The 105,069-nt window shown below is 40.7% G+C and overlaps 2 protein-coding genes across 4 annotated transcripts; one reads left to right on the top strand and one right to left on the bottom strand.

Moving 5' to 3' along the window:
- Window positions 1-11,450: 11,450 nt before the first annotated feature.
- On the bottom strand, window positions 11,451-25,432 carry ociad2 (OCIA domain containing 2). Of its 2 annotated transcripts, XM_052033575.1 has the most exons (8): window positions 25,313-25,432; window positions 21,733-21,814; window positions 21,242-21,295; window positions 18,954-19,001; window positions 15,591-15,720; window positions 12,833-12,940; window positions 12,362-12,486; window positions 11,451-11,734 (listed from the first exon to the last, which is right to left on the bottom strand). In XM_052033575.1, exons 1-8 carry the CDS (start codon window positions 25,364-25,366, stop codon window positions 11,634-11,636), a joined length of 702 nt encoding a protein of 233 aa, XP_051889535.1. In that variant the 5' UTR covers window positions 25,367-25,432; the 3' UTR covers window positions 11,451-11,633. The 2 variants fall into 2 exon arrangements, with proteins under 2 accessions (XP_051889535.1, XP_051889546.1); XM_052033586.1 differs by lacking the exon at window positions 12,362-12,486 and having other exon boundaries at window positions 11,587-11,734.
- Window positions 25,433-40,273: 14,841 nt separating this feature from the next.
- LOC127580246 (PGAP2-interacting protein-like) lies at window positions 40,274-104,860 on the top strand. 2 transcript variants are annotated; one of them, XM_052033400.1, is made up of 16 exons: window positions 40,274-40,444; window positions 46,383-46,574; window positions 49,259-49,379; window positions 50,060-50,214; window positions 53,633-53,840; window positions 59,189-59,271; window positions 61,407-61,661; window positions 68,992-69,108; window positions 76,245-76,336; window positions 76,579-76,684; window positions 79,089-79,224; window positions 83,509-83,658; window positions 84,328-84,472; window positions 86,927-86,988; window positions 98,197-98,352; window positions 102,964-104,860. In XM_052033400.1, exons 1-16 carry the CDS (start codon window positions 40,402-40,404, stop codon window positions 103,064-103,066), a joined length of 2,124 nt encoding a protein of 707 aa, XP_051889360.1. In that variant the 5' UTR covers window positions 40,274-40,401; the 3' UTR covers window positions 103,067-104,860. The 2 variants fall into 2 exon arrangements, with proteins under 2 accessions (XP_051889360.1, XP_051889368.1); XM_052033408.1 differs by lacking the exon at window positions 98,197-98,352.
- Window positions 104,861-105,069: the final 209 nt, after the last annotated feature.

Genomic DNA, 105,069 nt, shown 5'->3' with positions numbered 1-105,069 from the left:
TAGATGTGGGGGAGGAGGGCAGAGCAGATCTACCAGGGTATGGGACAAAGGTATGGAGGCAGGTGCCCCATGGGGAGGAAATAAAGGCAAGGAGAAAAAAAGAGGCTAGGAAAGATCAGATATCTTTATTAGTCATATGTACATCAAAACACAGTGAAATGTATCCTTTGTGTGGAATGTTCTGGAGGCAGCCTGCAAGTGTCACCACTCCTTCTGGCACCAACATAGCACGCCCACAACTTCCTAACCCATATGTCTTTGGAATATGGGAGGAAACCAGAGCACCCAGAGGAAACCCACGCAGACACGGGGAGAACAAACAAACTCCTCACAGACAGTGGCCGGAATTGAACCTGGGTTGCTGGTGCTGTAAAGCATTACGCTAACTTCTACACTACCATGCCTGCCCAGGGAAGAAAAGAGGCATGGGCTGTGTGTTTGCAGGGGTGGGTGTTAAGGTTAGGCTGTAAGGTCCCAAGACAGAAAATGAGGTGCTGCTCCTCACCTGAAAGGACTGTTTGGGTCCCTGGATGGAGGTGGTGTAGGGGCAGGTGTTACACCTCTGGTGGGTGCAGTGGAAAGTCCCCGGGGTGGGAGCGGGATGAGTGGGGAGGGAGGAGTGAACTACAGTCACGGAAAGTGCAGTCCCTATGAAAGGCAGAAAGGAGTAGGGAGGGGAAGATCTGCTTGGTGGTGCGGTCCTGTTGGAGGTGGCGGAGAATGATGTGTTGGATACGTAGGCTGGTGGGATGAAATGTGAGGATCCTATCCCTGTTGGGAGGGGTGGGGGTGAGAGCGGAGGTGCAGGAAGTGGCAGAGATGCGGGTGCGAGTTCTCTCAACCACAGTAGGGGAGAAGCCACTGTTAGTAAAAAAAAAAGTTGGAAGTCTCTGATGTCCTGGAGTGTAAAGCCTCATCATGGGAGCAGATGCGGCGGAGGCAGAGAAATTGAGAGAAAGAGATGATATCCTTGCAAGAGACAGGGTGGGAGGAGCTGTAATCAAGGTAGCTGTGGGTGTCAGTGAGTTTGTAGAAGATGTCAGTGGATAAAGCATCCCTGGAGATGGAGAGATTGAGAAAGGAGAGAGGTATCAAAGTTAGTCCAAGTGATTTGGAGAGCTGGGTGAAAATCAGTGGGGAAATTTATGAAACCGAGTTCCACCCAGGTGCAAGAGGTAGCACCAATGCAGTCATCGATACAGCTAAGAAAGAGTTGAGGAATGGGCCAGAGTAGGCTTGGAACAGAGACTGTTCAACCAAGCCAACAAAAAGGCAAGCATAGCAGGGGCCCATGCGAGTGCCCATGGCTGCCCCTTCTCAAAAGAGAAGTTGTTAAAGTGAGGACAAGTTCAGCCAGGTGGAGAAGAGTGTTAGTGGAAGGGGATTGGTTATGTCTCTGGTCAACAAGGAAGCTACCCCGCCTCCCCTTTTTTGTCCACCTATCACCGCTCTGTTTTTACCCCCTATTTATTGGACTTTCCCCTTTTCCTATCTTCAGTCCTGAAGAAGAGTCCTGACCTGAAACGTTGACCGTCTGCTTTTTTCCACAGATGCTCCCTGGCCTGCTGAGTTCCTCTAGCATCGTGTTTTTCATCTAGATTCCAGTATCTGCAGTCCTTTGTTTGTCTTTCTTCTAAACTCTACACTTGCCGTCTACTCAATCTGTCCTCGCATAGCAAACCTGCCGTACTTGGAAGCAGACTTGTGAATCTTCAATGTGTTCAGTTGTTGATACAGTTTTTGAAAAGCTGGGCCCTGAACACACTCCCTGCAGTACACCACCAATCGTAGCCTGACAATCTTTCCTGTTTTTTGTTTTCTGTCCAAATACCATTTCTCACTCCATGTGAGTACATTACCCCCAATTCTATGGACTCTAACATTGCTGATGACCTGATGTGCAGGATCTTTTCAAAATCCTTAAAATTCAAATGCTTCACATCATCTGGCTCCCCCTTAACTATTCTGCTAGTCCCATTGTCAAAGAACTCCAGGGAAATGGACAAATATGACTTTCCTTTATTAATTGACATTGGCTCCACTGAGTCCAATTATCCTGTTCAAGGTGTTCCATTATTAATCTTGTATAGATTCCAATGTTTTCCCTGCAGTACTGTTTGGCTAAGAGATCAATAGTTCCCCATTTTATCGATCCATACTTTCTTAAATAGTGGGGTCATATATGCTACCTTCAAACCACAGGAACAATTCACAGAATTCAATGCTCATAATGCAGTGTTCTTTGTATTCAAGAACCAAATGTGGATTTGGGTGATCACTCGATGGAACGCCTCTGCTCAGTTCATCATGGTGACTTTTAGCTTCTGATTAACAGTCATTTTAAACCTCCATCCCACTACCACTTTGACTTCTGTCTTTGGACTCTTATTTGTTCCAATGAATCCCAGAGTGAGCTTGAGGAACAGCATTGCAAGAGCAGCACACGGGACAGCTCCAGTGACCCCAGGTTTGATTCTGACCTCCAGTGCTGTCTATGTAGAGTTTTCATGTTCTCCGTGACCATGGGTTTTTCCTGGTCCTTCAGACTTCCCCCTCATCTCAAAGATGAATGTTAGGTTAATTAACTACAGTAAGCTATTCCTATTATAGGTGGGTGGTGAGAGATTCAAAGATGTTAATGAGTATCTGTGAGAAAATGGGTTACAGGGAGATAAATTGGTTGATGGAATTGCTCTGAGAGCTGGCATAGCCTCAATGAGAATATGTATAAGGAAGTATAACATTATCACTAGCATAATACAGTTCTTATATGAGACCGAATTCAACAATTTTAGATAACCAGTTTGTGTAGCACGTATCAGAATTGGCTAGATGTACAGCTTTGTTTTGTTTCTCTAGGTTATACTGTATCTCACATTTTTGGCATCTTTATCTCTCTTCTGTTTCATTCACTGCCTTCTATTTTCATTTCCACCAGAAAGATCATAAGCAATTAACAACCGTTCACCACAGTCGCATCTGGTACTGCTGCCAGTTGTGTCGCTGTTGCTCCTGGTGTCACTCACACTGACACTTTTGTGCAGCATTGACGTTTGATTTCTAACTTATTTCAGTTAAGGTAAAAGGTCATCACCCTAAAACGTTAAGTCTGTTTCTCTCTACATAGATAATGAGTGTTTCCAGCATTTTCTGTTGTTATTAAGTCAGGTAGCATCAGTGAAAAGAGAGTCAACTGAGTGGTTCCAGCATTTTCTGTTACTATTTCAAATTTGCAACTCTTCCAAGTTTTTTTTAATTTTCATTTTTGCACTTTGCAGATGCTATCTGACCTAATGAATATTTCCAGCATTGTTTTCCTATTTATTATATCCAGCATCTGCAGAGTTTTGCTTTATAAAATTCTTTTGCAGTTTATTGTTACTTCTGTTTTGCTCTCTGTAATTCCATCGATGTGTGGCAACAGACTGTGGTGAGTTTCTTATACCCACTGTGTTTAGAGTAGCATAAATAAATTCTAATTACGATCACCATGAGTGTGAAATGCTTGCTATACTTTCCTGTGAAAATATAGTACAAATGGACTTGCATCTACAGGGTATATTTAGATAAAGTCAAAGTCAAGTTTATTGTCATATGCATGGGTGCAATGAAGAACTTACTTGCAGCAGCATCACAGGCACACAGCATCATATGAGCAGCATTCACAAAAAAGAACAATTTTTACAAGAAAGAACACAATGAGGACAGAAAAAAGCGAAATCCATTTTAGTGCAAAGTGGTCATAATGATGCTAATCTCTAGTGATTAAGGTTGTGCCGGTTGGTTCAAGAACCAAGTGGTTGAAGGGAAGTAGCTGTTCTTGGACCTGGTGGTGTGGGACTTCAGGCTTCTGTACCTCCTGCCTGGTGGTAGCTGTGAGAAGATCGCATGACTTGGATGGTGGGGATCTTTGGATGTTGCCGCCTTGAGGCTGAGCCTCCTGTAGATACTACCGATGGAGGGGGGATATGCCTGTGATGTATTGGGCTGAGTCCAATACTCTCTGCAGCTTCTTACATTCCTGCACATTTGAATTGCTATACCACACCATGATGCAACCAGTCAAGACGCTTTCAACAGTACATCTGTAGAAGTTTGTTAGTGTTCGGTGACAAGCCAAACCTCTTAACTACCTAAGAAAGTAAGGACATTGGCGCACTTTCCTTGTGATTGCATCTATGTGCTGGGCCCAGGACAGGTCATCCCATATGTTAATGCCCAGGAACTTAAAAGCTGCTGACTCTCTCCACTGCCGATCCTCAAAGTAGACTGGTGCATGTTCGCCCTCCTTCCCCTTCCTGAAGTTAACAATCAGCTCTTTAGTTTTGCTGACATTTGTTGCAGCACCACTCAACCAGGTGTCCTATCTCACTCTGGTAAGCTGACTCATCACCACCGGTAATTGGTAGTTAACCAAATCTTGTTGAATTCATTACTACCCACATCCCCCAGTCACAATCATTGCTTACAGACTCTTCTGCCTGCAGCAACCTGGTCCAGATGCAGAGGGCCAGCTCAGAGGCAGAAAACATGCTGGACTCCTGAATGTGTCTGAATGGTAGAAGGGCCTCCTGCAGCACAGTGAGGAAACCCTGCCCCTGAACTCCTTTAAGAGCTTTGACATCTGGCAAAACCATACCCCTGAGAGTCTTTTAGGTGTCCTTGACGTGTGGAGACAATTTAAAGCCTATTAAAATGGAAGTAATTTTTTAAAAATTAACTGTGGGGAGTGAAAAGGAAAAAGATAACTAGAAGCAGTTAACCAAAACAAAAATAGTTTAAGAAAAAGCTTAATTTTTCCTAATTCACAATTCTTCGATCCACACTGATGTCAATGGAGTCTCAGATTCCTGCCAAAACTACCCTGGTGCAGGATCAGAGATGCAATTTTTTTGTATCACACCCAATGTAAATTGTGAAGTCTGGAAAAATTGGCAAGACTGGGCTTTGTCACTGTACTCTATATGGAGTTTGACGTTGGAGCAGACCAATCGATATGTCGTTGTATTCTGTTTGGGAGTTAGGGCTCGGCTGTTTTACCAGCCCATTGATTCAGGTTGGAACTGCTGCAACAAGATCTGCCCCAGTAATAATGTGGAAGTCCAGGGGAAGAAATTTGTGGGGAGAAGTAATGAGTTAAAGGTGGAGACAATAGATTTAGCAGTAAAAGAAGATGGGATGGGAGGGGAGGGGACAGGCATCTGTAAATGAGGTGAAATTGCAACTTGCAACCTGCAACCAGTAGTGGCTTGGTGGTTGGGACCAAGAATGTATTCATATGAGTTCTGGAAGAGCTGGCAATGTGAGCACTCTGGATGGAGGGACATTGGACTATCGAGCATAGTCATGATCGAAACTGAGACTTTTGGAAGGGAATAAGGGAATTTTGGAATCAAACAGGAAACTGGAGGAGGAACTAGTAGATGGTCCACTGCTTTAGTGGTTGGCATGGCAGGGTGTAGGAACCATATGCTTGAGCCTTATAGCTAGAGACTGAAAGTGGGGGCTTGGGATCTATTGTAGTCATTGGGGTTGATTGAGTTATTGGATAAGCATGGCATTGCTAGAATGTGCAAGTACTGGAAGTGAAGTTGGATTATACTGCACTGAGGACAGACGTCGACTGGAAACACTGAAGGTATGACACCATTCCTGAAGCACCAAGAAATGCATTGCAGTATGAAAGCACTTAAAAACCATGATATCTTCTGGAGGTGATAAGGTGGATAATGGAGACTGAGGGGGCTAGGTTCTGAGGACAAGGTGTAACAAGTGGATATAAAAAAAATCTATTATGATGTGACAGGAATCATTGGAGAAGATGGGACCTGGTACAGTCTGGATCATACCATGACTTTGCAAAATAGGCATGGAGCTCTTTTGCATAAGAAAGGCCACTAAGAATACATTGGTGTTGTTCAATAAGTTAAGCTCAATATTTAAAAAAAATAGATTTAGTTTTATTGAGCATCTTAAATCAAACCATAACATTTTGACATTCACTGTGAATTGAAAAGTTATGTAGAATTTTGTTGAAGGTACTGCACAGAAACAATAACTCGGCCCATCTCGTTTATCCATGTTTATGTTTAACATGAGTCTCTTCCCATTGACTACCTCCATCAGTATTGCGTTCTACTACTTTCTCCCTGCAGTTGGTATATGCATTCTATTTGGCTCAACTGTTTCTTTGTTATGTTTTTAAATGGTAATCTGGCTCTGCCAGGTTAAAATTAAATTGAACATGCAGTTCAGATTTTGCAAGATTGGCACTGACCTGCAGTGATATGACTATTAAACCATGCAACTTTAGTCTTTGGATATCAGGCTGCTTGCACTGTTTGGTTGCAGGCAGTACAATAACACAGGGTTTAGTGCTACTGCCACACAACTTCAGAGACCTGGGTTTGATCCTGAGCTCAGCTACTGTGCGTGTGGAGTTTCTATGTTCCTCTGTGATTTATGTGGGTTCTTTTCAGGAGCTCTGGTTTCCTCCCCATCCCTGAGGGCATACTGGTTGGAAGATTAGTGCCTCCTGGAAATTATCAGTAGAGTAGGTGGGTGGCCAGAGAATCAAGGAGGTGAGTGAAAGAGAATTGGTTACAGGGAAATTAGTTGGGGAATAGGATTGCTCTCTGAGCCAGCATAGACTCCTTCTACATTGCAAGAAAATGTGAGGAAAGATATAAGAAACATTCTGCAACGCCTGGGCTAGTTCTGCCAAGCGTCCTTGTTGGCCATGTACATACTGTGCTTTCTCTGACTCTATATTCCCTCTTCCTATGTATATAGAAACTTAACTGTTGAATTAAAAAGTTAGAACACATTTTGCAGCCTTGTTTTTCTAATCTGATGGAACTTCATTGACTTTATGTCTTTTTTACCCACTTCTCATAAGAATATAAGAAATAGGAGCAGGAGGAGGCCATCTGGCCTGTCGAGCCTGCTCCGCCATTCAATAAGATCATGGCTGATCTGTCCATGGACTCAGATCCACCTGCCTGCCTTTTCCCCATAACCCTTAATTCCCCTACTGTGCAAAAATCTATTGTGTCTTAAGTATACTTAATGAGGTAGCCTCTACTGCCTCCTTGGGCAGACAATTCAACAAATTCACTACTCTCTGGGGAAAGTAGTTCCTCCTAAATCTACTCCCCCATATCTTGAGGCTATGTTCCCTAGTTCTAGTCTCACCCATCAATGGAAACAATTTTCTTGCCTCTATCTATCCCTTTTCATAATTTTATGTTTCTGTAAGATCCCCTCTCATTCTTCTGAATTCCAGCAAGTATAGTCCCAGGCAACTCGATCTCTCCTCATAGGCTAACCCCCTCATCTCTGGAATCAACCTGGTGAACGTCCTCTACACCGCCTCCAAAGCCAGTATATCTTTCCTCAAGTATGGAGACCAGAATTGCACGCAGTACTCCCAAGTCTGGCCTCACCAGTACCCTGTACAGTTGCAGCATAACCTCCCTGCTCTTAAATTCAATCCCATCCAGCGATGAAGACCAACATTCCCTGCTCTTAAATTCAATCCATCTAGCAATGAAGACCAACATTCCATTTGCCTTCTTGATAACCTGTTGCACCTGCAAACCAACCTTTTGCAATTCATGCACAAGCATTTTCAAGTCCCTCTGCACAACTGCATGCTGCAATCTTTCACCATTTAAATAATAATCTGATTTTATTATTTTTCCTTCCAAAGAGGATGACCTCTCATTTACCAATATTGTACTCCCATCTGCCAGACCCTTGCCTACTCACTTAACCTATCTATATCTCTCTGCATCCTCTGCACAGTTTGCTTTGCCACTCAATTTAGTATCATCAGCAAACTTAGATACGCTACACTTGGTCTCCTCTTCCAAATTGATAATGTACATCATGAACAGTTGTGGGCCCAGCACTAACCCATGTAGCACCCCACTCACCACTGATTTCCAACCAGAGAAACACCTATTTATCCAAACTCTCTGCCTTCTATTGGTTAACCAATTCTCTATCCATGCTAATACATTACCCCCAACTCCATGCATTCTTATGGATGAGTTTTTTATGTGGCACCTTATCGAATGTCTTCTGGAAATCCAAGTATACAATATCCACCTGTTCCCCTCTATCCACTGCACTCATTATATCCTCAAAGAACTCCAGTAAGTTTGTCAAACAGGACCTGCCCTTCCTGAATCCATGCTGTCTGCCTGATGGAACCATTTCTATCCAGATGTCTTGCTGCTTCTTCCTTAATGATAGCTTCAAGCATTTTCCCAACTACAGATGTTAAGCTAACTGGCCTATAGTTAGTTACCTGCCTTTTGCCTACATCCTTTTTTAAACAGTGGCATGACATTTTCTGTCTTCCCATCCGCCGGGACCTGCCCAGAATCTAGAGAATTTTGGTAAATTATCACAAATAGCTCCACTATAACTTCTGCCATTTCTTTCAGTACCCTGGGATGCATTCCATCAGGAACAGGGGACTTATCTACCTTTAGGCCCACTAGTTTGCTCAGCACTACTTTTTTACTTATGGCAATTGTATAGAGGTCCTCATCTCCCATTGTATCCATAACATCTCTCTTTGACATGTTAGACATGTCCTCCACCATGAAGACTGACACAAAATAGCCTTTCAAAGCCTCGGCCATTTCCGCATTACCCAATATCAATTCCCCCTTCTCGTCTTCCAAGGGACCTACGTTCACTTTAGCCACCTTTTTCTGCTTTAAATTATTATAAAAATTTTTACTATCTTTCTATATTTTGTGCTAGTTTACTTCCATAATCTATCTTCCCTTTCTTTATTGCTTGCTTAGTGGTTCTTTGTTGCTTTTTTAAAATTTTCCCAATCTTCCAGTTTCCCACTACTCTTGGCAACTTTGTATGCATGAGCTTTTAGTTTGATGCCTTCCTTTATTTCCTTAGTTATCCAAGGCTGGCTCTCCCCACCCTTACTGTCCTTGCTTTTAACTGGAATATACTTTTATTGAGCATTGTGAAAAGTCTCTTTGAATCTCTTCTACTGTTCCTCAACTGTCCCACCATATAGCCTGTGTTCCCATTCTACACTAGCCATCTCCTCCCTCATCCCATTGTAGTCTCCCATGTTTCAGCATAATACACTGGTTTTAGAACAATCTATTGAATTTCTCATACAAATGGAGGGTGCAATCATATTGTGATCACTCTTTCCAAGAGGATCCCTAGCTACAAGATTGTTAATTTTACCTGTCTCATTGCACAGGACCAAATCTAAGAGAGCATGTTCCCTTGTAGGTTCAGTAACATGCTGTTCAAGAAAGCTATCACAGATGCATTCTTTGAAGTCCTCCTCAAGACTGCCTCAATCAACTTGATTCGCCCAATCTATGTGCAAGTTAAAGTCCCCCATGACAACTGCTGTTCCATTCTGACATGCATCAAATATTTCTAGGTTTATTGCCTGTGCCACTGTAATGTTTTTATTTGGTGGCCTTTAGACAATTCCCACCAGTGCTTTTTTTTCCCCTTTACTCTTCCTAATCTCTACCCAGATGGACTCAACATTCTGCTCTTTCAATCTTACATCGTCTCTCACTATTGCCCTAATCTCATCCTTAATTATGAGCACTACCCCACCTCCCTTACCTTCCTGCCTATCCTTCCATATTACCTGTTACTCTTGGATATTTAATTCCCACTCATCTCCACCGTGCAACCACATTTCTGTAATGGCCACCAAATCATACCCCTTTGTACTGATTTGTGCCATATATTCACTGACTTTGTTTTGAATACTACAGGCGTTCAGATAAAGTGCCCTGACACTCATTGTTCTTTTAGAATATGGTAATTTTTGTGTCTTTTGCATTTGACTTTTCTGTACTCCATTCTTATTTTCCTATTTTCTAACTTTTGCTCTGGTCTCTGCATTGTTTCGCTCTGTCTTTCTGCATGGATTTCCATCCCCCTACCATACTAGTTCTCAAATTTCAAGTCCATTGCATCTCACTTCAAAAAGCTGGTTTAGGCAACCAAAGCAGAATATCAAAACCCTGTTGAAACAAATGAGAAATGAACTTTAGCTGATCCAACAAACTCATTTGCATTTATCACATTGAAGAGGTCATTGAACTAAATGAATTGGTCTGAGAAACGACAACCAGTAGCAAGAGGATCATACAATACTGGTTGTACAGAAGAGATGTTGAAAGCACTGAGAGGAGGATCTGATAAATAATGTTGCTTTTTTTTTTACTTATCTATTGTAAAACAAAATTCTTTAATTAAATGCCAGTGTGCTCCATTAAACATAATACTTTGCCAAATATCACAACCAACCAGTTTCCCCCTAACTGAGCTCCGAAATAGTGGTTCCTCAGTGGCGTCTCATGCTAGTCTGTCTGTCTCTCGCTGAGTCAGGAATTTGTCAAACTACCAAGTCTATACTTGCAGTAGGTCATTTTTTAGAATCTGGGTTGTTCACCATTATGGGTGGTAAGTGGTAAATACTTAGCTAGTACAGTATATAAAAAAAAACTGGTAGCAACAGCAGTGACTCAAAGTGACTATGTTTAAGGAACAATCAGCCTTTTCAATATAAGCTGGAATCTATGTGTATTATCCTGAATGGCATGACCTGTGTGTAAAAAATATGTGCCTACATACAAGTAGTTTATTCAGGGAGCTCCACTCCACCCAAAAAGTACCTCACCATCCTATTTTCCCTTTGCCTGGATTTTTCTTTTTATAATCACAAAGTTATTGCTGCATTTTTAAAAACACAACTTAGACGCACAATCCTACATGAATGCAAATACAAATCCAAAATCTGCAAAACTAAAATTTCAGGTCGTGTTTGTCAGATCACAATGCGCTAGGTGGAAAATCATGTACAGAGAACCACATCCATCTTCTACACTGTGCTACTGTTCTGTTTATTTACATGCTCTCTAGAGCTGGAATTGAGTAAAGAGTATCAAATAGAAGAATAATTCAAAAGTGGGCGGAAACAAGTGGAAAGGAGCACACGTGGAACGTGGCAAAGCTGCCAGCCCACATCATATGTGTATTCCACTCAGAAGAACTATTACCTCCTTAGGTCCAGGAGCACAAAGCAATAAGTTCCACATCTGCCTCCACATGAGCATCATACAGCAATTATCCAAGTTTGTACAGCCAAGGTACCAAGGGAAAACGGATGGAGGGGAAAGCTCATTTTGAAATAAACTTCTGCAGTTTCTTCCCTAGTTGCTTCCTTTATGGTTTTGACAGGAGAGATAAGTGCTTGGAGATCCAGTTCCTAGCCACTATCAATACTATAAGGGAAAACAAATATAAAAGAATGTAATATTCAAATAGATATAGCATTATTGTTTTAATTTTGTATTCTTTCTGTACAATAAGTTCATTGATCAGTTCCTCCAACTTGGAAATATTTGAATGTTGAAATTTGTGCACAGGGTTCTAAGCTGCTTAATAAATACAAATCACATTATCTGAGGGTTTGTGATTTATATTTTATTACAATCAGGATCAAAAATGCCATTACACTGATCTTGCAACACAATCAGACTTATCTATAATTACTGCTATATAACATTGTCCTTTTCTATTATTGTTGAGAACATTGATAAACGTTTCAATTATTAAGAATTACATGGATCCAAAGGTGGAACGATGAACCTGGAAAATATCACCAGCATGTTTAGGATGCAATAGAACGTTGGTTCCTCAGGCATGCTTTGAACTGTGTAAAAGAAAAGTATGTTTAATAATATTCAATTGTATTTAAGGATTCTCCTGGTTAGAGAACACACAGTATGATATGCTCATAAATCGTAATCCAAATAAAAGCACAATAGACTTCTCTTGAAAGGTATTACACGCATTAACTTAATTAGGCAAAGTAGCCAGTGATGGACCAATCTATTGGTATGAGTCTTTGTCCAATTCTGGTGACTGATACAAACGTAATTTCCTTTGCTTCACCATCAGTTGAGTCATTTAGGTTTCATGGTTTAAGATTCTCACACACTTGCCTTCCCCAAAATCTAATTTCCCCCTTGAAAACGCTTTTTGAAACCTTCCTATTTGGCCATGCTTTTGACCAATTGTCTCCTTTGTCAAATTAGGTTTATGGGGAGGGCCTTAGAATGTTTTTATATGCATAATAGCGTTATGTACATACAAATTGTTCCTGTTCTTTTATTTGTAGTAGTTCAGTCTATATTTCAGCTGGTGAAAAGTCTTTACACTTATATTTTATGATCATTTTTGTGATTTTGTAATAAATTTTGTATAAGCAAGAGAAAAGAACAAGTTGTGAGAGAAAACGGGGAAGTCCAGCAATAGCTTGAATGTTCCACCCACTTACCCCAAGTAACTTGCAATGGATCTGAAGCAGGCTTTGCAGAAAATTGCCTGGCAGTAGCCCTGCCATATCCCCTCTTTGGTGTGTATCTCCCTTTGGTTATCACTTTCCAGCAGACAAGACTTCCCCTGTATAGAAATTTGGTGCAAAAGAAGGAGATCTGACTACTGACATTTCCCCTCCCATCTGTCATTACCACACTGGGGACATTCATTAGTTCCAGAATGTTGGTGAACCAAAAGATACGTGAGGAGGCTTGCTAATTTTTTTTTGGTTCTGAGGCCTCTGAAAATACTCTGATTCCAAAAAGTAAGGAATATTCTCAAATCATCTCAGAGTAGAATATTTAGATTTAACACGCTTACAAGTTCTTAAAGCTTGGCTTACTTTTGATCCATAAAACACATTTTAAAACTCCAACTTAACTATACCAAATAGACCAAGCATTAATGCAAAGATTAGGAAGTAGCATACCTGGATTCATCAGTTGCTGTAGTTGGCTGCTCAGATTTATTGGTATCATCTGTATGTTGGTGAGGTCCATTATTATCTTGAGAGGAGTCACCCTCATAATAGGGCTGACTGGAAGATATCATAGAACATAGAGCATTACAGCACAGTACAAGCCCTTCAGCCCACAATGTTGTGCCGACATTTTATCCTGCTCTAATATCTATCTAACCCTTCCCTCCCAAATGTTAATGCTTCATTCACATTTCTCTATCATTCATGTGGCTATCTAAGAGTCTCTTAAATGTTCCTAATGTACCTGCACCCACAACCTCTGCCGGCAGTGCGTTCCACACACCCACCACTTAATATTTTGCAGGTTAATGCAAAATATTAAGTATGTTTGCCAGAAAGCAGAATCAATGTGCTGAAATACTAATTCTGTTTCATCATTGAAGCAGCATGGTTGGCTGAATATTTCCAGCATACTTTTGGTTTGATTTTTTTATAATCAGATATTTGATTTCAAAAGATCAACTGAAACTCAAATGACTGCACAGTGGCTTAGGTTAGAATATGAACTTGATAACAACTGTTACTCTTGTTCCCAACCAGTGATTCACCCCCCCCCCCCCCCATCATTGACGAGGTTTCTCGACCTCTAACAGATGCAGCATTTTACTCCCCATGCCTGGATACAGTAAAATTCTGATGATCTGCTCTCCCAATTGTTCAGAAATCCCAATCATTCTGCATCTGGTTACCCGAGTGCTGATTCCCTTTAGTCTTACCAGGGTTGCATTTCCCATGTTCTCTTTCAAGTTACCAATATACGACTGTGTAACATCTTTAAATAAAAAAGTGAATTAAAACTAATTCAATTAATCCACTAACCCACACGTCTTAGGGATGTAGGCACTGGGAGTACATGCAACCTTCACACAGACAGCACCAGAGGTCAGGATTGAACCCATTTGAGGTGGGTAAGAAGCCAGTTGAGCTAGGAAAATGGATTGATTGGTATTGGTATTGGTTTATTATTGTCACTTGTACTGAGGTACAGTGAAAAACTTGTCTTGCATACTGATCATACAGGTCAATTCATTACACAGTGCAGTTACATTGAGTTAGTACAGAGTGCATTGAGGTAAGATTATTGGGGGGGTATGGGGGTAATGAAGAAGTAAATTTAAGAGTAAGGGAAATGATGAAAGAGAAGGTGAGCTCAGGAAAGCTGAACATAAGCCTATAATATAATGCAGATTGGTAAGCTGCGTGTAGAGAAAGCGTTTCCACTGATAGATGCCAAAGCTAGAGGTCATTAATAAATCCCAATTGGGAATGCAAGAAACACTTTTTTAACAAACAATGCTTAGAATGGGGAACGTGCTAAGCAAGAAGCATTTAAGAAGAATCTATATAATCACAAAAGAGAGAAAGGAAAAGAATATTTTAATGGTTAGATGACAAAGATGGGAGACAACTGTTCTCAGTGTAACAAGGGATGAGTACCAAATATGAAAACAACATTAACAATGACAAAAGATCAGATGTGGAATTTGCCATTCACCTGTGGAGTTGCGCTGTTGACAAAATTTTTAAAAACTACTGGAAGAGGCGTTGGAGGAGTGTTGATGGGAAGAGAAGGTGATGGATTTTGAAAAGTACTCAGAGATGCCCACAAAACATGTTAAGTTGCCGGATCATTCCCCCAATTGCAGGGAAAAAGTTACCATGGTGAGTAGTGTGAAGACATATTAACGGTGGGAAGGTTTATGAGGTGTATGAGTTGTTCAATTCATTGTGTTTGTCTACCTTGGGTTTCCATTGTACTGGCTTACCAGCAATTAACCACCAGAGGGAGTTAGGAGGAGGAAAATAAACAGATGGCTGCATGCAGATGAAAAGCACATATCCCTGTCCTACCTTAACAAAGGTATTAGAGAGACAAAGAGGTAAAATTGAACTGCGGAGGTTCAGATTTTTTGATAGTAAAGAAATCAAGGGATATCGGGTTAGTGCTGGAAAGTGGTGCTGAACTAAAAGAGAAGCAATGATCTTATTGAATGATGGAGCAGGCATGAGAGGCCAAAGGGTTTCTTTACTTCTGTTCTTAGTTGAGAAAATTAAGTGTTGATCCTATAAGAGGTCTTCCAGATGGCAAGAGGTTCCAGTACAGGTCAAACAAAGCAACCCCTCTGCTGAATGTGGCCTCAATGAGGGATAGATTTTGATAGAGAGATAGATTGGGCAGGCATGGTAGTGTAGTGATTAGTGTAACACTATTACAGCGCCAGCGACCCTGGTTCAATTCCGGCCACTGTCTGTAAGGAGTTTGTACGTTCTCCCCGTGTCTGCAGTTTCCTCCCACATTCCAAAGACGTATGGGTTAGGAAGTTGTGGCACTGGAAAAGTGGCAACACTTGTGGGCTGCCCCCAGAACACTACCCAAAAGATGCATTTCACTGTGTGTTTCAATGTACATGTGATTAATAAAGATATCTTAAATCTTAAATCTCTTAGATTTAAAATCACTGGCAAAGGATCCAGCAGGGAACTGAAAGTTTTTTCTCCACTGGGATCTGGAATTCTTAGTCTGAAAAGCTGCTAGAAGCTGATTGAGAGGGAGCTGACAAGAGGATGGGGAATTCACATGGTTATGGACCAAAACCTGGGATGGTCATCCAAGGCTGAAACATCGCTACAGCTACATCACTGAAATGGTATAATTACAATTGTGACAGAATACTTGGTGTCCTTGTAATTATAGTAAATTACTCACCCAAAGAAGAACTTCATGTATCCTCGAGGCAATTTATTTCCAAAATGCTGGAAGTCGACATTTTGGAACTTTTTACGACAAACTCCCATATAAGAAATTTTTCCAATCACAAATCCAAGCACTCCAGCCACTGCAGAATCAGGCAAAAAAAAGTGATGAGGATGATTGCAAAATCTGGTTCTGCTGAGAAATGTAAAACAACATTAAATGTTTGGGAGGAGAGAGGATGTTTTTCTCTGGAGGCAGCTTGATGGGGAGAAATTTCCACTGATCTGATCATATCTAACCTATCCAGCTCTTATCCATTTTCCTAATCAAGTATTTACAGGTCCTCCCCAGCTTACGAACATACGAGTGAGTATGTGGGAGACTAGCGGAATGGATTTGCCGGCTGCTGCGGGGCTGCAGGCATCTTTTGCCATGTGGGAATTCAGTTTGTGGCCGCATTTCCAACTCGCTAACTGTTGGGGTTAGCAAGTTGGAAATGCGACTTGTAACAGCTCTCAGGGTGGAACCCTGCCATAACCCTGGAAAGACCCGTATGTCTAAGAAGAAGACCTCGGATGCTGTAATCACAGCCATCTTCAGCAAAGAATACAAATCCAGTTGCAATAATTGCAAAATAAAGCCTTCTCCCATATGGGAAATATTCTGCAGCATCCTCCTTTCTTGATCACAAAAAACCTGTGACTCCATCAACTGATAGAAACTGTGAAACTTCCTTCTGAAATTTACCTGCCCACCTCCATCTTATCTCTGCTTCACAATAGCATGCAAACTGTAGTCTTGACCAGCAGGTCCACAATAGACCCAATCTCAGTGCAGAGTGGTGTCAACCAATGTTACATCATCATCACAAATCTCTTCTCAATCTTTCTTGAGGCAAAGCTACAATTCACTTCTAACAAGTTAATCTTCTGGACAAGTGGGAAACCATTCAACCTACGTTACCTCTACTCCAGAAACAAGATCACCCCAACATCAGTCAACAAAGGCAATGCTTATACACACATTCTGTGGTTAAGATCCAGTTATCATTGACTGGGTCACTGAAGCATATGAGAGAATGGGCCTTATGGACAAAACCAAGTTCCATTTCCAACCTGCTGTGGTGAGATGAAAAAGCAATCAATGATTTCCCTGTTGCAACAGCTACCAATAGCTGGATGTAACTAAAGGGTTAAAAGAAGCATCTTTCTCTGTTAGGACTATTTGTTTTTCCCAGGAGTTACTGAAACCGTGTGAAACAGCAAGACATCAACGTGGAAGGTAGCCCCGAGCATTAATCGGGTGCAGTTAAACGGGCAGCTTTGCAAAACAATCAGGGTATGCTTCAGCCAAGTGAATCAATGAGGAGGGTTAATTTGCCCCACCTGACAAGATCCCAGGGCTTTGTTTGAGTTCGTCACAAACCTTTCTCGGCTGCACACTCATGGAGCCACCCACCCTCCAAAGATCGCAATTTTTATCTGTTCATTAACAGTGGAACCTTTCTGTACTAATGACTGTTGAGACTCTCAAAAACAACGGGAAGGTTTAGCAAAGGTGTGGAATCCTTTGTTATGCTAGGACCAAATGGGGCACAAAGCCATCCTTTACTATAAAGATGCGCCCCGTAAGAGAGTCCTTCGGAGCTTCTCCATGGGTTGGTTCGTGGCCAATGCCTGGCAATTGTCAAGCCCCTTCACATCTTGTTGAAGTACCCCAGGGCTCCCCTTCGGTGACAGACTGAGCGGCAGAGAACACAACATTGCCAAGTATTGGATGCTGATAAGTATCACTGAGAACTACATGCAAATGTGAGCTCAATTTTTACCAGGGAAGTATTAAGTGGGAGGGTTTGGGCTTTTGGTCTTGTTTCTTTTAATTTGGGTTAGATTAGATTTGTGTAGTTTCCTTTGTGTTGTTTTTAGTTGTGTTAAATGAAATTACTCAAACTTTCCGTGAAATTGTGGTGTCTTTCATTGCTGATTCAGTTGTTCGAAAGGAACCCAAAAGAACCCGAGTCCTGTTTTAATACGCCTGCCCCCACTGTAAAACACCACCCACTGAAGCTAAAGGTCCATGCTGAGACCTGGGAAAATATGGACTACTTACCATATCTCGAGAGACAATTCTTGGTGAAGGCAGTGGCTTTCATCGATGAAGAAATTCATATCTGAGCAAAAGTGTGTTTGAGAATCAAAGCCTCAAAGCCAGCAAAAGGGTTGTGATCTACTAGACAGCAGTGATTTCTGCCCTCCCATAGGCTTCTGAGACATGAACTGGCACCTCAAAGCACTGACGAGATACCATCAATGCTTTCTCCACAAAACCTCCAAATCTACTGGCAGGATAAGCAAAGCAATCTCATCCCCAGCACTGAGGTCTCAATTACACTCAGATGGGTCTTAGGGGCTGGCCACACCGTTTGCATGCCTGACACCAGACTTCCAAAAGTGGACACTATATTCCCAGCTCCATCACACAAAAGATTACCGGATGGACAGAGGAAAAGATACAAGTTCTGAAACTCTCTTTGAACAGGATTCCACCCCCACTGACCCATGGGAATTCCCACCCCGTGACCACTGTAAATGGATAGGGAACATTCAGAATGGCATTGAGTCCATGTGTCGGAGGCACATACAAGCCCTGAATAAATGACAGAAATACCTCAAGCTATCCACCTGCCCGTCCTTCAAGCACCTCCTCCATGTGTGGCAGAGTCCCAAATTCTGCAGGCCCCACATTCACCTCATCGGTCACCTCAGAACCCACAGACCTGGAATGGAAGCAAATCATCCTCAATCCTGAAGTACCACCCCAGAAAAGAAGATGATTCATGGCAGGTTTCACGTGCATTTCCTGCCAATGAGGAGGTGTTAATAATTGAAAGATACACAGAATTGTTGTACTGCTTCAAAGGGATGGAAGATCAGTGCAGATGGGAAACAATGCTCCTTCGAAGACCTTGACTAGACTTCATCAGGTAAGCAACCGCCGCTAACCAGGGAGAGAAGGTTGTTGCAAGGTGTTCCAGATCAATGATACACATCAGACTGTCACTCCTCTTGCCTCCTCCATTGGCAACTTCAGGAAACAATCCCCAAAGGAAAACAAATCTCCTATGGACTTTGCCTCAACTCCTAGTTGTCCTTTTATTATAGATGGGAAGAGGTAAAAATGGCATTCCCAGGAGGAATGCTGTTCAGGCTGGTAACAGGCTTTTGTCTGTTTTGGCTCAGTCACGGAGGAAAATCTGCCCATAGAATATAACCAACTTAATGTGAAGCTAGCAACCGTTTCTGTGAAAGCAGTGTCCAGCACTGTACACAATGTATTGCACTGTAATCTACACTATAACACTAATCAGTAACTTACAGGCAACCTTAGGGATCGACCCAAACCGTTTTGAAGGAGAAAGAATTCCTACAGAGGAAGCACAAGAAATAGTTATGTGTTTAATGCAAACTTAATTGATAGTTTACCTGTGGAAGTAATGCTTTGTTTTACTTTTCAGAAGTGTAAATTCTTCAAATCTGCAACTTCTCTGAAAGAATTAAAAAGCTTCACAACAATAGAATATTTTGTTTAATAGGTAATTGTGAACCAACAATTTTTTTAAAAATGTATGAATTTTCAGTCCTCAATCTGGTTAATTTTTTATGCCTTTTTGTTTGCATTCCAACTGACCTTCCATTTTCCAATTGTCAAGTTATTTGTCAGTCACCATGTTCAGCTGTAACACAGTTACATGATGCAGAAAACATTGGTAAATGGGGTGGCACAGTGTTACAACAGGTCATGCTGCTTGCTCCCAAACAGCTCAAACTATCTGGATTCATCCCCGACCTCCAGTGGCATCTCATGGATTTTTTGCGTTCTCCCTGTGGCTGCATGGGTTTCCCCCGGATGCTCCATTTTCCTCTAACATATTAAACTGTGCTGGTTGACAAGTTAATTGGCCATTGTAAATTACTCCTTGTGGAGGAGAATCGTGGTGTCGATGGGCATTTGAGACAGAGTAGGTTACAGGGAAATTAGGGGGAGAATAGGATTGATGAGATTGCTTTGAGGGCTGGCACTGACGGGCCAAATAGTCTCTTTCCATGTTGAAATATGAAATATGATAAATATAAAAAAAATCAATATTCACCTTCAGCTTAAAGCTTATGGTTTCAAGTCCTACACCAGAAACATTAACCACAAAAATCTGGATTCACATTCCAATGGAGTTTTGAAAGAGTACTACATTGTCATTGATCATAGAGTTAAGGCTCTGTAGTCTATTGTCTCAGGCTGACATAAAAGATCCTATGGTACTGTTTTGAAGAAGACCAGGGAAATTATCTTCTATAAAAATGGCCAATATCTATCCCATCCACCAAGATGACCAAAAAAGAAGACACCTGGTGATTATCTCAGTGCCCTTGTTGGGAACTTGTACTGCATAAGATGGCTGCCACGTTTCCTACATTACAAATATTACAAGTAATATTTCATTGGTAGTGAAGCAATTTGGGACATCATGAGGACATAAAACATGAAATATGCAAGTTTCTTTTTATTTCTCAGGTTTCCATTTCCTCTACCCACCCCAAACTCCTCTGAAGGTACCTTTCCCTTTCAAAAATAACAAATGGTCACCATATGAGATGACATATTTGCTGGTTTGTGAACAGAATTTCTCCTACTAAACTGTCAAGAGGCTTCTGAGAAGCTGCAGATGTGTAAGCACAAACATCTTATTACCTCCCCTTTCCTTGTTCCCCTTTGACTTCAGATACCCAAGTACCCTGGACATGGGGAAACACCATACAGACAATTGAGATAAAACACAATTCAGTTGTTTTCACCAGCACGGTGCTGACATTGTGGTTATTTAGGGAATAACTTAAAGCCAGGAAATGCATGTAGCATGACTCTGGGTACCAGAGCAAGCCTTCCAGGAGACGGAGAAGATTTGCACGTGCCAGCACCCTGGAAGGCAAGGTGGAACACAGGTTCTTCTGCAGAGCATGCAGGTGATGATGTTGACAGAAGAAAGCTGATGGGTCTATGCATTGAAATGTTTAATGCACTAGAAAGCCTACCAGAAATCTAGTGTATAATGTCAGGAAGATGGTGGATTCTGGCACCAGCCTTACACAAGACTTTACAAGGAGTTTGAGGTTCATACTTCCAACACATACCCATCAACCATCATGAGTGTGTGATAGCCAGTGTATGCCACTTCAAATATGTGTGCAATGGACACAATTTTGGAAACAAGAACTTTGATACCCAGAATAATGGCACTACTGAGCCCATTTTCTCGTCCTCTGTGTCTTGGTGAGAATCTGATTTGTTAAAGAGCCACACTATTATATGTCCTGCTCCCACATGCCACTGATCCACTGGCGAGGGTGCCATACCACACAAGACCCCTTAAGCCCACAAGAAATCTGTAGGCAGCTGTAAGGCAGTGAAACACAATCACCATTCCTTCAGCAAAGAGATGAAATTCCAGCACCTTTCCTTTGGATCATCTACTAAAATTAAATGGTTGATTGAGAAAACCTGATGAACTTCAACCCAAATTTTACCAAATGATTACTTTTTATCATATATTTTTATTTTTATCATGAGTAGCACCAACTGTTATATTGTGAATTAATCTTTTATATTACCTTTGTGCACCAAACCTTGGGTAACAAGCATACTTCCAAGAGATAATGGCAGAGCTGAAAAGTAAAATTTACACAGATAAACAGCATTCTATCAAATAGTTAGTTGCAAAACAAGCATTTGCACAATTGTATACAAATGCACCAAAGTTACAATGGCAGAAGGAGTGAAGTTCACCTTTTTCTTTTAAAAGTGCAAAACAGAACCTATTATTATAGGAAAAAATCTGTAAACAAATGTTCATAATTATTATTTAATATTCTGGGGTTATGTGGATATGTCAGGGGCAGAGTTAAGAAAATAAAATCCAAAAGGATCAGCTGCAACAATGCAGCCATGTGAGGACTACTTAGTAATTGCAGCCAGCAATACACAACCAAATGGATTATTCATGCAAGCATAGTGGCTTTGAGTTGCTTAGACGTGCAAAAAGTAAGTAACAAGAACATTAAATTGTGATAACCTTTCAGAATATAAACAAAATAGAACTTGCCTCTGAACCAGAAACTCTCTCTCTTGCATTCCATTATGATCTTTGCAATCTTCTGATCATTGAAAATGCTGACACTCCCATCCTGTATATAAATAAAATGCAAAACAAAATATTGTTGGCACAGGAAGTTGAAGTTAAATCATAAAATGCTGGAAATATTCAGCAGGTCAGACAGTAACTGTGCAGATATGTTTCAGATTAAAAAACATCATTTCCCTCTGCACCTCCTTTTCCACTACGTCCTTTACTACTTTCCAGCTGATGCACAAAATGTTAAGTGATTGAACAGAATATCATGAATGAAGTGTTTATTAACAGTGTGCAAAGTTGCAGCAGTTCATTTAACTTGAGGCTATAAGTATTTGAGTATTTAAAATTTTGTTTAGTGTTTAGCAACTTTGTTTAATTTTGTATAGCAGTTTCAAAAGAAAAATATAGATAATACAAATTAAATTATGGCATTGCAAGTTGTATGTCGGAATTCAGAACTGGGGATTTGTAGAAATCAATTCTCAAGACATGTAAGGATACCGAGGGTAATTGGGAAGAAATTATTTCTGCTGATTGAGGAGTTTGGAAACAGGAGTCATAATCTAAAATCAGCGTCAGGCTTTTAAGGAATGAAGTAGGACACAAACAGTGAGTATTGAACTATAGAACTTCTTTCTGGAAGTGGCAATTGATGCAAGGTGATTACTAATTATAAAACTGACATTAATATTTTGATAACCAAAGGGCTGGTCAGAAACCAACCATAATCTCATTGAAATGAAAAAAAAACATACAAGGAGCTAATTAGCTCACTCTGGTTCTTTTGTTCCCTGAAAGAAGGTCCATTAATGCAATTTCTGTGGATTGGTTATTGACCAATATCCACCAGAGGCACATTATGGGGCGGCATGGTAGTGTAGCGGTCAGCATAATGCTATTACAGCGCCAGCAACTTGGGTTCAATTCCCACCGCTGTCTGTAAGGAGTCTGTACGTTCTCCCTGTGACTGTGTGGGTTTCCTCCAGGTCCTCCGGTTTCCTCCCACGTTCCAAAGACGTACGGGTTAGGAAGTTGTGGGCATGCTATGTTGGCGCTGGAAGCGTAGCGACACTTGTGGGCTGCCCCCAGAACACTCTACGCAAAGATGCATTTCACTGTGTGTTTCGATGTACATGTGACTAATAAAGATATCTCTTATCATATTCATTAAATTTACTCCGATGCCACTCCTGTAGAAACTAAATTCTATTATCTTAGTTTCTCCATCTCCATTCCAACAGCCTTGACAATGCCAACTCTGTTACAAATGCTTTTGATATGCCTTCCTTTTTGCTTATTCAACGATTACCTACACCACAGATGTCAGGGATTTTGACCAAAATCTCTTCTGTTTCCCACACTCTACTTTTACCCCTTCCCTTCCCTCTCAAAACTATGATAGTGGTATTCTTGTTCTCATCTTCCAGGCCATTAGTCTCCACACTCAATAGATCATCATCTGCCATTTCTAACACCAAGAGAATAATGCCACCTCTGAACCTATCTACCCTTTCCCTCTTCTTTTAACATCCTAAAGGCACTGCAACACCCTGGTCCCACTTCCCAATCTCCAATACCACCCTCAGCTTTCCATGCATGTACAGAAGATGCAGCACTGCCATTCACACTTCCCTTGCTATTGCACAGAGCCCCAAACACTGCTTATAATTGAAACTGTGATCCACTTGTTCATTTTTCAATTTGCTGCTCACAAAGCAATGCCAGGCACCAAATGTAGATCGGGTGAATGTTTCATGGAAAATGTTTCTGTTCTCTCTGCTTCTGTGTTTAAAACTTGTTTAGAACATTTTCCTATTCTGCCCAAAGTTTCAAACAATGGCTTGCTTGGACCTGATGCTGTGCAAAAATACAAGGGAGGGAAATGGTTGTAAGGGAGAGAGAGGTTTCAAATAAATCACTTTTTCAAAATAATCGAGTTAACTTATTTGATATTTCTAAGCGTTTTCTGGGCGTTACCATACATTTGAAAGCTATAGCAGATGGTTAATCTTGGGTAAAATGTCTTGTTGATAGTCAATGCATTTATTTGACTGGGGCTTGCCACTACTAGGTGGAAGACTGTGCTTTGCTCAGCGCAAGGCCTCGTCGGCCATACTGCAATCAGCTTTGTTCAGGAAGGTCCACTTCAGGCATGTGCAAACTGAGCAGGAATGTCTTGACGTTGCCAAGAAACTCCAGACAATCCACAGATGCTGCCTGATCCATGACTACTCCTGCATTTTCTGTTTTCATTTTATATTACAAAAAACTGAGTTAACAATTGCAACCCATGTAAGAATGAACATTTTTACTGTGTGCATATCAGGATTGTGTGTAACTTTGGAAGGATGTGGAGGCTTTTGAAAGGGCACACAGAGGTTTACCAGGATGCTGCCTGGATTAGAGGGTATGAGCTATCAGGAAAGGTTGGACAAACTTGGGTTGTTTTCCCTGGATCGTCGGAGGCTGAGGGGAGACCTGTTAGAAGTTTATAAAATTATGAGAGGCATAGATAGGGTAGACAGTCAGAATCTTTTCCCTGGGATTGAAATGCCAAATACTAGAGGACATGCATTTAAGGTGAGAGGGAGATTGTTTAAAGGAGATATGTGGGGCATGTTTTTATGATACTTAGCACATTTTTCTTTATGAAATCCCTCTGGAAAGCAATTAATGGTTAAAAGAAAATGCTTCTTTAAAATATCTTTATGCTGCTGGCACTGGTCTGTTGAAAAAGAGTGCAATACCAAGCTGAAGGAAGCACAAATAGAATACCATTGGTCTAAGTTCACCTGCCTTGTGAACTCTGAAGTAAGTTGAAGTTACAGTGCAGAACAGATGGTTGGGTCTAACCAGCCCTCAGCAACATCAATCATATTCTTTCATTCATTTCTGTAGCACAATGTTGAATGCTGACATAGTTTCAGTCACACCTAGCATAACCTTTGGCTTAATGCAACTTTGCAATTTAAATGTTCAGGGACCTCCCTGTCAATGCTTGCATTCCTGATATATTGTAAGGGCTGAAAGGACAAACACAGAGTTGTAAGTCATGAATCCTGAATATAGAACTTTAAAACCTCAAGATTCATGATTTAGTGACATAAAAATTAGAAGCAGGAGGAGGTTATTCAGCCCTTTGTGCCTGCTCTAACAGTCCATGAGATCACGGCAGATCTTTTATCTCATCATCACTTTCCTGCACTCACACCATATTCTTTGATTCCCTCAATATGTTCTAGACATTTACTGTGTGCTACAAGCAACTCATGGACGCTGACCTTAGCCCCTGCTTTGTTTGATTTATAAAAATTAAATTCCCTTTATCTGATGGAGTTTCGCTTTATTCTGACCAGATGCTTCAGAATATTAAAGCAAACAATTTGCAAATGTAGACAAAAGTCTGAAATAATAATAGAAAATATTGGGGATGGTGAGCAGCTGAGACAGCAGCTGTGCAGAGAGGAACAGAGTGAACTTTTATCTCTTTAAATCTCTCAAAGGCTGCTGTTGTATTTAACTATGGAATAGACAAACTCTCCATACTTACTCTTCTACATGGTGGATGCTGTTGATTTTGATGTTGGGAAGTTTCACTTGACATTGTTGTTCTGATTAACCAGTGTTCACTCAACTGAAAGTCAACGTCCACAGCTCTCTTGTTAATGATTTCCTGTTTTGTTAAGTTCCTTTCTACATGGCTCCCCCTACGTACGCTTCATAACGTGCTTTCACTGCAACTTCATCTGCAACGTAATGTTGTCAAGATGTTGCTGAACTTCTAATGTTTCAGTTACTGAGAGAAGAGCAGCTGATAAAAAAGAAAACCTTTCAGAAAGATATCCAGCCCAAAACAATTTTCTAATTAGGGGAGTAATTACAGATCTTTGAATAATCTGACAGGATATATATCTGGTCAGCTAAAAGCATAGAATGTTTAGCATAGCATATTCTGAGTGCAGCATTGAAGGACTCAGCAAATAAGGGAATGATTTGATTTGATTTTCATTTCAAACATGTATTTTTTTTAATTTACTGTTAAACTTTCTTAACTTTGTAATTGTAAAGTGGTGTAACACACAAAACGCTGGTGGAACTCAGCAAGTCAGGCAGCATATATGGAGAGAACTGGACAGTCAATGTTTCAGGTCAAGACCCGATGTCCTCCATAGATGCTGCCTAACCCACTGAATTCCTCCAGCTTTTTGTGTTGCCTCATATTTCCAGCATCTGCTGTCCCTTGTGTCCCAATTGTAAAGTGGTAACAGGTCTCCCAGGTAATATGATAATAGACTAGAACTGGTCATTTAAAGTCAAATGCCAAAACAATATCCCAGAGCTTCTGTAGATGTATGACAACGAATTGTCCCTTACAGACTGAGACAGGAGAGATTGTTTTGATTAATAAATAAATGGCAGGGAAATTAAACAATATTTTGTGCTTGTGTTCATGGAAACTGATGCAGAAAACCTCCTGGAAACAGTGGAGGACTACAAGGCTCTGTGACCACCTGGATTTCTCTGTGGTGCTCCGGTTTCCTCCCACATCCCAAAGACGTGTGGTTGATAGGTTACTTGGCCACCGTAAATTGTCCCCAATATAGATGGGTGATAGAATTTGGGATGATTTGATGGGAATGTGGGGAGAACAAGGTTACAGGGAAAACATTTCTTGAGGGGATGGGATTGTTCTTTGAGCTGGCAAAGATTTGCTGAGTCGAACAGCCTCCTTACGTGTTGTAAAGAAATATGAAAATAAGGCAAGTCATAGACTTAAACAGCACAGATACAGGTTCTTCAGCCCAAATCATCCATGCTGACCAAAGTGTCTTCCTGAGCTGGTTTCATTTTCCTGCATTTGGCCCATAACCACCTAAAACTTTCTCATCCATGTACCTGTCCAAATGTTTTAAATTTTGTAATTGCATCCACCTCTCCCACTTCCTCTGGCAGCTTGTTCCATACACCCCCTGTGTGAAAAACTTGCTTCTCATGTCCCATTTAAATCTTGCCCTTCTCACCTTAAATCCATGTCCTTTGGTTTTAGACTCTCCTGCCTGGGAAAAACACCGCCACAATCCATCTCATGTATGCCCCTCATGATTTTATAAACATCTTTAAGGTCACCCCTAAGCCTCCTTTGCTCCAGGGAATACAGTCCCAGCCTATCCACTCTCTCCTTATAACTCAAGCTCTCCAGTCCTGGTAATATCCTTGTGAATCTTTTCTGCACCCTCTCTAGCTTAATCACATCTTTCCTATAGCATGGCAACCAGACCTATACATAATATTCCAGGTGCAGTCTGACCAACATCTTGTACAGCTGTAATATGGTGTCCCAACTTTTGTACTCAATGCTCCATCTGATTAAGGCAAAAATGCCAAATGCCTTCTTCACCGCCCTGTCTACCTTTGTCACACTTTCAGAGAACTTTGTACTTGTACTCTCAGGTCTCTCTGTTCTACGATACTCCACAGGGCCCTACCATTCACTGTGTATGTCCTGCCCTGGTTTAACTTCCCAAAATGAATCACTTCACACTTTCATCTGCCATTCCTTGGCTCATTTTCCCAGTTCATCTAGCTCCTGTGTAGTCTTAACCTTCTTCACTGTCCATCACATCAACAAATTTGGTGTCTTCTGCAAACTTACTAATCATGCCAGCTATATTCCCATCCAAATTGTCAATGTAGATGACAAACAACAGTGGAGCTAGCACTGATCCCCGCGGTACACCACTGGTCACAGGCCATCAATCTGAAAAACAACCCACCACTGCCGCCTTCTGTCTCCTTCCTCCAAGCCAATTTTGTATCCAATTTGCTAGCTCACCCTGGGTCCCATGTGGTCTCACCTTCTGGACCAGCCTACCATGCCGGACCTTGTCAAAAGCCTCACTAAAGTGCATGTAGACAATGTCTAAAGTCCTGCCTCTGTCAACCTTCTTGGCCATCTCTTCAAAAACTCAATCAAATTCTTGATACACGAGTTCCCACACACAAAGCCATTTTGTATTGAACTACATTCTCTTCTGATTAGCTATACCCATTACTCTACCTCGTTCCTCTCTTACTCCAGCTTTTTATTACTGACAACGTCCTCATTATTACTTCCCTCTCCTCTTCACACAGCGTACCAATAATAGTGTTCTACTCTGACATGCAGGTTCTTGAACTATCTCACAATTCAATCACTTCCTTGTTTTTTGCATAACACAATTGCATGTGATAGGTAGCAGGTATCCACAGGAAGCAGGGCACAGGTTGGCATGCTGTTTCCACTGGAAAAACCAGTTAAACATCTTGCAAGCAAGGACGTGTCAGGAGCACGCTCTCTAGTGTGGCTGCAAAATTTCTGCAGGGCTTTTCACCACCTTTCTCTTGTTCCTGCTCACTTCAATATTACTCTCTCACACATGACAAATTGTCGATACAGGGTCTCTTTTTACCCTATCACTAAAAGCTAATCCTTGTCACTTTCTGCATTTGAGATTCAGATGCAGTTCTGAGGAGTGGTGCGGGAGGGAGGGTGCAGGGGCGGTGGTGTGGGGTAGTACTGAAGAACCTTAAGTGTCATTTCCTCAGTGACACCAGTTTAGAGACCTGCAAATCATTTATTTGAGAAGGTAGGTGTGGTGGTGTACCATTGTTGTCCCACCTCTCCAGGGACCTGGGTTCGATCTTGACCTCGGGTGCTGCCTTTGTGGAATCTGTATTATTTCCCCGTGACCATGTGTGTTTCTGCCTGGTGCTCTAGTTTCCTTCCACATCCCAAAAACATGCTGGTAGGATAAATGACTGCTGTAAATTAACTCCTTGTCGCAAAAAAATAATTAAAAGGGAGTTGATGGACATGTGAGAGAGAATAAATTTCAGGGCTACAGGGAAATAAAAAGAGAGGGAAAGAGGGGCTTGCCCTGCTGGGGGCCGGCAGTAAAACTGCTGGGATGAATAGCCTCCTCCAGTGTTGTAACTAAGGCAGGTTAGGGGAGTTAATGTGGTGAAATGAAGCCAGTATCAGTTCACAGGAAAAACGAAAAAAGGAACGGGTGATTTTGAAACAGCTCACCATGGTTGGAGCTTCCACCCAGCCCTGCTCTAGAGGTCACTGATGAAAATACTGTGGAGAATTTAATACTTCATTTGGTCCTTCCAACTCTTCCTTTCCCTTCCCATTCTCCCTCTAACTCTGGTGATAAACATTGCATGACACCCACTGTAGATCCACTGACTCCAACGGTGTCCATGGCTGTACCTTCTCTCATCCTAATTCCCAGAAGAATTCCATGGTTGACAGGCCTCCCACCCTTACACTTTATCTCAGCATTAGCATGGGGTTTCCTTTCTAAGCCACTGGCCTCCACAGATCATCCTCTGCTACTTCTGGCACTTCCAGCATGATGTCACCTCCACATTGAAGATCTCCTCCTCCCCATTTCAGAATTCCAAAGGGACACTTTCTCTTTGTGACACCCTTCCTCCGTCTCCCACAACAACTTTGGTCCTTCTTGTGACCCATTCAAGTGCAGGCAAGAACTTCTCTTTTATTCCCTCTCTGCTGACTGAATAGTTCCAAAGTAAAACTGTGACTTACTTGTAATTCTTTCAATATAGTGCCCTATATGATGTCCATGGTCTTGTCCTCTCCACACAGGGGAACCCATAGGTGGGTTGGATGATCATTTTGTAGCAATTCTCCATCTCGTATGCAAGTGTGAACCTGTGCTCCAACTCACCTATCGAACTAATTCCATGTTTCATTCATACTCTAACTCCTCATTCCTCACCTTCCCACAGTGGTCCAATGAAATTCAACATGAGCTTGAGAAACCGTACCTCATCTTTTGACTAGTCACATTACAATCTTCAGGATTCAACCATGAGTTCAATAATGTTACATGACCATTCTGCTATTCCCATTACACTTCCTCTTGGCTAATTTTTACTTGTTGCATTCCTTTCGTTATTAAATCAATCTTGTCTCCATACCATTTATAGATCATAGGGACACGCAGCACAAAACAGCCCCTTCGGCCCACCAAGTCTGTGCTGACTATCGTGCACCTATTTGACACTATTCCTGCACCAATTCTATCTTATTCTCTCCACATTCCCATCAACTCTCCCCAGATTCTACCACTCACTGACACGCAAGGGACAATTCACAGTGGCCAATTAACCTACCAACCCACACATCTCTTGGATGAGGGAGGAAAGCGGGGTACCTGGAGGAAACACAGGTGGTCACAAGGGAGAATGTGCAAACTCCATACAGACAGCACTGGAGGTCAAGGTTGAACTCAGGTTGCTGGAGGTGTGAGGCAGCGGTTCTACTACTTGCACCAGTGTGCGGCTCTTCTCTTTGGCTCTTTCCTCTTCTTCCCTCTTTCCCATATTGTTTGAAATCTGCTATTTCTCAAAATATTTCTTATTCCTCAACCTGAAACATTAACTCTTGTTTCTCTGCTGCTGCCAAACCTGCTAAGTAAGTATTTACAAAATTTACTGTTTGTTGTGAACAGGAATGATGTGTAATTTTGTATTTGTCCATTAGAGGGAGTGAACCACTGATACAATGTCCACAACACCTTGCTACACTGGAAATTAAACAGACGGTTAATTTGCTGTGATTTTTCCAGTTCCTTCAGAATGCAGTCTATAATCTTTTTTGATGACAAGTTTATGAACATTTCAGAACCATTTTCAAGAGAAGGAAAGTATCTGGGGTAAGTTCTTAAAATTTACAAATGCATCTGTTTCAGAAGATTAGTATCATTTTGTAGAATATTTTGATTTATTTGAAGTGTAATGATCAGAATCGATGCCCAATTATAATGAATTGAATTCTTTATCTTAAACATTGTATTAAAAGAATAGCATATTTGGAACCAAACTACAAGCTGCTTGTAGTTTGGTTGCAAATATGCTATTCTGTCCATGCCAACCAGAAGTACGTTGCCAGAGGCAACAAACAGCTGCCAGTGGGCCAAGAACTCACAAACTTCCTTGGGTATAAGCTGAAAAATATCATGGGCAGGACCTTCCAATGACTGTCATGCCATCTGAGCTTGCTGTACATTGCCCTTGGACCACACCGTTTCTTACCAGCATATTCCTGAACACATTCTTGCATAGAGTGGCTGGATCTCAGCACACTGACAAGGTCCAATGCAGCGATGCAGTAAAGGGCAACTCTGACCCAAGTGACCGACTCTATCCCTGTGAAAGCCGGTGAGGCTCTGCTTACAGGCTCATGGGCCATCGCAACCAGTGTAGGTGTTGGCAGTCTGAACCCTTCAGTCAGGTGGTGTAATTTTATGGAAGTAACTGAAGTGATATTATGATTTCTGGATTTATAAATGTCAAAGTGGCCAGAATTAGTGCAGAGGAGTTATTAAATATAATGAATATTCACCATATCCTATTGTGAATCCTTTGTATTTATACTGATTTCTGACTGTAGTAATATTTAATATTGTTGATATCAAATGTCTTTTTCTGCCCCTTAAGATTCCGCAAGCAAAAGACTATTCTATACAACAGAAATTTGCATATACTATAAAATAGTGGAGGTGTAAGTAGAAGGAAAAAGCATAAATTTGACAAGATTTGGGAAAGCTACCTACTTTTTGTTACCCAGTTAATACAAGAAAAGGCTCAATATTGATACGTTTCTGTTGTGCATGCATTTTGTGTGTGTATAGAGTACGTTAGAGGTAGAGCCTGTGATATATGAAGAGAGTTAATGATAAGCATGTCTCCAATCATTTAACAAAACTTTTGGAGAAGACCTTCATAGCCTCTGCCTTCCCAAAGTCGTTCCGATATTAATATTTTTCCTAAAATAACTGGCAGTATTAAATTTATGAAGATCAGCAAGAGGAACTGAGTTATGTTTCTCCTTTGTTCTTGTTCACTGCTGAATGTTGACAGTAACCTTTTGGCCTTTGTTTTTTTTACCCAATTGCCCGACTATGGCCATTAGAACCTTACTCTAGAAACAAGAGCAGACAAAAGAAATGATTTGGCCATATAGCTCATCCTTCCATTAAGAAGCTGTGTTTTTTGTTTTCTCTCCTCTGTACTCCTGGTTACTCCTTTTATTGCATTACACGTGTCTAACTGGACCATTTTAAAGGTGAAAAGACAACTTTTGCCTGAAGTGGGAAAGTGTAATATCTTCTTTATTAAGTTATTTTTGAGATAGTTGGACTCTTGTCCTCCTCATCAAAGTCACTATATAAATGTTATGAAAGCAAACCTGAGTAGTGAAATTGATACACTGCATTCATTGAATCAGCCGTACTTGGCAATAGAACTGGCATTTATTGGTTCAGCGTTCTGTCAAATCACCTGCTACTCCTACAGTTCAGGTGCACCCCCTGAGGTCAGCAGTGATAGACTAGGGTGTCAACTTTCTGAACAGAAAAGCCAGTTAGTGCCCTGAGCCAAAGGTGTAACCATCTGCACAATAGATCTATTCCAATGGGACATGAAGAGAAACTGTAATTAACCCAGGTGAATCAAGAACATTCACCTGAAATTTCTGCAATAAAGTCATGGTTTGTCTGTGAACCTGTGGCAGGTGAAACCTGGCTGAGATTCAGTTATTTCATTTATTTCAACAGAAAGAAGCCTCTGTTGGTAAGAGAGGCAAGTTTTAGATAATTTAGTTCTTTATCATTGAACTTAAATTCTTTAATTTAACAATTTAATGATTTACTAGTAATTTATGTGCCTTAATCTTATTTTAATTATAAAACAATTGTAACAGCATGTTTAATTTTTAATATTTTTTGAAATCAGTTTTTTGAAATATTGTGTATGTCACAAGTATCTAAACTGCTTGTGACCATGGCTACCTGTGGCTTCAGCACGTGGACTTGGCATGGATGAAGTAAACTCCTATAATTCCTTGAGTTTAGAAGAATGAGAGGTGATTTCATTGAAACATGCAAAATTCTTACCAGGCTTGACACTGAAGACTTGCTTTTCCCCAAAATGGAATGACTGGAACCAGTGGTCACAGTCCCAACATAAGGCATTGGCCATTCAGGATAAAGAGGACAAGAAAGTTGTTCACCCAAAGACTCACTTAAATCTTCTCAAAAGGCTGACTCACTGAATATATTCAAGACCGAGATCAATTTATTTTAGGATATTAGAATAACTGAGGGATATGGGTTTAATGACACTGAGTTAAAGGCTATTTTATTGAATGGTAGAGCGGTTACTGGTTCCTTAATGGCCTGTTTCTGCTTTTATATTCACCAGCAGTCAAAATGATTCTGTTAAATTTACAATTGAAGATTTCACCAATCAGATCAGAGCCATTTCTGATTTCTGGATTGCCCGAGGTAACAGTGGATTCAACATGAGGTTGAACAACAAATACAAATGGAGGAAGTTCCAGGCCAAAGTTCCTTTCCTTTGATAACATTCAAGTAAGATTTGATATTTTCTATCTAATTTAACCTAATGCAGGAGAATTGTTCATGATTACAGCAAACAGGCGCAGATACAGGTACATTGGTTATAAGGCCAATGGATTTATTAACCAAGTTGAATTCGGCATAAAGAAGCAAGATGACAAGACTGAAAAATGATATTCATCTCTGTTGGTCACTCAAGACTTCAGAGGCTTGTTGACTGAGTGACTGTGGCTTGATCTCTTTCTGTCCCCCTATGTTCTATTGACCCAAGGTTCTCTTCTGTCTGGTTGTGCCTACTCTCTCTAAACTCATACTTTAAGTACTTTTTCTCTTTGGTCTTACCTGCTACCTACCAATCTCCAAAGCTATCTTGCTCTGTTCCTTTCAAAAATACATTTGAAATTTCATTTCTTTCTAGCCCTGTCTCTTCTATTATAGGTTAAACCATTTCCCATCATCCATGTTCACTTTCTCACAGACTGAGCTACTGCCTGAATGGTGTCCTTATACTAATTGTCTGGAATTCTGCCACTAACATCACCTGCTTCAGCAAAGCAGTCCTTTGAATGTTGCAACCCCTCCTTTGATCTCTCTATCCTTTAATCAATGCTTTGGCCCTACTTATTTCAAGAACATACTTCACGAGTATGTTCCTGATAGATGTTGCATTGTTGTTCCATTGCGGATTATCCTGGTTTGCTTTCAACAAGACATCACAGATCCACACTCTAAGTTAGTGCTTATCAGACATGATGCATGCCTTACTAGTTGTCATACAATGTTGCTTCATCAGGGATGTGTTCATGCTCATCATCAGAGTCTTCTAAAATAGAAATCTAAATAAGAAGCATTGAGCAAAATAAGCAGGAAAGTCCTATGGCTAAAAAAATTAAAAGTTTAAACATCCATAGTAACATAAACAATTTAAAAAGGTAGGTTGTTGTAGTGAGACAGCACATGGCTGTCACGTGACGGAAACGACACTGACCCCCGCTGACCGGAGGACAGCTTTGCTCCTCTGATCAGAAGTGATACTACTGTCAATCAAGGTGCAGCTCTACCCATCCCTTAGGTGTGAGAGTACCTTTTGTCTCTGAACTTGCCTGACCATTGGCTCATTTAAATCACAACAGTGAGGCTCCACCCAGCCTCCTAGCACCATAAAAAGGGTTGCAATCCCCTAGCCCTTCCTCATTTGACGACCCCAGGAGTAGTGAGACAATGCTGCAGAGATCACTGGTAAGAGTGCATCACCATGTGGTTTGGGATTGTTTCACTCAGATTCCAGGCAATTTAGAGCCAATGCTAGTGTGGGTCAAGCATTGAAGTATTATATCCTGAAGTTGTACATTGTTATTGTGCTTGTGTGTATCAGTGTGTGTGTGTGAGTGTATCTTATCCTAGTTGCAATGCCCCCCCTCGCATGTTCACAGTCTCCTGCATGTATGTGAGTGTGTGTCTGTTCCCATCCATTCTGTCCCCGCGTTTGCCTTTGTGATTAAACTAGTTTTGATACCCAAAGCTTGTGTCCAGAGTCCTTGATCCTTAAGACCGAAAAGAACCATTTCACACAACATTTGGCGCTGCGAGCAGGGTCTTGAGGATTTTGGCTGGACACAAACGTGCGGAGAATGTTTCTGAACTGGGGATGCAAGGCTAGCACAGATACAGAGGAGAGGATCCCGGAGTGGACAGATGAGACTGAGGGATTCAGGAGCTTGGCAAGCCTGCTGGCAGACCACGGTAAGCCCATGGACTGGGCTGAGCAGTTAGATCCACGTGGTGAGAAACTGGGACACCACGTGGTGGCCCTCCTTCAGCAGTCAGGGTTCCCCAGTGCCAAAGGGAGCCCAAGGGGTGCCCTCTGGCTCCTAGCATCCCTCCTACGGCGTAGGGTCGAGATCACTGGTCAGTTGCAGGATGCCTGCTCACAAAGGGAAAGAGAGATAGAGACCCTCCGGCAACGGTGTTGCTCACTGCCGGAGGCAGTTCAAACTGCTCAGACCGGGGCCAACAGCCTTGAGGTCCAGGGTACCGAGGTCACCTGCCGGCTGATCCAGGCACAGCAGGCACACCGCCCGCAGGGCTGGCTGGCAGCCAGATCCATTTAAAATCCGAGCCCTGGTCCGGCGCAGCGACAGGCTGGACGCATGGCGGGGGATGGGGATATATGGATGGATACAGATGATGAGGGGGCGCTCGACAAGAAGGGGCTCCCTCGTGCCTGCCCTCCCCCCTACCCACCCGAACCACTGCATGCTCGACCTGTCACCATGCGGTCCCTGGTCCACCACAGAGGGGAGGGGAGTCAGGATGAGGCCCCCGCAGGGGGAAGTGCCCGTGGTCCCCCCGAGACTACAGAGACTCAGGATTTCTCCATCAAGGAGCTGACCCAGCTGGCAGACAGATACTGCCAACGGCCGGGCGAGAACCTGGCTACATGGCTGCTCCGACTGTGGGATGAGGGGGGCCCCCAATGTGAGCCTCTCTCACCAGGAAGCGAGCGCCCTAGGGAGCTTGTCTGACCAACAGAGCCTTAACAATGCCCTGCGGGCGCCACATGGAGGGACTGGGAACAACACTATCCTGTGGGATCGGGAGGTGACTGCAATGAGGGTCCGGTACCCTACCCTCCTCGAATGGGACTTATACGGGCGACCGCAGTGGACCACAGTCAGTGAGGGCACCGGGGTTGTCAGGGAATGGGCGCTGGTACTGGCATCTATGAGAGGCCTGGTGATCGCGGGTTGTTAGAAAACACCAGGGTGACCAGTGCGCTAACAGGGTACCTGGTCACCACCGTGTGCCCAATTTGAGGCCAGTGGTCCTGCCCCTCATGGGACCGGCTAATGGGAAGACCGTGCGGGATGCCATCACCTTCCTGGAAGGGCTGGAGTTCTTGCAGTGGGGGAAGCCCACCCAGGTTTGCAGAGCGGAGACGAGGGCTGGGGACACGACCCCCCATCCCACACGCAAGCAGCTATACCTAGTCCTGTTGCGCGCAGGGGTGGACAGCACCAGCATAGATGGGGTCCCGACCTCTGGTCTCCACGCGCGCTGGAAAGAGCCCTATGGGGGGAAGACGGCTGTGGGAAGATCCACAGCCACCCCGGATCCAAGCCAGACACAGGGCGCCCCCAACCGCCGGACCACGTGGGCTGCCCCTACAGATACTGATATTGCCTCTGCCCCTCCCTCACCTGAAACAGTCTCCCCTGCACTCATGGCTCAGCTCCGGGACCTGCTAAGACAAGAAATAGCCCATCTTCGCCAGCAGGTACCTTCACCCACGGGGTGGCAGGACCCTGCCCCCACCCCCTGTCACAGGATGAAGGCCAGGGGTCCCGGCGCATTTGTTCCACTGCCCTCTCCTGCCTGGGAGACCTGAGGCCACATATACCTGTAGCAATAACACTGGGGGAAGGAGAATGTGCAGAGGTGGATGGCACTCATCGACACAGGTGCCCAACACACCATCATCCCGGGTAATCCCGCTGCATGGAAGGGGCCACAGATGCAGATAGAGGGGTTGGGGGTTCCCTTTTGCCCGCGAGAGAAGTCAAGGTCCGCATGGCTGTTGGGAACCAACCTCCTGGGGCTGTAGCTGTCTTAATTGCAGATTTGCCTGAATGCATACTGGGGATGAATGTCTTAAAAGGACAGTCCCTACACACCAACCGAGGCAAGTTCACTTTTGGAGTCGCCTTCGCTACGGTGGTGGTCAGCGCGGCCAAATGGGAACTGGTTGTTGTCCCGCCTCCATCCAAGGTCATCTGCAGTCGGCAGTATAGGGTGCCCGGGGGACATCAAGATAGTACAGAGGTCGTTCAAGCCTTGCTGCAGGAGGGAGTCATTAGGCATGCAGCCTCCCCTTTTAATAGCCCTGTCTGGCCCGTTTGCAAAAAGAACAGGACGCGGCGCATGACGGTGGACTACAGACACTTGAACAAGGCTGCCCCCCGCCTCACTTCAGCTCCCCCTAGGGGTGGCAGCTACCCATTACATTGGACCCCCTCAGAAGGGAGAAGTCGTTGCGCGTGGTCCCAGGGACACTCAGTGGGTCACAATTCCGGGTCGAACTAACCTGTCCTGTCTCCATACCCGACACTTGACCCGCCGGGAATGAGTTTGTTTCTCCCGCTGCAGGATGATGGCACTACTCTGCCCCACCCCCCACCTCCTCCTGCTGACTGCAATGATTGACGAGGTGTCTGCTCAACCTTCCCTTGAAGTTATCCACGGATCCGCCAGCACCTCCAAAGACGGAACCGTGGAGCATATGGAACGGTTGAATCTACCTCTGAATCCCGGCACACGCCGTTGAAGCCTCGCCATCGATGATGCTTCCCTTGGATGCTTGTCAGAATGGACTGTTTACATGGACTCTCTTGTTTTTTATTAGTTTTCCTTTTATCTCTGTTGCTTCGGTCGGGTTCGGTCCCTCGGTGTTGCGCGGTTCGGTCTCCCTGTTGCGTCTGTCGGGCTCGTTATATCCGTGTTCTGGGGGGGCTGGATGGCAGTTCCTCATCATTTCCCCCACCACTGCACATTCCTTCCAGAGATTCCGAATGGGGTGGGTGTTTTAGGAGCTGGTATTTCCCATCATACAATTTGACCTCCACGCGAGTCCCGACCCTCAGAGCATTCCACACTTACTGAGCACGCCAAGGGAATGCTGGTGTAGACTCCAGGATGAGTACAGTTCCACCTTTTCAGTTGGCCGTTGTGAGTTTGAGCGAGACTGGTGTCCAGGTGCCCCATAACCACTGCTGATGGTGCCGCTAAGCTGGGGCTCCCTAAACTCTGAACGGGACCCACTGGATCTCCAGCTTCAGTACCTACCCATGGCTCCCCACGGGCTGGTACGGTTGCTGTCTTCCAGTGTTTGACGGTGCCCTGAATCCACACTCGATGGACAGGGGGAGCACCCAGCACACAGTGGGTACAGGGACAGCAGGGCCATCGCGGAGGCGGAGAGGCTCGAGAGGATAGCCTGCCCCCCCCCCCCCCCCCACTCCCGTATTGCACGGCCAGACTGTCCCATGAGAAACAACGATGGCAGCGGAACTGGCTGCAGTCAGGCTGGTAACTTGGTGGAATCAGATGGCCCTGGATGGTCCACTTGCTGCCAATGGTGGTACATGTGTGGTGATTACAACGGAGTACTCCACCTTTATCTCTGATAAATCCAGCAACCCCTCCAACCTGGCTGCTCACTTCGGGGACTCGGTGGCCAAAACTCAGAACCAAGGGACCAGCTCCTCCAGCACGACACCTTATGGGGAAACAAGTGGCCGTTTGGGTCACTGGGGGATGTTGGGCTACTGTCACCCACTGGCCATTGCCCTCCTTTTGTTGATTATGGTTTCTGTGTACCCTGATAGCTCCTCCCTTGTTTGGCAAGTCGTCTAACTTCCAAGGGGTGGAATGTAGTGAGACAGCACATGGCTGTAACGTGACGGTAACGACACTGACCCCCGCTGACCGGAGGACAGCATTGCTCCTCTGATCGGAAGTGATACTACTGTCAATCAAGGTGTGGCTCCACCCATCCCTTAGGTGTGAGAGTACCTTTTGTCTCTGAACTTGCCTGACCATTGGCTCGTTTAAATCACAACAGTGAGGCTCCACCCAGCCTCCTAGCACCATAAAAAGGGTTGCAATCCCCTAGCCCTTCCTCATTTGATGACCCCAAGAGTAGTGAGACAATGCTGCAGAGATCACTGGTAAGAGTGCATCACCATGTGGTTTGGGAGTGTTTCACTCAGATTCCAGGCAATCTTAGAGCCAATGCTAGTGTGGGTCAAGCATTGAAGTATTATATCCTGAAGTTGTACATTGTTATCGTGTGTGTGTGTTATCCTAGTTGTGATGCCCCCCCCCCCCACACCACATGTTCGCGGTCTCCTGCGTGTATGTGAGTGTGTGTCTGTTCCCATCCATTCTGTCCCCGCGTTTGCCTTTGTGATTAAACTAGTTTTGATATTCCAAAGCTTGTGTCCAGAGTCCTTGATCCTTAAGACCGAAAAGAACCATTTCACACAACAGTTGTACAGAGCAGTGTGTTGCCTGTTTGAAGAATGTAATTGTAAATCTAATCATTGGAGAATTTATTAGGCAATTAGATATCTGGGTTATGGTAGTATATATATTTATATATGCAAAGAAGATGTACAAATGTGCTTTAAAAACTGAAATAAAAAACGACATTGGGGAATAAATGTACAATTCTTCTCATTACTTTTGCTTGTGGGATTTCAAGCTGGATGGTTCTGTGCCAGGCATGCCAAACATTTTCCATCAAGGCATAATTAGTACTACAGGTACTATTATTGGTTACTCACGGGAGCAAACTTCCACTGAGGCTTTTGATTAAGCATGTTCCCCAAGTATCAAATGTAATATCTGACAGATATTTTAACCTAAATCTGCCTTATAGAACATCTTTAAGACATTGTGCCCCAGTTCAAATTTTAGCATGACTGCAGCTTGATATAATTTTGGGAGATTTTTGTTTCATTCACTGTATTAAATTTGTAAACATGTGAACAAATAGTGCAGATTTGTGCCCTGGAACAGAACTTTTTGTACCCAAACCACATATTAGCAATTTGAATATTGATGTCAGAGTATTACTTTTCTTCCATTAAAATGTATTCTTCATCTAAAATTTAGCTAAAAAAAATAAAGCTGACAATTTTTATTTGCATTTTGTCTACCACGTCTGGCACAGACAATGTGCAAGTCCAAGGCTCCCTCCAACTTTGCTCAAATTGAGCCCACAGCTTTAGGTGAAAGAATTCACTGCAATTGTAACACCTAATACACCCAAGTAACTTTGGGTAAACAGAATGATTATGCAATAAATGCCTCCATAGTCCATTATGCAAAATCAATCAGGGTCAAAAGTAACATTAAAAAAAATCTGTTTTATTGCAAGCCAGCAGCAGCCGGACCCATTGATTGTTCCTGCTACTGAAGCAGGCGGCGTGGAATTTGTCCCAGGTGTACACAGCTTGTAGGGCGGGCCCCACCTCCTCACTGTGGGGGCGGGGCACTGGGCTCAGGTGGCTGCCCTGGTGAATAATTGAAGAGCTCACATACCAGCACTGCTCTCCTATTAGTATTAACCTCTCTTCTTATAAGTATTTTTAATTTTTCAAGATATACTATTAATTATACCACTGTTTGAAAATCTTGTGGAGAAATGTCTGCCTTGTATAGAGACTTACTGTTGGAAGTTTTCTTGGGTAAGTTTATTGCCATTTCAAATCTTTGTTGCTTGGGTTGTTGTATTGCCATTCATTTGGCTGAAGTACGGTATGTTATCAGGAGAATTAAAACACAGCAGTCTTTTAATTATAGAAACATGAATGACGCTTTGCTGCAGAGAATATTTATTGAAAACTTTATCAAGAATGGAGTTTAATCATGGTCTTCAAAACCACATGCATTATTAATTGTTTCATAATGAATAGTTCATTGGGAGGGTGGAAACAAATGATTCAAACCATTTTCCTTTGAGCTGTCTTGTCATTTATAATGCAAAATATCAAGATAAGATTATTTAAATTAATGACAGCTTTTAAAACTCTGGAAATGGATATAATATTTGGACTTTGAGAAGCAAACTTTGATACTATTTTCTAGACCAGGTCATAGTGGCAAAACTTTTTCTTGAATCATATTTGTAACTATTTTTAAAGCTGTTTTTTGCTGTCTATGTACTTAATAAAGTGGGACTTGCTGACGATCATTTGGTTGTATGTATGGTTATGTTACTGAACCAATAAACCAGAAACTAGGAGTAATAATCTGGGCAAGTTTAGTTTAAGCCCTCCTGTGATGGTTTTACAATTTAAATGCTGCTTCAAAAATTGTATAAATCAATTAAAGGGACCATAAAGCTGACTAGTAAAACCCAACTGGTTCAGTTATGTCCTTTTAGGGAAGGAAGTCTGCTGTTTTCACTGGTCTGGACTATATGTGATCACAATCCCACATCAAAATGGTTGATGCCTGCCTCACGTGGAATGGCCACTGCTGAGGTGGAACTAATTGTGAACTGTGGTTCAAGAAATGGGACCATCTCTTAGCAGCTAAGCAGGGACGATAAAAGCTGCTCTTATGAGCATCCCAAAAGCGATTGGAAAAAAACATATTTTCTTATTTCTTTATCAGTTCATGAATGTGCAGATGTGAAGACTTTGTAGCACAGAAAAAAACTGATTCAGAATGTTTGAAAATAAATTGGAGGGAAAAGATCCAATACTATTGGGGAAAGAATTAGTTATTTGGGAAATAGTATGGCAGACATCATCTGTGAAGATAGAAACAACATTTCAGATCTGGAAGCAGAGGAAGTTTCTATAAGTGCAACAGGCTTTAAGCAAACTGAACAGGGAAATACGTGATGGGGCAGGAGTGCTGTGCTGACCGGGTGGCGGGGGGGGGGGTGGGGGGTGAGTGGGTGGTGGGGGTGGGGTGGTGAGTGGGTGGAAGGGGGGGTGGGAGTGGGGGGGATGGTTCTGAAATGACAAGATGATTAAGTGATGGTGCAAGACAAAGTGGAATGGTTGTGGGATAAATTAGATGAAGAATGGATAGAGGCTGTTAATGGCAATAGTGGAATTGATCCCATTACTTGTTTGTGAAATGTGTAGTAATTAGGATCTGAAATTGAAATGTTGAGTGAGTAAGGAAGTAAAATGCCCTATTATCCCTTTTCATGTTGATAACTCTTCTGTCTTACTCGGTCATGGACTTCTCTTTACTTGCCTACACCCATTCTTTCCCTCCCCCTTGAATGATTAAAATTTGTTTAAATGTAACATTTTCCAGTTCACCTAAAAGGTCATCTCCACAGATGTTTCTTTATCTGCAGAACACTACCATCACCTGTGTTTCAAAGTGCATTTTACAGATTCTGCAATATAGCAAAGGTCTTTTAGCTTAAATTTTTTTTTGTTTAGAGCTAGATTAATGCAAATGATTATTTGAAGGTAATACCAACAGAAAACTATTACTGCACCTTTAGTTCTCTGGAGCTGCATTCTTTGTGCTCATTTGCTGGTTCTTTTACAAATGTATTATATTTAGAGATCTTGACTTTTGGTTGTAATTTCTTTCTTTGTCTTTTATTTTAAATCTATGTGGATCAAGTAAATGCATTCTACTTTTATATTCACCCTATTTATAGTAAATCCATTATAATGAAGTAGCTTATTTTGGTTGTTGGAAAAGACCTTTATTTGCATTCTGCCATCACATTTTATTGGGTTCTCAATTAAGCCATTTTACTTCAGCCTGGGAGGAATAGCAAAGCAATGCATCACTGGAAGAGCTATTATGTTAAACTTACTTTAAGGGTGGTGGCAAAACAGACTAATCTTAATGTTCTTTGGATTTTAAAATCTGATATGAATACAGGAGAATCTATTAAAATGACAATTGAAACATCATTTAACTCTGCTTATAATTTTACCAAGGGGAGTAATATAATAGCTAGAGAACAAATGGCATGGGAATTTCCATACTGATATGTGGTGGAGATTAGTTTTGTTTTTGAGGCTATCATAAATCCCTGAAATCTGAATCCTGAGTGTTGACTTTTCTGGAATGTTTATGCTGTCACCCTCCTCATTGACCCTGTGTCCTGTAAACCTCCATCCAAAGTGGGAAGGATGAGCCTTACTGTTGATGTTGGCTACATGAGGAAGATCTTGGCAAATTGTGCCCTTTCATTAACTAATCAGCACTAAGTGTTATAATAGTCCCTCATTTATTTTTTAAAATTACTTCCCTCTAGTTGCATACTTCAGGAAAAACTATTGCTTCATTCTTATGACTACATTTTTGACACTACAGCAAAGGGATGGGCCCTTCAGCTCCTGATGTCTGTGCTGAACCCGATGCCGAATTAATGGGATCTCCTCTGCCTGCATGTGTTCCATAATCCCTCCATTCCCTGCATATTCATGTGTCTATCTAAAAGCCTCTTAAATGCCACTATCATATCTGCTGCCACCATTAACCCTGGCAGCCTGTTCCAGGTACCTACTGCTCTCTGTGCTTTTTAAAAGAAAAACATGCTCTGCACCAACCTCTCCTTGTAGCACATGTCCTCTAATCCAGCCACATCCTTCCTGTAATGGGGTGACCAGAATTGCACATGATACCCCAAGTGCAGCCTAACCAAAGTTTTATATAGCTGCAACGTGACTATCTGACTCAATGTCCCGGCCAATGAAGGCAAGTATGTTATATGCTGCCTTTACCAACCTATCGACTTGCATTACCACATTCAGGGAGCTCTGGACGTCAATGTTGTTAAGGGTCACGCCATTAACTGTATACTTTCCCCTTACATTTTACCTCAAAGTACGCCACACTTGCCTGGATTATACTCTATCTGCCATTTCTCCGCCCATATCCGTAACTGATCTGTGTCCTGCCATATCTTTTGAAAACCTTCTTCACTGTCTGCAGCTCTACCAACCTTTGTGTTGCCTGCAAACTTACTGAACCACCCATCTACACTTTCATCCATTTATATATATCACAACAGTGGAGGACCCAGCACTGACTCCTGCGGAACACCACTGGTCATAGATCTCCAGCCAGAATAACACCCTTCCACCACTACTCTGTCTTCTATGGGCAAGTCAATTCTAAATCCAAACTACCAAGTCACCATGGACCACATACATCTTAATCTTCTAAATCAGCCTACCATGAAAGACCTTGTCAAATTTGTCAGTTGCCTTACTAAAGTCCATGTAGACAATATCCACTGCCCTATCCTCCTCAATCACTTTTATTGCCTCCTCAGAAAAACTCAATCAAGTTTGTAAGACGTGACCTGCCTTGCAAAAAGCCGTGCTGATTGTCTCATTAACCAGTACCTGCCTGTCCTTCCTTGCAAACTTACTGGTGATAACGTCTACTTTCCTCTCAATCTCTCCACTTGCTACCTTGCTGCTCTGATTCCCACCCTTTCTTCACTGCAGTTTAAAACCCTCCCAAATAGCACTAGTGAAGACTATCCTGCGAGGATATTGGTTTCCCTCCAGTTCAGGTACAACCCATCCCTCTTGTACAGCTCTCACCTACCCTGGGAGAGAGCCCAAAGATCCAAATATCTGAAGCCCTCCCTCCTGCACCAGCTGCTTAGCCATGTATTGAACTGTGCTCTCTTCCTATATCTTGCCTCACTAGCATGCGGCATGGGTAGTAATCCTGAGATTACAACCCTGGAAATCCTGCTTTTTAACTTGCTACCTACCTTCCTAAAGTCACTTTGCAGGACCTCATCTCCCTTCCCTCCTATGTCATTGGTACCAATATGGGCCATGATCTCTGGCGGCTCACCCGCTCCTCTCAGCGTGTCTTGTGACCGCTCAGAGACATATTTGCTGCCGGAGTGTTGGTTGTGGCCACAGAATTGCCTGTCTGTACCCCCTAAGTATTGAGTCTCTTGTCACTATTGCTTGGGGCAAACTTCAGAATCAGATTTATTATCACTGACATATGATGTAAAATTTGTTGTTTTGCGGCAGTAGTACAGTACAAAGATATAGAATTCTATAAATTACAAAAATAAATAGAGCAAAAAAAGGAATAACAAAATAGTGTTCATGACCATTCAGTAATCTGATGGCATAGGGGAAGAAGCTGTTTCTAAACTGTTGAGTGTGGGTCTTCAGGCTCCTGTACCTCCTCCCTGATGGTAGTAATGAGAAGAGGGCATGTCCTGGACAGTGAGTGTCCTTAATTTTTCTGTTTTGCTTACACAAGGTATTTCATTTTATTTGACAAATTTTCTGTAAGTGAAAATCACTAAGGACATGAAGTAAAAAGGATTCTTGACATTGTAAAATACATTAATTAACTGTTCTGGATTTAACTGACTAATCTCTGTGTGGGGCCTGGGGAGGAATTGAAAATTGAGGAACCTGGAGGAAGATGGAGGTAGCTATTAAGAAATTCTGGCAGATAGATCTCAGGAAGTGCCTGCAGATTTCCAATATTTATGTCTAGCAGGTGAGCCTTCTCACCAGCCCTACGTTTCCTAAAGTGAACTACTAAATATGAATTAATAACAAAGCTTCAGCCAGTGGTAGAGTGGGAAGGCTGTGGATTTGAACAGCAGTCAACTGACAGACTGCCATTTGTAATGAATTACTGCGACACCCACATTGCAAGAGTTATCACCTTTTCCAATGGGTCATTTAGCAAAACATTTCTGCCTATTCCAGAGGTTTACATGAGTGTAAAAGATTCTTGGCTACTGTTAGAAGATTAAGAATTGTGTTATTGACTTGACCAATATTCCTTAAGGAATTGTTGTAAAGTAAATTACCTATATTCGTCCAGTTCCTACTTTTGTGATCCTGCTAGGTAATAAATAACTACCATTTTTACTCATTATTAATTTATAGTTTTGAAGTTAGTTTGGGACTTTGCAAAGACACATGAAAACGCCGCACAAATGAATACTTAATGTAAATGAATGGAACTTTACATTGAATAAAATTGCAGATCCATAGTAAATTTGCACACTTAGTTTAAAATTTTCCCACAGATATGCAGAAGACTCATTTATTGGAAATAATTAATGTCTGTAAATAGGATGCACTATAGTGTATATCTATGACTTTGTAAATGGATGATTTGATGGAAGAGGATTTTTTTGGGATGGTAGTCTAAAAATGTCTATGTCATTATTGTCATATCAAGTACAAATATTACTTGCAAGCAAACTTGCTGAACTGTCTCAGCAAAGTTGCTCAAACAATAAAAAGCATTACATTTAGTCACATCAGTGTCAAACAGAAATCTTGCAGTTACCTTCAGATGGATCTTTCAGGTGCCTGATGAGTGATTTGCTGTGAAAATAGATTATTTTGAGGAAGTAAAATTCTAATTCTTTAGAATTATTTTTGATATGGGTATACAGCATAAATAACGTGTATTCAAAAGAACAGCAGCTGAATGGTGCGTGAACGTTATTGTGAAGCTGTTGTGATAGTATGAATAAAAAAACACCACGTACATTATAATTTGAAATTTACCTAGATAATGCTAATGTTAGGTAAAGAGAAGTCAAAATAATTGGCTTTTTCTCTTTCAATTTGATTTCCAATTCCAGACTTTTTTCTAAATTGTTTTTATGAATTTCAATTTCAGGTTACATTTCACTCTCTCTTTATCATGGCTTGGCCCCAATGCTCTGGTACTTTCCGCTTCAGGTTTTGGAAATCACTGGCTATGAAATCTTTGCTGCTGCTTATGGCATACCTTTAATATTAAACATCACAACAGTGTGGAAATTGGCCAACAACAAGTATGTCCTTGCCCTTCTCAGGCTAATCACTCTAGGTAAGTGAGTGTTTTGCTTTTCCATAATTTGTAAACACATTCTTGTGTCTGCACCTGCTCTGCTCTAAACAACTGCTATGAGTCAACCTGTTTATACCATCACAGAGCAGGTTGCTATTAAAACAAGGCACAAGAGATTCTGCAGATGCTGGAATCTGGAGCAACACACACAAAGTGCTGGAGGAACTCAACAGGTCAGGCAGCATCTATGGAGGGAAATAAACAGTTGATGTTTCAGGTCGAGACCCTTCATCAGGACTGAAAAGTACTGAATGTGCACCAGCATGAAAAAGAAAATCTTTAAGGTGTGATGGGTCAGGTACTGAGTTATAGTTGTACAAAGTTAGATCACAACCAGTGCCCTGGTTTATCTACTAGTTTGTTCTTTTTCAAAAGATTGCAAGTCCTCTGATACTTCATTTCAATATCCATTCTTTGTGCCTCAGCCTAGACTACAAGTGTGTGTAAATTGTTTGATTGGGGTTTACAGCTGAGCCCATTTGTTTCTGCTTGATCTCACCTACACACAATGAATCCTAGGTTTAATGGTGGTAATATAAAAGGTGATGGAGCATCCATTGGTGTTTGTATAATAAAATCTGGCAGTAAAATAACTACCTTGAATATTTCAGAAATAATTGGTCAAGAATTGGCTTACAAACATCAGTATGTAATTTAAACACTTTGGATTGTTAGTGCATTAAATTAAGTAGTTATACAAGTGTGCTTTAGACTTGCATTAAGAAAATTAAATGATACTCAATTAGAGACTTCATACAGAGATAAGCATGTAAGAAACAGCAAAAAATATTGGAAATACTTGGCTGATTAGGCAATTCCATTTGGAGAGGAGGGAAAAACAGATTTAACTTTCCATCACAAGACTCTTCATTAGAATGGGAAAAATATGTTAGAGCTGTAACATGTTTTAAACAAGTACAGAGGGAAGGAAGTGGAGAAGGCATCAGAAAAACAAAAAGGAAGGTTTATGAGAGAGCAGAGGCAAAAATAATATTCTCCTCTCCTCATTCTGTGACCCCAGTTCTGGACCACAGTCCTGGGAAAATCCTTCTTCCTACATCCAGAGAAACAAAGGACTGCAGATGCTGGATTCTAGATGAAAAACACTATGATGCTGGAGAAACTCAGCAGGCCAGGCAGCATCTGTGGAGAAAGGCAGGCGGTCAACGTTTTGGGTCAGGACCCGTCTTCATAACTGAAGATAGGAAAAGGTGAAGCCCAACATATATAGGAGGGAAAAGCAGAGCAGTGATAAGAGGGGAGGCAGGTGGGCACAGGGTGGTGATAGGTAGATCAGGTAAGAGATAGTGATAGGCAGGTGCGGGGAAGGAGGGGAGAGGAGATCCACCAGGGGACGGGTCAAAGGTAAGGACAGAAAGGGGGGGGAAAAGGGTTTTTTTAAAAAAAAGAGGCTTGGAAAGAAAAGAAGCCTGGTGGTTGGGGGTGTTATGGGGAAGGGGGTGGGGATTACTTAAAAGTGGGAGAATTCAATGTTCATGCCACATGGAGAGACAAAAAAATTCTGCAGATACTGGAATCTGGAGCAATACACAAAAAGTGCTGGAGGAACTCAGCAGGTCAGGCAGCATCCATGAAGGGAAATAAACAGTCGACGTTTCGGGTCGAGACCCTTCATCAGGACTGGAAAGGAAGCGGGTAAAAGCCAGAATAAGAAGGTGGGGGAGGAGCATGTAGGCAGGTGATAGGCGAGTTCAGGTGAGAGGGGGAAGGTAGGTGGGTGGGGGAGGGGAGATGTAATAAGCTGAGGTGATAGGTAGAAGAGGCAAAGGGCTGAAGAAGAGAGTCTGGTAGGAGGGGGCAGTGGACCATGGAATAAAGGATGGAGGGGAGAAGGAGATGGGCAGGTCATCAGGGTGGGGAAGGGAGTCACAAATAAGGGAAGACAAGGGAGTGGGAAGGAAGAAAAAGAAGAGGTGGGGTTACCGGAAATTAGAGAAATCAACGTTGAGGCCATCAGGTTGGAGACTCCCAAGGTGGAATATGAGATGTTGTTCCTCCAATCTGCATCTGGCCTCAACGTGGCAGTAGAGGAGGCCATGGATAGACATGTCAGTGCGGAGGTGGGATGTGGAATTGTAGCGGGTGGCCACTGGGAGGTCCTGGCTGTCGTAGCGGATGGAGCGAAGGCCATTTGGTCCTCCAAGTGTGGCCTCCTTTGCATTGGTGAGACCAAACACAGACTAGGTGACTGTTTCGCAGAACACCTGAGCTCCGTCCGTAACTGCAATCTGCATCTCCCTGCTGCCAGTCACTTCAAGTCCCTCTCCCACACTATCACAGATATTTCAGCCCTCGGCCAGAAGGATTCCAAGCACACACTGGAGAAACAACATCTCATTTTCCGTCTTGGAACATTGCAGACTAATGGCTGTAAAATTCTTGAGTTGTGGAATCTGCTCCTAGTCCTTTGCCACTTTTGGTAAATTAACAAGAGTTGTGACCATCTGCTGATAGTTTCCTATTGGTCGGAAGAATCGTGTCACTAAACCACTGTTGACATTAAGCTACAACAAGAGACCTCTTTAACTAATGAGATGCTTCAGTTTCTGCATGATTATTTTTTAATTTTAAAAATCAAAAGGTATAATATTTTTCATGTGCTTCTAAAGGAAATTATTTACAATATTATTTTTGCTTTGCAGCAAGCATTGCTTCTTACCAGGCCTCTGGCCCTCTTACCCGACTTGTAACACTGGCTCTTGGTGTATCTTCAGCTCTGCTTGTTCAAGCTGTCACTTGGTGGTCAGGAAACAATCAGCAAAGGTAGCAGTCTTTTGTCCCTTGTATGTTTTGTGAGATCATGTTTGTTGAATTAGAGCAAATAAGTAGTAATGGTATTGATTGCTAGCTTGCTATTTATAATCAGGAAGTATCTGGATGATTCTTATGGTAATTTAGTTGCATTAATACACATCCACACTAACATGTTGCATTTTATATATCCACATCCATTCATATCATTTCTCTATTGAAACAGGACGGGTTAGCAAAGCAGTTCAGTATATTTTTTGTAATATGTGAGAGTGTATAATAAAGAGTGTGTCTCTTTAGCAAATTGCCCTGCAAACCCAATAATGAAATCTTGGAACTCTGCTCAGAGGATGTGGATTGAATTTGGCTTTTTGCAGGTGGAATGCAATTAATTTGTGGGGGGAGAATGGGGGGGGGGGGGAATGGCAGTATGTGGTGGGGTTATGTGAAATAGCATTTATATTGGGGAATGGAATATATTTGGTCCATATTACAATGTCTGGGCTGAACAATAAAGAAACTAGAAAGAACAAACTGGAGTACAAGGTAATAAAATACAATGGTAGAAAAGAAAAAAATGACTGAAAAGAAAATGTAAAATGACAGTTGAATAGTTCCTCTACACCCAAATGATTTGTTTTGTTATTAAGGATAAATAGATGCTAACATATTTCTATATTATAAATTTGTAGGCTCTGCAGATTTTGGGGATTCATTCTGGGTCATATTCTGCAACTTGTATTAAGGATCTGGTGCACCTCCCTGAACCCACTGTGGACATGCAACATGTTCAATTCTTTTACACTGGCTCTGGGTACCATAGTGACTTTGGAGAGGATATGTTCAGGTAAAGGATACATGAAGTAGTAAGTATTTTAACATTCAAGAAGGTTAAATGTTTGTCCATGTAGAAACTATGCATACTTTAATCTTAGGTCATACAGGTTCTTTAACATCTCAGATTTGTCTTTAAGTTCCCTTCAAGCCGCATATTGTTCTGATTTGGAAGTATGTTGCTACTCTTCTATTGCAGGGGTAAATCCTGGAAATCCCTACCTATTAGCACTGGGGAGTCTCAACAAGGACTACAGTAGCTCAAGGAACTGACCCACTATCACCTCAATGATGCCCTCCTCCCCAGGATAAATCATTTAAAACAAAAAAAATGGCTTGGAAATTCTGGCCTGCTTTGTGGCCTCCAGTGTAAATGAATGAGGTGGACCTTTGGGCTGGAAGGTTGTGCTGATGGTGTTTAGTTAAACCAGTGAGTCATGTTGCAGAGAAAGGAAGACATCCAGGTTAATGATGTTGAGACAGCAGTTAAAAGGCTTTGGTCATGTAATACCCTACTTTTAATTTGAGACAATTAGAAGACAGATCCTGATATAGCTAGATTACTTACAATGATTTTGCTGGGATGAGGGTGAAATCTATGTCGGCTAGTTTCTATCGGTCTCAAAACACTCAAATGTTTGCATTCATGTAAATTAGTTTGCTACGTTATGTTTTAACAAGGCTGCATCTCATTCACTGGAGTTTAGCATAGCATTCTAAACACCACCTCCAGCTGTTGTGTGGAAATACATGCTGTTTTTCTGCATCATTTCTTGCTAGTTTAGGAATTTCCATAATGGAAATGAATGTGGACACCTTTAGAATGCATTTTCTGTTGGAAATGGGATGACAGATGTGTTTGGAGCATTTAGAAATGAAACTTGATGACCCATGGAAATTGATATGTCAGTAGTTAGAAGCCTTGTTTGTTTAGCAGTAGTACTGTTGTTTAAGTTGGAAGATTGGGAGATCGGTTTCCACACCAAAGACTTGATTACAGAATCTAGGTTGGCATTTCAAAGCAGTAATGATTGAACATCTCTGAGGTTGGGTCTTTTGGTTGAGTTGTTAAACAACTACATCTATACAGATGACTGCTTTGGGAAAAAAATGTATAGAGCAGGACATTTTTCCTCCAGTACCCTGGCCAATAGGTATCCCTCAATTACCATTATTAAAATGGAACATCAAGTCATCGTCTTCAATGCTGTTTGTGAAACTTTGCTGAATGCATTTTGGCTGTTCTGATTTCTATAATAGTAACTACTCTTCCAAAGTACCTAATTGGCTCTGAAGCATTTTGTGATGCCTTGTAGATGGGAAAGATGCTATAAAAAGGAAGAAGACTCTGGTTACAGAATTGGTTGATTTTTAATTGTCTCTTCTTGTCCATTGACATGGATTTTGTGGGACGGATGAAAGATATTCCCAGACTTGGGTTTAGTGAGTAGATTATAGCCACTGCCTTTCCATCCTTGCCTGAGATGGAGCTCCTGACCTCAACTTGTAGCAAAGAGCAGAAAATGGTGGTAACATTACCATAGTGGACTGGTGTCTTGATCACATCTCATCTATTTCCTGAAAATATCTTCTTGAGTCCATCCTCCTGGACAGAGCAAGGACAGAGTTCTCCTCATTCTTGCCTTCTAACCTATTGCCTTCTGCGTTCAATGAATCATCCTTTGAAACTTCTGGCTGCTTCAATAGGATTCCACCACTAGGTGTGTATTTCCCTCTCCTCCTTTCAGCATTTTGAAGGGAATGTTGCCTTCATGACTCCATGGTCTTCCATCTCCACCAACCACTTCCTGTGTTATGGCACTTTTTCATGCAACTGTAGGAGATGAAACATATGTACTTTCTTCCCTTCCCATCGTCCACAGAACCAAATAGTTGTACCAGATAAAGCAGTGATTCAAGAGAAACAAAGGACTGCAGATGCTGGAATCTAGATGAAAAACACTATGATGTTGGAGGAACTCAGCAGACCAGGCAGCATTCGTGGAGAAAAACAGGTGGTCAACGTTTCGGGTCAGGACCCTTCTTCAGGACAGTGATCCACTTGGACTTCCAACCTAGTCTGTTGCATTTTGTGAACACAAAACCAGCAAATTCTGGTCTCCTCTGCTTTAGAGAAACCAAATGCAGATTGGGTGACTTCAGTAGAATACCTATTGACCCTGAGCTTTTAATTCACCATCCCACTGCCACTCTGACCTATCTGTCCATGGTCTCCTGCATTGTTACAATGAAGCACATTGCAAGAGTGAGGAGCTACACTTTGTCTTCCATCTGGGTATAATGCAGCTTTCTAGACTTGATGTTGAGTTCTCCAACTTTGGGTAACTCGCATTTTCTGTCTCTCAGAACTGTCCATTCCTGCTGCAAGTCATCCATATATGATTTTTACGTCAGTTTTTCTTTCTCCATTGATTAAAGCCTGACTTGTTAGTCATGTCCCACAGTTCTGCTATTGGTACCACATAACACAGACAAAGAAGCATAATCGCCCGCTAATTTCCCCGTTAACTCATTTGACCTGTTCTTGCCCTATCACAGCTATTCCCTTTGTTTCTCTTGCTGCTTTCTCTGCAACTTAAATTATCTTTTCTCCCTTTCCCAGTTCAGACAAAGTCTCTGTTGCGACACATTAACTGCTTCTCTTTCTGCATATGTTGTTCTGTTTGCTTAAGGCACAGCTACAAATCAGGAGTTTGTTCCCTCCAACTGTTATTGGTAAACATTAGGGATATGTCAGTTAACAGCCAGTAAGACTACCCTTTACAATTTTCTTCACATTATATAAAGATTGCACTATTTAATTACTCTTTTCCTGAAGAATGGAAAGCAGAATTGCTGGAAGAACTCAATCAGTCGGCAGCATCTGTGGGAAGAGAAAGCCTTCAATCTTCAAACTGAAATGTTAACTGATTTCTCTTTCCACAGTTGCTGCTTGACCAGCTGAGTTCTTCCAGCAATTTGTTTTTATTTTGGATTCCAGCATCTGCAGTTTTATTTGTCTTCCATTTGTTGTTTGAGAATATATTCAACTGACTGGATCATCCGAAGTTTCTCAGTTCCTTGGGTTCATCTATTGGTAACTGATAAGAGATCGAGATCTCTTACAATGATTATTGTAAGGCTATTGAAGGGTCCCCCAATATGATAAGAGGGACTCTTGACCTCACAATCTACCTCGTTTATGGCCTTGTCACTTATTGTCTGCCTGCACTGCACTTTCTCTGTAATTATAACACTTTATTCTGCATTCTGTATGAATACCTCAATGCACTATGTAATGAATTGATCTGTATGAATGGCATGCAGAACAGTTTTTCACTGTGCCTCAGTGCATGTGACAATAATAAACCACTTCATCAATTTGTTGTAAATTATTAATCATATAAATCATAAATTTTTATCTGTGATAGATTTTCAAAAGATACCACAGATGGAAGAGGAGATGAAATCACCAGTGGAAAAGATCGCGCTTGATAATCAGCACAATTGGCTTGTGAGTGGAGCTGCATTTGGAAGTCTTCATTTCCTCATGCACTGGATATTTGGGGAGGTCTCTCTTGTTTCTCGATGGGCAGTGAGTGGCCACCCAAATGCTGGACCAGATCCAAATCCCTATGGGTAAGTCATGAGTTGCATGGAAAGCTCAATTTTGGGTCACAATTTCATGCAACAGTGTATTCTTTGAGTTGATTTTGTGGATTTTTCCTGCAGAAATAACACTTGTCAATTCCTTACTGGCCTTCAAATACATTGTGTTGTTAGATTCAGATGATCCCTTTTCTGTTCCCTTTCCTAAATTCTTACAGCATCCACTAGCTTCTTTCTTCAAGTTACTTGAATCTCTCGGCCTGGTCTCCTAAGAAAATTTGCTGTAGATGGATCATAAATGGCAAAATAATGAAATATTTAGCCTTAAATTGTCAGAACATTATTCACTATTCATTGTACATGTTATATGTGCTACCATTCAATTACAGTGAGTAAAGGGATAACTACTTGCCGAAGGTGAATTGTCTTTCCTCTCTGGACATAGTTCCTCAAGCGTGCTCGACTATTAACAAGGGTGGGGCTGATCTGATTGTAACCTCCACTCCACATTCCTGTACACCCACAATAACCTTTCACCCTTTGCTTACCAAACATCTAACCCTCTTAAAAATACTCAGACTCTCCCCTCTTGAGGAAGTGGGTTCCAAAGGCTTATGACTCTCCTGAGAGAGAAAACTTTGCCATGATTGCCTTAAATGGGCATGCTATGTTGGTGCCGGAAGATGCATTTCACTGTGTGTCTCGACGTACATGTGACTAATAAAGATATCTTATCTTAAATGGGTGACCCTAGTTCTGGATTCTCTTCACGTCCACCTTGTCAAGGCCCTTCTGGATCTTATATTTCAATCTAGTCGTGTCTTGCTTTTTCTAAACTGCAGCATTTAAAGATTTCCCTGCCTGCTCTTTCTTCAAAAGGCAACTTGTTCATTCCAGAAATTAGTCCAGTGAACCTTCTCTGAACTGCTTCCAACCATTACTATCCTTGAATAGGGAGACCAACATTGTACACTGTACTGCAGATGTGATTGCACCAATGTCCTAAATTATTGAGGCAATACCTCCATACTTTTGTATTCACTTCTCCCAGCAATAAATGATAAGATTGTTAGCTTTCCTAAGTATTTGTCGTACTCGCATACTGGCCTTTTGGGAATCGTGTGCTGGGATATTCGGATCCCTCTGTGTCACACATCTGCAATCTCTCATCTAGATATTTTGTTTATATTTGCCAAAATGAACAATGTCGCATTTTCCCACATTATACTCCATTTGCCAGGTCTTTGTCCATTTACTAAACATATTGAAGAAACAAAGGTTGCAGAAAGACTTAGATAGTTTAGGAGCATGGGCAAAGAAATGGCAGATGAGATTCAATGTTGAGAAATGTGCAGTTGTACACTTTGGAAGAAGAAATAAATGGGCAGATTACTATCTAGATGGGGAGAAAATTCAAAATACAGAAGTGCAAAGGGACTTGGAGGTACTCGTGCAGGATACCCTAAGGGTTACCCACCGTTGGATCGGCAGTAAGGAAAGCAAATACTATGTTGGCATTCATTTCGAGAGGTATAATGTATAAAAGTAAGGATGTGTTGATGAGGCTCTATGGGGCACTGGTGAGACCTCATTTGGAATACTGTGTGCAGTTTTGGGCCCCTTATCTTAGGAAGGATGTACTGATGTTGGAGAGGGTTCAGAGAAGATTTGAGGATGATTCCCGGAATGAAAGGGCTTACATACAATGAGCGATTGTTGGCTCTTGGACTGTATTCATTGTAGTACAGAAGAATGAGAGGAGACCTCATAGCCACATCTACTCTGTCCAGTCCTTTCATCATTCAAAATGTTTAAGTTGTTTTCCTCGGTGGGCGAGTCCAGGACAAGAGGGCACAGTCTTAGAATTAGCAGGTACCCATTTAGAACAGAAATGAGGAGAAATTTCTTTAGCCAGAGGATTGTGGAATTACGAAATTCGTTGCCACGTACAGCTGTGAAGGCCTGATCATTGGGGGTGTTGAAGGAGGAGATTGATAGGTATCTAATTAGTCGAGTTATCAAGGGATATGGGGAAAAGGCCGGGAATTGGGGCTAGATGGGAGAATAGTTTAGCTCATGGTGAGGTACCGGAGCAGACTCGATGGGCTGAATGGCCTACTTCTGCTCCTTTGTCTTGTGATATATATATATCTCTTCACAATTTACTTTCTGACCTATACTTGTGCAGTCATCTAATCTCTGACTTGCATGTTTCAATGCATGGGTGCAGCAGACAGCAATGAGCTGACCACCACAGGATGTCACTGGCAGCTCTCTACTGAACTGCCAGCCAGAGGGAACTGGATTTCAGAAAAAAATATTGCAATTTCTGATTGGCCTATGTGATTTGTGTGTCTATCTCTGTATTTGTGTAGTGAGAAGGAATGAACAAAAAAAGGGCAGCTGGAGTAATAGTTGTGATTGGGGGGAGGTAAGTGAAAAGCAATAGCCCCTTGTGCTCACCTGCCACGTCATGAGCCTCTGCATCCAACACATTCTCTGCAACTTCCACTGTCTCCAACAGAATCCCACCACCAGGCACATCTTTCCCTCCCCCCACACCCTCTCCGCGATTTCTGCAGGGATCAATCTCTCTGCGATTCCCTCGTCCACTTGTCCCTCCCCATTGGTCACCATCCTGGCACTTATTCTTGCAACCTCGCAAAGTGTTACACCTGTCCCTACACCTCTTCCCTCACCACCATTTGGGGCCCTAGACAGTCCTTCCAGGTGAGGCAGCTATTCACCTGCAAATTTGAGGTTGTCACTATTGCATCTGGTACTCCCGGCACAGCCTCCTCTACATTGTGAAAACTGATGCAGATTGGGTGACCACTTCGTTGAGCACCTTTGCTCTGTCTGCCGCAACAGCCAGGATCTCCTGGTGGCCAGCCACTTCAATTCCACAGCCAACTCTCATACTGACATGTCTATCCACTGCCTCCTCTACTGCCTCTTTGAGGTCAGACACAGGTTGGAGGAACAATGCCTCATATTCTGTCTTGGTAGTCTCCAACCTGATGGCATCAACATCGAATTCTCTAACTTCCGGTAACCTCTCCCCTCTGTTTTCTCTTTTCTCTCCCCCCCACCTTTTTGTTTTCCCTCATCCCCATGGCCCCTCATTCCTTTTCTTTCCTCTCCCCCACTCTCACAACCTGCCCATCACATCCCTCTGGTTCCCCACCTCCTTCCCTTTATTCCATGGCCTACTGTCCTCGCTTGTTGGATTCCTTCTTCAGCCCTTTGCCTCTTCCACCTATCACCTCCCGGCTTCTCACATCACTCCCTTTCACCCCCCTCCCCACCTACCTACCTTCCACCCCCCCCCCTCACCTGGACTCACATATCACCTGCTAGCTTGTGTTCCTCCCCCTCCCTTTTCATTCTGGCTTCTGCCCTCTTCCTTTCCAGTCCTGATGAAGGGTCTCGTCCTGAAACGTCAACTGTTTATTTCCCTCCACGGATGCTGCCTGACTTGCTGAGTTCCCCCAGCATCTTGTGTGAGTTGCTATAGTAGGATAGCTATGTGTGTTGGTGTTAATGTTTCTGGTGTGGCGTGTTGCAGGCCTTGTGGGTGAGGTACAAGTATTAACATACTTCCCTTGATGTATCTTGTGAGGTTCTTCCTGCATTATTCCCAGGTACAAGATAAATCACTGTGGGAAGATGTTTCTTCAGTCCTTCTTCACTTATGTCCTGGATGGTTTTCTGGTGGTTCCTCTAGGATCATCCCTCAGCCTCCTCTTTTCCAGAGAACTTGGGTTTTTTTAAAGTGAAAAATTGCATTTTGAATATATCAATCATAGTTTCAGAAATCCATATTGGTGCTTGAAGTACTTAACAGATCGGGCAGCATCAGTGGGGAGAGAAAGAGTTGATATTTTGAGTGAAGAACCTTTCACTGGAACTGGAAAAGTGAGGGGGGAAGAAAAGCATCTTGTTGCAAAGAGAGAAGGAGGTAAAGAGAACAGAGGATGTTTGTGAAAGGGTGTAGACCAAATTTGTCAAAGTTACAATTAGCTTTTTTTTAAAAAATGCAATTGGGGATGAAGAGGAAAAAAACAAATTGAAACCGAGGAGTACAGCCCCATCTGTGGAGGCAAAAACAGGGTGGTTACTTGAAATTGTTAATCAATATTTAAGGCCTGAGGGCTGCAACCTACCTCCATTTATTCTGCAAGTGTGACTGAATCTCAAGTAACCTGTTATTTTAATTTTTGGTCCCTCTTCCACTCTGACTACTGTCTTCAGCCTCCAGTGTTAATCCATCAATGTCCAATGTAAGCTCAAGGAGACAGTACCTCATCTTTAATTTGGGATATAATATTGAATTTAACAATTTCAAATAGCTACCTTTATTTTTCCCACTGTACCTCTGCTTCAGTTTGTTTCTTTTCTCTTTTCTGTCTCCACTTGCTGTCTTTTAATGTAATTGTTACCTGGACAATTTTGGTCTGTGCCCTACCACACGCATTCCCTTGTTGTCCCCATTTCTCCCCCTCTCTGCATCTTGACAAGATTCTTTTCACTTTCATATGGCCCGAGGCAACAAGCAGTATTACTTTATTGCTCTTCCACCAGGATTTGTACCTTATGTCACTTTCTTGTTCTCCCTGATTCAGACCATTTCAAACCAGTTTAGCCAGGTCAGCCAAACACTGGGCTCAGGTTACTTCAGGTCTCAGGCTGTTCTTTCCATAAGCCTGCCATTTCTACCTAACCAAATAAACAGCTTCTTTCTTTGAAATGATCTCTGGTTTAGAGATCATCGGCAGGGACCTCACTGTGTCCATTTTCAGTTGCTCTGATTAAACCATCCCTGAGCAAGAACCAGTTCACAAAATGGTTGCCACAAGAACCGTCTCACAAAATAATGGCCTCTTCCTTTGACCACATGGCAAGAACAAAGACATTTGGTTTGTCTGCTTCCACTGTCCTTGACTCATTCCAGTTGGGTGTTTTGCAGATCTTAATTCCTTTCTGGCCAACAAAAGGAAAGGGAGGACTATACGCCATTAAGCATCACAAGTATCCACACTCAAAGAACGGTGACCAGTATTACAAGGGGTCAGACATTCCCATGTTTCTGTAAAAAGGATTTTTTTCCTTTCTCTCTCTGCTCAGTCTGTTCTGTCTCGTCTTCCCTCTCGTAACTCTTGCATTTTTGCCCTTTTTTTCCTGTCCTTCTACTGTCTGTTCTTGCTCATCTTTCAGTTGCTGCTTTATTCTTCTATCCCAATCCCCAGTTACTGCAGGAATTCAAAATATTGCTTGGAGGTGGGGAGTTTTAAGGTTAATTAACTTATTGTTAGGGCAGAGACTGATCTTTTTTTTAAAAAAACGTGCTGTCTAAAATAGCTTTCTTTTTCTTTCAGGGGTGTGATTTTGGTTGCCCTGGCTATCGGTGTGATGTTGTCATTTTGGGCCTCTGTTGACAACATTGCCTTTTGGCTAATCGGTATGGGATTTACAATGCATGAAAGTATTTTGCAATTGTGAAGAAACACTTTTTTTTGCCGCCTTTATCTTTCCTGCTGTAGACTCACGTTAGTCTGCGGACCCATGGTATCTAAACTAAGCTGATATTCTTGCGGGCAAATCAATATGGGTCAGCTGGCTTTTTGACTATGTGGCATTTTAAAGCTATTCCAGTCCTGTTCTCGTTCACCACTCACAAGCGTACATTTAGCAGATACCACAAGTTACCGAACAGTAATTATAATAGAGGAATCTAACTGTCGCTCCTCATCTGAGGACTCAATAGTCTAGATGATATTAGTGAACGATATATGGAGGTCAAACCACAGCTCGTTGCTTATAATTTACCTGCTGCACTACAGCAAGACTGATTTTTGTGATTAGCTTAATCACAGTGTCCATCTGATGTGCATTTTTGAAAAATTTGCATACTTTGTGCCCAATTAAGAATGCTAGCCATTAATAAATTATGTTCAATTCATAAAAAGAAGAACCCTCTTGAGTGAATGTAATCTTGCCTGTTTTGGGTATGCTACAACAGTCTTGTTCTGTCCTGCTGGAGACAGTTGATTTTTGCAGTGAAAGTAACTACATGCTAAGATATATACTATGCACCTTCCACTGTTTCTAGTCAATAACGAAAGCTTAACCGATCACAATGGAATACTGTGCCTCTTTGCCTGTGCAAATTGTGACTACACTTCAAAAGTATTTTATTGAAGTTCGAGTGTTTTGGAACATCTTGAGGTCATGAAAGCACAATATAAATGCAGACATTCACTCTATTCCCTTCTGGTATGCAACAAAAATTTCTGAAGAAATGATCTTTTGTGCAGTAGTACTGGACAACTATTCTCATTCTAACAAGTTTTGCACTTCTCTGCATTCTATTTGATTGAAACAATTTTAATTAACTAAAGATAGGGAGTTAGAGGGTAAAAATTTTTAGTAGAGGGAAGGGCAAAGAGGGGAATGGAAACCAAGTTGAGGAATTTATTGGTTCCTCTCCCAATTCATGCTGCATTCAACATTACTGGCTTGATTCACTGCCAAGAATGTTTATATAAAAGCTTTATTGGGCATGTGAGTTTTATTTGGATCAGGCCGTAAGCTAGCCTAAGATATCACAATTTTGCCAACTTGGCTCCAACTCGATGCCTATTTAAGATGCACATTAAAAGCCAGAGAGATTTGTATCTGTCAGCCAGAAAACACTTAATGATATATCACTATTCTTTTCCACTGGCATGTATTTCAAGAGATCAGAATTGTCTTCGTATACAAGGGCAAAGAAGACCTGAGAAAGCATATTACTAAATTAGATAACATTCAAGTGACCAATAGAATTACACAGTAAAGCCCAACTGGGGAGAAGAATGTCTTCTACAAGACCAAGATAGTTGCTGAACATCCCATGGAAAAAAAACCCAGCAAATCTCCAACATGAACGTGGTACGGAGAAAGAGTCTCTATTGCAACACATTAACTATTTCTCTTTCCACAGTTTTAGTCAGCTCAACTTTAAAGCATCCAGCTCCTCCTTGATCAATTTAGAAAATGTCTACAGGATGTTAATTGATACTTTGTGGAGAAAGGCCAACATTTTAATTGCCCTTCTCAATGGAATCAACAGGAGTGTGGCCAAATAGGATATAGGAGGGTTGCAAGTATTGGGCAATCTCAAAAAAAATTAAGCAAGTTATTTTTTAAAAATCTTTTGATAGTAGATGCTTAAAATGTGGTATTCACCACAAACCATTGTTGAAGCGGAGCCATGAGTTCTGTTGAAAGGAAAGTACTTATTTTGAAGTGAGGGGAATGGGATTAGTTATGTGCTCAGGGCGGGGGAGAAAATGCTTCAGAATGGCCAAATGTATTTTGCTAAAAGCTATCTTTTTTATAGCATAGTTCTATCCAGAACTGCGTAGCAAGATTTGGCCTTTACTAGAATTATAATCCTTGATTTCAGTAGAAGAAACATTTGCAGGCAGGCTTGGTTTATTGAATGTGATTCTGACTCAGACTAATTCTGTATGTTTGTGTTGGTTAATTTTTGTGTGGAGATATCAAGGAGACTTGTATTATAGTAATGGGTTTTTATTATTGCCATTACAGGAGTAGCATCAGCAATTTGTCTCTTTTACCTTCGGAGGGAAGGAGCATTTGCTGCAGGAACAGTGTTAGCTGTTTATGCCATGTCGCTCTGGCCCAACGTAATTGAACGTCTCGTCAGTTCAGGAGGTCCAGGAAAGGCCTTGGGCACGGCAATGCTGGTGTATTTGCTGGAGATCCTTAGTACGGTGTGGTGTACAGCTTACAACTTCGTACCTGGAGGTGCCATCACAAGAGAAAAAACTATGGTGGTTTTGGGTATGTGGTTTAAAATAAAATATGGATTAAGCTAATCACTAGGAAGGGTGAAGCATATTCTTCCCAGTCAGTAAACAAATGAACAGCTTGAAAGCTTTTCTTCAAGTTTTCCTGTTTTAATGCCTTTTTAAAATATAAATAATCTACATAGTCATTCTGTTTTTAGTGAATGATTAAAAAAAAACTTTGTTCAAGATAAAAGGACCAAAGACAAACCATTAAATAGAGATCATATAAAATAGGTGGAGGAGGTGGATAAGAAAATTAATCTTTTGTGTTCATCCTGGCCATGATATGGGCAAGTTTTGCAACCATTTAAGATGCGTACATTACTTGAAGTAGGTTAAAATTGCTGAGAAGTCCCTTTGGGCAGTGTGAGTTTCCATGAGTCATGTACACCAAGGCATCTAACCATGTAAGGGGAATAGGATTTGTGTTGTTATGAATAAAAGTAATTCATTTAATCCTCTGAGCTTGCTCTGCTAATCAAGCAGATCAGGGTTACTCTATACCTTAAACCCAATTAATACTCTTTGTTTCATATTTCTCAATTATCATAAATCTTTTGATCTCAGTCCTGAAATTTTGACTTGATTTGGTATCCGCAACCTTTAAGGATAGATTTCCTAGACCTTTGTGTGTGGATGCTTGATCTTAATTCTGGCATTAAGGTTGGAAAGAAAGTTTCCCAAATGTTTTGCTTTGGAAGATGCTTGGGAGTGAGGTGTTTAATTTGGGTATGTGTATGCAGTCAAAAAGGAGGAATATTTTGTTCTCTACTTCCTCCTGAAATATTTTTTAGCAGCACATTTTACTATGGGCACTATTTGACTTTGCATATGGTTTAATGGCTACTCAAAATACATCCTTAAGTCTGCAGAAGAACCTTATGCATATAGGAAGGAATTCAATAAATTTATATGGTTACACAATGAGAATGTTAGGTTTCACGATTTTAGTTTCACATTTACTAAAGGGGAAATATCCTATTGAAATGCTTTGCAAACTCTCGTGTATGTTCATATGCTTTATGACATAATCATGATGAGACGTCAGTATTGTAAAGAAGAGTAATATCCACCCTCCTCTTAATGATTTTCTTTTGCTGCAAATGAAGCTTTGTCAAATACCTTACTAATGAAGATGTAGTAGAAGTGGTTGAAGAACAGAAATTCAGGTGCTGGATCTCTACCTGAAATGTTGATTATCTCTGTCTCCACAGATGCTGCCTAACCTGCTGAGTTCCTTCTGCAGCTTGTTTTTATTTCTTTTTGCACCTTATTATTAGTGAACATTTATTTTAATATGGGAAGCTTGTATGATGTCAAATATCAGTTCCATTTACATGAAAGTTACATTTTGTTTTTCCAAAATGGAAGGGATGGTTCCGTAGCCACTTATTTTTCTATGGACAAGGCATTCTTATGACTGTTTACTCTTTCAAGATGCTCATCTAGGCAAATTTTCATTTGTGGTCTGTATGCTAACCCCACAACTACATATTCAGCATTTCTCTATGTCTGCAAACAAGTGAAACCTACTCTGAGTTGGACTTTGGGTCACCGTCAGCTTTCGTTTGCTATTTGTGCACTTGTCATTCTTTAAACCTACCGATCATTTCAGTTTCTTTATCCTTGGCCACCGGCAGTGATTGCGCTCCAGACATTAGCACACTTGCCCAATAGTTATATCACTAATGTGATATTTTACACAGAGACTGAACTTGGTACATGCATGTTTACACATTGTCTGCAAAGCAGTCTGTAGTGCTGATTTAGCGGGTCAAGAGATCTGCCTCTGCTATAATTTAATTTTGCTGGGGTTGCAGGGACCAGGACAATTGACCTACTGAGTTTGGGTGTGAAAATATGGTTAAAAAATAGATCTGTTCCCACTTCTTGATGTTTGTAATCCCCCAGTGTGGTTCATTGCCTTAAGTGGTCACATCGCAGAGAATAAATTACTACTTTTGTCATGGCTGGATGCTTGGAAATTTGATCTCACTTGAAGCAAAGAGCTATGGATTGGCCTTTAAAAGAGCTAAGATCTTTCCATTGCTTCCCACACAGGGTAGTCTATGTGAAGGAAACCATTAAGTCTAGGCTCAGTTGTAGGTCCATGAGAGAGAGAGGCTTTGGATGATTGGGAGATGGGGATGGAGCAAAAGCCATGGATAAGAATTGGAGAAGGGATAGGTAAGGTGGAGGTGGGTGGTTGTAGTGGATCAGGGGAGTCGATGAGATTGCCCTGTTATAGGAAAGATGTCATTAAGCCGGAAAAAGTGCAAAGAAAATTTACAAGAATGTTGCCAGGATTCGAGGGCCTGAGTTAGAGAGATGTTGGACAGACTAGGACTTTATTCATTGGAGCATGCACTAAAATGGACTTTTTTTGTTCTAATTGTGTTCTTTCTTGTAAAATTTGTGTATAATTTGTTTTTCTCGTGAATACTGCTTATATGATGTTATGTGCCTGTGATGCTGCTGCAAGTAAATTTTTCATTGCACCTGTGCATGCATGTACTTGTGCATATGACAATAAGCTCGACTTTGACTGAGGGGTGACCGAGGGGAAAGTGAATCAAAAACTAGACTGTGTGAGGGGCAAGATTTAATAGCGACCTGAGGGGCAACTTCTTCATTCAGAAGGTGGTGCGTATATGAAATGAGCTGGCAGAGGAAGTGGTTGAGGCAGGTACAACAATAACATTTAAAAGTCACTTGGACAAGTACATGGAAAGGTTTAGAGGGATATGGGCCAAACACAGGCAAATGGGATTAGCTTAGATGGGCATCTTGGTTGGTATGGATGTGTGGGGCTGAAAGGCCTGTTTCCATGCTGTATTACTCTGACTCTGACTCAAGAGGGCTGTGATCAAGTGTTTAGGGAGGGGTGAGTGTCACAAGCTTGGAATATGGAACTATGGGTGGAGTAGCCTGCTGGAAGGAGAGTTTGTGATTAAGCAATTTGCATAAACCCTCACTTGACCTTTTTACAAAGGTGTGTAGAATGTGCAGAGGTAAAGATGTGTAGAATCAAACCATAGAAGTGCTTTGGAAGGATGTGGTGCAGATGAAAATCTTGAGAGTAGTGTCCATGTCAAAGTCAAAGTTGAGGTTATTGTCATATGCACAAGTACATGTTTGCACAGGTGCAATGAAAAACTTACTTGCAGTAGCATCACAGGCATGTAACATCAGGTAAGCAGCATTAACAAGAAAAGCGTAAATTAAAACTACTATACACAATTTTTACAAGAAAGAACACAATTAAAACAAAAAGATGTCCATTTTAGTGCATGTGTGTGCTGCGGTTTGTTGGATGCCATTATGCAAAGAAAGGGAGGAGTTTCTGAAGCATGTTCAGGGGAACCTTTTCAAAAAAAAATAGGTTAGTGTAAGTGGGTTGATGGTCAGTGTGGAGTTGGTGCTCCAAAGTGCCAGTTTCTGTGCTTTGTTTCTCTATGACTCTAACACCTCTGATCGGTATGTTTTCAACCCAGTGAGGAGTTGCTGGATATGCTCCAGGGGAATGAGGTAGACTGGACCAAAAGTCTGTGGGAGGACATTAAGAACAGTAATCAATGAAACGTTGAAAAAAAGGAGTAGGCACTTCAGCCCTTCGAATCTGCCCTGCGCTTCAATACAATTATGGCTGATCTGCTATCCCAAACCATATTCCTGCTCACTTCCTGTACCCTTTGTTGCATTTTTGTTTCTAGAAATCAATCTATCTCCTTAAACGATATTCAGCCACCTGTCCTCCACCGCCTTCTGAGTAAAGAAATTTCTCCTCTGCTCTGTCCAAAATGTCTTGCCTCTTTCCTCTGTGACTGTTGCCCCTGGTTTTAGACCTTTCAGTCAGGGGAAACGTCCTTTTTCCCTATGGCATTGGAGAAAGGCACAGAAGAAGCTAAAAGAGAATGTCTTAATTGGAGGGAGGACCAACTTCTCTGAGGTGTCAGGGTATCTCGCCAGGTGAAGTGGAGCCAAAGATTGACAAGCAAAGCTGTCACAGAACAATGGGTGACAGATATTTAGGTATGTTCCCATGAGGTGGGAGGCAGGGGAACCAAAGTAAGAGCTCCCTGGATGATATAAACAATAAGTTGATACAAGAGTGTGTGTGTGTAACACACGTCAGATGAATAATTCAAGTAACGAACCAGACTGAATATAATGAGCAGAGAGTGAAGGTTTTAAAAAAAAGTTATATGGATAGAAAGAGTATGAAATTAGAAAAATAATTAACATAAAAGGGAAACCACAACTCTTCTGTGGGCAGGTGGGTATTGAGAAGCAGGAGAGGACTGACTGGAGACCAAGATGCTGTTTTCTGTATTGAGTTGGAGGGCAAGGTTGTGAATGAATACTTCATATTGGACTTTACCAAGGAAGAGGACACTGTCAGTATCTCAGTAGAAGTGCATGTAGCAAAGAAAATAGATGAGAAGAAAATTGATAAGCAGGAAGCCTGGCTATTCTTTGAATAAATGGCACCTAGTGTGGATCAGATTTATCTTGGGTTGTTGAGGGAAGTGGGGATAGATATTGCAGAAAGGCTTGCCAGAATCTTCCAGTCCTTCTCTCAGTGTTAACAGACTATGGAGAATGGTAGTTGTGATTTCCCCTGTTCATAAAGGGCTGGAAAGACCTGGCAGACAGCAAGAAACTGGTTAGTTAATGTTGATGGTAGAGAAGCTCAAGAAAAATAAGAGAATTAATTTAAGTCGTTTGAAGTTTCTGCTAATAAAGGAGATCAGCCCAAGTTTGTTGATGATAAATTGTGTTTGAGTGACCTGATACAAATTTTGAGGTCATGGGTGGTTAAAAGAGAGAATGCAGTAGATGTCATCTGTGTGGATTTTTCAGAAGGCATTTGAAGAAGTCCTACATAAGATTCTTTAGCAAAATTGAAGGCCAAGGAAAAAAGTGAGAGCATGCATAAAAATTGTCTCCAGGACAGATAAACACTTGTTTTTCACACAGGGTATGGTAGACAATGGTGTTCCTCAGAGGCCAGTACTAGGACCACTGGTTTCTGATGCTTATGAAAGACTTGGATATGGGTATGTGTGTAAAATGTACAGATAGAAGCAAACTTAAAGGAATGGTAAAGGATGAGGAGGATGGTATTGGTTTATTATTGTCACTTGTACCAAGGTACAGTGAAAAACTTGTCTTGCATACCGATCGTACAGATCAATTCATTACACAGTGCAGTTACATTGGGGTAGTACAGAGTGCATTGATGCAGTACAGGTAAAAACAATAACAGTACAGAGTATAGTGTCACAGTTACAGAGAAAGTGCAGTGACTATTGGATGCGGCAGACAAGTGGTAGATGGAATTTAATACAGAGACATGTGAAATCATGCATTTTGGCAGAAAGAGCAAAGAAGATACAAACTAAATGGCATAGCTCTAAAAGGTGCACAGCATCAGAAGGAATCTGTGGGTGTGTACCTAAATGTTTGATAACACATTGAAAGTTCTAAACTTTAAGTAGAGGCCTAGATTACAAAAAAAGGGAGTTTTTGTGCTGAAGCTCAATAAAACATTTGTTAGACTGCAGCTGATGTATTCCATCCAGTTCTGGTCACGTTAGAAAGGACACTGAAGGTATTTATTGGAATGGGTCTGGGGATGAGTGATCTCAGCTACAAACTTAGACTGAAAAAGCTGAGTTGTCCTCCTTGAAGTAAGGATGATTTAAGAGGAGTTTTGACAGAAGTATAAATTATTATAACTGGTTTAGGTAAAAGAGAAGCTGTTTCCATTTGCGAATGGTTTCCATAGTTTCAAAATTATGGATAAAAGGCAGGGGGGAATGTAAGGAAAACATCTTTTAAACATGGAATGTCATGTGATCTAGAACTAAAGGTGGTGAAAACAGCTTTCAAAAGGGTTTGGATAGGCACTTGGAGGGGAAATAATTTGCAGAGTTTCGGGGGGGAAAAGTAGGGACAGAATAGATTCCTAAGAGTTGGCTTGGACTCATTAGGTTGAATAATCTGTGTTGTGATAATTCTGTTCTAATCTCTTCCGATTATAATGTGGCAGATGCACGAAAGAACCTGGAACAAAAAATTGTGGACTTAAATCTCTATGTAGTCCCCAGTTTTTCAATCATTGATTTTTTCATAAAAATTGGATCCTGTGACACACACAAATTAATTTGTTGGCAAAGTGTAGGTAAGGCATTGTTCTGCTACCTACCATGCTCTGATAGTCTGCTGACTTCATTGTGGGAAAGCACTGAGCAAGAAGTTGGAGTGCTGATTGCACCTTAGACACCAAATTCTAGTGTAGTATTGTCTTCAGAAAGAGGTGAAACTGCAGAGGAAAAAAATTGCTGATGTTGACATGAATGTAAGTGGCTTGCTCTAGCAATTGTTGAATGAATTGAGTTACAATCTAAATACAAGCAAGCTGTTAAATATCCATCTTTTTCCATTTCCTGTATATTTTGAGCCTTGCTTTTTTTTATGGTGAGTATTGCTGTTGGGTGGAAATGCATTATGTTCATAGTGTTAGATTTATCTACATTGATGGTTAATGAAAGCTGAAATGCACCCTATTTTAGTTTGCTTCAACCCCATCACATATCCTGTGAGAGAGCCTCCTAGGTTGTAGTTATTGTTTGACTAATTCACAATAGCACTCTTGTTCCCAAGGCCACCAAGAGAATTTATTATCCCCATGAATCACTCCATTTTACTTTCATTTTTAATATTCATATTTATGATGCTGTAAACTGTTATTTTAAGTTGTTTTATCCCAATGCAGATAAAAATTTTAAACTTTATAACAGTATTGTTTCCTGTCAGTTGTAGGCTGATCTCTTTAACAGATTAACAAGGTTGTGAATCACGTCAACTGATTAACCAAATTGTGTGAAGGAGATGAAGGAGCAAATCTTCAGGGAACATAGAGGTGCAAGCACTGATTTGTAAATTGATAATACAGGGCTTTGTCTATTCCATTAATGACTGGGATAGCTTTTAATTTCTAAAATGAGTTCAGAAGAACCTCCTTGATGATGATTATGTTTCTGCCCCATCGTTGAAAAGAGGTATTGCCTGGTTCTTGGAAATCAAGTGGAACAAGTTGACTGAGCATTAGGGGAGAAACATTTGAGGGAACAGTTATTATATCAAAAGAGAATTAGGTAAATATTTAAAGGTTTCTTAAAAAATTGTGGGGCTACACGGAATGAGCAGGAGAAGGGAGCTGACTGGATTACTCTACAAAAAGCCAGTGGGCTCTATCTGCTTCCTGTACTGTGGCAACTCTGAGACCTAAACTCGTTCTTTTCTTCCTTTTTCAGGAACACTGATGCATTTGATTGGATTGGGATTATTCTTTGGTCAACGGCCTAAATTATTCTCAACAGAAAACAGAAATGTGGCTCTTTTCAAACTATTGGCAAAGTATGTCAAACAATGTAAGTGGCATAACTCTATCACAGTGGGGAAAATATCTTCCATTTACCTGACTGACTTTAATATGTGTAAAGTGTAACTTATTTTATATTTATCAATGCATATTTTAAACTATAAATTTTCCTTTTTGCTTTGAAAAAATCCACAAGTATTTTGTAAATATTGAAGGGACTTCTTGAATAATTAGCTGTTTATAAAGTAGTATTTAAACAGCTAAAGGTTTTAATGTAAACTTTCAAACAGTTTCCAGAAAGCCCTTCAAAATATGATCAAATATGACTTAAATACATGCACTTAGGATAGTTAGTTGTTTAAATTTACTGTGTGTGAATAATAAGGACATGCACTTGGTTTATGAGTGAAGGAATTGTGATGTAACACAAAGTTGGAAACAAATAATATCAGAAGATGCTAAAAAGGCTTGGTTAAAGTTCTGAAAGGTTTACATATTTGATGTGAACCTTCATCAAAATTCAAATTCCTGCTACACTAAGCTACTTTTCTTCCAGATGCTACTTTATGTGCCTCTTCAATTTCTTGTGCTTTATTTCATGGTTTACCAGTGTAACTACAGGATGTATTTCAGTACTTCCAACATGGGAAGTAAAGTAACAAATAATGTCAATAAACATCCATTACAAACCCTCAGACTCCATCCCACAGCTATCTCAATACTTGCTCCCACTCTGCCTTTGTTTTCTCTCTCTAACAGCTGTTATTAACTCATCACCAGATTACTTCATCAACTGCGTATTCCCACACCAACTCTGATTTTGCCCAGTAATAGTAATTTGGCATGTCCTATCCCTCCCTCCCCCATGTTCTACAACTTAAGCAAAACTTTCTCCTTTTCCCCTTTTTGCGACCTAAAGCATTAACTCTGTTACCGCAGATGCTGCTTCACCTGTGGATGCTTCCAGTATCTCCTGTTTCTTTTATTTTCAGATTTCCAGCACCCATATTTTTGATTTTTCAATAAATAATACCAAGAGGGTGCAGATTTCCCATGGTTTCATACTACAACTGATATGACTGCTGCCCCAATCATTTACTATCTTTGGGACAAAAAACAATTCTTGGCATCACTTTTATTTCCATAACTAAGAGAAGACAAGTGAGGCCTTTGCTGTCGATAAGAATTACACATGTAGCTTATTGGAAATTCTATATGCAACTCCTCAGATGATGAAGTTGTCAATTGAAAAGCTGAATGGTGGATGTTCAAACTTTGGTTAGGCCACTTGAGAGTATTGTGTGCAATTCTGGTCACTACACTATTGGAAGGATGTGGAGAGGGTGCAGAAGGGGTTCACCAGGATGTTGCATGTATTGTATAGTAGCTACAAGGAGAGGTTGGACAAACTTGGATTGTTTTCTCTGGAGTGTTGGAAATTGAGGGGCAACCTGATAGAAGTGTTTTTTTTTAAAAAAAGGTAGGTAGAGTCTTTTTCCCAGGATGGAAATGTGGAAATATTAGAGGTCATAGTTTTAGGGTGAGAGGGAGAGTTTAAAGAAGATTTGCAAGGCAAGTTTTTTTCCTGAGTGGTAGGTGCCAGGAATGCAGTGTTAGTGGGGGTGGTAGAGGTATACAATAACATTTTAAAGGCATTTGGATGGACACATGAACAGGCAGGGAGTGGAGGAATACAGACCATGTGCAGGCAGATGAGATTAGTTTGATTGGTGTCATGGTTAGCGCAGACATCATGGGCTGACATCATTTTCCTGTCATATGCTGTTTTGTTCTATGTGTGAAATAAAAACAGAAAATGCTGAAAATACTCGGCACGTTAGGCAGCATCTGTAAGAGGGGAAAAACAAGCTAATGCTTCAGGTTGACGTTTCTCTATCTATAGGTGTGGCCTAACCTGCTGGGTATTTTCAGTATTTTCTGGTTTTATTTATGAAATCACCCATGATTGAGCTAAGTGCTTAATAAGAATAATAACATACCAAGTAATGTCCATCTCCAACAAAATTTCTCCTTGATATTAAATAGCATTACCATTAACAAATCTCTCACCACTCTTACTCTGGGGGTCGCTATTGACAGGAAACCTGACCTTGACATGCGACCTCAACACAAAATATCGTGGCTACGAGAGTAGGCTGAATATTCTATAGCATGTGACGCTCCTCCCTATTTCCCCATCCTTTCTACCATGTGCAAGCTGTGACCCACAAGTTCATGGAATACGTGCCATTTGCCTGGTCACCCCAACAACACCACAGCTGTCAAATCTTAGTCTTGCATGTATTTCTTAAAAGTATTTTGTTTTGGAATTTTACAGCTGTAGAATGACCTTATTGAGAATCATGACATTCCCAGGCCAGGTGCTATGGATTCCCTCTGTGTGTCTGTGTCTCTGAGCTTTCCCCCCCTCATCCATCCCCTTGCATTGTTCTAAAATATTACTATGCCATTGCTGTGATTAATTGCAATTACTGTTTTGACAATACTAACTTATCATTTTAAGAATGATAATGTACTGTGATAAATGTAACTTCTAAGCTCCAGTTAATAAATGGGTCAAAATTCTGTTTTTTTTCCTTTTATGTACTGTTTCACAAATGTTTTATTTAAAAATTTGTCCTTCGAGTTGAAGCTGAATTGCTTGAGGGCTGACTGTATTTATTCAAGCTTTCGGATAGGTGGGCTTTAAAAGGGTTGACAGTCGTGCAAGACTCTGAAATTCAACACTATCCAGGACATTGCTCCAGATATATCCTGCATCTGCTGTTTTACTGCTCCACTGCAAAGTCCCTTCCAGGGATGCCTTCAGAAGTTTTCCTCCTCTCTTCGGGAGTTCTGAGAGACCATCTATCAGTGCTCCCCTTCCATGATCTCCTGATGAAGGGTCTTGGCCCAAAACGTTGACTGTTTATTTCCCTCCATGGATGCTGCCTGACCTGCAGAGTTCCTCCAGCACTTTGTGAATTGCTCCAGATTCCAGCATCTGTAGAATTTCTTGTGTCACTATCCAGGACAAAGCAGTCCACTTGATTGGCACCCTATCTACTGTCTTAAATATTCATTTTCTCCATCACTGGTACACAATGGCTGCAGCATTTGTCATCTACAAAATGCACTGCAAAAACCATGGTCTTTTCAACAGCATCTCTAAATGCACATTTTGGATAGTGAGAGGAGCAAGGTCAGCAGGTCCATGGGAAGACCATTACCTGCAAATTCAACTCTCACATCACCCTGACATGAAAATATATCACCAATCTTTCCATGCTGGGTCTAATAGCTAGAAGTCCCTATCCAACAGCAGTGTGGGAATACCTTCACAGCAAGGACTGGTTCAAAGCAGCAGTTCACCGCCTTCTCAAGAGAAACATGGACATGCAATAAATGCTGACCCTACTGCCAAAACTCTCAATGTCAGAGTGAATAAATCAACCAAAAGTTGTTTCACTGTGAACTGGAGACACTGTGATCTTCCTACCTGATTTTGTTCTATAAAATTAAAAAAACTAAGGGCAGCCTCTGGTTTATTTTAAGACTGCACTAGTTAGAAGACACATTTCATTTTTTGTATAAAGATTAAAAAAAATGCTGGCTGGGGAAAGATCAACAGATCATCAAATTTCATCACATTGTGCTCAGCTTATGACTAAATATAACCCCTTTATAAATTTTCTCAGACCCATTTTTTCACCTTGTGGTTAGAGAAACAAAACTTGGTCCCATAAGGATAAATAAATACTTGGAAAATTCACAGGTATGGTTGGAAATGTGGTGATATTACTTTTACCCCAGAAGTCTGGTTTAATGACCCAGAAATCAGGATTGAAATTCCACCATGGCAGTGATACATTTAAATAGAATAAAGCTATAATTACTAATAAACATGAAACTACTGATTATTTTTAAACAATCACTTGCTTCATTCATGCTCTTTGAGCAAGAATTTCACCATTATTACTTGGTCTGGCCTATAAATGATTCCAGTCATACAGAATGGGACTGGCTCTGAACTGCCCCCTGAAGTACCTGAGTAAACCACTTTGTTGTATCAAATTCACCTTCTCTGAGGAAGCATTTTCACCATGGATGGTTGTTCAAGAGGTGGTTTAGTGCTATGTTAAATTTAATCAGAATTGAGTGCTGAATGTTGGACTGGCCACTGACATCCCATAAATAAATAATAATAAATTCCTCTTCTTCGTATGATTTAAAATTGGTCAGGAAATCGCATGGTTCAAATTCACTTGCTATCTTTTACATAATGATTTCTATGTTAGTCAGGAGTAGTCTATCTGCCTCTCAAAGGCATGCAGACAAGAATTGCCCAGCAATATAAGCCAGTAATGTATTTCGGGGGCTTATTGCATGTTAGGAAAAGAAGATCTGCCTAAAGCCTAGTTTATTCCAACAGAAGTAGAAAGGGGCCATTCAGCCCCTCAAGCCTACGCCATCGATCAATAACATCACGGCTGATCTAATCTTGACCTCTGCCAATTTCCCACCCTCTGCCCATACCACTTGACTCCCCTGAGCTTAAGTGTCCCGTCAGTCTCTACGTATTCAATGACTCCATCTCTACAATGCTCTGGAGTACAGAATTTTGAAGATTCATAATCCTCTGAGAGAAGAAATTGGCTCCTCATCATCTGAAATGAACGACCCCTTATTCTGAAACGATCCATTCCCCCTCAGAATCTTATAGGTTTCTATAAGATAATTTCTTGTCTTCCGTACTGCAATGAATGTAAGTCTAACCTCCTCAACCTGTCTTCATATATCAGTTCCCTCATTCCCAAGAATCAATCTAATGAACCCCCTCTACACTGCCTCCAATGCAAACACTTCCTCTTTAAGTATAGAAACAAAATCTGTAGGCAGTAGTCCATGAGTGGTCTCACTATTGCCCTGTAGTTATTGCATCATTACTTCCCTACTTTTACACTTCATGCCTCTTCAATAAAGGTCAACATTCTATTAGCCTTACTAATTACTAGCTGTATCTGCATGGCAGCATTTTCATGTACTGGGATCTGCAGATATCTCTGAACCACAGCATTTTGTAATCTCATTCCATTTAAAGAATAATTTACTTTTTCTTTTCTCCCCAAAGTAGATAACTTGCATTTTTCCACATTATACAGCGTCTGCCAACATTTTGCCCACTTAACCTATCCTTTTGCAGGCTCTTTATGTCCACCTCACAACATGCTAACAATAGACTCAGTCCCTTCATCCTCCAGTATAGATTATAAGTAATTGAGGCCCAGCATTGATCCCTGTGGCACCCACAAGTTTCTGATTGTCAATCTAAAAATGACTGATTTATCCTGACTCTGTTTTCTGTCACTTAACCATTCCCCTATCCATGTCAGTATATTGCTGTCATCTGCATGGTCCCTTGTGGGGTAACCTCTTATGTGGCACTTTACTGGATGTCTTTTGGAAATCCAAATATATCACATCTGCCAGTCCCCCCTGATCTACCCTGTTTGTTATATTCTCAAAGAACTACGGCAAATTTATTAAAGATAACTTAAGCTCTTTTAAACTTCCCAACCTATTAAATTGAAATTGTCCACTAAAGGAGACTGCTAATTAAATAATAGACCTCCATCAGATCACCTGTAAGTCTAAAATAAATAGGGTCAGCCTGAGTAATTGATGTTCTTTAAAGGTGAAATTATGCCCTACCATCCATCATGTGTGTAGGTGGTTATGTGTGAGGATGGCAGTGAGGATGTTAATACTGTTCACGGTATTCCACGTGCAGTGGGATCTGCACAGTGAAAATAATGTCCTGTGACATGCTGCAACATGCACAGTGCTGGAGTAACTCAGCAGGTCAGACAGCACCTTTTGGAGGGAAATAAACAGTCGAGACCCTTCATCAGAACTGGAAAGGAAGAGGGCAGAAGCCAGAATAAGAAGGTTGGGGAGGGGAAGGAGCACAGGCTGGCAGGTGATAGGTGAGTCCAGGTGAGCGGGGGAAGGTAGGTGGGGTGGGGTGGGGGAGGGGGGAATGAAAGGGAGTGATGTAAGGAGCTGAGTGGTGATAGGTAGAGGCGGCAAAGGACTGTAGAAGAAGGAATCCAGTAGGAGAGGGCAGTGGGCCATGGAAAAAAGGGAAGGAGTTGGGGAATAGATGGGCAGGTCATGAGGGCAGGGGAGGGGAAAGAGAAGGGGTGAGGGGGCCACAGGAATAAGTGAAAACAAGGGGGGGGGGAAGGGGGGGGGGAAGGGGGGGGGGGGAAGGGGAGGGGTCACCAAGTGAGATGCTAAGTGACATGCTGAGTGGTTTTGGTAGTATCACATGACCTTATTAGGTTCAGCAACAATTTCGCTACGATTTTCATGAACTTTTTGAGCCATGGATAATCACACCAAGATCTTTTACTCTCTCAACATTTCTCGTTTTTGTTCCTGTCAAATGTCATTAATGCTGGATAAGATATGAAAGCTGATGCACCATAATCTTGTAATATCAATATACATCTCCAGAAATCCTACTACAGTAAACTCTTGTTAATCCAGTATTTTTGCATCCAAAATTCTCATGCATCCATCAAAAATTTCTAAGAATATTAAGCAATTTCATAATTTTTTCAAAAATTGTTATAAGTGTGAAAAGGCTTTTAGTTTATTTATGTTTATATAAATGTACAGTGCAGTTGTGGTCTCATTAACACTATATTCTCTTGAAAATTTGACACTTCATGTGACATTGAGTGTAGTCATACATTGAACTTATTTTTGCTGTATTTTACATTGATGCTGTTTGGCCTTAAAGTGCAGAAATGCAATGTAAACCATTGTTATTTACTATGGTAAAGAAATTACATACAGTTTGGCAATTTATTTAAAGGTGTATGCATAGAATACTAGTGTGTGATGTACTGTAATGGTTATTTTGAACAATTCTCATTCAACTAGCATCCCCCCATCTCCATGGATGCTGTATGACTGAAAGTTCACTATATACATTTATTGTAATGTATGAATTTAAAATGATGCTTAACTGCCAACCTGAATGTCAATGCTCTGTACTCAAAAGCCTTTGTTCTTGAACATTTTACAGTATTTGGCTTGTTGGTAGCAACTGTTGAAATGAAAAATCACATTTATAATAAGAACTTTCTTTTCAATTTTTTATTCTTTCTTGTTTAGTGCTTTGGCTGTTTGTCGGTGTGGGTCTTTTAGGATTAGGTCAACGATTCACATCGTATCAGAAGAAATTACTCAACCCAGCGCTTATCCCAGTGAGTAAGATTTTTATATCCGTTTGTTTATAGGAATTTCAACAATATGTTTTAGTTCAATCAGAACTGGCATGCAATACAGACACTAAACAAAATCAATCACAGCATGAACATCATAACTAGGAAGCCGATATCATCACGTTCAGAATTTACAAAATAACTTATTATTTGCTGTACAATATGATTATCCTCCATATGTTTGATTCATATTTTTCTCCATTATCTCTATCCTTTATGACCAGTCTGTGAAGAGAGATTTCTCAGCGATGATATGGTCTTACAGATTTGGATATGACAATCAAGGTTGGCCAAGTTTAGAAAGATCTGCTGAGCTTATTGAACAAACAGGTATGTATTTTGTTTTAAGCTCAAATATCTACACATTTTAAAATTTTAAAATAAGGAGTCATTCTGTAAGTATTTTACTGCTATGTTTTGCATCTTTCTCTGATGCCATTTTTCTCTGTTTTCTTCTCTGGAATATGTTGATTGCTGGATGGTGTGAAGCTTACGTAGGCATTCATAGAATAAGGGTATTGCAGGCAAAGTGGGGGTATTTTGTTTATCTTCAGTCACCCAGAATTTGGTATTAAGATGCTATCTTGAATTGCTGCACATACCAATTTTCTTTAATTCTTTCACGGGCATCACTGGCATGACAATACACATCCCAAACTGAGAAATTGACGGAATGCTGCCTTCTTGAACCATCGTTAAACTCAATGTAATATAACCACTTGGCTTGCTAGACCACTTCAGTTGTCAGAGTCCTTAACGTTGGTGTGAAGCTGGAGCATTTTTTGGTACCTCACCGTAATGACTATCCTTTTAAGCTTATGCTGTGTGGCAGCTGAGTGTGTGTTATGGCTCATTACACCATGTCCTGATTCTGTTCCAATAAATGTGTGGGTACATGCACATTTCCAAGAAATAGTTGGGAAGCCTGCTAATGTTTACTTTCTTGCCCAGAAGCTCTGACACCAATAGTAGTGTCAGCTCCATGTTACTAGAAATCAACTGTCAGTTTAGATTAGCTACCAAGCTCCTGATTCAAGAGAGAACCAAATGTGGCTTGTCGTCCAGCCCCTCATGACATCATTTTCCCTGCTATTACTTGTTGCTCCAGTAATGATAACACATTGGTGAACAAGCCCCGTCTCCAGTGGCCATCTGCTCACTGTGTTTGAACTTGCTCTGCAAGAATGTAAGGGAACATGTCAGGTTCAATATTTTGAGAACATGCACCAAAGGATAGTGCTGCTGATATGCAAAAGATGGCAGAAGTGTGAAGAAGTGAAAGTACTAACAGTGAGTCCTGTAACAGAGCATTGCAGTAGGTGGTAGCTTGGTGTGCTACAGTGATTGAAGGAGAGAGTGCAGGAAATTGGAGAAGAATAAGAGTCTGATTTAAGGGAGTGAAGAAGTCATCGGGAAGTAATGACAGATCTGACGTGGGAGGATTAGCTGGGGAAATTGCGCTGTGTTTGAGAGGGATGCTTTAATTTCTCCCCCACTCAGCCTCCTCTGCCTGCCATTGTAAGTAACCTCCAAAAACAGGTTTGCCTTTAGCCAAAATTCCTCAACTACAGTTTCCCCTCCACCATAGTTGACATGGCTCTCAACCATCTATTCTCAACACCCACCCTCCACTTCCCACCCAGAACATGGATGGGTTTCCCCTTGTCCTTACCATCCAACCCACTGACATCCACATTGAACATGATGCCAAAACAAAACTCCCCACCTCTGTCCCTCCCCTCCTTAATCAGAATTCCAAAGAGAATGTGGTTTCTGGACACTCTGGTCCACTCTTCCATCCTCACCAATGGCCATTTGCCTTCTCAAGCAACCTCAAGAGATGGAGCAGGTTCCCCTGTTACCTCCTGCCAGGGACCCAAACACTGCTTTCAGTATGAAACAGGGAAGGTCACTGAATGTATACCACATTTGGTGCACACAATTAGGTCTTCTCTGCGTTGGGGAAAATCAAATGTAGGTTGAGCAACCACTTTGCAGAATATCTCTGTTCAGTCTGCAAAGGCAATCCTGAGCTTCCTGTGGTCACTTTAATTCCCCATCACACTCCTATTATGACCTCCCTGTTTTTGACCTCTTATACCATTCCAGTGTAAGTTTGAGGAACAGCACCTCACCTTCTGATGAGGCCCTCAGAATTTAGCAATTTCAAGTAATCGGGTATCCAACCTTGTATTGTTAGCATTTCTTCTCTCTTTGAGTAATTTCAGAGTTCATTCATTTTCTGTTTACACCTGTTCCAGAAATACCTTTTGTTATTCACTGATCGTTACTGGCCAGCAACACTTATGTCACTCAGTCTCTCTGACCACTCACAGATTTCCCCTTTTGTTCTCCCCGACCCTGCTCTAGCCCTTTGCATTTTAAAACTTGCTTGAACCTCTAATTTTTTCCAGTTCTGATGAAAGGTGATCAACCTCAAGCTCTCTCCACAGCTGCTGCTTGACCTACTAAGTATTTCCAGCATTTTCTGCTTCATGCCAAAGTTTAGGTCTTTTTTAAGAGGCTGCTTTTAAACGGTGTCAGCTGTGTATGATACAGGCATCACGTTGGTTATAGTTTTATGTTAGTATTTGTGAAACTGATTCAGTTACTTGAAATCTTGCTGCAGGTTTTGCCTTAAGGACAATTCAGGCATTTATTACCACCCATTGCCTAATATTCTCATCTGGTAACTATAACCCCTTTTAACCCAGCACTCTGTTATCAATGACAGGTGTTGATTTAATTACTATATTGGAAAGTGATGCCTCTAAGCCTTTCCTTGGAAATAATGATCTCACCATGTGGCTGGGAGAGAAGTTGGGTTTTTACACAGATTTTGGTCCAAGCACAAAAGATCACACCTGGGGGTAAGTCTGTGACAACCATTTACACCTCTTCCTCATTTACTCCTCAATTTATTATCTGTTGCTTAACCAATTAAATGATTATGTGGTCTGAGCATAAGACACAAAAGACTGATTTTTCTTACACTAGTAGAGTTGGTATTTCACTTCTAATTTTTCTGGTCTTCTTTCAGCAACAGTTTATTATTTGTTTTGACTTTAATTTTTGTTTACTACTGTTTACAAAATTTATTTTGGCAAATGAATGGCTATTTCTGTTATTATACTGTTTTTTCCACTTTATCCACAATATAAGATGGTGTTGGTGTGCCTTCATTTGCTGCAGTGGAATGATGTTGATTGCTTCTTCAGTAATGATAAGAGGTCAATACACCCATTGACCAGAATCAACTGTTAAACTAATGGCAAGTTAACTGTGTATATTTCCAGCATGGAAAAAAATGAATAATTTGTAGAATGAGTTGTGAATTGCCACAAACTTCTGCATAATTTGCTTCATAAAAATAGGATCTGAAAATTATCCTGTACATGAATTTTATGAAAATTTGTGCCGGTAAAATAAATTAAACTCACTGCAAATGGTTAGGGCTGGAATTTATTGACACAAAAATTGTATTGACAAAAATCATGTAACTAATATGCCAAATAAAACTAGAGCCTAGTTTATTATGACTGTTCAAGGCACTTTTATAACATAAATTTTAACTTTATTTTGGATTTCGTTTCTGTTTTCTCTTTCAATCCAATCTATTCCTCTCGTCTTTTTTCTGATATCTAATTCGGTTCAAATTTGCACCAATTCTTTCTCTATTTGTTAGTTTCCTTCACTAGCCTTTAACTCAATTGGTTAAGCAATGAAACTTTTGGTTGTAATGTTTCACATGTCTGCAATGTGTGGCTCAAAAATATTTAAGGGGATATTATAAAGGGAAAATTGTCTGTTTTTCTACAGCTACCCATGAAGTATCATTCTACATACACTTACTATGCTACTTTCATTTCATTTAATAATGACCTTAACAGTACCCATAACTAAACCATTGAAATATATACTGTTTCTAGTTATTACAGAACATCAGAAAACATTATTATTATTATTATTAGCAGCTTGAAAAGTGCTTTAAAAATGTATGGGAGAATTTACGTAGAGTTGGATTTCTTTAAGTCAGGTCATTCATAACCTGGGGAGCCCCTGTATGTCAATAAAAAAAAATGTTGCATATTTTTGTCTCTCATCTATAATTGTGTTCACTAAAAACATTCTTAGAGAATCATCCCTCCAATGGACTACTCCTTCTTAACTCTTCTTTAGGGATACTGAGTACAGCTATATCGATCTTTGTCATTGGTATGGATAACACTAGATGGTCTTTTTGATCTATAGGGTGGGAAAGAATTTATTGCTGTTAATGTCTCTCAATCTCTTGTCACTCTCCATGCCACCTGTTTGTGGTCGTACATTTAGTTCTTTTTAAGTTAACAATTACACCTTGAATAGAATAAAGTGGAATACAGGCTTACAAGACTTTACAATTAGTATTTCAAGTTGGTAGATCCACTAAAAGCAGCTGGGTAACATAGCTTTTGTATTTTTTATTTCTTGCTGATTATAGTGGTGAATCTATAGAAAACTTTTAAGTCTGTATTTGGATTACTGGATACTGTTTAATGGTCCATACTATGAGAAGGAACTGAAGGTAATAGACCTAAAAAAGAAACATTCTCTAGAACAGTTTGAACAACTTTGGGTGACTTGTAAGTTAGTAAGTGGTTAGTAACTTTGCAAATGACACTAAAATAGATGTCATAGTGGAGATATTTGTCAAGAATTGCATCTGGATCTTGATTGGCTGGGTAAGTGGGCTGAGGAATGGCAATACCAGAGGGCATGCATTTAAGGTGAGTAGGGTAGGTTCAGAACAGACGTGAGGGGTACTTTTTTACTGTGAGCGTGGTGGACGCATAGAATGCACTGCCTGATAGGGTGGTGGAGGCAAATTCATTGTGGGCTTTTAAGAGGGGCTTGGATGGGCACATGAATGAGAGGAAAATAGAGGGATATGGGCATTCTGTAGGTAGGAGGGATTAGCTATGCCGGCACAACATTGTGGGCCGAAGGGCCTGTTCTGTGCTGTACTGTTCTATGTTCTAAATGGAGTCTAATTCAGGTAAGTGCAAGATGTTGCATTTTTGAAGTCAAATCAAGGTAGGACTTTCATAGTGAACGGCAGGGCCCTGGGGAGTGTTGCAGAACAGAGGGACCTTAGGAGTACAAGTACATGGTTTCCCGAAAGTGGCATCACAGGTAGACAGGGTGGTGAAAAAGGCTTTTGGCATGCTGGTCTTCATCAGTCAGGCCATTGAGTACAGGAGTTGGGATGTTATGTTGCAGTTGTACAAGATGTTGGTGAGGCCGCATTTGGATTATTGTGTTCAGTTATGGTCTCTCTGTTATAGGAAAGATACCATTAAGCTGGAAAGAGTGCAGAAAATATTTATGAAAATGTTACCAGGACTTGAGGTACTGAGTTATAGAGAGGTTTAGCAGGCTAGGACTTTATTCATTGGAATATAGAAGAATGACGGGCGATCTTATAGAGGTGTGTGAAATCATGAGGGCCATAGAGAGGGTGAATGCACACAGTCTTTTTCCCAGGGTTGGGGAATCAAAAACTAGAGGGATTAGGTTTAAGGTGAGAGGGAAGATATTTAATAGGAACCCAAGGGCCAAATTTTTCACCCAGAGGGTGATCCATATATGGAATGAGCTGTCAGAGGAAGTGGTTGAGGCAGGTACATTAACAACATTTAAAAGACACTTGATCAGGTACATGGATAGGAAAAGTTTAGAAGGATATGGGCCAAACGTGGGCAAATGGGACTAGCATAGATGGGCACCTTAGTTGGCATGGAACAGTTGGGCCGAAAGGTCTGTTTCTGAGCTGTACAACTCTTTGACCCTATGTTGTCTGGAATGATCAAAAAAGTATAAATACAGATATAAGAAGGATAAGGATAAAGTGCAGCTGTTTTTATTATAATACAACTACAAGGTCATCTAAGAGTTTTTGATATTATGATAGGGCAGGAGAGGAAAGATTACATAGAAACAACTTTCTGGCTACCTTCCAGAATGATATTGATAATTGAGGCCCCATTCCCCACCCCTTTGACTTTAACAAACATTCAAAAATTAAATTTCTTAATTCTTTTGGAATAATAAAACAAGTTTAAATTAAACACATTTAAACTAACGGAATTAAATTAAGTATAAATGACTACTTACTATTCTCCTCACAGCAGCTTCCTCTTATTGATTTCAGTAGAGCTACTGTACTTGCACCAGGTTTAATCTGGCACAGATTCAGCAGACAGATTTCCCAGCGTAAGAGCTGGGAATTCTGAGGAAGTCTGTACTGCTCCACTGAACACCATGAGCAATCCAATGGTGCAGCACAGGTTTCAGGACTTCTGCTCAATTAAGTGGTTTTGAATAATGAGAATAACAATCTCACATATTCACTGACTTCACCCATTATCCTGCTGGTTTCTCTTCTTAGACCCCCTGTTGTATGGTTCATATTTTAGAGCTGTTTTATTTAGCTTTTTTACAGCCTGGGGTGGGGGTGTGGGTGTGTGGTTGAGATGGCCTTTATATCACACAATAATGAAAAACACTATGATGCTGGAGGAACTCAGCAGGCCAGGCAGTTTCTGTGGAGAAAAGCAGGCGGTCAAATGTTTCGGGTCAGGACACTTCTTCAGGACACTTGTTTATTTAAAAGTGTGAAGTGAAATGGTTCAAGTATTACTGAACCCACTGGCTTTCTTTGTCACAGAAATTAGCATCTTTCATCTTTAATATTTTCTTGAAATAAAAACAGACAATACTGGAAACATGCAGCAGGTTGTGCAGCATCTGTGGAAAGAAAAACAGCATCTCTACAGATGTTACCTGATCTGCTGAGTATTTCCAGGACTTTGTTTTAATTTCAGATTTTGAGCATCTGCCAATTTCTGTATTTCATTTAACATTTACTTGCTGTTCTGCTCTGTCCTTGTATCTTTGAGCAAAGGGTTCTGATTATAAAAATGACTGTGTTTCCAGCAATTCTTATTTTATTACAAATTTTCTACTATATGTGTATTTATCATTTTCCTTCATTTTATGGTTTAAAGTTGTAAGAAACACAACGATTTAATAACATGCAATAATTTCAAAATAATAGACTTCTTGGTTAATCTTGCTGTAGCTAAAGTGAAATCTAATTCTTTTCTGATGTTTAGAATAATGGTTTTGTCAAGATACCCCATCGTTCAGTCCAAACACCATCTTCTTCCATCCCCACAAGGAGAGATTGCTCCTGCCATTTCAATGACTGTTAACATTTCAGGGAACCTTGTGGATTTGGTTGTTGCTCACTTTGGCAATGATCAGTAAGTGAATATTTCTATATTTATCTATGAAATTAATATTCCTTTAACAATTTAACTGTTTCCCTTATTTCTAAATCTATTTGTATTTCAATGCATTGTGGCATATTCCTAATTTTTTTTTCAAGTTACACACTCTATAGTCTGAAATGGTCTTTCCTTTTATTTATAAGTCACTAATATGTTCATATATCAAATTCTTCTCTTACCTTATCGATAGGGGTGTTGTCAAATTCAACAGGTTCACACAAGGCGGCATTAGGTGACAAAAGGTTGATCAAAGAGATATGCTTTTAGGAGCATCTTAAAAGAGAGGGAAGTAGAGAAGCAGCTGAGATTTGGGGGGGGGGGGGGGGGGGTGGGGGGGGGGGGGGGGGGGGGCGGGGGAAGGGATTCCAGAGCTCAAGGCCAGGGCAGGTGAAGGCCTGCTACCAATGATGAAGTGATAGAAATCACTAGCTATACTGGAGGCCAGAAATGGAGGAGTGCAGAGATTTCAGAATATTGTCGGGATGGAGAAGAACGTGGAGGTGTGAGGCCAAGATGGATTTGAAAATGAGGATCAGTAGGATAAATGGAGTGGAGAATATTATCTGTTTATAAGGCTCACTTTTTTAACAATTCAATTGTTTTTGTATTATTAAGTTTCTTCAACTTATTTGCTTTCATCAGGGATGATTTAGACAGGAAGTTGCAGGCAGAGTATATTTCCAATATACTGAAGGAAATCCCATACCCTCTTGTATTTTTGGGTTACATTACTTCTGCACCTGGATCCAGAGACTACCAACAGCTTCAAAACATTGGAAATGTAAAGGTAAGAGGACATTCATGAAAATGAACAAAATATAAAGCACCACATTACTCTTGTATTCCTAAATTTTAACTTTCATTTTTACACTATAGCCTCAACTAGAAAGGCTGCATTAAGTAGCCCCTGTTCAGATGTGTTATACATGTATATTGAGCCAAATCTATCAAATCAGAACATTTTAGAAATAAAAGTCCCAGTGATTCTGATTCTATAATACAAAACGACATCTTATTGGTTCATGGAACTTGTCATGAGCCTGTAAGATCAAGGTGACCATTCAAGTTTTTACCAAGTTCAACAAGTCCATTCCTCTCAATGCACAATGGAGAGGAACAGCTCTGAGACAGACCATTTCCAGATGATGTCCATTATTAAAATTAATTTCAATGTATTCAGTTTCTCTTAGTATCTAATTACTTTCAATTGTCTTAATAATATGATTTTTTAATAGTTTCAATAGTTTTCAACGACTGTGATTGTAAGCTATGTTTCAAAAACTATTCAAAGTATTTTGACAGTCAATAAGCCAGGGACCATGACTTAATAACTGTCAGAGCAGATCTGGGGAGAGAAAAATAGCTGCAACTTAAGCCTGTTTCTCTCTCTACAGATGTTCCCTATCCATGTTCTTCCAATTTTTTTTCAGCTTTCCAGCATTTATAGTTTTTTGCTGTAATTACATTACTTAATTTTATTGGCATAGAAGTTCAATCATGTTGAACATGTTTCTACTTGGTTGTTATGTGATCAAATTGTCAATTGAATGCTTTGTTTGAACAGTACCATATTGGACACATTTGCAGACTTGAAAGATTTATTCATACTTTTCCAGCATATAACTTGATTCTGCCCAAATGTACTTGGCATGCTGCAGCAGTATCAGGTAAAGCCATATTGTTACATTGGACTTGCGTATGTGTTGACATTAAAAATGTGGATCACACACAGAAAAGCGGGCCACTAATATGAAGTAGCCTCACCCTTGTGATGGTTACTACTTCATGGGGAGTCTTTTGCAGCAGATGGCAATGGGGTTAATTGAGCTTCACCGATGGAACAAATATTTGTTCATTATTCAGGTGAAGTGTGATTGTTTTTTCAGGATTGACCCCCAAGGATGAAATTAAAACAAAATGCTGTAAGTGTTCCGCAGATCCAACAGCATTTGTCGAAAGGAAAACAGAGTTAATGTTTCAGGTTGAAAGATGCATTTTTTTTTGTTTTTATTTTGGACTTCAGCCATCTTCCTGATCCCCAAAAGCTGTCTTGAGAACTCCCACTTGAGGCTTGGTGCTTGGAAAAAATTACTCATGCTCAGAATTGCTACAATTTGCCAAAGAAAATCGTGTATCATTACCATCAGCATCTGTAAAGAGAACAGTTAAAATTTTGGGAGCATACCTTTCATCAAAACTTAATAAATGGGGGATAAAGATACATAGTTATGAGATTCATAGAAAAGAGGATGGAGAATACATCATTTTTTAAAAAAAATAGCAAATAAGGAATTTCTTTTGTTAAATCACATGATTCCATTATCAAGGATGAAGTTTAATTACTTTTATTTTTGAATGAATATGAAAATAAAAATAGAAGTCCATGCTAGAGGAATCTAGAAAGTACATAGAACATGGAACAGGCCCTTCAGTCCAGAAGGTTGTGCTGAACTAAGCTAACGATGCCTAATTACACTAATCTCTTCTGCCTGCTCATGCTTCATATTCCTCCGTTCTCTGCAAATTCATGCATCTATCTAAGAACCCCTTAAACACCTCCCTTGTATCTGCCTCCGCCATCACCCTTGGCAGTGCATTCCAGGCACCCACCATTCTCTGTGGTTTTTTTTTAAAAAAAAACTTGCCCCACACATCTACTTTGAACTTTCCCCCTCTCACCTTGACTGCATGTCCTCTAATATCAGACATTTTGACCCTGGGGAAAAAGATGCTGGCTGTCTATATCTATGCCTCTCATAATCTTATAGACTTCTATCAGGTTTCCCCTTAGCTTCTACTACTCCAGAGAAAACAACCCTAATTTGTCCCAACCTCTCCTCACAGCACATGCCTTCTAATCCAGGCAGCCTCCTGGTAAACCTCTTCTGCACCCTCTCCAAAGCCTCCACATCCTTCCTCTAATGGGGCGACCAGAATTGAATGCAATACTCCAGATGTGCCCTAACCAGTGCTTTATAAAGCTGCAACATAACTTTCTGACACTTGAACTAAATGCCTTCACTAAAAGACAAGCATGCCGTGCACCAGGCAGATATTTGATATGCTTGTGAATAAGTTAATCATTAATTTTTTTTGAAAAGTACCAACAACACGGTTTTATGGAGTAAATACGTAATTTTTTAACATTAAAGAACAAAATGTGGTGGGTTATCTTTAGTTCTATTAAGTTAGCACCCGTCCCAAAATACATATATACCCTTGATCATTCTCTCTCTTTTAGGACATAGATGAGAGTGATTCACATAGATGGTGCGAGTACATCATGTATCGTGGACTAATAAGGTTAGTTGCAATACTTTGGCATAATCCCATGATCATTTTATCTTGTAAAAATCAACAATAATCATGATCTATAAGTATTGGCATGATTTCTAAAAATCATGGCATAATATGTAGTACTGAATCCATGTGTGGCATATGTGAACAGTCTTCAATTTATGGACTGCAGCTGCATTTCCATGTAGAAGATGAATTTGCATTGGAGAGAACTGGCACAATGGTTTTGGTTTATTATTGTCACTTGTACCGAGGTACAGTGAAAAACTTGTCTTGCATACCATTCGTACAGATCAATTCATTACACAGTGCATTGAGGTAGTACAAAGTGCATAGAGATAGAACAGGGTAAAAACAATAACAGAATTCAGAGTAAAGTGTCACAGCTACAAGGAAGTGGCTTGCAGGTAGATAATAAGGTGCAAGGTCAAACAAGGTAGATTGTGAGCTTAAGAGTCCATCTCATCGTATAAGGGAACCGTTCAATAGTCTTATCACCGTGGGATCTCATCATATAAGGGAACCATTCAATATTCTTATCACCGTGGGATAGAAGCTGTCCTTGAGCCTGGTGGTATGTGCTCTCAGGCTCCTGTATCTTCTGCCTGATGGGAGAGGAGAGAAGAGAGAATGACCCGGGTGGGTGTGGTTTTTGATTATGCTGGCTGCTTCATCAAGGCAGCAAGAGGTATAGACAGAGTCCATGGAGGGGAGGCTGGTTTCCGTGATGCACTGGGCTGTGTCCACAACTCTCTGCAGTTTCTTGCAGTCCTGGGCAGAGCAGTTGCCATACCAAGCCACGATGCATCCAGATAGGATGCTTTCTTTGGTGTGTTGATAAAAATTGGTAAGTGTCAAAGGGGACATACCAGATTTCTTCAGACTCGTGAGGAAGTAGAGGTGCTGGTGAGCTTTCTTGGCCGTAGTGTCTATGTGGTTGGACCAGGACAGCCTATTGGTGATGTTCACTCCGAGGAACTTGAAGCTCACAACCCTCTTGACCTCAGCACCACTGATGTAGACAGGTGCATGTACACCACCCCCTTTCCTGGAGTCAATGACCAGCTCTTCTGTTTTCCTGACATTGAAGGAAAGGTCGTTGTCATGACATTATGTCACTAAGCTCTCTATCTCCTTCCTGTACTCCGACTCATCATTATTTGAGATACGGCCTACTACGGTGGTATCATCTGCAAACTTGTAGATAGAGTTAGAGCAGAATCTGGCCATGCAGTCACGAGTATATAGGGAGTAGAGGGCTGAGGACACAGCCTTGCAGGGCTTTGTTGGAGCTACTCAAAAACCCAATCTGAACATTTTATATAAATGGGTTCACTTCCATTTTGCGAATGTTATACAACATGAATTATGTGTTTTACTTTCCTCATATATTTTCTGAAGAAATGTTCGAGATTCGGATCTATTTTCATGAAGGGCCTGTGAAATTCTGATGAAGCAGACAAGTTGGAAAATTATTGTGTTATTCATATCCAATCCATTAGGTCTGTAATTTGTTCCAGCTACGCTGCCTTACTTTTGATGGAAGTATAGAAAGAAACTGATTTTTTCCTTAACCATGTAATTACAGTTGAGTAGGAACAACTCCCAGGAAATTCTGAGTCTACTGCTGCTGTGATAGATCAGTATATTTCAGCAAAAGGAAATTTACTTTTAGTTTTCCGTATGAGTAAAAGGGCTGGTTTGCAGAAGACTAAACATGAATGAAATGTTGGAATGTAGCATTTCAGCTACTATTTCTACTTTGTATTGGGAAGTATGGAGTTTCCTCCATTCTTATGCAAGAAAATTGCACTAAAGGACACTTCCATGAGATGGTGATGTTCTCCACTTTTTGTCTTTTGAGACTGAGTAATACTAATCTTTCCTGCAGATCCTCTTCAGCATGTGAGCAGGCAATGGCTCCTTTTCTCTGAGCTAATCATCCTATTTTACTAAACACAGAATACTACACAGATGACAAACTATTTCATGTCATCAACCCTAGCACTTTTATTAGCACTTTTATGAAGCATCTCCTTTAACTACTATCTGCTAACGTAACCTCTTGCTACCTCTTGCAGAGCATTTCCTATTATTTTGTCTCTGTTTATTTTGTCATAAAGTACATCATGGGAAAACTTATCTCCAGGATACACTGCTAGAACCAGAGTCTACCTCTGTCCCCAGCAGATGGTCATCCACAGCTCCTCTTCTGTCACACTATTCCTACCTGGCTTGTAGCTCACAAATACTTCTCCCTGATCTTTATTCAGAATGTCCTTTCTAGCTCAGAATTTATGAACTGCAGGATATCGTCCTGGAAACACTTCTGAAACTGTAAGAAAAACATTTGCAATGAGAAATAACACCACATTCATCAGCATCCATTTTGTAAAAAAGACGATTTAATAACTTTGAAGGGTCTGCACTCAATATGTTAACTTTTCCCAGTTACAAGTGCTGACCTATCAACTGTATTCTTTTTGCACCGGCATTGGGAGGAAGTTTGGAGTCCATTTATTCAATATTTCCATATGATATAAGCTGACCTTTTTCAGATCCCTCTCAATAACCCTTGAATGCAGAGGAACGGAGCTGACGACATAGTAATGTTTCTTTTTCTTTTTAATTGAAGAAATATCAGTCCAGTTTTTGTTTTGAAGTTTTTGTTTTTTTTTGGTCTATTATCAATATTTTTTTTAATTTGGGAGTTTTTTCTTTCATATAATTAAATTTCATTTCTTTTCAATCTTTCCTTTTGTATTTGTTCACTTAATAAGAGAATGGGAGGTCTAGATTACTTTTTTACTCCTTGTGATTATATATTTTAACTGTTATGATTGCTATCCTGATCTCTTAGCACCATATGTATAATTACTAATGTCATATATATTATTTTGTACTAATTTGAAAATTAATAAAAAGATTGATGAAAAAAAGAAAGTACCCAAAGTACGTAGAATTGCAACAACAGACTGAAATAAACCAGCAGATAATCTGCAAATAGTTGTCGATTCCTTTAAAAAGTACAAGAAGGGGAGCTTTTGTCCTCAACGGGTGAGAGAGGGTGTGTGTTGGAATGTGGAGCATGAAAATGACAGTCATAGAGTTAAAGAGTACTTCAGCACAGAAACAGGCTCTTCGGTCCATCTGACCTGATCTTCTGCCTGGTCCCATCTACCTGTGCCTGGACCATATCCCTCCAAACCCCTCCCATCCATGTACCTATCCAAACCTCTTTTAAATGTTACAATTGAACCCGTATCTAAAACTTCCACTGGCAGCTCATTCCACACTCGCACCACCCTCTGAGTGAAGAAGCTCCCCCTCAGATTCTACTTGTATATTTCACTTTTCACCCTAAACCTATGACCTCCAGTTCTAATCTCACCCAACCTGAGGGGAAAAAGCCTGCATACATTCACCCTATTTATACGTCTCATAATTTTGTATACCTCTATAAGATCTCCCCTCATTCTCCTGCGCTCCAGGGAATAAAGTCCCCCTATTCAACCTTTCCCTATAACTCAGGTCTTCAAGTCTTGGCAACATCCTTGTAAATTTTCTCTGCACTCTTTCAAGCTTATTGATAACTTTCCTGTAGGTAGGTAACCAGAACTGCACGTAGTAATGATGTCAAATCAGCACTTTATCTGCCTTTCCTGCATTCAGGTGAACATTTTTACCAAAATGGCACCCATCGTACTTCAAGTCAGGAGTACCCACATACCGTGGATGTCTTTTTAGAACCCTGATGTAATGGGCACAATTGCACCCCACCTCTCTCTCAAAGACTCGTGCTTCTGGCTTTCTAATTTCTCCTTGCACCTTTCCATCTCAGATCTCCCATTCTCTGCTCCTTCTGTAATACTGAGCACTCAGACTTCCCCATTTTGTATCCTTTTTCTCAATAAATGACTCTGAGATACATCCCCCCCCCATCCCTTTATTTTCCAAACGTGTTACTTTCACACAGTCTTTCCCTTTATGTATATAATTTGATAAGCTTATGCTTTTGCCATTCCAGTGGATTGGTAAGGATGCTATTTTCAGAATCGCACTACAAATGACCTTTTGAGGGGCTGTTATGCAGTGACTGTGAGAAACGGTTCACAAAGGGGATACTGGAGATAACAGGAAGAGTCATAGGAAGTCAAGTGGAGATGGAAGGGAATGAGGGTGAAGTTATTTTCACATTGATGGTGGCTATGGGAAAGGAGGAACAAGGGCTGAGACCTTGGGCAAATTTGGGTGTAAGTAGGAAGAGACTTGTGAACAGCCAATAGCTGGGACACACAGGATCATGGGTTCTTCAAATGCTTTTAATATTTTGGTTCCTTCAAATTAAATTCTCCCATTTGTTCCCTTGTTTAAGTATTCCAGTGAGGTTAATGATGGAGACTAAAAGCTGAGACTTGGGCTGGTTCACAGTGACGCATGGTGGCCTCTGTCTGCAACTGCAGGCAGAATCAAACAGTTTATCTATGAATTTTTTTTAACGTGACCTTTAATATTGTGAACGCCTTTTGGACATAAAAGATATAAAGGATAAATGATATCCTTAAAATAAGTTTGCTATTGACAAAACTTGGAACTTCCAAATAAAACCAGAAAATACTGGCAAAACTCAACAAGTCAGGTGGTGAAAGAAACAACTAACGCTTTGATTGATGATCCCAGTTCAGATGAAAGATCTGAAATATCAATTGTTTTATTTCAGATTTTACAGCATCTGCAGTAGCTTCATTGTAACTTTCAATCTGCTTTGAGAAGGAATATATGCAGAACTTCTTGCTATAGATGGACGACTAGCACATTAGGAAAGGGATCTGCAATACATGTGCAACTTCAGTAGCAATTGCACTGTACGTTACTGCTAACTAAGGCTGTAACTGTATTGAACGGAAAATTCCAGATACTGCCTCTGTTACACAGTTGTGCTGCTGATATCAGAAATCAAGTCTATCAACTTTCACTTGCAGTTTCTGATTTTGCTGTTCAGGTGAATTAATTAATCCCTTTTCTAGCCTTGATTTATTTATTTATTTTAGATTTATTATCACTGACTTGTGTGTCATGATGAAGGGTCTTGGCCCAAAACGTCAACTGTTCATTTCCTGCCATAGATGCTGCCTAATCCGCTGAGTTCCTCCAGCATATTTTATGTGTTGCTCCAGATTTCCAGCATCTGCAGTCTTTTTTGTGTGTCATGAAATTTGTTGTTTTGCGGCAGCAGTAGAGTGCAAAGATATAAAGTTGCTATAGATGACAAAATTAAATAGTGCAAAAAGGAATAATGAGGTAGTGTTCATGGGTTTCATGGACTGTTCAGAAATCTGATGGCGGAGGGGAAGAAGCTGTTTCTGAATGTTGATTGCACGTCTTCAGGCTCCTGTACCTCCTCCCTGTACCGAGAAGAGGGCATGTCCCAGACAGTGAGTGTCCTCAGAGACAGATGCCACCTTCTTGAGGCACTGCATCTTGAAGATGTTCTCAATGGTGGGGAGGGTTGTGTCCGTGATGGAGCTGGCTGAGTCTATAACCCTGTGATCTTGTGCATTGGAAGTTCCATACCAGGCTGTGATGCAACCAGTCAGAATGCTCTCCACTGTACATCTATAGAAATTTCTAAGTCTTTGGTGACACACCAAATCTCCTCCAACTCCTAACGAAGTAGAGCTGCTAGCGTGCCTTCTTTGTGATTGCATCAATGTGTTGGGCTCAAGATAGATCCTCTGAAATGTTGACGCCCAGGAACTTAAAGCTGCTCACCTTTTCCACTGCTGACCCCTCAATGAGGACTGGTGCGTGTTCTCCTGACTTACCCTTCCTTGGTCTTGCTGACGTTGATGGAGAGGTTGTTGTTGTGATGCCACTCAACTAGCTGAGCCATCAAGGTGCATTGTCTTGTGACTGTTGATCACAGTATTCAGCTCCTCCAGTACCAGCTTGACATCTGCCGGGGTGGGATGTACACCACTACCAGGATGACGGTGGAGAATTCCCTTGGCAGGTAGAATGGGTGACACTTAACCCCCAGATGTTCCAGGTTGGGGGAGCAGGACTGAGTTAATCATGAAGCAAACGCCGCCTCCTCTGCCTTTACCTGATGCCGCCATCCGGTCCATGCGGTGGATGGTGAAGCTCTCAGGCTGGAGCGCTGTATCTGGAGTGTTGGGGGTGAGCCATGTCTCTGTGAAGCAGAGTGCACAACAGTCCCTGATGTCCCTCTGATACTGCAGTCTTGCTCTGAGGTTTTCAATTTTATTTTTCAGAGACTGTACATTAGCCAGGAGGATGGTAGGGGAGGGGTGGCCTTCGGGCCCTGCACTTCAGTTTTACCTGGATGGCTTTCCCCTTCCAATTCTACTCCTACCACTGATTTTTTTTTTAATCTTGTTGACTCCCTTAAGGATCTTGCACGCCTGCTCCCATAATCTGGAGAAACTGAAGCTCATTCCCCTTATTCTGATGGCTAAAGGATTTTAGAGACATTGTTCATGAATTGGTGACCAGCTATCTTCTGAAAGCAATGAACTTACTGGATTCTGGGAATAGATGGCACTTTGGGAGCCAGCTTTTGATAGCAGATTATTGGTGGTTTTTTGTCTGATGGTAGCTCCACTCTCAGAAAGTGGCTTGGTGTCTGGCATTGGTAATGATGTGATTTCTGATGGTTATCTTTCCACAAACTGGTGAAATGACAAGCTGTTCTTCTCCATGTAAAATTCAAATAAAAATTGATTTTCATTCCTCTCTACTTAATTGATCTCTTCAATAGACAAGGTTGCCGAGCTGTCAATTTAGTATGGTTTATGCATTTTATGATATACGATATGCATACAATGGTCAATGCTAAAGTACAATGCTAAAGTTTCAAAGTCGATGTTTCTAGGGAAGTATTTGTGCATAACTACAACATGGGGCATTTTATTTTACTATTTATTCCTGATTTCCAATCCTAGTGGTCACAAACCAGCAACAAAAGAAACACACTGAGCATGATTCAGTGTTAAAAACTATTTTATTAATCACTACTTATGATAATACGTAAAATAAAAGTAAAAATGTTAGTATGTTAGAATTCAAGAATGTTAAACCTCGAACGTTAACCCCAAACCTAAACTCTTCGTGTGTGTGTGTGTGACAAAGTCCAAAACTCCCAGTTCCTGAATGGTTCTTAAAGTTCAGTTCCGCAAGCCATAAGGTGAAACATGAGCAAGGGCTTCTTCAACAACCACCGTTGTCTGAAGATAAGATGTAGATGTAGAAAAACATAGAGAGAGTACATACGAAATCCAAATGTTCCTCGATGGAACCCAAACGACACTTCAGTGTTTACTCGGTAGTGACTTCCTCACCCCGAAAGCATCCGAACCGTGGTCGTCCACATACAAATACCTGTTTCCTTCTACAGGTCAGCAACAAAGTGAACTCCACCGGATTACTTCCAACTTCCATACATGGATTTCAGTGGCAAACACAGTTATTGTTTCTCATCCATCGATAGAGAAAACAAGCAGGCTGGTGTCTCTCTCTCCCTTCTCTCTCTCTCTTTCTTCTTCTTCTGACTTCTTCAACACGTCATTACGTCCTTTATCTTCTATTGACGTAAGCACGCCCACACACACATACACACACACTCTCTATCTTAAAGGGACTTTCACTGAGTCCATAACACCTCCCACCTAAAAAAAAAAATTTTCCCAAGAAAATTTTAACCGCGCATAGAGTTAGTAATGTTAATAATTATCACGCTACACAACTACAGACTATCAGATTAGTACAGATACATGTTTCCCATTTAACATCGGGAAAGACAATCAGCAATCACATTATCTTTGCCTTTAATGTGAGTTATCATGAGATCAAACTCTTGCAAAATTAAACTCCAGTTTAACAGCCTTCTGTTCTTGTTTTTGACTCGGCTCAGAAACACCAATGGGTTATGATCTGTATACACAGTCAATGGTTTCTGAGCGGTGCAAACATATACACTGAAATGTTGCAAGGCTAAAACAAGCGACAGTAATTCTTTCTCTATGGTGGAATAATTCTTTTGATGCTCATTAAATTTCTTTGAAAAGTAAGCTACAGGATGGTCAATATCATCAAGGTCACCCTTCTGCAACAACACAGCTCCTGCAGCTTCATCACTGGCATCTACTGCTAATGAAAATGGCTTTTCAAAGTCAGGTGTTCTGAGCACAGGATGGTAGCATAAAATGGCTTTCAGCTTCTCAAATGCTTCTTGACAAGAATCTGTCCAAACAAACTTGCAGAGAGATATTGTTAGGTTAAGTGGTCAAATTTGGTAGATGAACTATAATGTGGGAAAATGTGAAGTTGTTCACTTTGGAAGATCGTGTGAAAACACAGGTTATTAGAGAAAGACTGCAGAAAGGTGCAACACAAAAAGATTTGGGGGTCCTTGTGCATGAAACACAGAAAGCTGGCATAACAGCATTAGCTAATGGAATGCTGGCTTTTACTTCAAAGGGGTTGGAGTATAAAAGTAGGGAAATCTTACTGCAATTGTACAAGACACTTGTGAGGCCACATCCTCTGTGAACAGTTTCATCCCCTCTATTTAAGGAAAGATATATCATCATTGGAGGCAGTTCAGAGCAGGTCCCAGGTATGGAAGAACTGTCTTTCGAGGAAAGAACAGGTTGGGTCTGTACTCATTAAAAAATTTAGATGAGAGGCAATCTCAATGAAACACATGAGGTTCCTTGGGGGATTGACTGGGTAAATGTTGGGAGGAAGTCTTCATTTATGGGACAGTCTAGGACCTAAAGGCACAGACTCAGAAAAAGGGGCTGCCTGTTTAACACTGAAATGAGGAAGAATTTCTTCTCTCAAGAAGTTTTGAGTCCTTGGAATTCGTCCCAGAAAGCTGTGGAGGGTGAATCTTTAAAGCTGAGGGTGAATCTTCAAACCTAAAGAAATTTTTAATTAGTAAGGGAATTAATCAGTAAGGCTAAGGGAAAGGACAGGAAAGTGGACCTGAGGAAAGTTGAATTAGCAATGATCTCATTGAATACCTGAGCAGGCTTGAGGGGTAGAATGATCAACTCCTGTTCCCATCTCTTCTAGTTTTATACTTTAAAAGTAAAATTCAGGGTAAATACTTAGGGGTATAGAAAACAGTAAATTCTGAGAAATTCATTTAAAATCAAGCTTTATTTTAATGTCACCAAGATCAAAGAAGGTTAAAAGTGAGGAGATCATACAGCTTTTAATATGCATGTCTACACCTTGCAAGAGCAATGCAGTTCACTGCCCTACCCTTTCTTCATAGCCTTTTCTTGCAAGTACTAATCCAGTTCCCTTTTGAAATCCATGATTGAATTTGTCCCAAATTAATTGAAATCTGATTCTCTACATTTCTAAATGTTTAAAAAATGAGGAATTTAGACATCATAAAATACCATTAAGAAATGTTAGCGTTGAAATACATTTATGTATTTGGGAAGCAGATTGTATTGCAAAATGTTGAAATATACATTTAAAGTCACATGTGATCATTGTATTATAAAGAACAAGTATTTACAAATTCTTATTAAAATAATTTACCATAGAACCATACAGCACAAAACAGGCCCTTCGGCCCACCATGTTGTAGCAGTCTAGCTGTGCATTGTATATTATGATTAAATGCAGTATTTATTTTTGTTAGTAAGTGTTTTAGCAAATAAAGGCCCTTTTACATTTAAGTTCCAATTTTTTATTTTTCTGCTTATTCACAACAAAGAGTCTTAACAGACATCATCTTGATTTTGGAGACACAAGAGATTGCAGATACTGTGACCTGGAGCAACAAACAAGATGCTGGAGGAACTCAGAGGGTCAGGCAGTACCTATAGAGGGAAACGGGCAGTCGATGTTTTGTGTTGAGACGCTTCGTCTGGACTGAAAGAGGGGTGAGGGGAAGGCTGGAGCAAGAGCTGGCAGGCGATAGGTGAATCCTGGTGAGGAGGAGTGAAAGGCAGAGGAAGGAGGGGAGAGTGGAAATAGCGACAGAATCTGGGAGGTGATAGGTGGAGGTGACAAAGGGCTGTAGATAATGGAATCTGATAGGAATCGAGGTGAGGGAGAGGAGCCAGTGGGAGGAATGTGTGAGTGATGGGCAAATGGAGTGGGTAGAGGAGGGAGGAGCAACAGGGTGATGGTGGCTGGGGTGAGTGTGCGAAGAACTGGGTAGATTTGGAGGAGAGAGAAAAGGGCCAGTGGGGGAGCAGTTTACAGGAGATGGAGAATTCAGTGTTCATGCCATTGGGCTGTAGACTACCCAGACAGAGTATGAGGTGCTGTTCCTCTAGTTTGTGTTTAGCCTCATCCTGGCAGTGCTGGAGGCCGAGGACAGACATGTCGGTGTGGGAATGGAGAGGAGAATTAAAATGGCTAGCAACTGGGAGCTCCAGGTGGCCAAGGCGGACAGAGCACAGGTGCTCAGTGAAGTGGTCACAAATTTGCGAACATTGCTTAATTAAAATCAATTGGATGCTTACTGATGATATATTTTAAGATAAGGCAGGTGACCGATAATCAAAAATGTTGCTTATTTGAGTGATTCTTTTAGACGATGTTATAATAGCTTTTTGAATACATCGGATTCTATTTGATACAAGAGAAAGGTGTATTAAATGTGTGGCAAAATTATCTCTCAATCTCTAAGTGCATGAAAGAAGTTGTCTCAAACTATCTTCCATTTAAAAAAATTGGCACTGAAAATTTACATCCATGATGTGCATGCATCATAGTGACTCGATTTATTTTGGTTGACCTTTGCTGTCAAAAGTGCTTACTGTAAATTATTTTAATATGTGTCTATCAGATATAATTTTGGAATTGTATATTTTGGAATTCTCTGGGCAATTTTTAAGAAAGGAACTTGTAATAGGCTAAAATGGATAAAATAGGTGATTCAATCATGAGGCTGTTGGTGAATGATCAATCATTAACTTTGATATACTAATTTATTGTTGGTTAAAGAGCTTTTTATCCCCCTTCCTAGTTGGAAGCCATCTATGACACCATTTCCATGACATAGGTGAAGGCAGCTAAAGCAAAGCAAAAAGGAGTGTTCCAAGATATGTGAGAGAGAATCTTTACTAGTTGTTTCAATTTAACTTGTGTGTCAAGACATCTGCTTGACAGTGTATAAATATTGACTTAAACATACTAGCAAGTATCTATCTTTTGTTGTAGGTTGGGCTATGCCCGCATTTCACATGGTGGCCTAAGTGATACAGAAGTCCAGCTGGGGAAATTTCGGATTCCTGATGACCAGAATCATTATGAAGATAATAACAAGGTTGAAATTGATCCTGAAAAAGTACCTGAAGAAATTCACTTTAACCCCAGGTTAGTGACAGGGAAGTTCGTATCAAGGGAAGGCAGTGTTGATAATTTAATATGGCATATGGTATTAAGGCATTGAAAATTATTCCTTGTATCCTTATGACATAGAGGAGGCTATTTGGCCCCCTGAGTATGCTGGCTCTGGGAGCATTCCCATTAGGCCCATTCCTCTTAGTACATTACTTGTAAGCTTTTCTCTCTCACATGCCCATGAACTCCCCCCTACTTCTCCTGTTACCACCTACATTAGGGACAATTTACAATGCTCAATTAATCTACCAACCAGCCTGTCTTTAGGATGTGGAGGGAAATGGAGAAATCCACACAGTTACAAAGAGGACACACAAACCCCAAAGGGTCAGCATCCAAGGTCAGGATCAAACTCTGGTTACTGGGGTTGTGTGGCAGCAGCACTACTTGCCGCGTACCTTAAATGTGCCTCAGACACAAGTAAAAATCAATTGAATCAATGAGCCCAGTATATAGACCTGTATTACGATTAATCCTCATAACCCTAAATGCTTCTCATCATAAGCTTGTTATCTGGCAGAGGAAAGAGAGCAAGAAAAATAATAGTATAATTTCATTTCAAAGAAAGGTAATTCAGTTGAATTCTTTGCCAATCCCCAAGGTGATCAAAATGAATTCCAGGAGACTACAATAATCAGGAGGCACATTACATAACATCACATCTTGGCCTTAGCCTGGAACCTAGTTGCCTTTGGAGTTTTTGACTCAGACTGTAGAATTGGAATAAGTCCTTGTCAAGAAGTATTATCCAAAGAATTTGATTACAAAATCTCATCAATAATACATAGAGATTATTGAGTAATTAACAAGATGTCATCAGTTCCATCTTGGATATAAAGGGAGTTAAAAAGATATATATAAAAATATTTTAAAGTCTTTGATTGGAATTGTGTAAGGTGGTTGAATGGCATATTGCAAGGAGACTTAAGGAGAATTGCGAGGTTTAAAGGGTTATAAAGGGAATTCTATAGTCAGGATATGGTGGCTGAAGGTATCTTTAATCATAAGAGAATAAGAATGAGGCCATCTGCCCCTTCGAGCCTGCTCTGACAGGCATCAAGACTATGGCTGATATTCTACCTCAAAGCCATTTTCCTGTGTTATACCCATATCTCTTAATTACCTTAATATCCAGAAATCTATTGATTTCATCTTTGAATGAACTCAATGACTGAGCCTCCACAGCCCTCCAGGAAAGAGAAATGTCACCATTTTCTCCTCATTTCAGTTTTCCATGGCCTAACCATTACTCTGATTTTTTTAACCTCTGATTTGAGACTCCTCAGCCAGGGTAAACATCCTTTCTGCATTCACCCTGTTGAGCCTTCTGGGAATGTTGTAAGTTTCAATGAGATCATCTCTCATTCCTTTAAACTCTGGAAAATACAAGCCTAGTCTACTCAATCTTTCCTCATATGACATATCTGCCACCCCAGGAATCGGTGTAAAGAATCTTCACTCTCTCTGTGGCAACCTGTTTGAGGTTAAGAGACCAAACCTGTACACAATATTCTAGGTGCAGTCTCACCAAGGCCCTCTATAATTGCAGTAAAATATTTTTACTCCTGTCCTCAAATTTTCTTCCAATTAAAAAGCAACATATATGCCCTGCTAACTGCTACTAATGCTTAGTTTTCAAGTGACTTGTACAACTAGATCGCTTTAAACATCAATATTTCCCATTTAAAAATACTCCACTTTTCTGTTTTGTGCACCTAAGTGGATAACCTCTTACTTTTCCAGATTATATTCCATCTGTCAAATTCTCATCTTCTCACAATGCTTCTTTAATATCCTCTTGAAGCCTCTTTACATCATCTGCACTACTCAGAATCCTGCCTAGTTTTGTGTCATCAGCAAACTTGAAATGTTACATTTGGTCCACTCAGCCAAACCTTTGATTGTGAATACCTGAGGCCCAAGCACCAATCCCTGTGGTGCCCCACTAGTCACAATTGAACAATCTGAGACAGACCCATTTATTCCCACTCTTTTCTTTCTGTCTGTTAGCCCATTCTCAATCTATGTCAGTACCTTAATCCCAATTCCACGTGTTCTAATCTTATGGGCCCACACAGGAGGTTGGTCGAAATCAAATGTCCTCTTAAAAAAAAATATAAATACACCATTTCCACTTCCATGGAACAAAAACAAATCAACAGTCAGTTAGGAAAGAAACACGAATACTCTTCTGTATGTACCCATCAAGAATACTTCCAGTATAAAATCACTTGCTACTTTTATGCATTTGCAAAAGGTCACTTACTCTCGCATAAACCACATTCTTAGCTTCATGTGTTGATCCATTGCTATGTTTCCAAGGTATCACTTCATAAAGATTTGATTAATAAATCAAAGGACGATCAATAACAGAAACACTTTTCTACAATATTCAATTTAAATAATATTGCATTAACAAACAGGATCCATTTAAGTGGAAAGAAATCAATTTAAATTTGCTCTGCAAATGGGGTAGGTGTTATTGATGTGGCCCATATGGAGAAATGCCTTCAGTGTGTCTTTAAAATATGTCAGAAGGCAAGCTATGATATATCTTGCCATTTCAGACATGACCAACCAGGCATATTTGTAACTTGAAGTATTATTGGGGTTTTCCAAGAGCAAGAAATGCTTATTAGCTCCATTGCAACAAAATTGCATTTTTCAGATTAATAGCAAAGGATTGTTTCTTCATTAGGTGCTACATAAAATCCATATTATGCCAGGAAAACACAGCTAGCAAGGCCAGCAAATGGAGAGTTTCACTGCACCTTTCCTCTATTACAGGCTTTTAGTGGCCCGCTGTGGGGGTTCTGGTAACATACTGAAGACAAGGAGATAATTGTTCTCCTCATCTTTTGTGTTTTGATGTAATCAGTCCCAATCTTAAGACATGGCCTTGGACTCTATCACAGGGAAAGTTTTTTCTTAAACTATCTATTTATACCTCTCATATCTTTGCATACCTCTATCAGATACCCACTGAGCTTCCTCTGCTCCAAGGAGAACAAATCTGTACCTATCCAACCCTATTTTGCTGCTACCCAGATTAATTTATTTCTCACTTTTTTCAAGTCTAATGAAGGATCCCTCAGCTGAAACATTAACTGTTGTTCTTTCCACAGACACTGCCTGACCTGCCCAGTTACCCCAGCATTTTCTGTTTTTATATAATGTTGGCTCAGTTGTTCTTATCCTACTTGCATAAGCTTAGCTTGTCAGACAGATCCCACCACCTTACCATTAACAACTCATTACACAGGCCTAGAAGCTTAATAATTATCAGGCAGTTATGTGCTGATAATTGTCCCCATTAAGCCATTTCAACTCATCCTAATGCAATAGTAGTATTTGTGAACGTCCAAATCATGCATCCTACATTTACCCCTAAATAATTAACGTATATAACAAGCAGAAGGGGTCTCAGCACCAATGCCCATGGTACTTCACTGTTCACAGGCTTCCAATCATATAAACAACTCTTCACCATCAGCCTCTGCCTCCTATAACCAAGCCAATTTTAGATCCAATTTGCTAATTTGCTCTGGATCCCATGGTGTCTAATGTTTTGCGCCAATTTTCCATGCAGGACTACATTAACTGCACTACCCCCATCAATGCAACTTGCTGCCTCTTTGAAAAATATCAAATTGGTCAGGCAGGATCACCCCTGACCATCTTTGATTAATCCTTGCCCTTCCAAATATAGATTAATCCTGTTCCTCAGAACTTTTTCCAGGCCTACAATTACCTGGCTTATTCCTGCTGCCCTTCTCGAATAAGGGTACCACATTCGCTGTCTTCCGGTCACCTTGTATTTCACCTGTGGCCAGCAAAGATTTAAAAATTTGTGAGGACCCCAGTGATCATATCAGCCAAGGATCCATCTCTTTGGATTCTGGAGATTTGTCCACCTTTAAGCCTACTAAGACATCTAATACCTCCTCCTTTTAATGGTAACTTGTTCCAGAACTTCACCGTTACCTCCCTTAATTCTCCTAGCTACAGTTCTCCTTAGTGAATACAGATGAGAAGAATTCATTTAACACCTTACCAATATTCTCTAGTTCCATGCCCATTTGCCTTTTTGGTACCTTTTGAGCCACACTCTTTCCCTGGTTACCCTCTTCCTTTAATATACTTATAAAATGCTTTGGGATTTTTCTTGATATTTCGTGCTTCCTCTCTTCCTCTTGCCGTGCTACTTTCTTTTTTAAGTACCTCTTAAACTTTCTATACTCCTGTCAGGTTTCCCCCATTTTCACTTTACTATACCTGTTATATGCTTGAAACACACAATCATCAAGTCCAAAGTGCTCTCCCACTGAATATCCAGCCACTTGTTTGGTTACAGTCTCTAAGATCAGGTCCAGTACTTCCCTTTCTCTAGTAGGACTATCTATGCACTGTCTCAAAGACTTTCCTGAATGCATTGTAAAAAATCCACCCCACCTCCCCACTGAGCCTTTCGTACTAAGGTTCCATTGAAACAATGACTACACCATGTTTAATATGAAACTATGTGGGACAACTGGTTAATTTGTTTTATGTTTCCATTAATACCATTAGTGTTTTCTCTCCTAGGTTTGGATCCTTTAAGGTTGGACATAACCATGAACACATTCACCACTTTCATATGAACACACCAAAGTACTTCCTTCATCAGAATGAAAAAGGGAAAAAATAAAATACACATATGATTGCACTAATAGTTACAGGAATCTGTTTGATACACATTTAATACTTCTGTATATGAGCAAAGTTGTATAACTCTTTATTAAGAATCTTCCTGTGCGTTGGCAGGAACTTTAAAAACCATGTACAAGGCCAATGTTTTATAATACAATCTACAGCATTTATTACTAAATTATGAGAGTTTGCAGACCACTTTCATAACAATCTATGTTATTGATCATTCATTGCTACCTATTATGTCCCACATACCTTTCAAATACCTCTAATTGTATTTTTTTTCTGATATACACAAACTGAAAACCTACAGACGAAAACAAAATAAAAAACCATACATAACCGGTTATAAAATTTCCCTATTGTTACCTCCATGAACTTGGAAATGTTATAATCATGACAGAAAATGTCCTTTGTCACAGTATGAGCAGATAACTGGGATCTGACAAGGTTGTCTTGACCCAGAAATGGTGGAAATAAATAGTTATGCTTTTATAAAGATGGGTAACCTGCATTTTAGTTTCAAACACCATACCATCAAAGCCCAACAGTCATTCAGATGGGTTTCCCTACAGTATTATGCTTCTTTACCTTGTTGGAAAACATATAGAAAACTCACACTAAATTACGTAAATTGTTTTGTACTTTATTCTTGGTTTTCCAAAGAAATATTTGTGGAAAAGGTCTTGGAAAATGGAAATTCAAAATGTCAGTATGCCTTGCTGAATAATACTACAGTAAAATTCTGATAACCCCCACCCTCGGGACTTTGGTGTCAGACTAACAGATTTTCTGGACTATTGGATGCTACACCAATTAATATCCCAACACACTTAAAAAAATTTTAAATGCAGTGTAATTTTTTCAGTGAATCCAGTGACATAAAGAGAGAAGGAAACTGAGTCCTAGTGAGTTTAAAGGGATTGGGAAATAGAATCCTGTGAGCTTCAGGTTGTATGTTTTAGCACTCCATACCCCAGCTCTGGCCACAGAACAACCCACATTTTTGGTATTCCTGACCCTGGCTGCACACCCAACCCACAATCCAGACTCTAGTTCTGGCCATACAGCTCACTTGCACTGCCTTGGCACAAACTCAGGACTAATGAGTGAGCCAGATGTCGAACCATTGGGATTTCTGAATGGCAGAGGATTATTAGAGTTTTACTGTATATAAATAGATAGTAAGTGTAGAAAACAAAATGGAATTAATTATAAAATTGGAATAATCTTAATAAGATAGATAGAGAATGGACCACACTGACTTTTCGAAGTATGGTTGTAAACAAAAAAAGACCTGTAGGATTGAGGTTTGTACCAGAAATCTTCTATAAAAGAGAATGCTAAGCCTCAGCTTGATCACTTACTCCATTTTCGTCAACTGCCATCCTAAAAAGTATATTGGAACATAGGTGCAATGTAGATTCATTAGGATCATTGCAGTTAATTTTGAAGAAGTAAATAATTGAGGTAGTCACTGGAGCAGGAGGTGCCTAAGTATTCAAAATGTTGAGAAGTTGAAAGTAAAATATTAGTCTCACTGTTCAGTGAAATTAGTGGTGTAAGGTCAAAACTAGAATGAAGTGAGAGATTAGAAGGTTATTTATAAATGGCTACTAAGACAAAATCACTTGTGGCATATCCTTCAGAACTGTGACCTACGCTTTAAAAATGAGTGCTTTAGCATTTTCTGAAAAGGATATGAAGGGTGCTATATAAATGTAAGTGTTCCTTTTGTAAAGAATATGAAAATTTAATTTTTGTAGAATAATAGCAACAGCCTAAAATTTGATTGGCTGAAGAGATGACTTTAACACTGAAATTTCTTATATCCATTGTGCCTTTTAATAAAGTGTGAAATTTACAATACCTGAATTTTTTTTATTGTATCATTAACATCTTTCTTCTACTTTCCAAGATGTACTTGATCTACTTTGAGATAATTTTACAAAAATTATCTTGGTGGAGACATCAAGTATCATTGTTGGTCAAATGGTCTAA

Source organism: Pristis pectinata, chromosome 2 (assembly GCF_009764475.1).
Source record: "Pristis pectinata isolate sPriPec2 chromosome 2, sPriPec2.1.pri, whole genome shotgun sequence".
Classification (NCBI taxonomy): domain Eukaryota; kingdom Metazoa; phylum Chordata; class Chondrichthyes; order Rhinopristiformes; family Pristidae; genus Pristis; species Pristis pectinata.
Note: the sequence above shows the minus strand (reverse complement) of the source record. Positions and strands in the feature narration are given on the sequence as shown.

What these genes read in the sequence shown, in the direction of transcription:
- LOC127580246 (XM_052033400.1), top strand. Translation starts at nt 40,402, where the DNA reads ATGTCTGCCTTGTATAGAGACTTACTGTTGGAAGTTTTCTTGG. An exon ending in TTTGGAGAGGATATGTTCAG is followed by an intron (nt 50,215 to 53,632) that starts GTAAAGGATACA and finishes TATCTGTGATAG; the next exon opens with ATTTTCAAAAGATACCACAG. An exon ending in CATTGCCTTTTGGCTAATCG is followed by an intron (nt 59,272 to 61,406) that starts GTATGGGATTTA and finishes TTGCCATTACAG; the next exon opens with GAGTAGCATCAGCAATTTGT.
- ociad2 (XM_052033575.1), bottom strand. Translation starts at nt 25,366, where the DNA reads ATGTCAAGTGAAACTTCCCAACATCAAAATCAACAGCATCCACCATGT. An exon ending in AGCATCCACCATGTAGAAGA is followed by an intron (nt 21,815 to 25,312) that starts GTAAGTATGGAG and finishes ATTTATATACAG; the next exon opens with GATGGGAGTGTCAGCATTTT. An exon ending in CCAAGGTTTGGTGCACAAAG is followed by an intron (nt 19,002 to 21,241) that starts GTAATATAAAAG and finishes CTTCCTCTGTAG; the next exon opens with GAATTCTTTCTCCTTCAAAA.